Source organism: Hyla sarda, chromosome 3, assembly GCF_029499605.1.
Source record: "Hyla sarda isolate aHylSar1 chromosome 3, aHylSar1.hap1, whole genome shotgun sequence".
Taxonomy (NCBI): domain Eukaryota; kingdom Metazoa; phylum Chordata; class Amphibia; order Anura; family Hylidae; genus Hyla; species Hyla sarda.
In genome coordinates this window covers 377,988,772-378,132,950 of record NC_079191.1, presented here as the reverse complement: position 1 = coordinate 378,132,950, position 144,179 = coordinate 377,988,772, and the positions used below count along the sequence as shown (strand labels likewise).

The 144,179-nt window shown below is 43.9% G+C and overlaps 1 protein-coding gene and 1 long non-coding RNA gene across 3 annotated transcripts; one reads left to right on the top strand and one right to left on the bottom strand.

Annotated features, from left to right (window-relative positions):
- Positions 1-28,036: 28,036 nt before the first annotated feature.
- On the bottom strand, positions 28,037-93,988 carry LOC130362823 (serine palmitoyltransferase 3-like). 2 transcript variants are annotated; one of them, XM_056567879.1, is made up of 14 exons: positions 93,875-93,988; positions 86,538-86,630; positions 76,351-76,749; positions 54,980-55,168; positions 49,424-49,578; positions 47,616-47,764; positions 46,435-46,559; positions 44,490-44,583; positions 43,572-43,677; positions 40,382-40,601; positions 39,344-39,470; positions 35,657-35,792; positions 32,325-32,454; positions 28,037-28,369 (listed from the first exon to the last, which is right to left on the bottom strand). In XM_056567879.1, the coding sequence occupies exons 3-14, from the start codon at positions 76,384-76,386 to the stop codon at positions 28,256-28,258; spliced, it is 1,581 nt and encodes a 526-aa protein (XP_056423854.1). In that variant the 5' UTR covers positions 76,387-76,749; positions 86,538-86,630; positions 93,875-93,988; the 3' UTR covers positions 28,037-28,255. The 2 variants fall into 2 exon arrangements, with proteins under 2 accessions (XP_056423854.1, XP_056423853.1); XM_056567878.1 differs by having other exon boundaries at positions 28,038-28,369; positions 54,980-55,171; positions 93,875-93,984.
- LOC130362824 (uncharacterized) lies at positions 78,502-89,652 on the top strand. The gene is made up of 3 exons (XR_008891588.1): positions 78,502-78,709; positions 88,284-88,327; positions 89,502-89,652. It is a non-coding gene; the product is annotated as an uncharacterized LOC130362824 (long non-coding RNA).
- Positions 93,989-144,179: the final 50,191 nt, after the last annotated feature.

The window sequence follows — 144,179 nt, the reverse complement described above, 5'->3', positions numbered from 1 at the left end:
GTTTCCCCAAAAATATAAATTTTTACAAAGGGTAAAAGCAGAAAATACCCCCCAAAATTTGAAGCCCAATTTCTCCAGATTCATAAAACACCCCATATGGGGGTGAAAAGTGCTCTGCTGGCGCACTACAGGTCTCAGAAGAGAAGGAGTCACATTTGGCTTTTTGAAAGCAAATTTTGCTCTGGGGGCATGCCGCATTTAGGAAGCCCCTATGGTGCCAGAACAGCAAAAAAAAACACATGGCATACCATTTTGGAAACTAGACCCCTCGGGGAACATAACAAGGGGTAAAGTAAACCTTAATACCCCACAGGTGATTCACGACTTTTGCATATGTTAAAAAACAAATATTTACCTAAAATGCTTGGTTTCCCAAAAGTTTTACATTTTTAAAAAGGGTAATAGCAGAAAATACCCCCCAAAATTTGAAGCCCAATTTCTCCCGATTCAGAAAACACCCCATATGGGGGTGAAAAGTGCTCTGCTGGCGCACTACAGGTCTCAGAAAAGAAGGAGTCACATTTGGCTTTTTTGAAGGAAATTTTGCTCTGGGGGCATGCCGCATTTAGGAAGCCCCTATGGTGCCAGGATAGCAAAAAAAACCCCACATGGCATACCATTTTGGAAACTAGACCCCTTGGGGAACGTAACAAGGGGTAAAGTGAACCTTAATACCCCACAGGGGTTTCACAAGTTTTGCATATGTAAAAAAAAAAAAATAATAATTACCTAAAATGCTTGGTTTCCCAAAAAATATACATTTTTACAAAGGGTAAAAGCAGAAAATACCCCACAAAATTTGAAGCCCAATTTCTCCCGATTCAGAAAACACCCCATATGGGGGTGAAAAGTGCTCTGCTGGCGCACTACAGGTCTCAGAAGAGAAGGAGTCACATTTGGCTTTTTTAAAGCAAATTTTGCTCTGGGGGCATGCCGCATTTAGGAAGCCCCTATGGTGCCAGAACAGCAAAAAAAAAACACATGGCATACCATTTTGGAAACTAGACCCCTCGGGGAACGTAACAAGGGGTAATTTGAACCTTAATACCCTATAGGTGTTTCACGACTTTTGCATATGTAAAAAAATATATATTTTTTTTACCTAAAATGCTTGTTTTCCCAAAAATTTTACATTTTTTAAAAGGGTAATAGCAGAAAATACCCCCCAAAATTTGTTAGGCAATTTCTCCCGAGTACGGCGATACCCCATATGTGACCCTAAACTGTTGCCTTGAAATACGACAGGGCTCCAAAGTGAGAGCGCCATGCGCATTTGAGGCCTAAATTAGGGATTGCATAGGGGTGGACATAGGGGTATTCTACGCCAGTGATTCCCAAACAGGGTGCCTCCAGCTGTTGTAAAACTCCCAGCATGCCTAGACAGTCAACGGCTATCTGGCAATACGGGGAGTAGTTGTTTTGCAACAGCTGGAGGCTCCGTTTTGGAAACAGTGGCATACCAGACGTTTTTCATTTTTATTGGGGAGGGGAGGGGGGCTGTGTAGGGGTATGTGTATATGCAGTGTTTCTTACTTTTTATTTTATTGTGTGTTAGTGTAGTGTAGTGTTTTTAGGGTACAGTCGCACGGGCGGGGGTTCACAGTAGTTTCTCGCTGGCAGTTTGAGCTGCGGCAGAAATTTTGCCGCACCTCAAACTTGCAGCCGGATACTTACTGTAATCCTCCGCCCATGTGAGTGTACCCTGTACATTCACATTGGGGGGGGGGGGAACATCCAGCTGTTGCAAAACTACAACTCCCAGCATGTACAGTCTATCAGTGCATGCTGGGAGTTGTAGTTTTGCAACAGCTGGAGGCACACTGGTTGTGAAACACCGAGTTTGGTAACAAACTCAGTGTTTTGCAACCAGTGTGCCTTCAGCTGTTGCAAAAGTTACAACCCCCAGCATGTACGGACAGCGGAAGGGCATGCTGGGTCTTGTAGTTATGCAACAGCTGGAGGCATACTATTTTGGCTGGGGATGCTAGGGATTGTAGTTATGCAACAGCTGGAGACACACTGGTTTGCTACTTAACTTAGTGTGCCTTCAGCTGTTGCAAAACTACAACTCTCAGCAGTCACCGACAGCCAACGGGCATGCTGGGAGTTGTAGTTATGCAACCACCAGATGCACCACTACAACTCCCAGCATGCACTTTAGCTGATTGTGCAAGCTGGGAGTTGTAGTTATACAACAGCTGAAGGTACACTTTTCCATAGAAAGAATGTGCCTCCAGCTGTTGCAAAACTACAAGTCCCAGCATGCCCATAAGGGAATGCTGGGAGTTGTGGTGGTCTGCCTCCTGCTGTTGCATAACTACAGCTCCCAGCATGCCCTTTTTGCATGCTGGGAGCTGTTGCTAAGCAACAGCAGGAGGCTGTCACTCACCTCCAACGATCCTCGCCGCACAGGTCAGTCCCTCGTCGCCGCCGCCGCCGCTGCTCCTGGGGCCCCAATCCCAACATTGACACCGGGGATCGGGGTCCCCAGCACCCGGGGTGCACGTCCCGCACCCGCTCACATCCTCCGGAAGAGGGGCGGAGCGGGTTGCGGGAGTGACACCGGCAGCAGGCGCCCTGATTGGTCGGCCGGTAATCCGGCCGACGAATCAGGGCGATCGTGAGGTGGCACCAGTGCCACCTCCCCCCTGCTGGGTCTGGCTGTTCGGGGCCGTCTCTGACGGCCCCGATCAGCCAGTAATTCCGGGTCATCAGGTCACTGGAGACCCGATTGACCCGGAATCCGCCGCAGATCGCTGGACTGAATTGGCCAGCGAACTGCGGCCATCGCCGACATGGGGGGTCATAATGACCCCCCTGGGCGATATGCCCCGATGCCTGCTGAACGATTTCAGCAGGCATCGGGCACCGGCTCCGCTCCAGATGGTTGCGGGGGGCCGGTAAAACACATGACGTTCTCATACGTCATGTGTCCTTAAGGACTCGGAAATGGAGACGTATGAGAACGTCATGTGTCCTTAAGGGGTTAATATATATTGACACATAAAACTACATATGTGTATCAATTGTTTGCTGTATATAACATCCACAGAACATTTCCTGTACATTCAGGGGGAATCATATCACTACACCATATCTAATTCTACATTAAGACCAATAGGGCGGAGAGTTTTAAGCTGATATATCCACCACAATGCACGTTCTCTGAGTAATGCCAACCTGTCAACCCCTCTCATAGGGAATGGGACATGATCCAATGCCATAAATTTGATTTCAAGCTCTGTATGTCCCATTTCCATACAATACTTGGAAACTGGTAAGTCCATTTTTCCTTTCTTAATGCTATGTCTGTGATCATTTATTCTCATCTTTAAATTCCACACATATAGCTTTTTGCAAGGGCATATGAGGACATAAATGAACCAAGTCGAATCACAAGTCAAAAATTGCCTCAAATTGTACACCCGATGTGAATTCGGGTGCACAAATTGAGACCCCTTAATTATTCATGGGCAATTAATGTATGAAAGACATGGGAAAGAACCTAATCTACGTGGTGCAAGAAGTGTTTGTCTATCTTTTTTTCCAGTTACAGTTTGAGTATTCATTAATTGGTCCTTCAAAACACTCGCCCTCCTATATGACATTAGGGGACCTGTAGAAAATTCTTCAATAGTAGGAAAACTGTTTTTTAATATATACCAATATTTGCTCAAGATTTTAGAGAAGGCACAACCGTGGTGACTGTATACCAAAGTAAAAGGGATTCTTTTCTCTGATGTTCTTTAAGTCTTGACCAAGGTGGATTCTCTATCTACACCCTCAATCCTGGTCCTGTGTGTGTTAATGATGTGTTGTGGATAACCTCTATCGCAAAAGTTAAAGGGGTACTCCGGTGAAAACCTTTTTTCTTTTAAATCAACTGGTGGCAGAAAGTTAAACATATTTGTAAATTACTTCTATTAAAAAATCTTAATCCTTCCTGTACTTATTAGCTGCTGAATACTACAGAGGAAATTCATTTATTTTTGGAATGCTCTCTGATGACATCACGAACACAGTTCTCTCTGCTGACGTTATTATAATAATAATAATAACTCTTTATTTATTGTTGTCCTTATTGGGATTTGAACCCAAGTCCCCAGCACTGCAAGGAAGCAGTGCTAACCACTGAGCAACCATGCTGCCCTTTTTTTAATAGAAGTAATTTACAAATATGTTTAACTTTCTGCCACCAGTGGATTTAAAAGAAAAAATGTTTTCACCGGAGTAACTCTTTAACCCCTTCCCGACCTATGACATACCTGTACGTCATGGGTGGCAAGGTGTTCCCGACCCATGACATACAGGTACGTCATGAACATTACTGCCGCTACTCGCGGCATCCCGCAGCGCCCGGAAAGATGGTGGCTATCACTGATAGCCAGCCATCTTACCGTGCGACCACAGGGGGTTTCATCCCCCCCCCCCCCCCCCAGCGATCGCTGCTATCAGCTGGTCAAATCTGACTAGCTGATAGCAGCGTTTCCCTATCAGAATACTTAGGAGCGCGGTGTGTGAGTCCCGATCACGGGGATCGGGACACACACCGCTCTGCTAAGTGTCCCTGACCCGTCCCCCGGCGTCACTTACCCGTCCGAGCGGTGTCCCGAGCGGTCCCGGCGTCCTCCATGCGGTCCCGGCTGCGCTGCGTCCCGGCAGTGAGTTTCCGGCAGCAGTGCGGCATCTTTATTGGCAGCAGTGAGATCGCCGTAAAGCGATCTCACTGCTGCCTCTGAGAGTTTCAAAACTGCAACTCCCAGCATGCCCAGACAGCCTTTGGCTTTCTGGGCATGCTGGGAATTGTAGTTTTGCAACATCTGGAGGTCTCCAATCTGTGCTCTTCCAGATGTTGCAAAACTACAACTCCCAGCATGCTCAGTCTGTCCAGGCATGCTGGGAGTTGTAGTTCTCTAACATCTGGAAGAGCACAGATTGGAGACCATTATACAGTGGTCTCCAAACTGTGGACCTCCAGATGTTGCAAAACTACAACTCCCAGCATGTCCAGACTGCCCAAGCATGCTGGAAGTTGTAGTTCGGCAACATCTGATCCTTCAGATATTGCCGAACTACAACTTCCAGCATGCCTGGGCAGTCTGGGCATGCTGGGAGTTGTAGTTTTGCAACAACTGGAGGCACACTAGTTGGGAAACATTGTCCGTTTCCTAACTCAGTGCCTCCAGCTGTTACAATTGTTGCAAAACTATAACTCCCAGCATGCACTGACAGACCATGCATGCTGGGAGTTGTAGTTTTGCAACAGCTGGAGGCACACTGGTTTGGAAACACTAAGTTTGGTGGCAAAACACTTGAAAGTTTATTACTTAACTTAGTGTTTCCAAACCAGTGTGCCTCCAGCTGTTGCAAAACTACAACTCCCAGCATGCACGGACCGCCAAAGGGCATGCTCGGAGTTTGCAACAGCTGGATGTTTGCCCCCTCCCCCCAATGTGAATGTACAGGGTACACTCACATGGGCGGAGGTTTACAGTGAGTGCTGCAAGTTTGAGATGGCGCAAATTTTGCGCTGCAGCTCAAACTCCCAGCGGCAAACTTGCTGTGAACCTCTGCCCATGTGACTGTACCCTAAAAACACTACACTACACTGACACTAACCTAAAATAAAAAGTAAAAAACACTACATATACACATACCCCTACACAACCCCCCCTCCCCCCCAAAAAATGAAAAACGTCTGGTACGCTACCGTTTCCAAAACGGAGCCTCCATCTGTTGCAAAATAATAACTCCCAGTATTGCCGGACAGCCATTGACTGTCCAGGCATGCTGGGAGTTTTGCAACAGCTGGAGGCACCCTGTTTGGGAACCATTGGCGTAGAATACCCCTATGTCCACCCCTATGCAAATCCCTAATTCAGGCCTCAAATGCGCATGGCGCTCTCTCACTTTGGAGCCCTGTCGTATTTCAGGGCAACAGTTTTGGGACACATATGGGGTATCGCCGTACTCGGGAGAAATTGCCTTACAAATTTTGGGGGGCTTTTTCTTCTTTAACCCCTTATGAAAAGGTGAAGTTGGGGTCTACACCAGCATGTTAGTGTAAAAAAATAAATTTTTTACACTGACATGCTGGTGTTGCCCTATACTTTTCATTTTCACAAGAGGTAAAAGGGAAAAAAGACCCTCTAAATTTGTAACGCAATTTCTCCCAAGTATGGAGATACCCCATATGTGGGCGCAAAGTGCTCTGGGGGTGCACAACAAGGCCCAGAAGGGAGAGTGCACCATGTACATTTGAGGCGATTTGCACAGGGGTGGATGATTGTTACAGCAGTTCTGACAAACGCAAAACAATAAATATCCATATGTGACCCCATTTTGGAAACTACACCCCTCACGGAATGTAATAGGGGGTGCAGTGAGCATTTACACCCCACTGGTGTATGACAGATTTTTGGAACAGTGGTCTGTGAAAATGAAAAATAAAATTTTTGATTTGCACAATCCACCGTTTCAAATATCTGTCAAACGCCAGTGGGGTGTAAATGCTCACTGCACCCCTTATTAAATTCCATGAGGGGTATAGTTTCCAAAATGGGGTCACATGTGGGGGGGTCCACTGTTCTGGCACCATAGGGGCTTCCTAAATGGGACATGCCCCCCAAAAACCCTTTCTGAAAAACTCACTCTCCAAAATCCCATTGTCGCTCCTTCCCTTCTGAGCCCTCTACTGCGCCCGCCGAACATTTTACATACGCATATGAGGTATTTCCTTACTCGAGAGAAAATGGGTTACAAATTTTAGGGTGATTTCTCTCCTTTTACCCCTTGTAAAAATTCAAAAATTGGGTCTACAAGAAAATGCGAGTGTAAAAAATGAAGATTTAGAATTTTCTCCTTCACTTTGCTGCTATTCCTGTGAAACACCTAAAGGGTTAAAACACTTACTGAATGTCATTTTGAATACTTTGGGGGGTGCAGTTTTTATAATGGGGTCATTTATGGGGTATTTCTAATATGAAGACCCTTAAAATCCACTTCCAACCTGAACTGGTCCCTGAAAAATTACGATTTTGAAAATCTTGAGAACAATTGGAAAATTGCTGCGGAACTTTGAAGCCCTCTGGTGTCCTCCAAAAGTAAAAACTTGTCAATTTTTTTATGCAAACACAAAGTAGACATATTGTATATGTGAATCAATATGTAATTTATTTGGAATATCCATTTTCCTTTCAAGAAGAGACTTTCAAAGTTAGAAAAATGCTAAATTTTCAAAATTTTCATGAAATGTTTAGATTTTTTACCAAGAAAGGATGCAAATATCAGTGAAATTTTACCAATAACATAAAGTAGAATATGTCACGAAAAAACAATCTCGGAATCAGAATGATAAGTAAAAGCATTCCAGAGTTATTAATGTTTAAAGTGACAGTGGTCAGATTTTCAAAAAATGCCCAGGTCCTGAAGGTGAAAATGGGCTGGGTCATGAAGGGGTTAATAGCCATTTTATCTAAAGTTGCTTTCATGATCTCATCCACTACTCTTCTCACTCACAACACTTGGCTATATGGTAGTGCATTCACCATCCTCCTGGGGTGGTTACTATTGTAATGTAACAATGTATGTTTGTCAGTTGGTTTAACATATAATTGGGTGTGTAGTTGGTTATCCACCTTGGTCACTAATACATCCAAAAAACTAACACTCACAGCAGATTGGGTCACAGTGAATCTAATATTTGGGTCCATATTATTCAAAAATTCATGGAATAAGGATAGTTCCTGAAGGGAGCCATCCCACAGGAGGAAGATGTCGTCAATAAACCTCCACCATCCCAGACATTGTCTGAAGTGGTGGGATCGATAGACAACATCTTCCTTCAATGCTGCGACAAACAAATTAGCATACAATGGACATCTCTGTCTATTTAAGGAACTGTCCAGAGCAGCATATGTTTGCCATGGATTTTCTCCTACTCTGGACAGTTCTTAAAATGGACAGAGATGTCAGCAGAGAGCACTGTGCTCGTGATGTCAGCATAGAGCTCTGTGTTCCAAAAAGAAAATAATTTCCTCTGTAGTATTCAGCAGCTAATAAGTACTGGAAGGATTGAGATTTTTTTTTAATAGACGTAATTTACAAGTCTGTTTAACTTTCTGGCACCAGATGATTAAAAAAATAATAATAATAATAATTCTACCGGAGTACACCTTCAAGGACCTGAGCATTTTTTGCACATCTGACCACCTTCACTTTAAGCATTAATAACTCTGGAATGCTTTTACTTTTCATTCTGATCCCAAGATTGTTTTTTCGTGACATATTCTACTTTATGTTAATGATAACTTTTCATCGATACATGCATCATTTATTGGTAAAAAAAAATCCAAAATGTTATGAAAAAGTTCAAATTTTTGAAATTTTTTTTTTGGAAACTCTCTGCTTATTAGGAAAATAGACGTCCCAAATAAATTATATATTGATTCACACATACAAATTGTTTCTAAATTATGTTTGCATCATAAAGTTGACATGTTTTTACTTTTGGAAGACATCAGAGGGCTTCAAAGTTCAGCAGCAATTTTCCAATTTTTCACAATATTTTCAAAATCATTATCTTTCAGGGACCAGTTCAGTTTTGAAGTGGATTTGAAGGGCCTTCATATTAGAAATACCCCATAAATTACCCCATTATAGAAACTGCACCCCTCAAAGTATTCAAAATAACATTCAGAAAGTATGCTAACCATTTAGGTGTTTCACAGGAATAGAAGCAAAGTGAATTCAGAGTAAATTCAAAATGTTCATTTTTACACTCCCATGTTCTTGTAGACCCAGTTTTTAAATTTTTACAAGGGGTAAAAGGAGAGAAATCACCCTAAAATTTGTAACCCAATTTCTCTTAAGTAAGGAAATACCTAATATGTGGATGTTAAGTGCTCTGTGGGTGCACTAGAGGACTCAGAAGGGAAGGAGCGACAATGGGATTTTGAAAAGTGAGTTTTTCTGAAATGGTTTTTGGGGGCATGTCACATTTAAGAAGCCCCTATGGTGCCAGAACAGCAAAAAAACAACAACATGGCATGCTATTTTGGAAACCACACCCCTCAAGGAACATAACAAGGTGTACAGTGATCTTTAACACACCACAGGTGTTTGATGACTTTTTGTTAAAGATGGATGCGTAAATAAATAAAAAAAATGTCAATATAATGCTGGTTTTTCCCTAAATTTAAAATTTTTACAAGGGGTAATAGGAGAAAATGTCCCCCCAAAATGTGTAACCCCATCTCTTCTGAGTATGGAAATACCCCATGTTAGGATGTAAAATGCTCTGCGGGTGAACTACAATGCACAGAAGAGAAGGAGTCACATTTGGCTTTTGGAAATCAAATTTTGCTGAACTGGTTTTTGGGGGCATGTCACATTTAAGAAGCCCCTATGGTGCCAGGACAGCAACAAAGAAAAAACACATGGCATACTATTTTGGAAACTACACCCCACAAGGAACTTAACAAAGGGGAAGAACGAGCCTTAACACCCCACAGGTGTTGGACGACTTTTCGTTAAAGTCGGATGTGTAAATAAAATAAAATACATTTTCACTAAAATGCAGTTTTTTCCCCAATTTTTAAATTTTTACAAGGGGTAATAGGAGAAAATGTCCACCCCAAAATTTGTAACCCCATTTCTTCTGAGTATGGAAATACCCCATGTGTGGACGTCAAGTGCTCTGTGGGCGCACTACAATGCTCAGAAGAGAAGGAGCGCCATTGAGCTTTTAGAGAGTGAATTTGGTTGGAATAGAAGTCGGGGGCCATGAGCATTTACAAAGCCCCTCATGCTGCCAGAACAGTGGATCCCCCAAATGTGACCCCATTTTGGAAACTACACCCCTCACAGAATTTAATAAGGGGTGCAGTGAGCATTTACACCCCATTGGCATTTGACAGATCTTTGGAACAGTGGGCTGCTGTGCAAATGAAAAATTATATTTTTCATTTTCACTGACCTCTGTTCCAAAAATCTGTCAGACACCTGTGGGGTATAAATGCTCACTGTACCCCTTATTACATTACGTGAGGGGTGTAGTTTCCAAAATGGGGTCACATGTGGGGGGGGTGTCCATTGTTCTGGCACTATGGGGGCTTTGTAAACAAACAAGGCCTTCAATTCCAGACACAATTTCTCTCCATAAGCTTAATGGCACTCCTTCTCTACATCCACATATGGGGTATATTCTTACTCTAATTTTGGGGGGCTTTTTTTCCCTATTTTCCGTTGTGAAAATGAAAAATTTAGGGCAACACCAGCATTTTAGTTAAAACATTTTTTTTTTATTTTCCCATCCAAGTTTAACGAAAATGTGTCAAACACCTTTGACATAGTGTGCTCTCACTCCTTAGCCTTGTTGTGCATCCGCAGAGCATTTTACACGCACATATGGGGTAGTTCCATACTCAAGAGAAATTGCGTTACAAATTTTGGGGGGTTTTCTTTCTTTTTACCTCTTGTGAAAATAAAAAGTATGGGGCAACACCAGCATGTTAGTGTAAATTTTTTAATTTTTATACACTTACGTGCTGGTGTAGACCCCAACTTTTCCTTTTCATAAGGGGTAAAAGGAGAAAAAGCCCCCAAAAATGTGTAACGCAATTGATGCCGAGTACGGAAATACCCCATATGTGACCCTAAACTGTTTCCTTGAAATACGACAGGGCTCCGAAGTGAGAGAGCGCCATGCTCATTTAAGGACTAAATTAGGGATGGCATAGGGGTGGACATAGGGTTATTCTACGCCAGTGATTCCCAACAACAGGGTGCCTCCAGCTGTTGCTAAACTCCCAGCATGCCTGGACAGTCAGTGGCTGGCCGGAAATGCTGGGAGTTGTTGTTTTGCAACAGCTGGAGGCTCAGTTTTGGAAACACTGTCGTACGATATGTTTTTCATTTTTATTGGGGGGGAGACAGCGTAAGTGGGTGTATATGTAGTGTTTTACCCTTTATTTTGTGTAGTAGAGTGTATTGTTTTTAGGGTACATTCACACAGGCGGGGGTTTACGGTGAGTTTCCCGCTAGGAGTTTGCGCAGCGGAAAAAAATTAGCTGCAGGTCAAACTTGAAGTAGGAAACTCACTGTAAACCTGCCCATGTGAATGTACCCTGTACATTCACATGGGGGGACAAACCTCCAGCAGTTGCAAAACTACAACTCCCAGCATACACTGACAGACTGTGCATGCTGGGAGTTGTACTTTTGCAACAGCTGGAGGCACACTGGTTGGAAAATACTGAGTTATGTAACAGAACCTAACTGAAGGTTTTCCAACCAGCGTGCCTCCAGCTGTTGCAAAACTACAACTTCCAGCATGTACTGATTGCCGAAGGATGTAGTTATGCAACAGCTGGACGTAAGCAACTACAACTCCCAGCATGGCGAAACAGCCGTTTGCTGTTCATGCATGCTGGGAGTTGTAGTTTTGCAAGATTTAGAGGGCCACGGTTTAGAAACCCCGCACAGTGATTTCCAAACTGTGGCCCTCCAGATGTTGCAAAACTACAAATCCCAGCATGCCCAGATAGAAAACAGCTGTCTGGGCATGCTGGGAGTTGTAGTTTTGGAACATCTGGAAGGCTACAGTTTAGAGACCACTGTATAGTGGTCTCCATACTGTAGCCTTCCAGATGTTGCTAGGTAACAACTCACCGGCTTCCGTAGTCTGCAGGGAGCTGCACGTCATCGCTACCGCCGCTGGTTGCATGATGGTTTCCCCACTCTGCCCTGACTGCTGTGGGTGGGCAGAGCAGGGGAACCAAACTTTAACCCCCCCTGCCCCCGATCTGCTATTGGTTGGGTTAGGAGTGGTGGCACCCCAGCCACATCCCTCCTCTCCCTTCAGGGGGATCGGGGGTGTCTTGGACAGCCCCAATCCCCCTTATTTTCTGTGTCACCGGAGACCCATATGACCCGGATTTGCCGCAGATCTGAATTGACCGGTGATTTGGGGCATCACCAACATGGTGATGGGTCTCAAGACCCCCCCCCCCCCCAGCATGTTAGCGACAGGGATCGGAGAAACGCAGGGTGTACCTGTACGCCTGGAGTCCTTAAGGACTCGGAAACGGGGACGTACGGGTACGCCCTGCATCCTTAAGTGGTTAACCACCTGATGGTGTGAAACACGTCAGACGTTCCTGCTCTGTATTGTGACTCCTTGCCAAAGCAGAAATAAAGCAAAAATTCTTATGCATATCGAGTGCCGGACATTCTTCCTTTTGGATTCCCCTTTGCTCTATTGTTCTGGTAGGCACTACACTTTTTAGAGAGGACCCCACATGAATAACAAAAATAAGGCTAGTACCTATGTGTATCAGATACCACAAGGCTATGTTCACACAACAGAAAATGTGCTGAATGTCTACCCGGAAAACATGGGTGAACATTCCGCACGTTTGCTTGTTCTGCCAGTGCTAGAACTGTTTAGAAAGGTGCTGTCTTCATAGACGGCAATGCATTTCCAAGTGAAAACAATGAACCTGTTTATTGTTTCTGCAATAATCAGGATTTCCACCTTATGCTCGGTGGAGAAGAATCCTATTATAATCAATGAGACTCTGCTGCAGCGGAATTTCTGAGTGGAAAATTTCTGGCCTTATTGGGAAACTATAGTGAGTGACACTGAGGAACATAAACATTAAAACTAAATCAGATCATTTACAGAATTAACCATTATACACAGAAGTGGACAGTTCTTTATATAGGCATATGTGGCTGCAAAAAAAAAAAAAAAAAAGGTTAGTTTTGTCTTTTATTTTCTTTAAAGCAAATATTGTTGCCTTGTTGTATTTTCCACTTGTCACCTGTCGTCATTACTTGTCAGCAGAGTAAGTATGCAGCATTCATTATTTCTTGTTTTCCCTCCACCTTTAGCTTCCAGTGCAGTATGATATCTCATTTGTATAGACAAAGTGCTGAAATGTAAAGTTATAAATGGAAAAGTCAGTTTGCAAATTTTTCTTTCATTTTATTATACAATAACTCTTAACAGTCCAGTAAGTAGCTGCTCTGTATACTGAGTAATATCTAATTGTACTTTTTATCAGCGTCTAATCAATATGAGAATAAAGAATAATACTCCAGATTTATTATAGATAACATTACAAGTATTACCATTATCACTTTATACAAAATGGTGTAATGTATTTATGTGCATCAACAAACAAAACTGTTAGATAGATGGAATCAATAAAATAGGAAATAAAGTTTTCATCGAGGTAGAAGCACGATAAAGATACAGTATATACTCGAGTATAAGCCGAGTTTTTCAGCATGATTTTTCGTGCTGAAAACGCCCCCCTCGGCTTATACTCAGGTGAACTCTCCGCCCGTCAATCCCTTCTCAGTGGTCTTCAACCTGCGGACCTCCATATGTTGCAAAACTACAACTCCCAGCATGCCTGGACAGCCATCGGCTGTCCAGGCATGCTGGGAGTTGTAGTTTTGAAACATCTGGAGGTCCACAGGTTGAAGACCACTGCGGCCTTCATCATCATCCAGACCCCCCTTTAGTTTTCTACTCACCCCCCCTCGGTGGGAAGGAAGGGTGAGCTGGTCCGGGCCATCTGTGCTGCAGGGACTGTCCGGTGGGGAGGGTTAGTCGTTCCGGACTGTCCGTCTTCACCGGGGGGCCCTCTTCTCCGCTCCGGGCCGGCCCCGGCCTAGTGACGTTGCCTTGACGATGATGCGCAGGGACGTCTGTGCGCAGCAGACGTGCCTGTGCACGAACGTCCCTGTGCGTCGTCGTCAAGGCAACGTCACTAGGCCGGCCCGCAGCGGAGAAGAGGGCCTCCCAGTGAAAATGGACAGCCCGGAATGACTAACCCTCCCCACCGGGCGGTCTCTGCAGCATAGATGGCCCAGACCAGCTCACCCTTCCTTCCCAACAAGGGGAGGTGAGTAGAAAACTAATGGGGGGTCTGAATTATGAGGAAGGCCGCAGTGGTTTTCAACCTGCGGACCTCCAGATGTTTCAAAACTACAACTCCCAGCATGTCCGGACAGCCGATGGCTGTCTGGGTATGCTGGGAGTTGTAGTTTTGCAACATCTGGAGGTCCACAGGTTGAAAACCACTGAGAAGGGATTGACAGGCGGTGATGATGAAGGGGGGGGGGAGATGATGACAGGGGAGGATGATGACAGGGTGATGATGACGGGGGTGAAAATGACAGGGTGATGATGACGGGGGTGAAAATGACAAGGTGATGATGATGAGGGTGTTAATGACGGGGGTCTGGATGATGACATGGGGGGGGATGATGTATTTCCCACCCTAGGCTTATAGTCGAGTCGAAAACTTTTCCTGGGTTTTTGGGGTGAAATTAGGGGCCTCAGCTTATATTCAGGTCGGCTTATACTCGAGTATATACGGTAGGTTTTCCTTAATTTGTTCTGTATACAATGTACAGTAGTTCTGTCAGGACAAGCAGGAAAGATCATTAGATATTTCCAATTCTTACCTATTTAGCTAGATAAGCTTTCTGCATTTCTTGTAGGTGAACTTATTTTGTAAATTATATGGTGTTAGCAGTGGATTTTTTTCTTGTCTTAATATACCAAAATCATGTATTTAAAGGGGTACTTCACCCCTAAATATCTTATCTTCTGTCAAAAGATAAGATGTCCAATCTCCAGCACGGCATCCCAGTTACTCGGTGAGAGGAGGCAAGATGCCCATGTACTAGCCATGTAATAGGTCTACTCATTCAATAGACATGAATGGAGGGGACGTGGCTTGACTTCACAAACACAGAGGCCCCAGGCTTCTGTTTTCAGAATGCTGCCGTGTCGGCCGGGAGGTTGTTGGGGGCCACGAGCTGGACACCCCAACCCCCCCCCCCCCCCATTAGACCTCTTATCCCCTATGCTTTGGGTAGGGGACAAGATGTCTACAGGCAGAGTACCCCTATGAGGGAATTGGTTTTAAAGGGACCAGGAATAGAAAAGGAATAGAAAAACAGAGATATTTTCTTTCAAGAACCACTCCCTGTCTGTCTCCAGGTTTGGTGTGGTTCTGCAGCTCAGTTCCACTGAAGTCAATGGAGCCAAGTTGTAATAGCACAAAAAACCTGGAGACAGACGTGGAGTTGTTTTTTTTTGTTTTTTTTATCAATTTGCTCTGTTTTTCTATTGCTGGATAACCTCTTTAAACAAATGTATTCTGAATTTCTCCCAAAATTGTCATCATCTAAATACAAAACCGTTGGGGTTTGGTTATGGCATATCACTATGCCAGTCACTACACCCATCTGCCTCTCCGGACTACCATATACACTCCAGTCTTCCTCTGCTATAATAGCAGCCATGTCCGCCACTACTTGTAAAGCTGCCCACATAAAATAATGTTGCATTATCCTTGGCAATGACGGACATTCAATTCCTGATTCCACTATCATATTCCACTAAGAACATCTGTGTCTATGATAAGCACATTATATTTCATGCAGACGCACTTTGATCTGGTTATCACTATAGTATTATTGCACCGAGTGTATCTTTTACTATCAATCTATATCATTTACTGATAAACAGTCTTGAAGTTGCTTTCTTATCACCATATTTCCATGACTATTTATTTTATTATAGATACTAGCTGAATACCCGGTGTTGCCCGGTTTTTCCTTCCTAATCCTTGTTATGGAGGAAAGTAAACAAAGGAGGAAGCTTTTGACTTCATATCCCGTCCTCATATATTGTTGTCATATCCCAACCCCATATCCTGTCCTCATATCCAGACCTCCTATCCCGTCATCATATCCCAACCTCATATCCCATCCTCACATCTCGTCCTCATATCCCGACCTCCTATCCCGAACTCTTATCCCAACCTCCTATCCCGTCCTCCTATCCTTACCTCCTATCCCAACCTCCTATCTCAACCTCCTATCCCGTCCTCCTATCCCGACCTCCTATCTCGTCCTCCTATCCCCTCCTCCTATGTTGACCTCCATATTTGGACCTCCTATCCTGTCCTCCTATCTCAACCCCCTATCCCGTACTCCTATCCCGACCTCCTATCTCAACCTCCTATCCCGTCCTCCTATCTTGTCCTCCTATCTCGACCTCTTATCCCGTCCTCATATCCCAACCTCCTAACTCGACCTCCTATCCCGACCATCCCGTACTCCTATCTCGACCTCCTAGCTTGACCTCCAATCTCGACCTCCCATCCCGTCCTCATATCCCGACCTGTAATTTGTGTACCAGGTATTGAAATATCTCCAGCTGTACGGAAGTTATGTGGGAACATACATTTCCCATTGATTTGCATGGGACTTTAAACAAAACCCCCTACCCTCACAAATGGGGGTAGTTAAGGGTTAAATTAACTATCCTATATTTTAAGTGGACATATAAGTAACATGTGACCAAGTATTATCGAAATATCTCCAGCCGTACGAAGTTATGCAGTAACATATATCTCCCATAGACTTGTATAGGACTTTAAACATAAACCCCGCCCCTGGCAAATGGGGGTGAGTAAGGGTTAAATAACCTATCCTATGTTTGTTGCTGACATATAAGTAACATGTGTGCCAAGTTTCATGTTAATATCTTTAGCCATTTGGAAGTTTTTGTGGGACATACATACATACATACACACGTTGAGTTTTATATATATAGATCAAATGTTTTCTTTTTCTAATGAACTGACATATGGCTATTGGAGATATTTTTATGCTAGTCTATATTTAATAGCATTTATAAATATTTTTATACTGGCAGTATGTCTTATTATATACAATGTTAAAGGGGTACTTCGTCCCTAGACATCTTCTCCTCTATCCAAAGGATAGGGGATAAGATGTGTGATCTCGGGGCGATTTTGGCCGATCATAATCCGGCACATAGAGGAGTTCGCTCCCTGCAGCGGATTACTTGGGTGCAGTGTCGGAGATTGCAGGGCGGTCATATACAATTTACTAACTATTACACTAAACCCTTTATTAAAACATAGTTTAATAATTATGTAAAAATCTCAGGTGGTGAATACCTCTTATTCTCAACCTAGTTAACACAGAAAAAGAAGTGTGCAAGGAGTGGCAAGGAGCACAGAATAATCAACAAAATGCGCAAAGACGGCTCTAGACTTTGTGAGGCCTTAGGCGAAACTTGAACACAAGGCCCTCACTGACGAGATGTCACAAAGTAGTGTGGGTTCTCACATAAATTACAGCAAAATGTCAAAATCTATAAAACCTACATACAGTATATCTTCTATACTGATGAGAGACAAGTGAGATGTCACTCTGGTGCCAGGGAGTGTAACAGGACTACTCACCACTGTGTGTCGGGCCAGCAGGATGCTGTGAGATGCAGAATGGGAGCAGCAAAAACAGGACCTGAAGGGACCTCAAAGTGACCTCTAAGTGACAGAAAGGTGCGCTCCCTAAGGCTCTGCTGCCCTGCGCCCTTGAGGAACCTTTCCCTGTCCTGCAGCTCTTCACCTGCAAGCCACCCACTTCCCAGAGACTCCTCATCCACCCTCTGAATGGACCCCTCCTCTTGATCCTCCGCTAATAGGTACCCTTACTGCACCCCCACATAGACTCTTTGGTCTCCCAATATAAATGCTTTCCTTCTCCTCTGCCCCCCTTTAAAGCCCCTTTTATAGATCCCTCCACTTCTCCTGTTCCCCCCTAAAGGCTCTTCTTTTCCTCCTTTCCCTTCTTAAATAACCCTTCTCTCCTCCTGTACCCACTTATATGGAGTCCTCTTTTCCTCCTCCACCCCCTTATATAAAGCCCCCTTCCTCTCCTGTAGTACCACTTATATAGAACCCTCTTCTCCTGTACAATCGTGTATAGAGCCCTCTTCTCCTTCTGCATCCCCTTGTATAGAGCCCTCTTCTTCTGTACCCCCTTATAGAGTCCGGCCTTAAATACTTGTCCTCTTGTCCCCACTTACAGACTCCTTGTTACGCCGACCGCTCCGGGTCCCTGCTCCTCCCCGGAGCGCTCGCGGCGTTCACCTCCATGCAGCGCCCCGGTCAGACCCTCTGACCGGGAGCGCTGCATTAGTCTGACCGGCGGGGATGCGACCCGCGTAGCGGGACGCGTCCGCTCGCGGCTCGCATCCCAATCCCCTCACCTGTCCCGTCCTCCGTCGGCTCAGTCCCGGCGAGCGCGGCCCCGTTCCCTAGGGCGCGCGCGCCGGCTCTCTGAGATTTAAAGGGCCAGTGCACCATTGATTGGCGCCTGGCCCGTTCAGTACTCACACCTGTGCCCTCATTATAAAAACCTACTTCCCCTTCCTAGCATTGCCTGATCTTGTTGCCTCTGTGCCTACTGAAAGCGTTTTATGTATGCCCTTACCAGTGTTACCAGACCTTCTGCCGTTGCCCTTGACTACGAACCTTGCCGCCTGCCCTGACCTTCTGCTATGTCTGACCTCGCCTCTGTCTAGTCCTCCTGTCCCACGCCACTCTCAGCAGTCAGTGAGGTTGAGCCGTTACCGGTGGACACGACCTGGTTGCTACCGCCGCAGAAAGACCATCCTGCTTTGCGGCGGGCTCTGGTGAAAACCAGTAGCAACTTAGAACCGGTCCACCGGTACGGTCCACGCCAATCCCTCTCTGATACAGAGGATCCACCTCCAGCCTGCCAAACCCTGACAGTAGATCCGGCCATGGATCCCGCTGAGGTGCCACTGCCAAGTCTCGCTGACCTCCCTACCGTGGTCGCCCAACAAGGACAACAGCTGTCGCAGTTGTCCGCCATGCTACAGCAGCTTCTGCCTCTACAGCAGCAACCATCTCCTCCGCCTGCTCCTGCTTCTCCTCCGCAGCAAGTTGCCACTTCCAGACTCCGCTTGTCCCTACCTGACAAGTTCGATGGGAACTCTAAATTGTGCCGTGGGTTCCTGTCCCAGTGTTCTTTGCACTTAGAGATGATGTTGGACCAATTCCCCACTGAACGGTCTAAGGTGGCTTTCGTGGTCAGTCTCCTGTCTGGAAAGGCCTTGGCATGGGCCACACCGCTCTGGGACCGCAACGATCCTGCCACTGCTACAATGCACTCCTTCTTCGCTGAAGTTCGTAGTTTCTTTGAGGAGCCAGTCCGGGCCTCCTCAGCCGAGACTGCTTTGCTGAACCTCGTCCAAGGGAGTTCTTCCATAGGCGAATACGCGATCCAGTTTCGTACCCTCGCCTCTGAGCTATCCTGGAACAATGGGGCCCTCTGCACGACCTTCAAGAAAGGCTTATCCAGTCACATCAAAGATGTGCTGGCCTCACGAAAAATTCCTGCTACCCTATCTGAACTTATCCAGTTGGCAACCCGCATTGATATGCGTTTTTCTGAAAGACGCCAGGAGCTCCGCCAGGAAAAGGACCTTGATCTCTGGGTACCTCTCTCCCAGAATCCTCTGCAATCTACCCCTGTGCCTCCCGCCGAGGAGGCTATGCAAGTGGATCGGTCTCGCCTGACCCAAGAAGAGAGGTCTCGTCGCAGAGGTGAAAATTTGTGCCTGTACTGCGCTAGTACCGAACATTTCCTAGTGGACTGCCCTATTCGTCTTCCGCGTCTGGGAAACGCACGCACGCACCCTGTTCACGTGGGAGTGGCGTCTCTTGGCATAAATTCTGTCCCTCCACGTCTGACTGTACCTGTGCGGATTTCTCCTTCTGCTAACTCCTTCTTCTCTGCTGTGGCCTTCTTGGACTCCGGTACTGCAGGAAACGTTATTTTTGCCTCTTTCGTTAATAGGTTCAGTATCCCAGTAGCCCGTCTCGTCAAGCCGCTCTACATTTCTTCTGTCAACGGAGAAAAATTGGACTGCACTGTGCGCTACAGCACAGAACCCCTGCTTATGAGCATTGGACTGCATCACGAGAAAATTGAATTTCTTGTCCTACCCAACTGCACCTCTGAAATCCTCCTCGGTCTGCCATGGCTCCAACGTCATTCTCCTACCCTTGACTGGACCACCGGGGAGATCAAGAGTTGGGGTTCATCTTGTCTCAAACAATGCCTCACATCTGCTCCCACTTGTCTAACTCCTGAGCTTCCACCCGTACCGGTCCCTCCAAAGGCTTACCAGGACTTTTCTGATATTTTCTGCAAAAAGCAAGCAGAGATCTTACCTCCTCATAGCCTCCTCCCTGGTACCACTCTGCCCCATGGCAAGCTTCACCCTCTGCCCCCCCCTCCCATTCCCACTTCTTCTGAAGTTCCTGCCGTAGATGAAGTAACCCAGGACTTCTCCGTTATCTGGAAGGAGACTCAAGAGTCGCTCCCACTGGCCTCGTCTTGTGTGAAGGGACAAGCGGATAAAAAGAGGGGAAGACCCAAGGGGGGGGGTACTGTTATGCCGAGCGCTCTGGGTCCCTGCTCCTCCCCGGAGCGCTTGCGGCGTTCACCTCCATGCAGCGCCCCGGTCAGACCCGCTGACCGTGAGCGCTGCATTAGTCTCACCGGCGGGGATGCGACCCGCGTAGCGGGACGCGCCCGCTCGCGGCTCGCATCCCAATCCCCTCACCTGTCCCCTCCTCCGTCGGCTCAGTCCCGGGGCACGCGCGTGCCAGCTCTCTGAGATTTAAAGGGCCAGTGCGCCATTGATTGGCGCCTGGCCCAATCAGTACTCACACCTGTGCCCTCATTATAAAAAACCCACTTCCCCTTCCTAGCATTGCCGGATCTTGTTGCCTCTGTGCCTAGTGAAAGCGTTTTGTGTATGCCCTTACCAGACCTTCTGCCGTTGCCCTTGACTACGAACCTTGCCGCCTGCCCTGACCTTCTGCTACGTCTGACCTCGCCTCTGTCTAGTCCTCCTGTCCCACGCCACTCTCAGCAGTCAGTGATGTTGAGCCGTTACCGGTGGACACGACCTGGTTGCTACCACCGCAGCAAGACCATCCCGCTTTGCGGCGGGCTCTAGTGAAAACCAGTAGCAACTTAGAACCGGTCCACCGGTACGGTCCACGCCAATCCCTCTCTGACACAGAGGATCCACCTCCAGCCTGCCGAATCCTGACACTCCTGCTATCTCCCTTAATAGTGACCCTGCTTCCTTTAAAGGAAAACTGTCACCCCCCCCCCCCCCCCCACTAACCAGAGGTACTGGGTGGTAGTGCGGGGGGATGCTGATCAATATGATGCCTACCATTGCCGGACCCGTCCAGCCGTTATCTTCATTTTTCAATATATGCAAGTCATCATGTGCCGGCTTACTGCACCTTTACTTACTAAACCCTTACTACAGCTCCACTGGAATGAAGCTGCGCTGAAGCCGCCCTAGGGTGTACACAGGAAGATGGCACATGCGCAGTGGAGTCCCATACAGAGTGGGGAGGAGAGAGAGATGCAGAGGGATTGCATGAATATTCATAAGCTGGGCAGTGCTGCGGAAGAGCAGCGCTGATGTCACACTGCCAGATGAAGGCAGTAACCCCGCCCGTGCCTTTTAGAAGATGATTTGCATATATTAAAAAATGAAGATAATGGGCGAACGGCTGGACGGATCCGGGCATGGTAGGCATCATATTGATCAGTGTCCCCCGCACTACTAGCCAGTACCTATGGTTAGTGCGGGGGGAGTGTTTAGTTACAGTTTCCCTTAAATATTTCCCCTGTCTCCCACTTTCTTATTTCTGTTCCCCTGCAGTTATTGTCCTCTTGCCTGCTGTCTGGTTTCAATGCTCTCTGTTGCAGCAGTGCTCAATCTTAGCTTTGGAGTTGCCGCTGCCCATCCTCCTCCCGGACTTAAGTCTGTTCTAGTGCAGGCCGCGCATGAGAGGACATTATCGGGATTGGCCTGGACTGTAAGACCTGCAGAGCTATGATAAAGTACAAGAGCATGGATTTTTGTTCCCTGTTCCTGTACAATATCGAGTGGTGATGTGTACATTTTGCGCATTGCCATTTATTTTACTTTCTCAGGGGGCAAGTTAGGCGGCCATGAGGCCCTCATAAAAGCTAGGCGTTATGCTGCCACCTAACTTGCCTAATGGTAGAGCCATCTCTGGACTACACACTTGATCCTAAGGTCCTTATACATAGCATTCAGGACAAAATTTCACTTATTTATAAATATATACAGATGAGCAGTAAAGATGTCATGAATAAAAAAAGTGTCACACCTACATGAATGGTTAAAGATGACTCCAAAACAGGTACGCTGTTCAAGGAAAAAAATTGGACCAATAATTGTATAGGGATCAATTTAAACAATATTACAGATATAAAGTATATTGAATATTGCCAAATCTGACTATATGTCCGGAGAAAAAATAAATAAACACACAGTAGTCCTATAGATCCTACTATGCCCTATGCCAATACCTTATCACATTGCAAAGGTAACAAACAATATCTATTAAATTTACATATGATACAAAAAGACTAAATCCCCCATGATGAAGTGATACAGATAAACCCTAGACAAAAAAAAAAAAAAAAATAGACGTTTCCCCCCCCCCCCTCCCCCATTACTATACAACATTAGGGTTCCTCAGGAGGTGACAGAGTAAATAAAGAAACTATACTATGCCTGAATGCAGAAAGCTAAAGTCCATGATGACCGGACAGAAGTCTGCTGAAAAAAGGCATAGGGGTGCATACAATGGTGATGCACGTGGGGGGGGGGGGGGGCCCTTTGGCTGGACCCCCACAATAAGATATCTTATCCCCTATCCTTTGGATAGGGGATAAAATGTCTAGGGGAGGAGTACCTTTTTAAAGGGAGTTTTCCCAGATCCTGAAATAGGATAGGTTATTAATATTAGAACGGCAAGGGCCCAATATGGTAAGTGCTGCACCCTCCTCCTTTACAGGGACCCGTAATCCAGCACAATGTACACTTAGTGGGAGCTGTGCAATGTATTGCAGCTGTATCACATTTGAGCTATTTGGGATGATTTCCTTTTAATAATGCTGCACATTTTATCCTCTTTTGGTACTATTTTTAGTATAGCTGGATCATACGTGCATTGCTTGCTATTGGTTACCTTACTTATATGGCGCTGTTTGTAAAAGAGAAATTCTTAGAACACATTTACCATGTTATTTGAATGCAATAGAAACTTGGGGGGAGATTTATCAAGAACTGCACAAGGAAGCGTGGTGTAGTTGCCCAAGGCCACCAGATTGCTTCTTTCATCAATAGATCTGTTTGGTTGCCATAGGCAACTGCACCCCTCTTCATCTACATGGGTTTTGATAAATCTCCCCCTAATTAGTCCTGGAACAAATTGACTTTCTGTATGTGTATAGTATCTTATATATACTGGATCCCTGACCTGGGGCAATTCAATGACTATTGGACCTTCAGGGTGCATTCCCACCTGGCGTATTTTGCTGCTGCGTATTTTATTTCCCATTGAAGTCAATGGGTTAGAAAATACGCAGCAGAATACGCCAGGTGGGAACGTACCCTCAAAGTGATTTTGCCCTCTGTACATCCATAAAGAAGAACATATGAGCTACTGCAGTGTTTCCAAAGAATTTGTCTTTAGTTGTTGCAAAACTACAACTCCCAGCATGCCCGGACAGCCAAAGGCTGTCCGGGCATGCTGGGAGTTGTAGTTTTGCAATAACTGGAGACACACAATTTGGAAAACACTGAGCTATTGCTTTCTATTATAACCACCTTTATTTTATAAAATCATACAGACATATTACCCTATGAAGTACTCTTTCTTGTCCATTTTTTATTCACAGCTGCAGCAAAAAAACAACAACAAAAAAAAACTACCAAAAAGATTTGTGCTGTGTTTATTCAATTGCAGTAACGGTGAGATTTTGCCGCATCACTACCAGCATATATGAGCTTTTCGTTATTATGGGTCAATGCAGCCTTGGGAGATGTTCGAACTAAAACAACCTAAATTAGCTGTCAGCAGAGAAGAATTGTTGTTATACGAAACATTTATTGTTATTGTATCTATTCTGACCGTATAGGGACGTGTTTCGAAAAAAAAAAAAAAGAAACTTACAGAATATATATATATATATATATATATATATATATATATATATATATATATAAAATTTATATATATAAAATTTATATAACAAATACCATATTTATCGGGGTATACCACGCACCGGCCTATAACACGCACCTTCATTTTACCAAGGATATTTGGGTAAAAAAAAGTTTTTTACCCAAATATCCATGGTAAAATGAGGGTGTGTGTGTGCGCGTGTATACCCCGATACACCCCCAGGAAAGGCAGAGGGAGAGAGGCCGTCACTGCCCGCCTCTCTCCCCCTGCCTTTCCTGGGGTCTAGAGCCCTGCTGCCGGCCCTTCTCTCCCCCTGGCTATCGGCGCCGCTGCCCGTTCTGTCCCCCTGACTATCGGTGCCGGTGACCCATTGCCGGCGCCGATAGCCAGGGGGAGAGAAGGGGCAGCGGCACCCATTGCCAGCGCCGCTGCCCCGTTGCCTCCCCCCATCCCCCGTGGCATAATTACCTGTTGCCGGGGTCGGGTCCGCGCTGCTTCAGGCCTCCGGTGTGCGTCCCCTGCGTCGTTGCTATGCACTGCACGGCGCACTGACGTCATGCGCCGCAGCATGCAGTGCATAGCAAAAAATTTTAGCCTAAAAAGTGCGTGTTATACACCGATAAATACGGTAGTTCGATAGATAGAAAAGATCATCCTAGAAAGAAATAATGTGACAATTGTTTACCCATTTGGCGTTAGCAGAAAGTATGTGGTATTTGTGGTATAGGAGTCTGCATTGTGTCATGCCTCAGTTATTGCACCTGAGAATGTATACACCTTGTTCCAAATTATTATGCAAATCATATTTACATCAATTATTTAGGAAAATGAGAAAAATAACAGTCAGCATAATTCTCATGTTATCAACTATTAAGAGTACAATTCAAATTTTATTGAACAAACCTCCTAATGATAACAGTGTTTTCTTAGTGTTTTCTAACATAAAAAACTTACAATGCACTGTTCCAAATGATTACGTACAGTAAGTTTAAAAACACTTTATAGGTTGTAAAGAAATGAAAATTGTCATTTGTTGTGTTTGCAGCATATTTACGGAATTCAAAAGCTTTTTCAAGTCAAACTTTCAACAACATTTTAACTTTTTAAACATTTTAACAGGTCACATTACATTTTAACATAGGACCCCTTATTTGATAGCAGCTTCCCAAGTCTTGCATCCATTGAACTTGTGAGTTTTTGGACAGTTTCCATTTGAATTTGTTTGCAAGATGTCAGAATAGCCTCCCAGAGCTGCTGTTTGGATGTAAACTGCCTCCCACCCTCATAGATCTTTTGCTTGAGGATGCTCCAAAGGTTCTCAATAGAATTGAGGTCAGGGGAGGATGGAGGCCACACCATGACTTTCTCTCCTTTTATCCCCATAGCAGCCATTGATGCAGAGGTATTCTTTGCAGCATGAGATGGTGCATTGTCATGCATGAAGATGATTTTATTACGGAAAGCATAGTTCTTCCTTCTGTACAAGGGAAGAAAGTGGTCAGTCAGAAACTCCCCATACTTTGCAGAGGTCATCTTTATACCTTCGGGGACCCTAAAGGGGCCGACCAGCTCTTTTCCCATGATTCTGGCCTAAAACATGACTCCACCACCGCCTGGCTGATGTCGCAGCCCTGTTGGAATAGGGTGGCCGTCCACCAACCACGGCTACTCCACTACTCCATCCATCTGGACCATCCAGTTGCACGGCACTCATCAGTGAACAGGACTGTTTGAAAATTAGTCTTCATGTATTTTTTTGCAAGACTCTGGAAGACGTAGAGTCTTCCAGAGTCTTGCAAAAAAATACATGAAGACTAATTTTCAAACAGTCCTGTTCACTGATGAGTGCCGTGCAACTGGATGGTCCAGATGGATGGAGTAGTGGAGTAGCCGTGGTTGGTGGACGGCCACCCTATTCCAACAGGGCTGCCGTCCGTGGGACTCCAGAGGCACCAGCAGCTTCAAATATCTGTTTGCTGCTATGTAATGGTATTTTAGCTGCTGTTCTCTTGATCCGATGCATGGATCTGGCAGAAATCGTCCTCAATTTGCCTTTATCTGCACAAAACCGTCTGTGCTCTGAATCAGCCACAAATCTCTTAATAGTGCGAAGATCACGCTTACGTTTTTGTGAAATATCTGTTTTCATACCTCGTCCAAGGCATTTAACTATTTCACTCTTTTCAGCAGCCAACAGATCCTTTTTCTTCCCCCATATTGCTTGAAAATGGTGCTCTGCTTAATAATGTGGAACACCCACCTTTAGTAGTTTTTCCTTAAATTGGGCTCACCTGGCAACCCAATTATCACAGGTGCCCGAGATTGTTTTCAGTGATCAAAAGAGCCCTGAGACACAATGCCATCCATGAGTTAAACTGAAAAACAAAATATTTAATCTTTATGACACTTTAATAGAATTTGCATAATTATTTGGATCAGGGTGTAAATAAATTCTGGGTTTTATCATTTTGCCTTTAACTTGGGTGTGTCTTTATACATTCTGACGCTGTCAGCATTGATTGGACAATTCCCCTATGGGGAGGAGTGGTGGTGAAAAAGTCAAGTGCTTTTAACCCCTTAAAGACGCAGGACGTAAATGTACGTCCTGGTGAGGTGGTACTTAACGCACCAGGACGTACATTTACGTCCTAAGCATAACCGCGAGCATCGGAGCGATGCCCGGATCATGGCCGGCAGGTCCTGGCTGCTGATCACAGCCAGGGACCCGCCCGTAATGGCGGACATCCGCGATCCCGCGGATGTCCGCCATTAACCCCTCAGATGCCGTGATCAATACAGATCACGGCATCTGCAGCATCACGGTCACTAAATTGGAGGATCGGATCGCCCGCAGCGCTGCCGCAGCGATCCGGTCATCCAGCACGGCAGACGGAGGTCCCCTCACCTGGCTTCGCTGCTTTCCCGCAGACCAGAGCAGAAGATGACCGATAACACTGAACAGTGCTATGTCCTAGTGTAAAAATAAAAGTAAAAAAAATGGGAAAAACCACCTCCCACATAACATAAATTGTCCCATTTTCCCTATTTCACCCCCAAAAAGTGTTGAAAAAATATTTTATATATATATTTGGTATCGCCACATGCGTAAATATCTTAACTATTAAAATAAAATGTTAATGATACCGTTGCGCCATACATTTTATGGTAAAGTGAGTGATGGCATTACAACGGACAACTGGTCGCGCAAAAAACAAGCCCTCATACTAGTATGTGGATGAAAATATAAAAGAGTTATGATTTTTTGAACGCGAGGAGGGAAAAACGAAAACATAAAAATTGTGAACCCAGAAGAAAAGACAGCTCCTGCACAGCCCTATGTGTCTCTAAATGAAAACTCCTGATACAACGTGGTTTGATATAGCAGGTATGCAATCTCCTATGGGTGGTGCTCTACGCCATTAACACAGGTAAAAGTAATGATCACAGAAAAGAGTAGTAATAGCGGAGCAACTCACCCGGTATGCTGGAGGTGATTCAAACGAGGAACATCGCGGTCAGGCGAGGAAGCAGCGGGATGCTGAAGATGTTACGGTGGGGGAGGGCGCCCGACGTCTGACTTCCCCCGTAACATCTTCAGCATCCCGCTGCTTCCTCGTCTGACCGCGATGTTCCTCGTTTGAATCACCTCCAGCATACCGTGTGAGTTGCTCCGCTATTACTGCTCTTTTCTGTGATCATAAAAACAAAATTGTCTGCGTCCTTAAGGGGTTAAAATAAAGAAGACCAGTTACTCAACAGCCTTAATCACTCGTTGGTGCCTGGGACAGGTCATTTTCTAAAAAGGGTCGACCCTGCAGGAATTGGCTGCAGAAGTGACCAGCTAAGTGAGCATTACCTGCAGAGTCAACATATCAAAGAAAATAAGAAGCAGTGGAGAGCTGCAGTGACTAGGAACACCAGTGGCTGAGGATCAAGGAAGATGAGTATGCTTTATTTTTAATTTTTTTATTCAACCTGATTCACCTAAAAAAAAAAAAAGACCAAAAAAAATATTTTGGACGTGGTTTATTCTTACCCCTATTGATACCATGCTGGTATTTTAATTGAACAAAACTTACAAATCTAATTCTTGAAAAATATTGATTTTATTGAAGGACAACATTGGATGGATTGGTGGATAATCCAAAGATTGCTGATGTTGTGGTAATATTTTTCATGGCCATGTATCTTCATTTAATGGAATGGGATTTTCTTGAGATAAAAAGCTGAATATGAAACATGTATTCTAAGGAGGGAACTGTAGTGATGGTCAAAGTGTGGCACTGCACTCAAGCATCAAGTTCTATGTTGGACTCATCATAAAGCACTGTACGATTTCTTCTGGTTTTACGGGAATGCTTTACATTTAGAAAGTCACCCATTTTATCCAGCTCATCCACGACCTGGAAAACAGAGGAAGGTGCCAAATTAGTTCTTTTTCTAATATGCCATTTGCCTTGAATAGGCACGGTCAGATATAAAAACTTTTGATATGTTATAAAGCATATATAACCAATAGGTTTTTCAATTGCTTTCATTAGAAAATTTTCAGTATTTCATACTGGAAAAGCAAGTCAAACAACTGCCCCCCTGCCTTCTGGAATGCATTCAGTCCTTCTGTGAACACTGCTTCGTCCTGGACTCCAGGACGTTTTGGAGGGGGGAGGGGCTGTACACACTGCAGAGACTCATGTGAAGAGAAGGGGAGGGGGAGGTGCAGGAAGCCTGCTGCCGTCTCTCACACAGCAGACATCAATGAGAGAAGCAGAAACATGCATTGCAGATCAAAAAGTAAGTGTCCAAGCATGTATGTATGTGTGTGTGTGTGTGTGGATATATATGTATGTGTGTGTGTGTGTGTGGATATATATGTGTGTGTGTATATCAGTGTGTCCATCAAATGTGTATGTGTAAGAATATATGAACCCTGTGTGTGTGTGTGTGTAATAAAGGGACTACAATCATATCCTCCAGCTGTTTCAAAACTAAAACTCCCAGCATGCCTGCACAGCCAAATAATGTGTGGGCATGCTGGGAGCTGTAGTTTTGCAACAGCTGGAGGCACCCTGGTTGGGAAGCACTGGACTGAGGAGAGGGAGGGGGAGTGGTTATCACAGTGAGTACCCGCCCCCCCCCCCTACGTCTGGTAGATAAAATTAAGGTATTTCAGAAATAAAGCTAATTCTGAGAGAAATGTAGGTCACAGACACATACAAAGTACATGTACATGATCAGGATGAGATACTGAGCAACATATAACAGTTTTTTTTTTTTTTTTTTTTGAGTGATCTGACGGGTACGCTTTAAATACAACATTCCTGTACAACTTTTTCACATAAAAAATAAAATGTATCAAGGAAGTGAACTGGGCTTCCAAATTGTTTTAGGCGTGACCTATTTATCAAAGTTTGTTAATTATTCTACCTAGCGTAGTTTGAAGTATCCCTCCGGATATACTCCAAATGCTAGGAGATTTTCTGAAGAACCCATATGATGCCTGGTGAGTAATGTGCATGGGTCTTGTTAAGTACAGGGTGGGCCATTTATATGGATACACCTTAATAAAATGGGAATGGTTGGTGATATTAACTTCCTGTTTGTGGCACATTGGTATATGAGAGGGGGGAAACTTTTCAAGATGGGTGGTGACCATGGCGGCCATTTTGAAGTCAGCCATTTTGAATCCAACTTTTGTTTTTTCAATAGGAAGAGGGTCATCTGACACATCAAACTTATTGGGAATTTCACAAGAAAAACAATGATGTGCTTGGTTTTAACATAACTTTATTCTTTCATGAGTTATTTACAAAGTTCTGAACACTTATAAAATGTGTTCAATGTGCTGCCCATTGTGTTGGATTGTCAAAGTAACCCTCTTTTCCCACTCTTCACACACTGATAGCAACACCGCAGGAGAAATGCTAGCACAGGCTTCCAGTATCCATAGTTTCAGGTGCTGCAGAATGGGCAAAACAAAAATTGGAACAGGACCCTCAGTTTACGCAGAAGATTTTGTTCAGTGATGAGGCAAACTTTTATGTGAATGGTGAATTTAACAAACAAAACCACCGCTATTGGTCTGACACTAACCCACATTGGATAGATCCCTCCAAGACTGTTGGAACACAAAAATTTATGGTATGGTGTGGTATATGGGGTACAAAGATAGTGGAGCCATTCTTCATCAATGGAAACCTCAAGGCCACTGGATATGCGATATTGCTACATGATGATGTGTTTCCCTCTTTATGCACTGAAGCTGGCACGTTCCCTGAGTTTTTCCAGCAAGATGGTGAACCACCACATTATGGGTGTCAGGTCCGAGCATTCCTAGATGAACAGTTTCCTGGAAAGTGGATTGGTCGGCGTGGGCCAGTTGAATGGCCCCCAAGGTCTCCCGATCTGACCCCCTTAGACTTTTATCTTTGGGGTCATCTGAAGGCAATTGTCTATTCTGTGAAGATACGAGATGTGCAGCACCTGAAACTACGGATACTGGAAGCCTGTGCTAGCATTTCTTCTGCGGTGTTGCTATCAGTGTGTGAAGAGTGGGAGAAGGGGGTTGCATTGACAATCCAAGACAATGGGCAGCACATTGAACACATTTTATAAGTGGTCAGAAACTTGTAAATAACTAATGAAAGAATAAAGTTACGTTAAAACCAAGCACATCATTGTGTTTGATGTATCACATGACCCTCTTCCTAATGAAAAAACAAAAGTTGGATTCAAAATGGCTGACTTCAAAATGGCCACCATGGTCACCACCCATCTTGAAAAGTTTCCCCCCCACATATACTAATGTGGTGAAATTAATATCACCAACCATTTCCATTTTATTGGGAGTATCCATATAAATGGCCCACCCTGTAGAATAGGGCCCATGCATGCTACTTACTGGGTGACATATGGTATGCCAACAACTCTCTCTCAGCTCTCACCTGACAGAGGACAGAAGAGTGAATATGACTGTAGGGGCACTTGAAAATTTTGGTTTGAACGCTTGGAACGGGCGGCGGGGGTCGTGACATCAGTCACCACACCACCTCTAGTCTCAGCTATAGGAGTTGCTGAGAAACCAACTATAACAACTCTAGGGGGCGTAGCATGATGTCACGAGGGGCGTTGGCCATCACGTCACGACTCTCGCTGCCCACACCCAACGTTCTAAATTAATGCGGGGTGCTGCACAGAGATTGCGGGTGTCCCACCTGCGAGACCCCCACAATCAGACATCTTATCCCCTATCCATTGGATGGGGGATCAGATGTCTAGGGGCGGAGTAACCCTTTAAGCCTTTGCCACATTCATTAAGGTACCTGAACACTAAACTTGTCTCACTTTTGCAGGTTTAGCCAACTGTCTAAAGTATATAAGGACCTCCCAATGCTCCTCCAACAGATGATGTCAGTGGAGAAAACTTACAGTAATTTGATTCGTCACAAACTTCTCGGCTCGGCAGTTGCTGACTTTAGACTGCATAAATTAGTTCAGCTTTCAGGTGTTCGGGTGGGCTGGAAAAGGTGGATACAGTCCTAGGAGAGAGTCTCCAGCCCACCGGAGCACCTGAAAGCTGAACTAATTTATGCAGGCTAAAGTCAGCAACTGCCAAGCCGAGAAGTTTGTGACGAATCAAATCACTGTAACTTCGCTCATCTCTAATTTTCCCCTTCAGAACCTATTGTTCTGAGAGATAAGTTCCCACCAGAGTTATCTGACTCTAGATTACCCCTCCCCTCCCCATAGAGGAAACATGAACGTTCAGCCACACCGAAGGGGAGGTCGGGGGAGATAACTGTTGGCCAAATGAACGCTCGGCGAACAGTTATTACAAGTATTTGACCACCTAAAGGTGTTCTCCAGTCCAAAACATTTTCATATACTCTATTACAGATTTCTGAATTTATAGGGGGGGGCATTCACCTTTTCTTGATCTGTCTTGCATTACAAAAACAACCTATTGATATGAATGAGCACTGTGTAATGCTTCATTTCACGTTTGGTGGTGCTGCAGGGAAATCAAACACTTTATGCTAGATGTAATGCAGATTGCAGCTGATCCCTGTGATCATCTTGGTATCAAAGGGTCCTTCAAATGAGTAGGAATTGTCCAGAGTGTAGAACATACCGGACATACCCCCTGTTGATGGATCTGGTTTTCTCAAAACTAGTACAAGGAAAAAATGTAGTGGTTTTCCTCCCAGAAGCACAAACTCTAGGGGGAAATATGGATTTTCACACTAACTTTGATTGTGTATGGGTCCACTGGTTGTGTCATACAGGTCCATGCACATTACATAAAGATAGCTCCATATAGATGCCCCAAATAATTTCAGACATGGGAATAAAATAACGAACCTTGTCCAACATTTCCTTGGTATGTGCGGCTGAAATGCAAAACCTCACTCTAGTCTCAGCTATAGGAGTTGCTGGGAAACCAACTATAACAACACCAATTTTCTTCTTTAGCATGTGCCTTGTGAAAGCCCTGTGGGTACAAAGCAGAGAATTAAATTTCAGATGTTAATGCTGTCAGAACAATTTGTTTTCTGCGCCTTTGGATACCATTAATAAACATTCTAGAAAGGCAAAATTTGACACTTGTCCAAATCCTAAATTATTTTTAGTGGTGAGCATAGATAAAAGTAAGTTCTCATCATGTCATTCCTGTTTCCAATGTACAGACTATACAGAAATACATGGAACTTTTTGAATAAAAAAATTAAATATAACAAGAACAAAATCTTAAAAATGACAGCAAGCTGGGATATGTAGCATACTGTGTATGACAATCTACCACTTAATATAACAGAAAAAGGTTACGTTTATTGGAGGAAAACTGTAAAAGAACGGAGGCTCTAGTACCCTGTTGGGCCGCCTCAAGCCAGGATACTTCAATGGAACGACTTCACGGGGTGCGGCAGAATCGAATCGGCGCTGAACAGGGCAAGCACGGAAGATAAGGTAAGGACCGGTTTATTAGAATAAAAAGCAACGCTTTTCACTTTGCATGCGTGGTGAAACGCGTCGCTTCTTAGTCTAATAAACCGTTCCTTACCTCATCTCCCGTGCTCGTTCTTGTCAGTGCTGATTCGATCCTGCCGCACCCCGGGAAGGTGTTTAATTGAATTGTTCATTCTGTCAGGAAGGCTGCAGACGGGACCCTGCTCTCACCCACGCTTACCATTGTTGTGTGTGAGCTCACACAACCACCTGCGGTAAGAGCCCATACTACTTATTGTGTGGATTACTCGCTGGCGGTATTACGTTATGGAACGCTCTTCCATTTTGTTCAAGCCTGGATAAGGTTGTGAATGGAGGCATATGGATTCTGTATAACATCCTATGGCACATTTGTCCACGGATGTTGCAGCTGCACCTGTAGATTGTGCAAACTCTTAGATTGCTGAAGCTGGCATCCCAGCTGGTCCCATAAAAACTTTATTGGTGATGACTGGGCATGCCAAGGGAGTGTTTCAATTCCTTTTTCACGACACCACTGCAAACAAAGGCAGAGATGGCTGGATTGGATACGTAATGGGAGCAGTGATTCCTTCTGCTAGGCTTCTGGAAATGGTCTGGGAAGAGACTATGTATAGATTCTGGACAAGAAAACTGTGGTAGCTGCATGTCAGCAGAACAATCCTCTAGTGGTGTGTCTGGGCCGTCTGAAGCCTGTTCTGAGTGTGTATGTGCCCTCATGTAACCTCTCAGTCTAGCAGTCAACAATCTCTTACCAAGAGGTACCTGTAATCAAAAAAACTTAGGATATATTGCATAATAATGTATGCTAAACAACTTTCTAATTGCCTGTTATTTAAAAAAAAATATATATATATATTTATAGGTTAATTTTATGTTTGAAAAACTGACCACCAAGAGTCTCCCTACATGTCTCGGCCGCTAGTCTCTTATAGAGTTCGGACTCATGCTGGCCTGGCATGAGTCCGAACTTTCATACTGCAGCCGGGACACGTGACAAGCACAGTGCAGCTCCCTGCCGGTCAATAAGACAGGCGGGAGCGAGCGATGTGCCCACAGCACAGCTCCTGACATGGCCGGCCGGTTCCTCCTCTCTGTATGGCATGTACAGTGCTAAACAGAGAGGAGGAGACTCAGCAGAGCCTCTATGCAGCACCCTCGTGAGGGATTGCAGCATAGAGGAAGAAGGGCGGAAGTGAGCCCTTAAGATGATGTCACGCCTGCCGGGCCACGCCCCCTTCCTCCCTTACACACGTCCAGCAGCATGAGCAGCAATGACATAAGGGACAGATGGGTGTGGGGGGGGGGGGGGGGGGATTAGGAAGATTTAGTTTAGTTGATGATAGGTAAAGGAACACTCTGGCTAAAAGATATAATACTGGATATATCCACCTCCATTAATTCCCTCATATGTTTCTTTAAATGGGTACTAATGAAGATAATGCACACATGTCCAGTTTTATCTAATCCTCAGTCATCTCTAATTCCAAGATAAATGAGGTCAAGGGAAACCCTTTCTGGCCAGACCTTTTCCCAGGCAGAAGCATTACATTAATGGTCAGCTAGTTTTGGGACACTAAACCCCGGCTGTGTAAACACATGCTGGTGGCTTACTTCCCTTGAAGGGTAAAATTTTTTGAGTAACAATAAAAAATTAAAAAAAAAGAGGCAGTCTTTTGATATTAGGCCCCATTCACACTGCATTTTGGCCAGACATGCCATTTCACTTCAAAATTTTGTTCCAAATCTGCTTTAACAAGGAACTGATGAAAATATTTAGGGAGAAATTGATGAGGAATTTTGGCAAGGAAATGGCAAGGATTTGGCCAGTATCTTTAGTGAGAATTTTTCCTCATCAGTTCCTCAGGCAATTGTACTCATCCGTTTACCCTTATAAAGCTGTATTCCATATTCCATTTTGGATCATAGAGGAGTGATCTGTACAGAAGGTCCATATGCACTTATGTTTCCATTTTACTTTCTACTTTCCGATACTGTGTATTTTAGTTAAATAAACCATTCTGGGAAAATGCTTACAGTCTGTATCTGTTTAGCATGTTCAGTGTAACATATCTATTTAAATGGGCTTGTAGCAGCCTTGCAGCCTTATCAAATCAAAGCTCTTCTCACACTGAACTGCTATGGGCTGTGTGTAGCAGAGTGAGGGAGGAAGTTCTCCCCTGTATGGCTTCAGATGATGTCATGCCTGCTGGGTAATGCCCCTTCCCAGTCTGTGAATCTGACTGAGACTGAGCAGAAAAAACAGAGCAATATCAAGGTAGAAAACGAAAAACGAATAAAAAATAAAGTTAGGGGGTGATTTATCCGGATGGTGGCAGTGAACTGGGAGGATTATAAAATTTAACAAGATCATGACAGGTATTCTTTATGAAAAAAATGTAAATGATGCAACTATGCAAACATCATAGCTACAGAAAGAAATATAAGAATCAAACTAAGGTGAGCACACTATTAATTTCACGTTGCTATAAGGTAAACCATTTTCTAATCCGCAAATAAAGAACCAGGCATTGTACCAGACCTATATTATGGCTATGCTAGTTGGTTGTATTTCTATTTTCTGATGGTTTACATGGCCACTGCAACTGCAGCAACTGTCCTCTAAGGATGCCCTGCTTATGCATCATTATGTTCCATTATGAGCTGATCATTGGGAGTTTGGTTTGAATATTATGTGAAGTACTTACCCTACTTTGCTTGGCATGTACATGAGCACAGGGACGACCGGAGAGTCTTCATTTCCATAAATAATTAAATTCAAGTCACGTAATTTTTGTCTGAAGTATCTGGTGTTCTCTGCGAGCTGGTTGACTCTTTGCTGGCCTAGGGAATTTACAGTCCTGATTATTATAAAATCCAAATAAGCAAAAATAATTTGTCTACTCAAACAGCCTAGTATTTGTATGTAATAAACTAGTATGCTTTTTGGCTTAAAAGTCCAATGTATATATTACAACATGCAAATTGTAGGAAGCCATAATGTTAAAATAATGGGATTGTGGTTACATCCGTAATAATTATGACACCAACTCTTTCTCAGTTATTCAGATTTATTAGATCTATAGTAAAGTCCATAAGGTTGAAAAAAGACCAGAGATAATCAAGTTCAACCTATATTCTTACCGTGTTTATCCAGAGGAAGGCACAAAAAAAAAAACCCTATGAGGCTGATGTCAATTGCTCTATGACAGAGGAAAAAATTACTTCCCGACTCCAAATATGGACATCAGAATAAACCCCTGAATCAATGTCAGAAATGTGGTATCCATAACATTTATTATTTTGTTATTCAAGATAAACATCCAGGCCCCCCTTGAACTTATTCAATGAGTCAGCCATCACAACATCATGCGGCAGAGGGTTCCATAGTCTCACTGCTCTTGCAGTAAAGAATCCCCATCTGTGATGATGGTGAAACCTTCTTTCCTCTAGACGTAGAGGATGCCCCCTTGTCATGGTTACCGGCCTAGGTATAAAAAGGATCATTAGAAAGAGCGCTGTACTGTCCATTCATAAACTGTATTTGTACATTGTGATCGCCCCAAAGACGTCTGTTCTCCAAACTAAATAACCCCAAGCTTGATAACCTGTCATGATCCTGTAATAATCCTAACATATCATTAATAATCTTTGTCGCCCTCCTCTTCATCCTCTCCAGCCATGTCCTTCTTCTATACAGGAGGCAAAAATTGGACACAATACTCCATAAGCGGTCTGAGTAATGATTTATAGAGGAAAAACTATGTCCTTGCCCCGAGCCTGTATGCCTCTCTTGATACATCCCATGACTTTAGCCTTGGCAGTAGCTGCCTTTAAAGAGTCCCTGTCACCAAATAAAACTTTCAATATAGTGTTCCTTGTGTAATTAGCAGACACTTTCCCATTCACTTGCTTTTAAAATTATCAACATAAATATTTTAAAATGTAATAGAAAAAATGGCCACTAGGTGGCTCTGTTCTGTTCACTGCCACAATTAATACAGTGAGTTTGGTCTCCTCCTGGCCTGGCAGAAGACCAAACTCAGGAAGTGTTTCTCTGCTCTGAGCTTGATTGACAGCTGCACATAGCCTCACTGAAAGCTGCACAGAGCCTTACTGAATCATGCAAAGAGCCTCACTGAAACATGCACAGAGCTTGAGGTCTTCTATTCATCACAGCGCTGCAAAGATGTGAGGGCGGATGTAGACCCCTGCAGGCTTCAGCGAGGTCATGTCTGCAGGGAAATGCCCACTTTCTCCTGCTGGGAGATTGCACTATGTGAGCAAGAAGAAAGGTATGATGCAGCGCTTTTAAAAGCTATGACATTTGTTTTAAAGGTTGGAGGAGTGTTAGGAGTAGTTAGGGGACATAGCCCGAGTTAGTTTAGAAAAGTTTATTTAGTGACGGGTACTTTTTAATAGATTGGCACACTGGGCAGGAAATAGTGCAGCACTGAGCTCCCCCAGAACTTCTTTCCCTGCCTTTTAGCACAGCACAAAAGGAAATTGCAGTCATTAACTGAGATGAACTCCGAGCTGGCACATGTTACATACACTGTGCCGCTCTCATTGGTTCTATGCACAGTAAATACTTGAATCCAATGTGAGCGGACAAAAGACGAAAATACAACTCTCAGCAAATAGCAGCTTTATTCATTACAAGATCAACAGAATGAGGGAGACACGACAGCACGACAGGGGCTAACAGAAAAAGGACGGCTGTTTCGTGCAGCGTTTTTACCCAGGATGGTATCATGTTTACACTGTTTAACTATTTTAGTAAACCTTCCCCAATGTCTACTTTTTACAGTCATTCTTTAATAAGCTTCTTAGGGATTGATGACAAGTTAGTCTCTATTTTGTCAGCATGTTGAGTCAATGGCAATGTAAGATTGCTATCAGATTCCGAGAGCAAAATTACTAACAACACATATTTTTGCACCTTCAAAAAAGAAAAAGAAAAAAAAAATGGGCATCATAATTGAATAACTATTCTCTATGGGGGAGATTTATAAAAAAAAACTGTGCAGAGGAAGAGTAGTGCAGTTGCCCATAGCAACCAATCAGCTTGCTTCCTTCATTTTTAAAGAGGCAACTGCACTACTCTTCCTCTACACATTGTTAGTTTACATTTTTGCATGAAAATGCTGTTTAAAAGTAGGGTCACACGGGAGAACCTCCGCAGAGTATTTAATGCTGCGTATGCACTGCCGGTAGTCACAGAGCCACAGCAGAGCAAGCTCCCTGCTGCTGCTGCTGCCATAGGTCTGCATGTCTGCTCATGACTGCCAGCGGGAAATCTGCAGATACGAGCAGACACACAGAGCTACCGCAGCAGCATTAGGGAGCCCGCTCTGCCGTAGACACACTGTAGATGTGCTCCTGTGTGACCCTACCCTATAGGAGTTATACAGTATTAGAAATTAATGGAGCCACGTTGCAATACAGCACACAACCTAAGGACAGGTGTGGTGCTATTTTTCTTTTTTTAAATCCCTGAATAATACCTAAAATAATAAAGCAAAAAATGTCTGTGTAAAGCAAAACTCCCCAAAACAACAAAAGAAACAGAACAGCAGGGTCACTAGAAAATAAGACAAAATCAGTGCTGAATTGACCCAGTTGACTTTAATCGGATTTGTTGGCCTTGGACAAAATAGTGCAGGGTGCTGCGTTATTTTGTCTGGCCTTTTGTTTATTATGCATATTGGTGAGCAATTGAAGAATTTTGAGAACAACATTTTAGTAGTAAAGAGTCTTAAAAAGCATCTGTCACATATATACCCAACATACAACCTCCCCCTTAACCTAGCTAGGGTTAGTGTCCCCATGCCAAACATACTTTTTTTATGCAATCTTTATGCTCTACAAAATAACCTTGGGCCGCTATGCCTCTTTTAAGCCACTTTGATTGACAAACAGGGCTCTCCTGCTGATAGCAGCTCTGGGTGTATTGTCTGTGCATGCGCCACAAATGAGAACTGTCATTAGAGGCAGGGAGCGATCTCTCTGCCTCTAGGAATTGTGAAGCTCACCACGAGTGCGTAAACAAAACAGACAGAGCTGCCATTAGCAGGAGAGCCCTGGGGGTTAATCAAAGCGGTGTGATAGAGTGAAGAGAGGAGTTGCGGCTCATGGCCACAGCAGCCCCTAGTCATGCCTTTTGGACCCAGTGGGACACAAAATAAATGGTATTTTCTAGAGAATAAAGAGACACAATTGCATAAAAGGTATGTTTGGCATAGGGACACAAACCCCTGCTAGAGGTTTTAAGTAGTGAATGTATGATGCTCTTTAAATGAATCCTTACCAGGACATTAAATTATAACATGACTGTATTCTCCCTACAGTGCTGGCAAATATGTGATAATAAAGAAAGACACATAATGCATTACCTGTCAGTGTCCCATCACGTCCCATAATGCACTTCATTACCCGTATGATTTGCTCAGCTATAGGTGGCGGTATAGATGGTGCGTAAAATGCACTATGTGAGTGGTTCCGTAAGTAATCGATAATTTCCTAGAAATTAAATCCCATTCACAGAAAACATTTTTAGTGTTAATGTTTTTTCTCTTATTTTTCAAATACAGATACAGATAAATTAGGCCTACAGTACTTAAGTAATCTGCATCTTAAAATTCTCCAAGAATTCAAAGCTGTATTAGTGATAAGGTACAGTGGGCAATCATGGACTGTGTTGAAGCATTGTCGGGAACTTGAGGATTTTGTCATAAGAAACACAGAACTGGTTTCTTCAATACATCCTTATCCCCGCCGCTGGGACCCCCTGCAATCTCAGTGCAGCTCCTGGCATTCTGTGCCGGGCACTGCTCCCGAGACGGAGACGTGCGGTTAAGCCATGCCCCTTCGTGACTCCATGCCATGCCCCCTCCATTCATGTCTATGGGAGGGGGCGTGACAGCCATCAGCAGTGAGTCCCTAAGCAATCAAACATCTTACCTCCTTTGGATAGGGGATAAGATGTCTAAGGCCGGAATACCCCTTTAAGATATGCAGCACCAAAGGAGCTCTGTAATGGCATATGCAGCTATAAAAAAAATTACAGTGCCCTTTGGGACAAGATAAATAGGCATGTTTATTGGTGGGATTTAAAGTAGAGCTCACTATTCAATTACAAATATCAAATGTTCATTGCTAGTGTATTTATTAAAATAAGGATTGTGCAATGTGTAAGGTTAACTTTAGGAATACAGTAAAAACACTTCCCCCCCCCCCCCCCCCTCCACTTGTATGAGCAACCATTACATTGCTTATACAGATCAATGCATTACATGTTAGGCTTTATATTCCTTAGTGTAGCTGAAGTGAAAAAGATTTCCTATTTAGATACACAAAAGTATTCTTTGTATATCTAAGTCTTTTTTGCAGTCATACTATATATTTTTTTCCCAGAAAACAAACCCACTTACCCTTTTTCCAGCAATATATCCCCCTACAGAACCAAAGCTTTTGGTAAATGTTCCCATCAATACATCCACGTCTGCAGGATCCATGCCAAAATATTCCACCACACCTCGCCCTGTAGGCCCCACTGCTCCTATACTGTGTGCTTCGTCCACGTATAAGTAAGCTTTGTACTTCTTCTTTAATTCTATTATTTCTGGAAGATGTACAATAGATCCTTCCATACTGGAGAATGGAACAGTGTTCTGTTTATTATAACAAAGTATTATCTTATAAGAATAATATTATTTCTACAAAATATTATATAGTATTTATAATAAGAACAAGGGGAAAGCCTATGATAACATAAAATTATTGAGAGGAAGCTTCCAGATTTGTGGGGTCTGTACATTAGGAAGTAGAATAACGGCAACAAAAATAGGGGATCCTTTTTTTGTTACAGCAATGAATCTAAATATTCTGTTTGTAGTTTATAGAATGTCCGAACTATTGCAGTATCCCGGTACCTGGTCTACTTGCTACTAAAGTAATAAATTGTCATGTGCCAGAAGATTTGTATATATAATGTATATAATCCACTATTGTAAGTCAGGACATGTCTAACATAAATTCTATTTCTCTGTTTCCATTTTCATACCCTGTAAATTAATGTGCAATCGTTTATGTTCTCTGTGCTGCCACCTCTGGTGGATAATATATAAGGGTTTTAGAGGTAGGTCACATGATCCTTCCTAAATGGGTTTCTCATAGAAGCCACAAGAAGGTAATGTGGGAGGAGTCCCCAAGTTTAATCATCTCACCCTAGAGGGATGGAACAAAATAGTAAGTCTGGCCTGGGAAAGTGAAGGAGCTCGTGTGAACTTCTCTCTGCCAGCACACCGGCTGAGCAGAAACTTGGCTGGTCCTGGTTCTGCCATCCAATCTAAGCTTCAGGTCTAGTCAGTGATTCTCATAGCATTATGTGACGTATACATAGACTCACAAGCTGCTACTAGTCCACTCTTAAAGGAGTACTCCGGTGGAAAACTTTTTTTTTTTTTAAATTAACTAGTGCCAGAAAGTTAAACAGATTTGTAAATTACTTCTATTAAAAAAATCTTAATCCTTTTAGTACTTTTAGCAGCTGTATGCTACAGAGGAAATGTTTTACTTTTTGAATTTCTTTTTTGTGTTGTCCGCAGTGCTCTCTGCTGACACCTCTGTCCGTGTCAGGAACTATCCAGAGCAGCATAGGTTTGCTTTGGGGATTTTCTCCTGCTCTGGACAGTTCCTGATACTGGCATTAGGTGTCAGCAGAGAGCACTGTGGACAACACAAAAAAGAAATCCTTATTTTTTTTATAGAAGTAATTTACAAATCTGTTTACCTTTCTGGCACCAGTTCATTTAAAAAAAAATTAAATAAAAAGTTTTCCACCGGAGTACTCCTTTAAGGATATCTTCTAAAATCCATATTCCACCTCCAATGGGGGAGAGAAACATCTTAAGTAAGAAGGGATATGAAATTAACAACTGCCCGTCTGCAACTATTGGGCATCTGGCAGAATCCAGTGTTAATTGACTTTTTTTTCTTACAAACCTCACTGCTCTACACCCTGCAAAAGGGTACCAGCGTCTCTTGGCTAACAGCTACACTCCGGCAAACCTGTTTCACCTGTGCAGCGGACCCGCCGGCACCGCCCCGGCTTCAAGCAGCAAAGTCCATACAAAGAAGAATTGTCCAGCACCCGATGTTCAGGTTAAACTTCTTGCTCTTTATTAAGGATTTTTGTCAGGATAAAACAGGTACAGGTAGAAAAACCTCTGTTATAGGGTATAGTAGCACAAAAAAAAAAACTGTGAGTAACGCAAGTCTTCTGAAATATCACAGGGAGCCAAACAGTTAAAGGGGTACTCCGGTGGAAAACATTTTTTTTTTTTTTAAATCAACTGGTGCCAGAAAGTTAAACCGATTTGTAAATTAGGAAGAAAACTTTTCTTCTTGAGCTGGAGGCTTTGCTGCCATGCGGAGGATTGGGTGAGCTGACATTCCTTGTATCTGTACAAGATTTGTAAATTACTTCTATTAAAAAATCTTCCAGTACTTATTAGCTGCTGAATACTGCAGAGGAAATTATTTTCTTTTTGGACCACGGTGCTCTCTGATGAATCACGACCACAGTGCTCTCTGCTGACATCACTGTCCATTTTAAGAACTGTCCAGAGTAGGAGAAAATCCCCATAGCAAACATATGCTGCTCTGGACAGTTCCTAAAATGGACAGAGATGTCAGCAGAGAGCACGGTGTTCCAAAAAGAAAACAATTTCCTCTGTAGTATTCAGCAGCTAATAAGTACTGGAAGGATTAAGATTTTTTAATAGAAGTAATTTACAAATCTGTTCAACTTTCTGGCACCAGTTTATTTAAAGAAAAAAAGTTTTCTTTCCACCGGAGTACCCCTTTAAGATCCCATTCCAGCAGAGTGTATATGTATATGTATATATTTGTCTGGCATCTTCAAGTTAATGCTTAAAGTGCTAGAGGAGTCAAATATCCTTCAAAAATAATGGGCTTATGGATGGAGGGTTAATCACTATATACAATTGACCTCTTACGTGATCACTAGAACCCTCAATTTCCCATCCCCTAAATAGCAACCTAAAATGTAATTTTTATTAAAGTGCAGATTAAAAACCTTAACCATTTAAGAGGAGTGAATTGAGATTTCAGTCACCCATACAGACATTTAACCTTGTCTTCAAGCTACAAAACTGAATACAGTACTACTTCAATTCTCATGCTAAAGGGAAAATCTGTGTGAACTACAGCTCATGTTCATTAAAAAGACTTGCACCAAGAAACTACCTTAGTAAAGCCACTGTTAATTGTTCAAGTTCACAACTGGGTCGAGTTACAATTATTTGCCCCAACATCACATGGGCATTCTTCATCTGCACCCAGGTACTACTGCCACAGGGGTGCCCCAGGGTCATAGACTATCCCACACGTTCAGACCCAATTGACAAAGATTGTTGAGATCCCAGGGTCCATCTCCTGCCTCCCAGCTACTTTGAGATCAGCAACTCTGTCCAGAGAACTACAACAGCCAACTCTCCCTCTCTCTCGTTTACAACAGTATGTATGAAGACATTTACTGCAAAATACATAATAATCATCATCAATCATCATCATGACTTTTCTAAAATAATTTTTTACCTGTAAATGCCCTCGACGATAATAAGAATTTTCTTCCAGGCTCTGCGAATTCGTGGCTGACCATTCACTACAGCTTCCCGCAATAGTTTTTCCAGGTTCTTCATATCTTAACATACGAAAATATACATACAATTTGAAAGTTGGACCATCAAGCCTCCCTTTGCACTGTCTTTTTTTTTTTTTTTTGGTACAGTCCATGAGCACCTCTATCAATGTTTAGGCAGGACATACTGTATGGTCATAAGACTTATCCAAATGATAGGGGATAAGATGTCTGATCGCAGGGGCCCCCGCAGCGGGACAGACATCTTATCCCCATATCATATCTCGGCTGTGTCACCCCAGACATCCGGCGCACGGAGTGAACTTCGCTCCGTGCCAGATGACTGGTGATGCGGGGCGGATGCTCGTGACGTCGCGGCCAGTCACGTCACGATTGGGGCATGGCTGTGACGTCACGAGCCTACGTCGCTGCACCCGATGCTCTAAACGAATGCCGGGTGCAGCAGGGTGGGACCCCCGCGATCAGACATCTTATCCCCTATCCTTTGGATAGGGGGATAAAAAGACTGGGGCGGAGTACCCCTTTAACATTACAGTAAAAACTATCACTTGACTCACTCTGATCCCAATAGGCTCTGTATACCTCTACATTTTCATTACAGTGCCTCATTACACATAAGTAGAACCTTCTCCTTCACTCCTGCACACAGGCAAAGATTCAAGTGGGCATTGGGTTGTCAGTATTGAAAAATAATTATATACATATGTGTATTGATATTTGTGTTTGATCTGATACTTGGTACTATACTGGGCCTACCATGAGGAAAGCTACTCACCGATTAGACTCAGGTGACGCGACACTGTATAGAAGTTAGAGCTCTGACCTCTCTTTTCTGTCCATTTCCTGACACTTACTGTTGTGTTGGAATACTCGAATGGTGGCTCCAGAGAGTCTTGCTCCAAGAATCAGAGAAGTGTGGTTTAATTCATCACTTAGTATAAGACAGCCCTGCGTATATATACCAAAATAGAGGAGATAAAGTCAGTTCATTGTCCAAAAGCGAGATACAAGTAAGATACTTAAATGGGCACGGTCAGATTCCAAAACTTTTTTAACTCTTGGCAAAACTGTATAAGAAAAATGTCTTTCCTTATTATCGAAATCATGGCTTATTAAAACCATCCACAAATAATCCTGTCCGGCTGCAGCATCATCATTGTCCCAGCTGAAGCACAAGCAGGGAAAATTTAGAGCAAGTGAGGGCGGGACTACCACTCCTCTATGCTCACTCCTGTCCTATCAGACTGCAGCATGAAAACAGAGAGGAGGGGGTTACAGAGCATCCTGCAGTGATTGGATAAAGGGAACCAGCACAGCAGCCTCAGGGAGGAACATGAGTTATGCAGAGTGAGGACTCACCCCCTTTAAAGCACAAAATTACAAATCAAGTAAGCCACATATCTATATATTTGTTGTGGGATATAACAGGTGCTCCAGGATTTCATGTTACCCTGTATTTTTTTTTACATGCACATTTTTTACCTGTAATGGCTGCATTTATTGCAGATTATGGCTGAAAATGTGCATGTAAAAAAAAATATATCAGAATTTTTTTTCAGATAGTGTGAACTTAGTCTTATAAAGCGGTTCAAAAGACTTTGTGGGAACATAGCCCAAGGTTGTGTTTCCAATAAACTGTAGGGATCCATGGTGACTCTTGGTTATTCAATAGTGGTGGGAGTCGTATGTTTACCATAGTTGGAAATCTATTGATTATCAAGCAACATTTCCCTAACTATATATTTATTGTATTGCAAACATCCCTCATTTACTGTTACATGTAAATAAAGATATTGGAGGAGATTTAGCAAAACCTGTCCAGAGGAATAGTTGCCCAGTTGCCCAGAGCAACCAATCAGATTGCTTCTTTCATTTTTAACAAGGCCTCTGCAAGATGAAAGAAGCAATCTGATTGGTTGTTCTGGGCAACTTTTCCTCTGGACAGGTTTTGATAAATCTCCCTCACTAAGCTAAAACCCACTAGTTTTGTCGGGTTTTTCCATGTTATTTTGGTGCATAGTGTCTGAGACATATCTTACACATTGGCCCTTATTTACCAAGAGTGTTGTGTAGGTTTCTTTTTGGGTTTTAATTCCCTACAATTTATTTTCCACGGTATTTACTAAGGTTTCCCTACATTTTCCACTTTCCCTACACTTTGCTTTTTTTACACATGCTCTGATCTGTAGGGTTTTCCTCAGCTCAAATCCACCACATTTTGTGTAAATGTGGAAACCTTAGTAAATATGTTGGGTTTTTGTGAAAATGTCGTGAACACGCCCCTTTCCGAAGACCACGGCCCCTTTTCCATGCGGCCACGCCCCTTTTTCGTGTTTTTTTTTATAGCAAAATGGAGAGTTAGTTGGGTTTTTTTCAATTCTGGCGCAGACAGAATCTAGCGCACAACCCGACAAAACATGTCGGGTTTGCAATAGTAAATGAGGGGCAGTGTGTAACAGTGTACACCAGGAAAATCCAACTAACCCGACACTGCATAGTGAAAAGCTGAAAAAGGGGGTGTGATTGGTCCAAAAAGGGGTGTGGTTTCACAAACTGACCTATTTACTATTGAATTCACAGAAAATCCTGAGAATTAATAGCTGGAAATTTCCCCCTAAAAAAAAGCTGGTCAGAAAATGTTCCCGACTTGTAAATCTGTGATCCCCATAGTAAATAGAAAGGAATCCTACAAGTCTGTAAGAACATTTCACACTAGTAAAAATCCAAAATTCTTAGTAAATGAGACCCATTGTGTGCTGTTAGAAAGGGCAAGGTAATAGTTGATCTAAATGTCACAACCTTTCCAACCAGAACTGGAATGTTTGTTGAATTTGTGGCAAAACCCATACTGCAAACCATCGCTGCTTCTACATGAAGGAACTCTGCAACCAAGTTTTCCAGCTCTTGAAGTTTATCCATTAGCCCTAAAACAGAATGAATCTCAATGACAAAAGACACATCTATTTTACAAAGTCAATGCAAGTAAGTTAAAGGGGTACTCCACTGGAAAAAACATTTTTTTAAATAATCTGGTGCCAGAAAGTTAAACAGATTTGTAAATGACTTCTGTGTAAAAATCTTAGTCCTTCCAGTACTTATCAGCTGCTGTATACTACAGAGGAAGTTGTATTTCTTTCAGGAGTTTATTTCTGACCACAGTGCTCTCTGCTGACACCTCTGTCCATTTTAGGAACTGTCCAGGGTAGGAGCAAATCCCCATAGCAAGCCTATCCTGCTCTTGACAGTTCCTGAAATTGACAGAGGTGTCAGCAGAGAGCACTGTGGTCAGACAGAAAGGAAATTGAAAAAGGAAAGAACTTCCTATGGAGCATATAGCAGCTGATAGGTACTGAAAGGATTAAGATTTTTAAATAGAAGTAATTTACAAATCTGTTTAACATTCCGGCACTGGTTGATTTAAAAAAAAATAAAAAAATAAAAAAAAAAAGAGTACCCCTTTAAGTTGTACTGTTATGAAGAAGTTTCAATGTATATATTTATCTCATACACTAATCTGTTCAACAAACTGCACTTAGGACCATCCAATCCAGAATACTTGGTAAGAACTTGTATAGTCAATTGGTTCAATGTTCAGTGTTTTAACACCCAAGATCTATGTGCAGCATCCAGCGTTTGTTTAGAACGCTAGGTGCGGGCGGCGGGGGTTGTGACTTCATGACCACACCCCCTCCTGACATCACACCACTCCCGCTCAATGCAAGTCTATGGGAGGGGGCGTGGCTATCGCCACGCCCCCTCCCATAGACTTGCATTGAGCAGGAGTGGCGTGACATCAGAAGGGGCGTGGTCATGACATCACAACCCCCGCCGACCGCTCCAAGCATTCGGAACAAAATGTTCAGAACGCTGGGGCAGCGGAGTACCCTTTAAGGGGTTAAAGTGCATCAATATAAATACATTTTAGCACATTCCTGCGCTGGCCCTCAGGCTCCTTATCCAATACACTTGAGTGTACTTACCCATTTCATGTCTAGTACTGCACACTCCAGAACCATACTTCTCTAATACATTCTTTACTGTTTCTAAGGACTCTTCATTATTTTCTGCAAAACCCAGATAGTTGTATGATCCCATATTGATCACATCCTTGATGACTTTTCCGGTGTCACTACAATCAAACCAAAGGGAGGGGTTGCCTCACTAGATTAACATGGTCCAGCATTATGCCAAAAAAAAATAAAAAATTAAAAGATGCCAAGCTTAGCATTAGCATATTTCTTGTGTCTTACATGTTTTTATATTCTTTACAAGTGCAGTGTGGGAACTAGCTGAGGAGAAAGGAAATAGTAGGAGAAACCATATTCTCACCAACGGAGGCTTCTCGAAAGGGTTATCTAGGAATAGAAAAACAGAGCTAAATTATACCAAAAACAGCATCACACTTGTCCTCAGGTTGGGTGTGGTATTACAACTTGGCTCCATTCGCTTCAATGCAATACCACACACGACCTGAGGACAGGTGTGGTGCTGTTTTTTTTTTGTTTGTTTTTTAAATCAGCTGTTTTTCTGATCCTTGATAACTTTCACTGTAAATTCCACCAAAATCTAAAGAATATTAAGTTTAATAAGATTCCGCTGTCCCATTCACACAGCAGAATTTCTGCAGCAGATATTCTGCAAAATTTAAATACCTGTCTTTTAAAGGGGTTCTCTGGTGCTTACACATCTTATCCCCTATCCTTTGGATAGGGGATAAGATGCCTGATCGCGGGAGTCCCGCAGCTGAGGACGCCCGTGATCATGCACGCAGCACCCCGTTTGTAATCAGCTCCCGGAGCGTGTTCGCTCCGGGTCTGATTACGGCAACTACAGGGCCAGCTATCACGCCCCCTCCCGTAGGCTTGCATTGAGGGGCGGAGCGTGACGTCACACAGGGGCGGAGCGTGACGTCACACGGGGGCGGAGCGTGACGTCACACGGGGGCGGAGGCGTGACGTCACACGCCACCGGCCCTGTAGTCGCCCGTAATCAGACCCGGAGGGAACAATGGGGTGCCGCGTGCATGATCACGGGGGTCCCCAGCTGCGGGACTCCCACGATCAGGCATCTTATCCCTTATCCTTTGGATAGGAGATAAGATGTGTAATCACCGGAGAACCCCTTAAAATTTTACGGAATTGCAGGTGGAATCCCGTTAAACTCAATGGGGTTTGAAATTTCGGCAGAATTCTGTGTTTTGAGCACACAGAAATTCCACCAAACTTTCACCGGAATTCCACAAAGAATCCTCTGCAAGCTTTACAGATCGGAACTTAAGCCGTGTGAATGTAGTCTTGGGCTGGGTTTCCACTTTTTGAGCCAAAGCAAGAAATGGATCCATGGGGAAGGAGAAGAATCCTTTTGAACCCACTTCTGGTTTTGGCTCAAAACTGCAGTCTCCCCTCCAAAAAACCTGCCAAGTAGAAACCCAGCCTTAAAAAGGGGTACTCCACTGGCCAACGTTTGGAAGTAAATGTTCCCAACGCTGTTTTCACGCTGCGGAGGTCAGCCACGCCCCTCGTGGCATCATGGTCATGCCCCCTCAATGCAAGTCAATGGGAGGGGGCGTGACAACCATCACGCCCCCTCCTATAGACATGAGGCAGCGTGGCCGTGATGTTTGGAGGGGTGTGGGCAACCCCCACAGCGTGAAAACAGCGGTCGGAAGTAAAAGTACCTGGCTAGTGGAGAACCCCTTTAAAGAAAAATCAGCAAGAGTCTAATAGAATAATATTTAAAAAAAAAGCAACCAGAATGTTATTACAAAGAGATTTGGCAGAATCATCACCTAAAAGTCCAGTTGTAGTCATCAGACACCTGCTCCTTCAGATCAAACAGGGCGCCAGGAACACTGCATACGGGCCGACTAAAAGCATCACGGAGGCGCATGTAAATATTTCTTGTGTAGAAATTTTCAAAGTCTTGGTAAAGAGGCACAAAATCCTTTAAAACAGGAGAATGGTGTAAATGACCACATTTCACACAGCAGAATATTTTATTATTACAAGGACAACTGCAACGGAAAACACTTATCCCTTATCCACAGGATAGGGCATAAGTGTTTGATCACAGGGGGTCCACACGCTGGGACCCCCACGATCTCCTAAACTGGGCGGAGTACCCCTTTAAAGCGTACACAACACTTTGATCCAGCGCAACCTTCAGCTCCAGCATTGAGAGACGTACATCATACTGGGCAGTGCGGTTGCTGTGGTAACCGGACCACGCTTAACTAAGTTCCATGCATGAGCCCTGAATTGTGCACTGAACTTTTCAGTACCACCCAGCGTGGTCTGTGTCTCCCCATGCGGGATCGAAGTATTGGACTTATGCTTTAATGTTGCTGGGTGGTCCTTAAATGTTCCTGTCCATGTCTAGGAGCACACAACAACCTACATCTAGACCAGATTTTATAGGGTAATTCTATATCTTTCACAGTCTACTATGTTTGTCTAATGACTTTATTTTCAGGTTTATCACTCTCTTTGCAAGAGTCATTCTAATCCCTAAAGAGCAACACACTGATGTTCACCCTAGTAAACACGTCTGGTGAATGTCTATATTCATAGGGGTTGCAGCTGGTCACTGATTTATAGACACTGCATTATACTAAATATATCAAATTGATGCATAATTCCTACCGTGTCACTGATGAACCTTAAAGAGGACCTATGGCCAACCTCCAAAAACATACATTATTATAAAAAAAAAAAAGCTTTGGGTACCCTGATCACACATGTTTATAGTTTCTTTATATGCTGTCCCATTCAAATGATATGAGGGTTTATAGTTTGTCTGACAGTTTAGTGAATAAGTCATATGGGCGTGGACTTAATTATACAGTGAGAGGGTGTGTATTAAGCATACATGCCCCTCAATGTACAACAATCTGACTGTATAATCCCGCCCATCACCTGACAGTCACTAAAATTTTTAAAATTAAGTTGACGCCCAACCAACTGATTTATACCTACAAAACATAAGGTACAAAGAAAACAAACAAACATACAGAAAACAGGAATTCCAACCAAAAAATTCATAAAAAATACCCCACCCTTAAAATCTCAAACCCCAATCCCCAAACAAGGGTGGGGAACTGGCTTAGGGACCAGACATTATTATGATTAGTAAATAAACTGCTACACAATGGATATACAATAGTTTATACAAATGGCATGTTCCAAGCAATGAAGGCCAAACCCTCTATGCATATAAAATCATCAGACCATGAACTGTACCACAATTATGATAACATATCCCACATCTCCTTGTACACAAGAGAGCAAACCCACTGGGTTAGTAAGTATAACATACCTCATGCAGGCACTGGACACCAAAGGCAGAACCCCATTTATTATCATAAAGTGTCTGGTCCCTAAGGCAGTTCCCCACCTTTATTTGGAGTTTAGGTTTTTAAAGGGGCACTCAGCTGCTCAGCGTTTGGAACATACTGTTCCGAACGCTGGAGCCGGGAGCTTGTGACGGCATAGCCCCATCCCTTTATGATGTCACGCCCAGCCTCCTCAATGTAAGTCTATTGGAAGAGGCGAGACAGCCGTCACACCCCCTCGCATAGACTTGCATTGAGGGGGCGGGATGTGATGTCATGAGGGAGCGGGGATATGACATCACAAGCTCCCGGCGCCGGCTCCTGCGTTCGGAACAGTTTGTGTTTGTTCCAAACACTGAGCAGCGGAGGGCCCCTTTAAAGCGTACCCGTCAGATCCAACAGAAAAAACTTTTTTTTAAATATATCACTCAGTGCCTAATCTTGACCATGTACATCAAATTTTTATGTGTCTAGCACCTTTATTTTTTTATTACACTTTTCATTTAGCTCTCTAGTCTGAATTCCTCTCAAAGGGAGGGGGCGTGGCCTCACTGTGCAGGTCTCCGCCCCCTCCCTCAGTATGCTGTCTCCTCTCATCTCCCCTAGCATTAGCAAAACTACAACTCCCAGCTTGTCCTCACTAACAGTAGCGGGACATAAGCTGACAGTGACTTTTTCCTCCAGCTGTGAGCCCTGCGCTCACAGCTGTCAATCAAGGAAGTGTGTCCATGACATAGGTGATGACGCATGGACACAGCAAGACTAGTTTGTGTCCAAGCAAGCAGGGGGGGGGGGGGGCAGTTGTTTGACTGTCTTTTTCTGTTCTAATGAAAGCAATTGCAAAACTATTTGTTTAGCATGCTTTACAACATATCAAAAGTTTTTGTATCTGACAGTGCCCATTTAAGGGTGGGAATTTTTAATATTTCTTTTGGGTGATATTCCCTTCTCTGTATTATATATGCAATTCTTTAATACACTTGTTTGATACTTTTGAATTATTTGATGTGTTTGTGCAGTATTTTTGTAGGTTTGATTTGTTGGTATTTTTGATACTGCTTTTACAGGTGATACTGGGAATTTTTGTAGGTCTGACTGACTGATTCCCTGAATTGTCAGACAAGTCATATTAAAAAAAACTGTAAACAGGTGTTTGATCAGAGTTCCCTATACTACAGGGTGGGCCATTTATATGGATCCACCTTAATAAAATGGGAATGGTTGGTGATATTAGCTTCCTGTTTGTGGCACATTAGTATATGTGAGGGGGGGGGGGGAAACTTTTCAAGATGAGTGGTGACCATGGCGGCCATTTTGAAGTCGGACATTTTGAATCCAACTTTTGTTTCTTCAATAGGAAGAGGGACATGTGACACAAACTTATTGGGAATTTCACAAAAAAAAAACAATGATGTTCTTGGTTTTAATGTAACTTTATTCTTTCATGAGTTATTTACAAGTTTCTGAATACTTATAAAATGTGTTCAATGTGCTGCCCATTGTGTTGTCTGTGCAACCCTCTTCTCCCACTCTTCACACACTGATAGCAACACCACAGGAGAAATGCTAGCACAGCTTCCAGTAGGGATGTAAGAAAAAATCGATTCTCGCGATAATCGCGATTTTTCATTTGCCGATACAGAATCGATTCCAAATATTTTTGAATCGATTCTTTTAGGGATGTGAAATTTTTATCTGCGGACGCCCGTATCTTACCTGCCAACGAGCCCGCGAAGCTCCGGTACAGGTGTTCGGTCCCCGGGCTGTATTCTTCTTACTTCCTGTTAGTCCGGCACGTCACATGGAGCTTCAGCCTATCACTGGCCGTAGCGATGTCCCGCCTCCGCTGGTGATAGGCTGAAGCTCCATGTGACGTGCCGGACTAACAGGAAGTAAGAAGAATACAGCCCGGGGACCGAACACCTGTACCGGAGCTTCGCGGGCTCGTTGGCAGGTAAGATAAAGTGCGTTTTATTTTATTTTGCAGCCCGGACGGGATAACATGAGAAAAGTGTGCACCGGAGTACTAGATCGCCGCTGTCAAAGCTGACAGCGGCGTCTATTGGGATCTATGAATGCTCCCAGGTGGGCGATGTATCGCGATATATCGCGATGTATCGTCACCTAGACGGTATCGCGATATATCGGGATATATCGAATCGCCACACTGGTATCGCGATTCGAATCGAATCGCAAAATTCTTGGCGATTCACACCCCTAGCTTCCAGTATCCGTAGTATCAGGTGCTGCAGAACGGGCAAAACAAAAATTGGAACAGGACCCTCATTTTACGCAGAAGATTTTGTTCAGTGATGAGGCAAACTTTTATGTGAATGGTGAAGTTAACAAACAAAACCACCGCTATTTGTCTGACACTAACCCACATTGGATAAATCCCTCCAAGACTGTTGGAACACAAAAATTGATGGTATGATGTGGTATATGGGGTAAAAAGATAGTGGGGCCATTCTTACACAATGGAAACCTCAAAGTCACTGGATATGCGAAATTGCTACATCATGATTTGTTTCCCTCTTTATGCACTGAAGCTGGCACATTCCCTGAGTTTTTCCAGCAAGATGTTGCACCACCACATTATGGGTGTCAGGTCCGAGCATTCCTAGATGAACAGTTTCCTGGAAAGTGGATTGGTCGTCGTGGGCCAGTTGAATGGCCCCCAAGGTCTCCTGATCTGACCCCCTTAGACTTTTATCTTTGAGGTCATCTGAAGGCAATTGTCTATGCTGTGAAGATACGAGATGTGCAGCACCTGAAACTACGGATACTGGAAGCCTGTGCTAGCATTTCTCCTGCGGTGTTGCTATCAGTGTGTGAAGAGTGGGAGAAAAGGGTTACATTGACAATCCAACACAATGGGCAGCACATTGAACACATTTTATAAGTGGTCAGAAACTTGTAAATAACTCATGAAAGAATAAAGTTACATTAAAACCAAGAACATCATTGTTTTTCTTGTGAAATTCCCAATAAGTTTGATGTGTCACATGACCCTCTTCCTATTAAAAAAACAAAAGTTGGATTTAAAATTGCCGACTTCAAAATGGCCACCATGGTCACCACCCATCTTGAAAAGTTTCCCCCCTGCCCCCTCACATATACTAATGTGCCACAAACAGGAAGTTAATATCACCAACCATTCCCATTTTATTAAGGTGTATCCATATAAATGGCCCACCCTGTATTTATGAATCTACATCTTTTGTGGTTGGCCATGGGTCCTCTTTCAGGAAGGTAAATTAAGTATCCCAATCCAGGCTCACTACATGTTCTGAGAATTACCCTATAAGGCTAAGTTTCCACTTGTTTTTTTTTCTGGCAGTTTTTGGAAAACTGCCACTGCAGTTTTTGAGCCAACGTCAGAAGTGGATCCATAAAGGAGGAGAAGTGTAAGGCCTTCCTTTATATGTCCTATTCCTTTTGAATACACTTCTGGCTTTATCTCAAAAACTGCAGTGGCACTTTTCCAAAAACTGACAGAAAAATAAAGTGGAAACAGCCTTATAGGGTAATTCTCAGAACACGTAGTGAGCCTATGGCTAGGTTCACACTACGGAATTTCCGCCAGCAATTCCTCTTTGAAATTGCAGGCAGAAATTCCGCTTACTAAAATGTACTGTATAGCGAATGGGTTTCTGTTCACAAATTCACACTTCGGAATTTGTGAAGCGGAATTTGTGAACGGAAAATCCGTTTGAAAATTTGTGCCTGAAGAATGGTGTTGCTCATTCTTCAGGTGGAAATACTCGCGGAACACATTGTAGTCTATTGGAAACTGCAGTGTCCACGGGGTCCAGAATCAGTCGGCACTGGCTGCACTTGGAATCTCTGAGATTCCGTAGTGTGAACCTAGCCTAAGAGTTACATATGGTAAGGAAACCCCTGTAAAGCTCCAGATAAGCCATATAAGCCGAAACATTCACAAAATAGCATCTCAAAGTTTGGATCATATTAATATATAAACATCAATCATCTATAATGCTTAAAAATTCTTACTCTTTGCTCTTCCCTTTCTTTGGCCATGTGACATTGTTCTAATCCCCATTTTCTCATGAAATCCCGTATATGGCCAAATAAGATTAAAATTCCATAACCGAAGTAGGTAAGCACAGGGATGTAGAGTGGGGCTTCTTCATAAGACTCCTTGTATTCTCTCTTGTATAAGTTGCCATTAGCGGCTCCATTCTGCTGTTATGGGATGTAAAATAAGCATATTATACACTAAATTATGTGAGGCAGCACCAAATAAGAAACCCTACAGAGACTTACTTTTTCTTGATAAAAGCCATTGCTTGAATATTCTATGAGTCATATGGGTAAAAAACATGAAATATGCCTTATGCATGTTGTTCACAAAGGGAAAAGGTATTAATTGAAGACGACTTATTTTGCATTGGTAGAGAAGATATAAATTAGGTTGTTTGAACTTCAGTATGCATAAAACATGAAGGGGCTGTATTAGAGAAGGTTGATTTTTTATGAATACCAGAAGGCTATGTTCACACTGAAGAAGCTCTGGACGGAAAAATTCCACCTGGAGATTTTAAAGGGGTTCTCCACTCCCCTGCCTTCCGGAGCTCCACTCACAGCGTCCGGAAGTTTATTACTCCGAACGCTGTGTGCGGTCTTCCGTGTTCGAGGCCGCCCCCTCGTGACGTCACGCCCGCCCCCTCATGACATCACGCCTACCCCCTTGTGACGGTCGCACCCCCTTCCCATAGACATTCGTTGAGTGGGCGGGCGTGACGTCACGAGGGGGCGACCTCGAATACGGAAGCCCGCACACAGCGTTCGGAGTAATAAACTTCCGGACGCTGCGGAAGACAGGGCAGTGGAGAATCCCGTTAAGTGCGCCCAGTGCTGATTGATTCAGTTGGTGCTGGGCACACTCAATCTCTGGATGGAATTTTGGGACCACGCAGACATTGCTTTTTGCATAGACGGCAATGTATTTGGCGTGGATTTCGCCTACAGAATGAGCAATTAATTTTTTTGATTGTGGCGTTTCAGCGGCAGAATATCCTCTGCTGAAATTTTGTAAATTGCACTGTGTAGAGGAATTCTACTGCCAGCAATGGGAGTCCGCTGTACTGCTAAGTGGAATTCTGGACAGAAGTTCCCTAGTGTAAACCTAGCCTAAAGCTGCCCCATACATATTGCAATATTAAGTAACTTAAAGGAGTACTCCACTGCTCAGCATTTGGAACAAACTGTTCCGAACGCTGGAGCCGGCGCCAGGAGCTTGTGACGTCATAGCCCTGCTCCCTCATGACGTCATGTCCCACCCCCTCAATGCAAGTTTATGGGAGGGGGCGTGATGGCTGTTTGTTCCAAACGCTGTGCAGCGGAGTACCCCTTTAAGTTTGCTCTGGTCTAATGGTCCTAGCCATTTTTTTGGTCTGGGTGAAAAATCATAATGAAAACTGTATTTATTTTTTTAACATGGGAGTCAATGGGAACCGTACAGAACCGTATGTGCGTACGGTTCAATCCAGTTTGCACCATATGTTTTTTTTTTACTGTTTTTTTACATGCGCAGTGCACACCGAAAGTTTTTTTTCTTGGAATTTCAATCAAACAAGTGAAACTTTAAAATGTAAAATGTAAATATTAAGTAAACGGATCAGATCTCCAGGCAAAGATGGCCGAATTTGAATATAGGAGTTATATTATTCCATAAAATTCCCAAGCAGGACCCGTGCTGTGGGAATGATGGTGTAGTGGAGACAATAACTGCATGTAGAGGTAATATTTAAGACATTAAAATGCTCAAAATAGGAATATAAAATAAGGTTATAAAACATAAAATTGCCACTTAAAATTATCAAAATAAAAAATGGCTGGAGTTATGGAGTTATGCAAAAAAATTAATAAATAAATAAAAAGTGTCCATAAGAACTGATTGGTACCAATCTCTAGGTTTAAAACAATTGAAGGTACATTCCCAAGGTTATAGTCATAACAATAATATCCAGATGTAGTAGAAAGGAAATGTGCGCAGGTTGGCACGGGCACCAATTCTCACAGTGCGCACGGCCTAAACACAGAGTTACCTAGTCTTCTTCTGATCGTCGCTTCCTGGCAGAGGGTGATAGATGAAGTCCAGTGGGTGAATGGCATGGAACAGTGTCTGGCTCTCAGTAGGTGGATCGCACCGGCAAGAAGTTAGTTCTTGATAGCGAGAGTGATCTCACTTCTGGTAGCAACGTCCTCGTGCAATGAGGTCTCTGTAAGCATTATCTGCCCCCCACAGCACTTCTATATACATATGCCACCGCAGCGCTATGCATGAAAAGTATTTCTATCAGCATCATCGGCCGGCTGGCTGCTGGCACTATGCGTTGCTGATAGAAATACTTTTCTTTCATAGCGCTGCGGTGGCATATTATGACATAAAAAAATGCAGGCAGCACATCACGACTGAAATCCAAATAAGGTTTTTTCCATGATGTGAGAGAGACTACGTTTCTCCAGCCTCACGCTGGCTTTCTCAAGTGCTTAACGTGTAACATGTATGAGGCTTCAATAAGCCAACCAATTACAAGATTCTGACATCATCAAACAGTGATTTACATATGTAAACAGTATAAAAACATTAAATAAATAAGGCATCCCGTACATCAGAATGCAGATCAAAGTCACTTCTGAGCGCACAATGTGCAAATCCTCCGTTGTGCATCACTCAATCGTGTGGTGCAATAAGTGTCCGTAAGAAGTGTCCATAATAAAAATATATACACAAACTACCTCCAGAGTCGCCACCACGATCTAAGGGTGCATGCACACCACGTTTTTGTTATACAGTTCCCGTATACGGTTTCAAGTTAAAAACCGTATGGAACTGTATAGAAAACTGTATGCATTGACTTAACATTGTAAACTGTATGTCAAACGCATCATCCAGTTTAGTCCGTTTTGCGTCTTATACAGTTTTGTCCAGTTTTTTACCCGTATCCAAAACTGTAGTCTACCAAGTTTCTTGGTCCGGGTGAAAAACTGTATTAAACCGTATACAGTTTTTTTTAACATGGGAGTCAATGGGAACCGTACAGAACTGTATGTGCGTACGGTTCCATCAGGTTTTCACCATACGGTGTGACAGCTATCACGCCCCCTCCCGTAGGCTTGCATTGAGGGGCAGAGCGTAACATCACACGGGGGCGTGACGTCACATGCCGCCCGCCCTGTAGTCACCGGTAATCAGTCCCGGAGCGAACACGCTCCGGGGACTGATTACAAACGAGGTGCCGCGTGCAGGATCACGGGGGTCCCCAGCGGCGGGACTCCCGCGATCAGGCATCTTATCCCCTATCCTTTGGATAGGGGATAAGATGTCTAAGCACCGGAGAACCAGATTCGACATGTCCAGCATCCAAAAAATGCTTGGATACTGGAAGGTCAACCCGTTTTTTCTGAATAGAGTATCTATGCTGGTTAAGCCTTGTCCTGAGAATGCACTTGGTTTCCCCAACATAGATAAGTTTACATGGACACCACAGAATGTAAACTATGTAGTCACTCTCACATGTAAGGTAGAACTTTATAGGATAAGTACGTGGTGTCATAGGATGTATAAATACACTACCTTTTTGGATATATTTACAACTTATGCATAACCTGCAAGGGAAACAACCTTTCACTTGAACAGACAGATATTTTTGTGTTTTATTAACATTCCCTGAAATGTCTTATTTAACTAGGCGGTCTCTTAAATTGCGTGCACATCGATATGACATTAATGGTGGAGATTTAAATATCAGGATAGCTATTTTGGATCAGATGCCAGTGTTTTCTGATTGACTGTGCGACACTGCCTGATGTTTCGTTATATGTGGAAATAAAAAGGTAATCGATTAGATTTGTCTTTTTTACCAATGGATGATGTTCTAGATGGTCTCTCTTCCTTGACTCTGTTCACATGACGGGATATTATCCTAGTGGGATAACCCATTTCTTGGAATTGCTTAACAATGTGCTTAACAGCATGGTCAAATTTGGTATCAAAATCGATAATTCTACTTGCTCTAAGGAGCTGACTATATGGAAGAGAGGCAATCATTGGTCTGGGATGTGCGGACTCAAATTTTAATAGGGTATTACAATTAGTGGGTTTGTAGTACATATCTGTGGAGAGTTTTATTTACCTACAATCATGACTTCTGTGTTCAAAAAGTGAACTTTCTGATCTGAAAAAGTCAAAGTAAATTGTAGATAAGGATCAATGCTGTTTAGAATTCAATGCTATGTTTTAAATTCACCTAATTCATTGGCATCACCTTTTCAGATGAGGAAGACCTCATCTATGTATCTCCACCACCCCCAGGAGATTCCTGGAGTGGTGGGACACAGACGTGTTCTTCCTCGAAGTCTGCCATCACAATATTGGCGTAGGTGGGCGCCATGTTGCTGCCCATGGCAGTCCCACGCAATTGAAGATAAAAGGTCGCATTAAATTTAAAATAACTGTTCTCCAAGACAAAAGTCAATAACTCTAAAATAAAGTAAATTTGTTTCGGGGTAAGGTCAGTCTTTCTCAGGCCTCTACCAACCGCTCGCAACCCTCTATTATGTTGAATCGAGGTATAGAGCGAGACTATAAAAAACGTGGCAATTATACAGTTGTCTGGGAGAACAATGGATGAAATGATTGACAAAAAATTAATGGTATCTTGTAAATATGACTTTGTATTGGTAGCCAACGATCTAACACTTTGTCGAGAAAAATTGAAACATGATTAGACAATGAACCCCTGCCGGAAACTATAGGTCAACCAGTAGAACATTTTTAAGTTTATTATCAATGGTATTTTCTTCCACTGCTCTATTCAAGATGCATTCTAATTGATGCATCATTGAACCCCTAGGGTCCCTATTCAGTATTTTATATACTGCCTTGTCCTCCAGTTGTCTATGTGCCTCCCTTAGATACATGCTCCGATCCATGAACATAACCCCACCACCCTTTTTGGCTGGCTTGATGATGAGGTTGTGGTCATGGATCAGTTCCTGCATAGCCAGGATCTCGTCATGTGTTAGATTTGGATGTTTTAATTGCGTTTGTTGTTGTCTAAGTCTAGAGAAATCCCTTTTGATACAGCCAGAGAATGTAGAGATAACATGTGACTCTATTGGTTCCTGAAAATCACTGTAACCAGGAAAATCATATTGTTCGTAGGTGAACATTTTGCTCTGGGACGTACCCTGTGAAACATCATCAGGAATCATCACAGAGCGATTGTGAAACCATACCTTTAATTTTTATTTCGTAATACACCACACAGTGTCTAGCTCCAACTGAAACCAATCATTATATGTGTTAGGGCAGAAACTTAACCCTTTTGACAATAAGCTTAATTGTTGTTCAGATAATAAATGAGAAGAAATATTTACCACAGTCCTATTTTCTAGGGGTTCAGTTTCTTCTTGTATAGATTCTTGGCTGTTGCACCCTTCGTGGATTTTTGTGCTCTGGTTCTTGCGGTGTGGTAAGTGTTTGCGACCTTCTCTTCTTGGCCGCCCCCGGCAGAAGGCATATCCCCTAAAAAAGTTGTGGTAATTTAGCTTGTTGTTTAATTCCTTTAGCGTATTTGGAGCCATCCTCAGTTTCCTCTCCACCTGGATACATCTGTTTTGGATTTCGCTTATTAGTAAGATTATCCCATGAATAAATCCGACCATTCGCATAATCTTGACAATCTCTAAACCACTTATGTCTCTTTGTCTCCTCAATTTGATTTCAGTGCTTACTGGGAAAGTTTGTTTGTTTATCAGATAGTTCAACCCATTCCTCCTCAGTCAGGATGGCCTTTAATGCATTTTCTACCTCTGTTACCATAGCCTGAATATTAGACAAATCCCTCTGGAGAAATTCAATATTAAGCAATATTAAGTCCATGGCATGTTTATTAGAGATAGCCTCATAGCAAACACGATAGTCCAGATCATTTGAAAAAGCATTCATTTTAGACTGCGCTCGCATACCTCTTGGTATCTTACGTGTTTTGTAATACTCACTAAGAGTGGATAAATGAAGTTGCACTGATAGAAATTTCTTGGTTTCCGTTTCATAATCTCTCCGGAGGTCTATTTTTGAAGGATTGTGTAAAAATGCAGCATCTCCAGAAAGACTCCCCAATACGCAGTCAGCGTCCGTCTTGGTGTATGAAAACACATCAGAGGCTTTTAAATTTTAAGCGGTATCCATGTTGTGTGGATTAACGTTCATATTATGGTGGAGTGCACATCCAGACAAAAGTAAAAAAGAAGAAATGGGGTGCACGCATGTTTTGAACCTCGGCCCACTGGTTCTTCAATCCATAGAAAAAATTCAGGCACCACACCACAACTGAAATCCAAATAAGGAATTAAACAACAAGCTAAAATTACCGCAACCTTTTTTTAGGGGATACGCCGTCTGCCGGGGGCGGCCAAGAAGAGGAGGTGGCAAACACTTCCCACACCGCAAGAACCAGAGCACAAAAATCCACGAAGGGTGCAGCCAAGAATCTATAAAAGAAGAAACCGAACCCCTAGAAAATAGGACTGTGGTAAATATTTCTTCTCATTTATTATCTGAACAACAATTAAGCTTATTGTCAAAAGGGTTAAGTTTCTGCCTTAACACATATAATGATTGGTTTCAATTGGAGCTAGACACTGTGTGGTTTATTACGAGATAAAAATTAAAGGTATGGTTTCACAATAGCTCTGTGACGATTCCTGATGATGTTTCACAGGGTACGTCCCAGAGCGAAATGTTCACCTACAAACAATATGATTTTCCTGGTTACAGTGATTTTCAGCCACCAATAGAGTCACATGCTATCTTTACATTTTCTGACTGTATCAAAAGGGATTTCTCTAGACTTAGACAACAACAAACGCAATTAAAACATCCAAATCTAACACATGACGAGATCCTGGCTATGCAGGAACTGATCCATGACCACAGCCTCATCATCAAGCCAGCCGACAAGGGTGGTGGGGTTGTGGTCATGGATCGGAGCATGTATCTAAGGGAGGCACATAGACAACTGGAGGACAAGGCGGTATATAAAATACTGAATAGGGACCCTAGGGGTTCAATGATGCATCAATTAGAATGCATCTTGAATAGAGCAGTGGAAGAAAATACCATTGATAATAAACTTAAAAATTTTCTACTGGTGGAGTTTCCTACTACACCTGTATTGTACCTTCTGCCGAAAATACATAAGAGCCTTATAGATCCACCAGGTAGGCCTATAGTTTCCAGCAGGGGTTCATTGTCTAATCATGTTTCAATTTTTCTCGACAAAGTGTTAAGATCATTGGCTACCAATACAAAGTCATATTTACAAGATACAATTTTTTTCAATAATTTCATCCATTGTTCTCCCAGACAACTGTATAATTGCCACGTTTGATATAGTCTCGCTCTATACCTCGATTCAACATAATAGAGGGTTGCGAGAGGTTGGTAGAGGCCTGATAAAGACAGACCGTACCCCAAAACAAATTGACTTTATTTTAGAGTTATTGGCTTTTGTCTTGGAGAACAATTATTTAACATTTAATGAGACCTTTTATCTTCAATTGCATGGGACTGCCATGGGCAACAACATGGCGCCCACCTACGCCAATATTATGATGGCGGACTTCGAGGAAGAACACGTCTGTGTCCCACCACTCCAGGAATCTCCTGGGGTGGTGGAGATACATAGATGATGTCTTCCTCATCTGGAAAGGTGATGCCAATGAACTAGGTGAATTTAAGACATTTCTAAACAGCATTGACCCTGATCTACAATTTACTTTGACTTTTTCAGATCAGAAAGTTCACTTTTTGGACACAGAAGTCATGATTGTAGGTAACAAACTCTCCACAGATATATATCACAAACCCACTGATTGTAATACCCTATTAAAATTTGAGTCCGCACATCCCAGACCAATGATTGCCTCTCTTCCATATAGTCAGCTCCTTAGAGCAAGTAGAATTATAGATTCTGATACCAAACTTGACCATGCTGTTAATCACATCGTTAAGCAATTCCAAGAAAGGGCTTATCCCACTAGGATAATATCCCGTCATGTGAACAGAGTCAAGGAAGAGAGACCATCTGGAACATCATCCATTGGTAAAAAAGACAAATCTAATCGCATACCTTTTATTTCCACATATAACGAAACATCAGGCAGTGTCGCACAGTCAGTCAGAAAACACTGGCATCTGATCCAAAATAGCTATCCTGATATTCCAGAATTTAAATCTCCACCATTAATGTAATATCGACGTGCGCACAATTTAAGAGACCGCCTATTTAAATCACACATTTCAGGGAACGTTAATAAAACACAAAAATATCTTTGTGCTCAAGTGAAAGGTTGTTTCCCTTGCAGGTGATGCAAAAGTTGTAAATATATACAAAAAGCTAGTGTATTTATACATCCTATGACACTACGTACTTATCCTATCAAGTTCTACCTTACACGCGAGAGGGACTACATAGTTTACATTCTGTGGTGTCCATGTAAACTTATCTATGTTGGGGAAACCAAGTGCGATCTCAGGACAAGGCTTAACCAGCATAGATACTCTATTTGGAAAAAACGGGTTGACCTTCCAGTATCCAAGCATTTTTTGGATGTTGGTCACGTCGAATCTGACCTTAAGTGCTTGATAGTGGACCATATTCTCTGCTTAAGAGAGGTGGCTACAAATGAATACAGCTCCAGATGAGAGAGTGGATCTTTCTACTGAACAGTTTAAAGCCTAAATGGAATAAACATAGAGTTTACTGTTCTACCTAAAATGATAAAGCATTAAAAGAAGTAGCTCTACATGTGGTCGGTAATGTCTTAGTGTATCTGATACTGTGACATTATATTAATTAATCTTTTTTCTATTATATTCTAGTATCTCATCGATACCTGAGATCGCCCATGCCACTATTCCTGCCATGATGATTTACCTTCTACAATCAAGAAAAAAGCCAAAAGCATTTTTCAAATAAATTGTGTTTTGGAGTCACCCATGGCAACCTACAAGTGTGCTTGTTACTACATGAGCCATCCTTTCCTTATCCTTAGAGGTATTGTTACTTGAGTTCATTCAAGGGGAACATTGTCTGTGTCACAGTTATGCATGTAATCTTTGTATGTACAGTGGGGGCACATTGGAGACTATTCCCTTAACTGTGTGGGCGGGGGAGTATGGAAAATGGGTGATGAAAGCTGGTGCTGGTTACCGACACATCCCCCATCCAGTGCTGGTGTTATCCATGTGCATGATGTACACCGTTTGAGCACCTCCCTATATGCCCTATACACAGGGGACCGTGATGTCACCACCCTGGTATGTATGTTTAGTATGTGTCGGTGACGGCGCTGTTCCTCTTGATATAACCAGTCCGATATGATCTACGTATGGAATGTATCTTATGATTGCAAGAATTGATGCAATCCACTTACTTGAATGTGCTATTTGGATCCTGTTGCTAAGGACAATGGCTTGCACGGCTGGTGATTATGCACTTCTATATAAGCCTCTTTTTACGTGTGAGCATGCGCATAAGTTGCTATGGACGCTTTGCTATGTAACCAAGTCCATGAACGGCTCCGGATGCAGTAACACACAGGTTGCCATGGACGCTTTGTGATTCACCTTGCAAATCGGAAGTTACACAGCGCGAGGCTGTAACCATGTGAAAACGGCATCCCGGAAGGAGTAGATCGTGGTAGCGACTCAGGAGGTAATTTGTGTGTATATTTTTATTATGGACACTTTTTTTACGGACACTTATTGCAACACACGATTGGGTGATGCACAACGGAGGATTTGCACATTGTGCACTCAGAAGTGACTTTGATCTGCATTCTGATGTACGGGATGCCTTATTTATTTAATGTTTTTATACTGTTTACATATGTAAATCACTGTTTGATGATGTCAGAATCTTGTAATTGGTTGGCTTATTAAAGCCTCATACATGTCACCTGTTAAGCACTTGAGAAAGCCAGCGTGAGGCTGGAGAAACGTAGTCTCTCTCACATCATGGAATAAACTCACCTTATTTGGATTTCAGTCATGGTGTGCTGCCTGCATTTTTTCTATGGATTGAAAAACCAGTGGGCCGAGGTTCAAAACATGCGTGCACGCCATTTCTTCTTTTTTTTACTTTTGTCTGCATGTGCTGTTTCTATTATATATATATATATATATATATATATATATATATATATATATATATATATATATATGCGCTGGTGGGGGTCACAGGTTTATTAATGCGCTTCCAGGGTATATATAAATGCGCTGGTGGGGGCATATTGTAAATGCGCTGGGGGGCTAGATATATAGGCTATATGTCTGCCCCCCCTGCAGTGCTATATATCTTGCCCCCCACAGCGCTTTTAATATACATATGGCCCCCGCTGCCACTCACACTGTTCATTTTAAAAACCCCATCGGGAGCCGTGAATGGCTCCTTGACACCGGCCATTCAGGACTCCCCGCGGGGCATTTAAAAATGAAAGTTAAAACACACTATACATCGCAGGGTTGCGGACCATGCCGCCCACTCCCCTGCTTAATAACTTCTGATCGCATTGGGTCTCAGAAGTGAGACCCGTTACGATCAATCCTTCAGTCCCTGTAGTTCAACTCCCATTATGGAACAGACTGTCCCATGATGGGGGTAGTAGTACAAACACTAATGTAGCCTCCCCAGCTGTCTGCAGACTCCCGCATCCAGGGAATTACTACTCCCATCATGGAAAGAAGTCTGTTCCATGATGGGAGTAGTAGTAGTCCCGGCTGTGGAAGTCTGTAGGCAGAGGTGTTAAAACGGCGTACATGAGAGATGTTGGTCTTAATGGATGAATATTTATGCAGCCGTTAGCAGCCGTTATTTCATCTGTTATTATACATCTGTTTTTACACAGAAAACGGATGTTTAGTAACTGATTAATGCTCATAGTGTGAAAGGAGCCTAAGAAAAGGAAAGGTGTGCAAAAAACACCATGTGCCACCTACACCATCAAGTATTGATGTGATGCAAAGACCTAAAAGGGTGGAAGGGAACAGCGTATGGTCCACTGTAACCTGTGGGGGTAAATACTTGCCCTGTAAGGCCCTACTCTCGCACTATTAATTCCCTTCTAGGCAATCGTTACTCGCCCTAAAATGGGCGGCCCCACACAGGAACCTCACCCTATTTCCACCTACAAACATTGCCATTTCACGGGGTTTTTAGGTGGAAATAGGGAGAGTTTCCAGTGTGGGGCTGCCCTTGTTAGGGCGAGTAACACTTTCCAAGAAGGAAATTAATAATGTGAGAGTAGGGTCTTACAGGGGAAGTTTTTATCCCCACTGGTTACAATGGACCAAACGTTGTTCCCTTTCACCTTTTAGAGGTCTTTGCATGACATCAATACTTGGTGGTGTAGGTGGCACATGGTGTTTTTTGCACACCTTTCCTTTTGTTAAATAATAAACAAAAAAAATGTTGGTCCATATATTTTATCCTAAGCATATTATTAAAAGTTACATTTTCCTCAATACTTACTTGTGCTGTGCACACTAACATGTTTACAAAAGAGACCGTTTTCTTCTGCCTACCCGCCTCAGCTACTATTCTGATCCTGCCACCCGCCTGATGCCACACATCTGATGCCAAGTTCTCCTTTTTTCCCCCATCTTTGTCACCGGGTACTGGTATTGCCACCCACCGCACCACTCGGTCACTTTCAGGACTCCTGATGCTACTGCTGCCACCTTCAGGCTGTCTCATTCTGCCACCATATGTTTTTAGGGGGAATTGTCACTCTCCAACTAGTCAAGTGGTGGAGACAATCCCAGTCAACTTTGACTCAATGCTACAAATGCCTATATTTGTAAAATCCAGCTACAATTGCTATGTTTTTTTTTATTTTTTTTTATTAAACCCAGAAAATACAGGCAACTTGGTGTAAAGTGCCTATATCACTTTCACTCTCAATGCTATAAATGCATATTTATTCTAAAATATAGGTCAGCCCACTGCAGAATGCTGTGTTCAACTTGCTTTGTATTGTAGAATGATGGTTATTATGGGCTGCAGTCACACTGCTGGGATTTTAAATGCAGCAACTAGACACAATATTGCAGGTTACTAAGGTAAGTCCACTGCAAATGCTTTGATTAAATAGCTTTGTATTGTATTACTGAAGGCTTTCTGGGCCAGTAGTTCCACAGTTTCTGTGCACTGCTCTTTGATCAGCTTTTTCTCCAAGATGGTGGCCGCAATGCAGTGCATTGTGAGTTTTATTTGTCTCAACCCCTTAAAGGGGTTCTCCGGTGCTTAGACATCTTATCCCCTATCAAAAGGATAGGGGATAAGATGCCTGATCGCGGGAGTCCCGCCACTGGGGACCCCCGTGATCTTGCACGTGGCACCCCACCACAGGGCCGACGGCGTGTGACGTCATGCCCCCTCCCATAGGCTTGCATTGAGGGGTGGAGCGTGACGTCACACGGGGGCGGAGGCGTGACATCACATGCCATCGTACACGCTCCGGGGACTGACTACAAACGGGGTGCCGCGTGCAAGATCACGGGGGTCCCCAGCGGCGGGACTCCCGCGATCAGGCATCTTATCCCCTATCCTTTGGATAGGGGCTAAGATGTCTAAGCACTGGAGAACCCCTTTAAGGACCAAGCCCATATTTACGTCCTCCGCCGGCTCCCGTGATATGCCGCAGGGTCACGCGGTGTCCCCGCGTCATATCGGGTCCGTCCTGGCGGCTATCAACGGCCGGGACCCTCGGTTAATACAGGACATCACCGATCGCGGTAAAAATAGCAGCACACAGGTACTTCGGTGAAAAAACGTGGTCTTTATTCACCCATCATCAGAGGCGACGTTTCAGCTGCCTCTCGCAGCCATTGTCAAGCCTGACAATGGCTGTGACAGGCAGCCGAAACATCGCCTGTGATGATGGGTGAATAAAGACCACGTTTCTTCACCGAAGTACCTGTGTGCTGCTATTTTTACTTTTTTTTACATTTTTGGGACTTTCACATTGGGACCAAGTCTAACATAGCTAGCACCAGAAGATCCTCTTTTTCCAGTGCTGCCCATATTTGTCTTCTTTACATATCTATCTATCTAGACAATTGATAGATTGAGCAACACACAAAAGATTGGTGGTTGGGTGCAAGCTGTGGTTGGACCCTGGTCCCAGGTTCCTCTGGATACAGTAAAATAGAAACACGGCAGCACTCCAAGTAGTATGGTGAATGGTGGCTTTATTATCACCAAAGTGTGCAGCAATGTTTCGGCCACCTCAACTCAGGATGATGGCCACGTGAGGTGGCCGAAACGTCGCTGTACACTTTGGTGATAATAAAGCCCCCATTCACCATACTACTTTGAGTGCTGCTGTGTTTCTATTTTGCTATATCTATCTATCACCTATCTATCTCTCTATCTATCCATCCATCCACTATCTATGTGAGCACTGGATATACCCAAATACAGCACTGGTGAATCTCTAGCTCTCCTATAGAGAATGCATGGAGCGCATGCCAACATGACAGTTCATACACAGGGAAAGATGATGCTTTTACTGGATATAGACATCGGGAGGAGTCAGCATTCTTACCCCCCACAATTAGCCACTTATCCCCAATTTTTAGGGCAGTACCCCACTGCAGTCATCTCCTTCCTACTTGTTACAGATAGAACGTTATCAATGTCCGGTCATGATACAGATACAGTGGAACTGCAGCCCAGTCACAGTCCCTGTCTACACAAGCTTACTTTAATCAAACTTTCCCCAACCAGCATTCCTCCAGCTGTTGCAAAACAACCACTCTCAGCATGACGGGTTGTAGTTTTGCAACAGCTGAAGGCAAACTGGTTGGGAAACACTTCTGTAGGAGAAGAGAAACTGCATGAATCAGTGTTGATGCTGCTGTGAGCACCTTTACAGGCTAACATATAGCTTATATATATAAGATAAATTAATATTTATAAACAAGCACTCCAGGAATTTATTTTTTGTATATAGTCTACCACAGGCGGATACTGGAGATGTTGTGTATGCTTTATTCTTACCTCTTTTAGCTGATGTGACAGGCTTGAGTTGTTCTTCATGTTGTATGTAAATAGATCACTGATCCCTTGCATATGCTGCCTATGTTTCCCATGAGATGGGGGGTGGAGTTTGATCACGACATCAGGTCATATCATTAGGCTGGAGTTTTCCCAGATGAACTCATTAGGTTCATAAGTGGGTTGGGGCCAGTTCAGTTTTGATGTATTTTCTACAGTTTTAATGTATTTTCTTATTCAAAATTAGAACTATTCCAATAATTTCACCTATATATTTTCTGGAGAAAACTTTTTTTTTTTTTTTTTTTAAATCAACTGGTGCCAGAAAGATAAACAGATTTGTAAATTACTTCTATTAAAAAATCTTAATCCTTCCAGTACTTATTAGCTGAATACTACAGAGGAAAATATTTTCTTTTTGGAACACAGAGCTCTCTGCTGACATCACAAGCACAGTGCTCTCTGCTGACATCTCTGTCCATTTTAAGAACTGTCCAGGCTGCTACCGTTCCGGCAGATGTCCGGCATTAACTCTTTAGATGCGGCGATCAAAGTTGAAGGAATTCGGGTTGTTTGGATGCCCGTAGACTTTACCCAGAGCGGCCTCATTACTATAGGATCATAAAAAGTAGATCTATGTTACCCCAAATTTAACACGAGCGAAGTAGCAGGCAAAAGTTAATCCCCTATATATGTGGTGTCCAGCACCAAAGGTTGTCCTGTGGGCTGTGGACTTCCTCGGGCAGACCTGCGGCACAGGTGTTGGGCCCACTAAAGGACTGGTTGCTATGGTTAATATGTTCAAGCACTTTATCAAATGTGTGTAATGTGTAATTTATATGTGTTATACCTTTAAGAGTGTGGAGCAGTGCAGGCCCATGTGACCCTGCCTGCCAATGTGAATCCCTAAATTTCTAGCTATATAGTGTAATGGGGGGGAGGAGTTGCCCCAGTCTAAGTTTAGTTCTATGCTGAGCTTGTGTGGTAAAGGTGTGAGCCATGTGTGGAGAAGCTCTGAGGGAAGTCCAGAACCAATCTATTCTCAAGTCTTATCCAGCCATTCTGCAAGGATCCCCCGCAAAGGAAATTCAAGCCCTGGCAGAGAAATACTTTGGACCTTGTCAGAACCCTAGCGACCTAGAAAATCTTCAGTCTCATATCAAGTCAGTATTATTCAATTAGGTGAAAAGCACCATAAGTCCCAGTAAGGCAACAGGGCTTCAAAGGGGTTACACTGCATACTCTCCACTCTGCACCGTACTGTGTGTGTAATACCATCTGCACCCTGCTCGGTAAAAGGCAGTTATCTGTAACCCGACTTCAGTGTGTTTCTTTACTCCCCGTGTCTGGCCCAGGAGAAGCTGAATCCAACCTCGGACCATGTATATGCTAAAGGTGCCCTGGTGTCACGAAGAGATCAGGTATTCAGGCACCACTGTGGCACCATATATTTACCCAAAAAAAATAGCACATTAACACTGCTCAATGTCTTTTCACTTGTCTCAGAGGGTGGGGGCGTGTCCTTCTCTTGCCTGCATTGAGATGACCCCTCCCTCTCCCTCACTCTGCTGACTCACTGCTCTCAGGAGCCTGGCAGCCCTGCTCTGTAACCCTTTCCTCTCTGGTTTTATGCTGTACATGCTAGACAGAGAGGAGGAATAACTATTGGAGATTGCCTGTACTCTACCAAAGACAATATGGTGAGTGTATAACTTAGATCTCCCTAAATTAGTGCAAAGGTTTAGTACTAAAAGCATACATTTTCTATCTATTCTATATGTTCCTATGTCATTCATGTGTGTCATCCTTAGGCAGTCCTGTAATGCTCTGACTTGTAGTTTTGGAATAGTTGGAGGTACAGTGTTTGGATAACTCCTTTTTGCAGCAGTGTTGCCTTCAGCTGTGTGCCTACAGTTTTGCAAAACTACAAGTCCTAGCATGGGCAGGCATCCTTTTACTGTCCAGGCATGCTTGGAGTTGTAGTTTTGCAACAGCTGGAGGCGCATGATTGGTAAATCTGTGTTACAGCAGTGTTGCTACAGGCTGTGTTCCTCCTGCAGCCTTGTCCATCAGCCATCCATGACCATGACCATCCATGACCCTTGGACACCCTGATGCTGCAGTGTCCCAGGAGGTATGGAGACTCCTAGTGGGGGGGGGGGGGGGGGGGGGGGTTCAAAGGCAGTTTTAATCTTTAATAAAATGTGAAATATGTTTTTAAAAGAAGTATATTAGAAAAACATTTTTTTTGCCAAGATGTACAATTCAGAATGTGTGTTTCAAAATGGTATTGGAAAGCTAAAACATGTTAAAAGGCCATATAGTGCTACAAGAGGACAGCATTCCCAAAGATCCTAAGACTAGGTCTATTAAATATGCTATGTGTGATAAGGTTGGAAATGAGTTGGATAGAATGGGGGGAGATTTATCAATCAGCCTGAAACCCTAATTGTCTGTTTTTTCCCACAGCAACCAATCACAGCTCAGCTTTTATATCTTAAAGAGCTCTAGTAAAGTAAAAGCGGAGCTGTGATTGGTTGGTATGGGGAAAAAAAACAGACAATTAGGGTTTCAGGCTGATTGATAAATATGGGCCATTATGTCCGAGGTTGACTGGAGTCCATAGGCAACTCATATTGTTCCAATAATAAAAGACTAATGTGTAAATCCTGTTTTACAAATATCAACTACCAAAAGTTCAGTCTATATTTACAAACCTCTCCGGAGGAAAATTTTGGTAAAATTGATTTATCTGAAGCTTGCGAACACATGGAAATGGGAGAAAATTCCAAGGTATTCCTCACATTATATATTGCTATATAAGACTGGTGTTTGGAGCGGCATCTGCCCCAGCAAAATGTGACACAACAACGGTATTTTTTGGATTTATAAGCTACTACAAACAGTTTTTACCAAACCTAGCTTCTGTCATCGCCCAATAAATGCATTGCCCTGGAAATGGACTAAACTATGTGAACTAGATTTTAAAGAAGCAAAGAGACTAGTGATACTCAAACTGGTCCATAAAAGTAGCCTGTGATGCTTCCCCCTATGGTATTGGTGCAGTTTTGTACCATATAATGAAAAATAGAAGTGATCGACCAGTAGCTTTTCTTTTCGGTCTCTTAATTTTGCAGAAAAAAAATATGTACAGATTGATGGAGAGGCCCTGAGCCTTGTCTGGGGTGGAAAACTGTTCAACCTGTATCTTGCCACTGACCATCAACCCCTGGAGCCTATTTTTAACCCACAAAAAGGTATTCCATTAACAGACACTGCACATATCTAAAGATGGGCATTAAAGGGGTATTCCGGGCAAAATATTGTATCCCCTATCCAAAGGATAGGGGATAAGGTGTCTGAACGCGGGGGCCCCGCTGCTAACACCCCCCGCAATCTCCCTGTAGCATCCGCATTCTATGCGGGGGCTGAATCTCCAGTTTCGGAAACCTCCAGGTTTCCGGGACTGGGGACGTGACGTCATGCCACGCCCCCTCCATTCACGTCTATGGGAGGGGGCGTGGCAGCCACCATGCCCCCTCCCATAGACATGAATGGAGAGGCATGGCGTCACGTCCCCAGTCCTGTAAACCTGGAGGTTTCCGAAACTAGAGACCCAGTCCCCACATAGAATGCGGATGCTACAGGGAGATCGCGGGGGGTGTCAGAAGCGGGGCCCCCGCGTTCAGACACCTTATCCCCTATCCTTTGGATAGGGGATCAAATGTTTTTGCCCAGAATACCCCTTTAATTCTTAAAGGACACAAATGCAAAATTGAGTTTAAAAGGACATATCTACACACCAATGCTGGTGGGTTATCAAGGCTGCCATTAGCCGACATACCGCCCAAAGAAACCTCAAATAATACAGCTTTATATGGGTTGTTTGCACAATGTGAACAGATTTAAAAAGGGAAACCAGGAAATACCCCATTCTTAAGTTTATTTAGCTACACTACAGAGATGGAGGTACAAGCACAGGTCTCAAGTTAGCACATATAGATTACACTGGGCAGGGTGGCTAATGTAGGGACTCCAGTATGGAATGATCTACATGTCAGACATATGGAGTAGTAAAGGTAAAAGCAGTAGCTAGAGGCTTTGTATGGCGGCCTGAAATCGACCTACAAATTGAACAACTAGCTCAACCTTGTATTGGTTCTCAGCAGGTACAAAACATGCCAGAAACATCACCACTGTATCCCTGGGAATGGGCAATGTACCATGACAGAGAATTCATGTTGTTTTGCAGGACCTTCCATGGAAACAAACTGTTTTAGTTGTGGTTGATGCTTATTCCAAATGGACAGATGTGTTTAATTTTTCTCTACCACAGTAGCGCACAAAGCTGATGTTCTAAGGTGACTATTTTTGCTGGAACAGGCCTTCCTAAACAGCTCGACAGTAACAATGGTCCCTAGATTGTGTATGAACAATTCCAAAGGTTCTTTTAGGCTAAATGGAATATGACACATTACATCTGCACCAAATCATCCAGCTACCAATGGTTTGCCTGTTGTATCGGAATGCAAATCAGTCTACCACATACTCAAACAGCAAGCTTTGTTTCTAGGTCACTCTTTATGTTCGACCAGATCTCAGGAGTACTGTGCAACAAAAACAACTAAAACAAATGGACAGATCAGCTCATAGAAGAATGGATCAGCTGCTGTAAACACGCCAAGTTCTGTAATTGCCTCATCTTCTATTCCACTTACTGTACCATCTACATTGCCTAACAAGGTGCCTGTTGTATCAGGTACTGAAATGGCTTCTGAATCTTCTACTAGAGACAAGTCCACCTCTCCCCCTATCAACAGAGACGATACCCCACAAGAGTGACAAATCCACCAGATCATTTGGATTTATTAAAAAAGTAGTGATAAATGTTAGTGCAGGGATTGATCTACAATCCTGATCCATGTTTCCCTCTGCTGTGGATTATTATGCCTTGTTGTGACAGTAATACACACTGCTCAAAAAATAAAATACATAGTTGAATGCACTGACAAAAAAAAAAAAAATCACACATTAAAAAATAATTAATGGAAATCAAATGTATCAACCCATGGAGGTCTGGATATGGAGTCACACTCAAAATCAAAGTGGAAAACCACACTAAAGACTGATCCAATGTCCTTAAAACAAGTCAATATGAGGCTCAGTAGTGTGTGTGGCCTCCACGTGCCCGTATGACCTCCCTACAACTCCTGGGCATGCTCCTGATGAGGTGGCGGATGGTCTCCTGAGGGATGTCCTCCCAGACCTGGACTAAAGCATCCGTCAACTCCTGGACAGTCTGTCGTGCAACGTGGTGTTGGTGGATGGAGCGAGACATGATGTCCCAGATGTGCTAAATCGGATTCAGGTCTGGGGAACGGCTGGGCCAGTCCATAGCATCAATGCCTTCCTCTTGCAGGAACTGCTGACACACTCCAGCCACATGAGGGCCAACCGCACCAGGATCTCATCTCGGTACCTAATGGTAGTCAGGCTACCTCTGGCAAGCACATGGAGGGCTGTGCGGCCCCCCAAAGAAATGCCACCCCACACCATTACTGGCCGACCCCCAAACCGGTCATGCTGGAGGATGTTGCCGGCAGCAGAACATTCTCCACAGCGTCTCCAGACTCTTTTACGTCTGTTACATGTGCTCAGTGTGAACCTGCTTTAATCTGTGAAGAGCACAGGGCACCAGTGAAGAATTTGCCAATCTTGGTGTTATCTGGCAAATGCCAAACATCCTGCACGGTGTTGGGCTTTAAGCACAACCCCCACCTGTGGATGTCGGGCCCTCATACCACCCTCATGGAGTCTATTTCTGACCGTTTGAGGGGACACATGCACATTTGTGGCCTGCTGGAGGTCATTTTGAAGGCCCTGGCAGTGTTCCTCCTGCTCCTCCTTGCACAAAGGCAGAGGTAGCGATCCTGCTGCTGGGTTGTTGCCCTCCTACGGCCTCCTCCACGTCTCCTGATGTACTGGCCTGTCTCTTGGTAGCGCCTCCATGCTCTGGACACTACACTGACAGACACAGCAAACCTTCTTGCCACAGCTCACATTGATGTGCCATCCTGGATGAGCTGCACTACCTGAGCCACTTGTGTGGGTTATAGACTCCGTCTCATGCTACCACTAGAGTGAAAGCACTACCAGCATTCAAAAGTGACCAAAACATCAGCCAGGAAGCAAAGGAACTAAGAAGTGGTCTGTGGTCATCACCTGCAGAACCACTCCTTTATTGGGGGTGTCTTGCTAATTGCCTATAATTTCCACCTGTTGTCTGTTCCATTTGTACAACAGCGTGTGAAATTGATTGTCAATCAGTGTTGTTTCCTGAGTGGACAGTGTGATCTCACAGAAGTGTGATTGACTTGGAGTTACATTGTGTTGTTTAAGTGTTCCCTTTATTTTTTTGAGCATTTGAGCAGTGTACTCCTCTTCACCACTCCTCTCTTGTTAGTGAAGCTATGCATGAGACTCCTTCCAAGTCAGATATATAATGGTATTATCCAAATAAACATGACTTAAAGGGGTACTCTGGTGGAAAACATTTTTCTTTAAATCAACTGGTGCCAGAGAGTTAAACAGATTTGTAAAGGACTTCTATTAAAAAATCTTTTCTTTTTTAATTTCTTTTTTGTCTTGTCCACAGTGCTCTCTGCTGACACCTGATGCACGTATTAGGAACTGTCCCGAGCAGGAGAAAATCCCCATTGAAAACCTATGCTGCTCTTGACAGTTTTTGACACTGACAGGTGGTGTCAGCAGAGAGCACTGTGGACAAGATAGAAAAAAAAAAATAATTTCCTAGTTAGCATACAGCTGCTAATAAGTACTGGAAGGGTAATGATTTTTTTTTATTTTTTTTTATTTTTTAATAGAGGTCATTTACAAATCTGTTTAACTTTCTGACACCAGTTGATTAAAAAAAATAAACTAAAAAATATGGTACCCTTTCACCACACCAGAAATAAAAGCTGTTTAATGCGACCTTGTAAGAATGGTTCACAAATTCCATCTGCTAATGCCAAATGTGGCCAACTCCCTGTTACCACAGAGTCCTGGATCTCAGTAATGCTCATTCCCTATAAGGGCCGGCAGTATGCTGACAGGAGGAAAGCTCTGATGTTGGCAGATAGAGCCATCATTTCTCATCTCCCTGTGTGAACTGTAGCTGACAGCTCCCATAGACTGCACGGAGTGGACACTTATGTAATACACTTCAGTTACCTGAGATTCCAGCTATTTCCAAGCCACTATATACTCACCATCCCACTATATACTCACCATCCCCTGGCAGCTCTGTAGTTGGGAACTTTTCATAACTGTGCCGTCTCCTCACTGCTGCTGATTCCCCTGCTCCCCCTCCCTCTTCTGACACAAGTCGTCATCGCTCTTGGGCTTGGCTAGTTGTGGTCTTGTGATTGAGGCACCCCCTGAGCTGATGTCAGCTGCCTCTGTATACCGCACCGACAGGAGACGTTACTTTCTAGATGGTAGTGCCAGCTGTGCACAGTGCAGACAGACACTGCAGACTCTGCTTAGAACAGGCGTTCAGATGAGGAGGTGGATGGGGAGAGGGGGAGGAACGTCAGCTCAGGGCTGGGAGAGCCTCAGGAAGAATTGCATCATGGTAATTGTAGTCATTCAGCCGGCACAGCTGACGAAGTGGAATGCATTCTGCGCCTGGGAGAGACAGCAGAACAGTCTTTAAAGAAATATATATATATATATATTTTCAATTAAACTCCAAGTTGATTTTGACAGTACATGCACAGGTCCTGGGTATTACTAATGGGCTTGTGCATGGGACTCCCTGGGTTGCCTCGGCAACTGTACCACCCAGGGAAGAACAATGGCTCATCCGAACATTGGGCAGAAGTTGAACTGAGCACTGGGTATTCAGTTTTATGACAAATGACAGTGCACAATTGTTCAAAATGGCATTCGGCACCTAGATGGGCTGTTCTCTCTGCACAGTATCGCTCCTTAAAGGGGTACTGCGGCCCTGTCACATCTTATCCCCTACCCAAAGCATAGGGGATAAGATGTCTCACCGCAGGGGTCCCGCCGATGGGGACCCCCACAATCTTGTATTCAGCACCCACCTGTTTGAGCTGCACGCCGTGGTGCCAGCTCACAAACAGCCGGGTGGTGACCACAGGACCGGAGTATCATGATGTCACGACTCCGCCCCTGCGTGACGTCACATGGGGACGGAGTCGTGACGGCCATCCCATAGACTTGCATAGTGGAGGGGGGTGACGTCACACGGGGGCGGAGTCATGATGTCACGATACTCCGGCCCGGTGGTCGCCACCCGGCTGTTTGTGAGCTGGCACCGTGGCGTGCAGCTCAAACAAATACAAGATTGCGGGGGTCCCCAGCGGCAGGAGCCCCGTGGTGTGACATCTTATCCCCTATCCTTTGGATAGGGGATAAGATGTCTCAGGGCCGGAATACCCCTTTAACCCCCCGGTTCTATAGCACCCTACGTGCGTGAGACCAAGCAAAATATGTTTCTATGCCATTGGGTTTTGAGACGGAGATCGTAGCTGCAGAGATGATGTAGAGGGCGCCTTCTCATAATGTTTAGTTATATAAGGTAGGAAACATAGAAAACAGCGGCCCGTCCAGGTATCTAGGCACAGGATTTAAAATAGATGTGATTTTACTAGTGTTCATAGTCATTTGTCATATAATTGAACACACTATGGGAGGCACGCTATAAGACATCATCAGGTTTAGCTAATTCAGGCAAAGGTTCTGGTTCTGACAGAACTAGTTCTATACAAACATCTATTTCACCAATAGCACAAAAACATGTGTATAACACTATCTACGACCCCTAGAAGCCATATAAAGCACTGTTAGGTCACTTAGGAGTATATATATTATATATACACATTTTTTTTTAAAACATTTTTCTTTTACTCTTTATCTTTATTTTCAGGTAGAACATGAAAATATGATTGGATGGAGGAGGAGGAACATCTCATCTGACTGATGCCTGGGGGCACATGGATAATGGGCCCCTCGACACTAGTCCCATGGCATTGAAAGCAGATATTAGAGAGTTAATATATGGGTCCCCTTTATTGTATGAGGTCCAGAGGATAGTGTCATCGCAGTATTTTATTATATACATGTTCTATATAATTTATATTTATTATTATTTTTCTTTTTCTTTATATATTTTTTTTTAATATTTTTTATATATTTTATTCTTTTGATTTTAATTTTATTTTTATTTATTTATAATTATTATTATTTTTTTATCCTGGAAGGTGTCCCCATACAACCATTATAGATTTACTACTCTCCATTCTGATGTTATACGCTTCTTTTATTTAGCTAATATATATAGATTTATTACACATTCACCATAGTTTTTAGGTACTATGGTACACTTCCCTAGACACAGTATATAGTTATAACATCTACAACCGGGAGTTATGGAGAGAGCGGGCGAAGGCGTCGGTTCTCTCCATGACAACGGTCACATGACCTCTAGAAGCCTGATGACGCGGATCACGTGATCGGGAGAGTCATTTGACAGTATTCTCACGCATTCCGTCATGGCCTTTCTGCACCTGCGCCGTGGAGAATCGTCCACGCTAGCCGGCGCCATTACTGCCCTATACAGGTGAGCGTTCCTCCTTCTCATCTTTTATCCTGTATATCAAAACACATGATTATAATTACAAGTACAGGTGTATGTATTTAATGTGTTATATGTATGAAATTTGAAGAGTTTTCAAGCGATTTTAATGTTTGTAACTCACTATGTGCCATTTTAATATGCACTTCTCACTGCTGCACTTTATATATAATATTGTTTACAGTATATGCACTTTTTTACATTGTATATGTTAATTGACACTGTAATTGTTTGATAATTGTGGAATTGTTCACTTGGATATATATTACCCCCTAATGTGTGTTTGTATGAGCTTGAAAAAGGATCCTGTGTGATCTGAAACGTTGCTACAGATATGAAGTGAAATACATTTTTTTTGCACCTTGAATTTTTTGGCTGCACCATTTTTGTGGAATATATATATATATATACATACACACACACACACACATATACACAAAAAAGTATTTCTATTATATATTTTATATATACACACACCCATACACACAGGGGCAGACTGACACCACCCAGGGCCCCCGGACCAAATAAAGCAAGGGCCCCCAGCAAGACTCCAACCCTGGCCCCACCTCTGCCCCGCCCCTATTCCCACCCAGTATGCATACGAATGTTTGCCATAGAAAGGAATAGGGGGGGGGCAGTGCACTTGAGGCTATGGGGTACTTTGAGGGATGGCAATGCCAATCACCTTAACTACACCAAGGGGGAGATTTATCAAAACTTGTGCAGAGGAAAAGTTGTCCAGTTGCCCATAGCAACCAGTCAAATTGCTTCTCATTTTTCGGAGGCCTTTTCAAAAATGATTGGTTGCTATGGGCAACTCAGCAACTTTTCTTCTGGACAGGTTTTGATGAATCTCCCCCCAAGTGACTTAAAACACTGAACTCCTTTTTGGGCCAACTTGGGATCTCTGTCTGTGATACCCAGTCCAACTTGGCTCCAGCCTCCACTCAGCTTTAAAGGGGTACTCCGGAGAAAAACTTTTTTTTTAATCAACTGGTGCCAGAAAGTTAAACAGATTTATAAATTACTTCTATTAAAAATTCTTAATCCTTCCAGTACCTATTAGCTGCTTTATACTACAGAGGAAATTCTCTTCTATTTGGGATTTCTTTTCTGTCATGACAACAGTGCTCTCTGCTGACACATCTGTCCATTTTGGGAAATGTCCAGAGCAGCATATGTTTGCTCTGGGGATTTTCTTCTGCTCTGGACAGTTCCTAAAATGGACAGAGGTGTCAGTAGAGAGCACTGTGGTCGTGACAGAAAAGAAATCCCTTAAATAGAAAATAAATTGTTCTGTAGTATACAGCTGCTAATAAGTACTGAAAGGATTATAAAATTTTTATAGAAATAATTTAAATATCTGTTTAACTTTCTGGTACCAGTTGATTAAAAAAAAAAAAAAAGTTTTTCACAGGAGTACCTGCCTTTCACCGCTCACTACATGATGGCACAGTCAGATATATAACTCATCTCTGACATCATATAGTGAGCGGTGAAAGGCAGGTAGAAAATAGCAACTAGTCCATTCATAAGCCACACACTTTACCTTTTTTGCCTCCTGCTTGGGTGAGACCTCTTAGATTTATTACAGAAATAGCACAGCAGCACAGAGTATTTCTGGAGGGAACTGTAGTGAGGCAGACTGTCTGAAATACTTTGTGCTGCTGGGAAGCCTACTCCATCTTCTATCTGTCTTTTACCTCCCCCTACATGATGGCACAGTCAGAGATATACATTATTTTTCACTTAAAACTAAGTCAGACTGTTCCATCATGTAGGGGGCGGTGAAAGGCAGGTAGAAGATACGTACAATTATACAATTCATAAGCCACCCACCTGGCCAGGCTACCCTGTTTATGTGTCCATGCAGATGCCGACTGAGAAAGCTGGCAGAGAGATCAGGGCACTTCTTCGGCAGGGCTCTGTACACTGAGGACAAGTGGGGCCCTGTACACTGAGGACAAGCGTGGCTCCGTACACTGAGGACAAGTGGGGCCCTGTACACTGAGGACAAGTCGGGCCCTGTACACTGAGGACAATTGGGGCCCTGTACACTGAGGACAATTGGGGCCCTGTACACTGAGGACAAGTGGGGCCCTGTACACTGAGGACAAGTGGGGCCCTGTACACTGAGGACAAGTCGGGCCCTGTACACTGAGGACAATTGGGGCCCTGTACACTGAGGACAATTGGGGCCCTGTACACTGAGGACAAGTGGGGCCCTGTACACTGAGGACAAGCGGGGCTCCGTACACTGAGGACAAGCGGGCCCCGAGGAAAAGCGGGGTTCCGTATCTGAGAACAAGTGGGGCCCTGTACGAGAGAGCGAGCAGGGCGGCGGGCGCACAGTGAGCTCCGGCGTGGCGCTGCAGCGCTTAGACGTGAGGTCACGTCACCCCCCGCGGTGACGTGACCTGCCGCGGCGCCACGTCGGAGTTCAAAGTGCATCTCCCAGGCAGCCACTGCGGTTCTCTTACAGGGCTGCCGTGGCTGTTTGGGAGATGCCAAACAGCAGCCAGCAGCACCGTTCTCCGGGTCCGGGTGTGTGCCGGGCAATTAGATAAAATTTGTATTTTACTTAATGTGGCAGGCGGCGGAAAGCGGGCCCTTTCCCCCGTCCGGGACTTCGGACGAGGGCCGAATGGACCGGCCTGTCATTCCGCCCCTGTGTGTGTGTGTATATGTATGTATGTATGTATGTATGTATGTATGTATATATATACACACACATACATACACACACACTTCTGAGCTGTTTTTATGCTAAGTTTCTACTTGTTTTTTTGGGGGAAAATGCCAAGAAAAATGCCAATTCTGCCGCAAAAAAAAAATATGCTGTGGCCAGATGTTAGCTGTAAATCAATGAGAAATCGCAAAATTCTTTTTCCACTTGTCGTTTTTCAGTTTGGCTTTTTTTTTTTTTTAAATCCTTTTGGTGTTTTTTTTTTTTTTTAACTCTTTTTTAGCTCCTTGGCAGTTTGGCAAAGTCGCAGTATGTTGAGCCAATGGTTTTTTTTCCCCCTGAAATCGTGGCATTTTACTTCCATAGAGGTCTATGGGAGTGAAAAAACGTCAAGAAAAACATGTGGATTTTAACGTTGGCGTTTTTTGCAGGCGGTTTTTATTCTTTTTTGGACTTTAGCGATCCAAAAAAGTGATGGAGATACCTTTTTTAATAAAATTTCGTAGAGTACCATTAAAAAATAAAATATACAGTAGTGATGAAAGAAAATGGTATCTATCTTTCTTTTAACAAAATTTTTAGTAATTTTTAAAACAGGGATCAATTTATGTGTGCGGGCAGGGACCTAAAAATGTAGCGGACAATAATAAAAATGGAGTGTGTGGGTTTTTCACTTTTTTTCACTTTTTTTTTAGGTGGTACTACTACTCCCAGCATGGAACACACTGTTAGATGATGGGAGTAGTAGTATCTGTACTAATTGACAGATCACCCGAGTCTGTTGCGATCCTTCTGTATAATTTATAGATGCGGCCGGCCGCTCATTTATGGTCCCCTGCAATGCCGTATTATATATATATATATATATATATATATATATATATATATATATATATATATATATATATTATATATATCTATTCATATTTCCCGCAAAGAGCTGTGATTGGCCAGATGGTTCCAGCCAATCACAGTTCTCTGTGGGAAATATGAATAGGTGTATACATATACACGGCAGTGCACAGGACCAAAGATGAGCGACCGGCCGCATCTATACATTCTACAGGAGAATCACAGCGGGTGTCAAGAGTGACATCCGCTGTGATCTTTCCTTAACTGCAGGTGCTACTGCTCCCAACCTAGAGCAAAGTGTGCTCCATGATGGGAATAGTACTACCTGCAATTAAGGACAGATCACAGTGGGTAACACTCCTGACATCCGCTGTGATCGTGCTATCTATTGTAGAGATGCGGAGCAGCTCTATACAGCGTTCGCATCTCTGCACTATACTCCGGCCAGTGATGTGAATAGAACATCACTCATTCATATTTCCCTCTGAGAGCTGTGATTGGCTGCAACCATCTGGCCAATCACCACTCTGGGCGGTAAATATGAATGAATTATGTTCTATTCACATCACTGGCCGGAGTATAATGAAGAGATGCGAGCGCTCTATATAGCCGCTCCGCATCTCTGCTATATTATGGATGAACGCATGGGGTGTCACGACTGACACCCGGGGCGATATGTCTATCAGTGCAGGTACTACTACTCAGTAGTACCGTACTGGGAGTAGTAGTACTACCTAAAAAATAAATTAAAAAAAGTTTATATTGCATTATAAAAAACATTTTGTTAAATAAATTTTTTTCCCATCAATACTGCATCCTTTTTTTTTTTTTTTTTGGTACCAACAAATTTTGGGTACCAAAAAAACGCCAAAGGGGCCAAAAATGCAATTTTCACTCAAATGCAAAAAAAATGCCAGAAAAATCACAAGGAAAAAACACCACACACAGGAAAATGCTGTGGTGTTTTTTCTGGCATTTTTTTATTGCATTTTTTGGGGCCACAAAAAAACAAATAGAAACTTAGCCTTAAGGCAACGTTAATTTCAAAGTAATGGCAACATGTATGGCTGTAGGTAAATGGATGGTACCGGTGTGATTAAAGATGAAATAAAAATACACTGCAGTAATGGATTATTTCTGCCTTTCCAAATGAATGCCCAAACATTAACCCTTTTCGGAGGCAGATGTGTGCTGGTGTTTATATGCCCCCAGAGATATCAAAAAACACAGTTGCTTTTTCCAAGTGGTCTGTTTTGGGGTAAGCAACAGGTTTTGTGCCTGGAAAGTGAAGCAACAATGGCTTTTTATATGCTGTGAAAAATAATTCCAATTTTGGGGTATAGCAACAGGATTGGCATCCTAGAAAGTGCACAAAAGTGATATGAAACCCTCTATGCCCTGCTTTTTCACAATTAGTGTAAAAAACCCTGTAACACTTAACTTCCAATTAAAGGTATATTCACACGTACAGTATGATGTCCAGGATTTTCTGCTGCAGATTTCAATGAAAAATAAAAGACTGAACAAAGCTTCAAATCTGAGCAGGATACTGTATGAGTGAATAGATCCTAAGGGTAGGGTCACATGACATGGATCTGCTGCACAGCATATCTGCCGGTGACCCGACTCTTAGTGTGCTTCCAGCTTGTAGTAGCCACAGTACAGTCTAGCATATGTGGGCTGAGCATTGTCCTTCGTTCAATCTTATCCCCCTGGTCAGCCATGTCTGCACTTAGCAATACTGTATCTTGTGACATGCATGGTCTAACAAGCATAATGGGGGGTTGATTGTGCACTTCTATTAAAAGGGGTGTTCTAAGGAGTAACTTTTATAAATAAATGTGCTAAAAACAAAAAACATTTACTCACTTTGCTCCCCCACTGTTGTCGTTATCATGAGACACCACTATAGTGGCTGATTCGCTTAGCAGGGAATTCACCTTGTTTACCTTGACCCCAGAAGCATTGTGCAGCATGAGCACAGCTCTATAATAGTGGCAACGGTGAAAAAATAAGGAAGGTAAGTATAGGGTTCTGTAATGAGTAAGGGGGAAGGTTCGGCCCTAGACTAAAACTACCCCATTGTGCCTACCTACCTGGATGATCTGCCCCTACTGGCGTCCCCCAGCTGGGCATTGGTCCCTACACAGTACAGGGCTAATGCTATACAGGAATAATCAGACAAACCAAGTCAGAGCCAGACGGACACATCAAAGACAGAATTAGACACCAGAGAATGGTAAAAGAGCAAGCTAGAAGACAGTGTCAGAACAGAAACAGAGTCAGCACAAGCAGGGTAAAATCAGGAAGGCATGTCAAAGTCCAAATCAACAGGCAAAAGCAGAAATCAGAAGCCTATGCAGAAGAGTCAGGTCCAGTTCACAGTAACAAGGTAACCGGAAAGCATGTGAGGCTAGGTAAACCAATGATAGGTGTCTGGGCCAGCCTGTTCAAATTGAACACCGAAACGCAGTTGATGGGTCTGACTGGCCTGACATCCCTGCTCTCTAATTTGGCGGCCCACCCTACATCCTGCCATGTTGTCACCTGGGCTGATCCCCAAGACAATGGAGCTAGAGACCTCATGGTGCAGTGGATGGGTTTGCTGCTGGATCAGACACAGGTAAGTTCATGGCAAATTGCATTATGTATTGAACCTCCCTGAGCTAATTTAATAGAAAAAAGTTATCTCCTGGAATACCCCTTTTATTTTACTTTAAATCTAGTAGCAAGACAAGGGGGTAATTGTAGCTGTAACAACATCAGGGGGAATTTATTAAAACAGGCATCCACACAGCAAGGGTTTCCTAGGAATGGTTCCACCGGTTTGCAACACTTCCTTTGCCTGCTAGGTTGCCAAATGTATTGGCAATAAAGCATCTATGGGACCAGCTGAGACACCAGCTTCAGCAACTTACAAGCATGAAATGTCTGTGGGAACATAAGAAGCCATACAGAACCTGTATGCCTCCGTGCCAAACCGTAACTTGTATTCTGGCTAGGGGCAGCCCAACAGGATACTAGAGCCTTCCTCAATTGTACAGTTTTCCCCAATAGACATACAGTATTCTTCAGCTCTAATATTGTAATAACTTACATATTGCATCATTGCATTCACACATATAAAGTTTCATTCGAATCCAAGAACTCTTTCTTGTTGCATTATTTTTTTTTATCAATAAGTGTATCGCCTCCTATGCTGCTGTCTTAGTTTCATCTAACAGTATTGTGGGTCCAAAATTAAAGATTTTTGCTCACATCCCATCCCAGAAAAATGGGGAAAAAGGGATCACAATGTAATATATGTTCAAAATTGGTGCAGATAAAAACTTAAGATGATGATGCAAAAAAATGACCTGTCAAACATCCCCGTATAAAAAAAAAAAAAAAAAAAAAAAAAAAAAAAGAATAGGGGTCAGAATACAGCAATTTTAAATATACTTTTTTTTTTTTGTTAAACAGTACAGTAATAAAAAAAAAAAAAAAAAAAAAAAAAAAAAACATATGAACAGGTGTAATGTTTTGATCATATTGACCCAGAGAATAAGGAGAACTTGTCAGTTTTTCTGTAAATTGTACTGCGTAAAAACTAAATGACCCAAAATTTACAAAATTGTTGTTTTCCTTTCAATTTCCCCTACAAATAAAATGTTATGGTTGTGCTGCACATTTTATGCTAAAATGAAAGGTGTTATTACAAAGGACAATTATTCATGCAAACAACAAGCTTTCACATGGCTCTGTGGATGTGACTCTGACTCATCTGACCTTTATTTGTATGTGTTTGACAATATCAAGATCCGGGTAAATTTGGATATAATGTATGTAGACAGTTCTCTTATTTTCCAGCAGGGTTTATGTGATGTTAAATACTTCTGTGTCAAAAAGGACAAAAGTATCCAAAGAGTAATACCTAGATTGACGAAGCAGAAACATTATATGTGTAAGCTTAGAGGCCCCCTAGTCAAGCCAGTTATCAAAAGCACAACATGTAAAGGGAATGTATACTAAAACATGTATTATTAGTAGTATTAGTATTGTTGTTGTTATTATTACTAATATCTTTCTAATCTGTTTCTATTTTCAGTTTTATTTTATTTTATTACATTATTATGGAGGCAACCATACTGCCTGAGCAGCTTTTAACAACATTTAGAGATATGCTTTACAATAAGACCCATGGACATAGGCAAAAATATACAGGAGAGTTTTCTAGGCATGCACTGTGACCTGTGCAGATTTCAGTATGTAAGGAGGCTGAGCTCTGACACTCACCTGTTGTGAATGGCCTGATCTCATCGTATCTATACGGGGGTGTCACCATTTATTGTGATCCTGCAAGTGATGATGACACCGCTGCAAATTGATCTGTAACAGTACATGAAGTGTTGACTTGTTATTAGGCTTAGTGGCCAAAAAGAAAACTTCAATATTTCAGGATCATATACAGTGTGATAAAAATAGAAAAACAGAGGAAACATTTGGACCTTAAGGACACAACCAAGTTTTATTTTTGTGTTTTTTGTTTTTTCCTCTTTGCTTTTTAAGAGCCATAACTTTTCTCTTTTTCCATCCTCAGACCAATATAAGTAATTTTTTTGCACGACCAATTGTAATTTGTAAAGACAGTGTGATGTAATGGGTCAAGTTTGGAATTCTTCCTGGCTCTTAAATCAAACTGCCACACAGCCTATCACCTGAGGCAGACTGAAAACACTCAGGGCCCCCAGGCCAAAAAAGGACCCCCTGCGAGGCTCCGCCACTGGTCACACTTCTGCCATGCACCTATTCCATCCAAATCCCTCCACCATCCCTACACACAAAATAAACAAATTATATATATATATATATATATATATATATATATATATATATATATATATATGCAAACCATAAAATGTTGCAGTATCTTGTAATACCTTTTTATTGGACTAGCAGCATTTTGTAGAGACAAGCTTTCGGGATATATATATATATATATATATATATATATACATATATATATATACATATACACACACACACATACACACATATACATACATACATACACACGCACACATATATTATATACACACACACTCACACACACACACACACACACACTATAAGGATTTCTCCCTGGGATCGTCCTTGACACAGGACACGTTACTACTTCAATCAGCAGGCAAACAACAGTTCTTTATGCAAGTCCGGCCCCTTGTCAGCTTTATTAGATAGGTTGCAGGATAAATAAAAACATAACACAGGAATAAAACGAAACCCCGAGACCGTCCAGTCACTAACTAAACAATCCAGCATGCCCTGTCTATCAACTGGTGGGCTTTTCCTGGCCAGTTAAACTTATGCCTCCTGCAACCTTCTACTCACTGTTCACACACAGCGTTTGCAACCTCTTGCTGTGTGACTCGTCCACACCACTCTTTGGGGCCACTCACAGCTCGGGCTATGTGTTCCTCAGTCGGACCCTGCCTCTCCCTACAGCCACCTTGCAGTCTTCTAGGGAGAGCCCACACTATCGTGTCTGTCTTCTTTAGAAGCACACTTCCCTTTCTGCTACCTCATTAATTAGGCCACAGGTGGAGGTTTCTCTAGGGTTAGCTAGGGAAATACACAATTTCCTTGCCACACTGTCATATAATATATATATATATATATATATATATATATATATATATATATATATATATATGTGTGTGTGTGTAAATGAAACACTTAGTTGAAATAATTTTAGTAGGTAAAATAATTTTTCACGAGCGATAATACCAGTATACAAGGAGGAAATATTTACACAATAACTGGATAATACCGCCATACTGTACTGAATAAAACCACTATACACAGACAGATATATATATAAACCTTATAACATATAAGTGATTATATACAGGACCATATGGCGAAGATATCAGCTGTACACAGGATCTGTATACCAAAGAAGTGATTACAGTTACATCTAGGGACTCACAACTACGTGTTTTCTGATGGTCAGAGTCTTCTTTCCTTTTCTTCTCTGTTCAGATCAGACCGCCATGTCGATATCTTAACATCTGCTGGACAAACAGGTTAGACTCTGCATTTTTCCAGTGTCCTCCCCTCCTCTACATAATCTCCCCATCTATATGTTATAAAGCCCTCCTTGGTGTCCTACACAGTAAAAGGGCAAGTAGGTAGGTAGATCAGGAAGCCAGATATGCAGGTAGGTGACTAGCCAGGTAGGTAGGTAGCCAGGCATGTGGGTAGGTGGCTAGCTAGGTAGTTAGGCAGCCATGTATGAAGGCCAGGTATGTACATAAATAGGTAGTTAGGTAGCCAGTAAATCCCCCAGATAGCTGGACTATGAAAACCCCCAATGTAGGTAGTATGTAGCCCCCTTATTAGTTTGTCCCTATATTAGCTAGACAGGAACATAGAAGTTAGTCCCCCACAGGTACAAGAAGCAGCGTTCCCCCACAGCAGGTACAGTCAGCAGAGTTCCCCCACATTAAGTACAGGCAGCATTGTCCCCCACTGTAGGTACAGTCAGCAGAGTTCCCCCACAGTAGGTACAGTCAGCAGAGTTCCCCCACAATAGGTACAGTCAGCTTTATCCCCCACAGTAGATACAGGCAGCATTGTCCCCCACAGAAGGTACAGGCAGCATTGTCCCCCACAAGTGTCCTGGATCCTCAGTAGCAGTGGTGGCGGTAGGCCCTATACCCGTCCGGGCCCTCGGACCACGTCCTAACAGATTGGCCAGTCAGTCTGCCCCTGCCCATCACTGGCCGAGAAGGGACATCACTGCAGCATGTGATAAGCTCAGCGCAGTCTGACATGCTGCGCCCCAGACAAGGGAGGAAGACCAGGGCCCAGAAGACAGGCGACCGATACCAGGGAAGTGGCAGAAGGTAAAGCCTGTTATTTTTCTTGCAGTAGCCCTGGTAAAATTAAGAACGGTCTTGCGGCAGCTCGGACCGAATAATAAAATAAAAAAATGCTGTATAACCCCTTTAAGACTTTTATATACTGTGTACTGTTCTGCCTCCTAAACTTTATCCTAATTCAGAGCTGCTACTGATCCATCGTCCTTACCCAGAAGTGCTGCGATGATGGCACATACATTGTTCATGTGATGCTACAGCCAACTTCTGGCATTGCATCAATGATCCATTAAGGCCAGGCATTGTCTTGCAGCTGGGGACAACGGAGCCGCAGTTCTGGGTTGATTGTGAATTTTCTTTTTTTTGTTTTTTACCTCAGTTCAAGCTTGAAGTTAATCTTTTAAGACTATCTGAAAATCCCTTGAAACTTCTTCCCAAAATGATCAATTACTACTAGATTAGGTGTAAGTCAGCACCTGCTGAGGGCATACAAGGATCTTCTGACTCTTTCCGACAACCAGTGCTGGAGGAAAAAAGGATCATGCAATTTGGATTTCAGAGTTGTCTGGCAGAAGCTTGTTCCCTTCTCTCCAATAAAATAAACATTCATGCTTAGCAAAGCTATATAAACGTGTATAGGCAGCTCAAAATGCATGGCCAGCTTCTACGTACTGCTGGCAAAGAGATAAGATATGGTTCCACCCCCTAAAATTGAGAGAATTACAAATAGCTGTGCACATTGGAGGGGACTTTCAGGGACTCTCAGGGACTCAATCCAAACAGTAAGAGCACTAAAATCCCATTATTACCACTCTGTAGGGTAAATCAAACAAAACCCCACAGGTTTCAAAATATCTTTTGAAATTACAGTTCTGCTTTAGGCTGTTTAAAAGCCGGGCTCGAGTCCTGCAGGAACACATTGGGAACAGAGTGGAAATCTTGGGTGAGTTCCCATACTTTTTTTTTTTTTTTTTTCAGAACTTGAACCCGGCCTGAAGGTATGTAGTATCTTGGCTACCATCTATTAGCCCTGTACATTGGGTATGATGAATATAAATATTAGTACAGAGGTGGTCCTACAGGTCCACCACATCCTACTGTAAAGGCCTCAAAGGCCTGTGCCCATGAAACCATTTTCTTGTGCATGAGTTTTTTGTGCTCTCTGCATGAATGACAACCATCAGAGTACATACATTTTGTCAGTGAAGGTATTAAAGCACATAGGGCATAGAAGTAGAACAAATAGGAACTGGTGACATTGGTGAATATAAGTTTGGTGTACAATACATTTTGCGCAAGAGAAATAAACATAATGATGTACCCCCTGACCCCACATACCAGACGCATATAATTGTTTCATGATTTTGTGTCTTTTTATTGATTGATGATTTATTTAAAATTTTTTTGCCCATCATATGTATTTATTTATTACTATGGCAGAATTTAAATGGGTATTCCGGTTTTATACATCTCATCCCCTATATGTGCCGGGCGCTGCCTCTGAGATGGGGACGTGATGGGGATGGCCATCATGCCCCCTCCCATAGACATGAATGGAGGGGGCGTGGTGTGACATCACTGGGGGGCATGCTCATGACGTCACGTCCCTGTCTCGGAGGCAGTGCCCGGCGCAGAATGCCAAGGGCTGCACCGAGATCACGGGGTTCCCCAGCAGTGGGACCCCTGTGGTCATACATTTTATCCCCTATCCTTTGAATAGGGGATAAGATGTATAAACCCGGAATACTCCTTTGAAAGTAACAGCTCATTAGATCACTGTTACCAGTAATCTCTAGCACACTATACACAGACATGCCATCATAGACCTAGCTTTGGCACTTCAATAGACACTTATCACCTATTCAGTGGTTAGGGGATGAACGTCTATGGTGGCACAACCCCTATAATGATATCAGGGGTTTCACCAAGCAACAGCCTATACTGCAAGTTCTGTCATACATCAGTTATTTTTGGCAATGTAATGGTTGGAACATAGACCACATGTACGGTTGCTAAAAAAAAAAAGCCTAAACATACATAAAATACACAATTATAAGAAACTTATAATCATAAGATAATGGCAGAAGAGAAAACTGAGTAGCTCCTCTGTTCTTTTTGGTTATGGAAAGCATTCAGTGAATGGGAGCTCTCATACCTGACCATCATCCTGAGGAATGCTGCTGTAGACCACACAGCACACACAGGCCGCTATTTTAGTATCACTGTTATAGACTGACTGTCACCCTAATAATATTAATAAAGTGTCTGTTGCATTTAAAGTAATCGACATGCAATTTTATGATGTAAAAACTAAAATAAATAAGATACTTAAAGGGGTACTCCGGTGCTTAGACATCTTATCCCCTATCCAAAGGATAGGGGATAAGATGCCTGATCGCGGGAGTCCTGCCGCTGGGGACCCTCGTGATCTTGCACACAGCCCCCTGTTTGTAATCAGTCCCCGGAGCGTGTTCTCTCCGGGTCTGATTACCGGCCACCACAGTGCCGACGGCGTTTGACGTCACGCATCCACCCCCGTGTGACGTCTTGCTGCCCCCCCTCAATGCAAGCCTGTGGTAGGGGGCGTGACAGCTATCACGCCCCCTCCCATAGGCTTGCATTGAGGGGCGGAGCGTGACGTCATACGGGGGCGGAGGCGTGACGTCACACGCCATCGGCACTGTGGTGGCCGGTAATCAGACCCGGAGCGAACACGCTACGGGGACTCATTATAAATGGGGTGCCGCGTGCAAGATCACGGGGGTCCCCAGCGGCGGGACTCCCGCGATCAGGCATCTTATCCCCTATCCTTTGGATAGGGGATAAGATGTCTAAGCACCGGAGTACCCCTTTAAAGAATATAGCCAATATGCATATTATATGGTGGAACCAAAAATTGGTGACAGAAATATCTGGTCTGGACAAGGGGGTGATCTTCTCATAGAGGTTTCACTGTATTCTGCGTAGTATTAAAGGGGTATTTCGCCTTTGTACATCTTATCCCCTATAACTCATGGGGTGACGTTACTAGGTGGCGTGGCCATGACATCACAACCTCTTCTCGGAGGCAGCACCCGGCACAGAGTGCCGGGGGCTGCACCGAGATCACGGGGGTCCCCAGCGGTGGGACCCCTGCGATCCTACATCTTGACAATATGCATAATATATGGTGGAACCTAAAATTGGTGACAAAAATATTTGGTCTGGAAAAGGGGGTGATCTTCTCAAAGAGGTTTCACTGTATTATGGGTAGTATTAAAGGGGTATTTCAGCTTTATACATATTACATCCATTGGATGGGGGATAAGATGTATGATCACAGGGATCCCGCAGGGGTCACGCCCCCTAGTGATGTCACGCCATGCCCCCTCCATGCAGGTCTATAGGAGGGGGCTTGGACATGAATGGAGTGGTGTGACGTCACTAGGGGACATGGCCACGATGTCTTGTCCCCGTCTCTGAGGCAGCGCCCAGCACAGAATGCCAGGAGCTGCACCGAGATCACGGGGGTCCCCATCAGCGGGACCCTTGCGGTCATACATCTTATCCCCTTTCCTTTGGATAGGGGATAAGATGCATAAATCCAAAATACCCCTTAAATCAGGGGGCTGTCTTTGTGCATAGGCTTAGGCTGGCAGTGGTTAATGGACAGAGCAACATAGAATGTGTCAGAAGATAAAAACCTTTTATTCTGCCCAATATTTTGACTACTATGAATTGTCCAAGGCTTTATCTTATATCACGGATAGTCTTCTGCCTATCTCATGCATGTCCTGTGTGTCGAAAAGAAAGCAGGAAGCACTGCTTAACCCTAACTGAGCACAGGACAGAAGTGGCATGACCAGGACAAGCGAGTATACTTTTTTTTTTGGACACAAACATTTTTGTAGAACCAGTCAACCCCTTTAATATGGTATTATTAATAATATCATATCTATATATAAGATATGTATACAGTATAGTACAGCACTGTACTGGACGCCAATGCACTCCCACTATACTAACAAAATGGCTACGCAAAATACCTACAACATAACATAAGACCTGGAACATGCTATGTAATTGCACAAACACTAATGCAAGACGAAGAATGTCATCAATTTCCTTTCACTAACTTTACACTTCTTTAAAAGGGGTACTCCAGTGGAAAACTTTTTTTTTCTTTTTTTAAATCAACTGATGCCAGAAAGTTAAACAGATTTGTAACTTACTTCTATTAAAAAAATCTTAATCCTTACAGTACTTATTAGTGGCTGTATACTACAGGAAATTCTTTTTTTTTTTTTTTCCTTCCTGTCTGACCACAGTGCTCTCTGCTGACACCTCTGTCCTTGTCAGGAACTGTCCAGAGCAGGAGAAAATCCCCATCACAAACATATGCTGCTCTGGACAGTTCCTAAAATGGACAGAGGTGTCAGCAGAGAGCACTGTGGTTGTGACAGAAAAGAAATCCAAAATAAAAAAGAACTTCCTCTGTAGTATACAGCCGCTAATACGTACTGGAAGGATTAAGATTTTTTTTTTTTTTTATAGAAGTAATCTACAAATCTGTTTAACTTTCTGCCACCAGTTGATTAAAGATTTCCACCAGAATTTCCCTTTAAGGAAATATCCTGTGTCCCTCTAGCCATAAAATCAGTTACACATGTTCTACTTTTTATATAGCATTTCTCTACTTCATTCAAAGGATAATATTTTCATCTTTACAAGAAAGCTATATCATAAAAGGACACAAACTTAGAGAAGCGTTACCTTTACTAGTTGATGGGTCTTGGTCATCCTATTACCCTCCGCGGCAGCCAGTAGGTTTGCTTGTCAGTCTGCCTTAGTTTGTTCCTGCATAGACTGTTGATAATCCTAGGATAACTTGATTTTTATATATTAGTCTCCAGACCTATCACAACTGTCTTTATTAGTAGTGAAATAGCAATAATCCGTAGCTTAACAAACCAGTATTCAGCATGTTTGCCCAGGCTGTAGAGTACCTGGCACTGCTCTTTACAAAAATGAACCTGGCATATATCCCAGCCACAAGGAAGTGGAACTCTGGAACCATAACTTGCAGAAAGGCTCATACTCAGCATTCTTTGAAAAGGCAGTAAATGCATAAAATGCAAAAAACATGATTGTGTGAAAAACTGATTACACAAACGTTTTATAACATAGTATATATAACATAGCATACATATAGTTTTCTGCCTCCAGAGCTTTAGCCTCAGGCACCTACCAGTATTCATAACAATCAGAAGGTTACTCAGACATTGCAGAACACACCCAAACTTTTGTTTCTGGTTTATTTGAACAATGATGTTGGCTCCGTTCCCTTGACCTGTGTAGAAGTAATATTACATAAATGTACAGGCTCTGTGTCCATTTCTTTTCTTGCATACTTGGCAGGCTGCGGTTCTCGTCTTCCTTTCTATGTGACCACAATTTCCGTCCATGAGTTGACATAAGTTGTACAATAGAATATTCATCCTAGACTTTTATTCTGACTTTTATTCTGTTGCAACTTTTTTTGGCACTCAACATTACTTCCCATTTTATAACTGAAATCTACTGTCATACATTTAAGTGACATGATATTCTCCAAAAATGTAAAGCAGGAATTTATCCCTGTGCTTCATATACCTGGAGAACTTACAATAGATGTATACCACTAATGCTCACTGGCTCTCCATTTACAGGATACCCGGAGCACTTACTGGTCAGTTGGTGCGTCCTGAACGGAGCTCCCGGGACGGTCACAACATATTACCCTATCCCGTCCTCATATCCCGTCCTCAGGTGGGGCTGAGTTGTGCTGAAGAGATTGTAGGCCGAAAATAGAAGGAGGCCTGTTTTTGTTGAAGTTGGCATGATTTGCCAGCCGGACCAATGCAAAACAAAAGGGTAGAAAATAAAAAGGGGTGTGTCTTAAATGGTGGGGGTGGCTCTGTGAGATGGGATGTGGCATGCCAGAGGGTCTGGCAGGGTTGATGCAGATTGAAGCCAGGAGATGTAGAGCAAAGCTTGTGGAGTAAGGTAATGGAAGTCCTATATACTTGCATGGGACTTAAAAGGGGTTATCCAGTATATATTATACATATATATTTTTTCTTTTTTTTTTTCTTTTTTTTTTTAAATATATATCAACTGGCTCCAGAAAGTTAAACAGATTTGTAAACTACTTCTATTAAAACATCTTAATCCTTTCAGTACTTATGAGCTTCTGAAGTTAAGGTTGTTCTTTTCTGTCTAAGTCCTCTCTGATGACACGTCTCGGGAACCGCCCAGTTTAGAAGCAAATCCCCATAGCAAAACTCTTCTAAACTGGGCGCTTCCCGAGACAGGTGTCATCAGAGAGCACTTAGACAGAAAAGAACAACCTTAACTTCAGAAGCTCATAAGTACTGAAAGGATTAAGATTTTTTAATAGAAGTAATTTAAAAATCTGTTTAACTTTCTGGAGCCAGTTGATATATATAAAAAAGTTTTTTTCCTGGAATACCCCTTTAAGACAAAAAAAACATCCTTCACATAAGGGGGTAGGTTAGGGTTAATTTAACTATCATACATTTTTTATTTGACATAAAAGTAACATGTGTACTGTATCAAAATATCTCCAGTCATTTGGAAGTTATACTGGCAAATACATTTCCCATAGACTTGCTTGGGACTTTCAACAAAAATTCGACCCTCCCAAATGGGGGTGGGTTGGGGTTGATTTATCTATCCTGTGTTTGTTGTTGACATAAGTAACATGTGAGCCAGGTTTTATCGAAATACCTTCATCCGTTTGGAAGTGATGCTGGAACATACACACGCAAACACACACACACACACACCGTCATTTATCATCGTCTTTAGACAGTTTGTGTCTAGAAAAGGCACAGAGCTACTGAGAAGTCTCTAAAGTAGGCCAGCCCAGACTAATTTTAGCTTTAGGGTGCGTTCCCACAGGGCGTATACGCAGCGTATTTGATGCTGCGCAAAATTTATGGCAGCAGCAGGAAATACACTGCGTATCCCTTGCTCACTATACACACAGGACTTTCCGGCAGCAGCCCTGTGTGTGCAGGGAGTTTTGGAGGCGGAGCCGCGTGTCACAGACACTCCGGCACACGGCCCCGCCTCCAAAACTCACTACACACAGGGCTGCCGTCGGAAAGCCCTGTGTGTATAGTGAGCAAGGAATACGCAGCGTATACGCCCTGTGGGAACGCACCCTTATGGTGTATGTGAAGAGTAAAATTTTAGAAAATGTGACCTGCACAACATTTTTGAAATGCTCTGTGACCATTTAATAAATTTGCTGCTCCTACACATTACCAGAACACAAAAAAAGGTGTAGAAAAATACTTCACTTACACCTACAATTGAAGCAGAGATTGAGACCAGGTGACCCAGATTGCCCAATGGGAGACCTCCAAACCTAGCCTTTAATGTAGTATAGGGGGAAGGAGAGTCAGTTCAGTGCAGTTCAGTTCCAGTCTAGAGTGCAGTTGGAGTGAGAGAAGAGTGTGTTCTAGTTCTCAAGCTGAGGAGAAGCCTAAGGGTACGTTCACACTGACAAATTTGTGCGAGGAATTTGCGCTGAACAAATCTGCTCAGAAATGACAGTTTTTTCCCGCACAGAAATCAGTGCGGAGTTCAGCGCGGCATAGGAGACATTGTAATTTTTTTTGCGCAAATTCAGCACGAATGTGTGGCGGTCTGAAGAAAAATTTACATTGACTTCTATGGAGTTATGACGTAAATTCCACATGAAGAAAGAACATGTTCATTCCTCATGCGGAACGGAATTCAGCGACAGAATTCCGCCAGGGAAAATTCCTCAGTGTGAACTGAGGGGCAGAATTTTCATTACATACTATGGGTTTTTTACTGCTGAATGATTTGGAGAGGAATAAGCGAGCAGAATTACTTGTGGAAATTCCTCTCCAAACCCTCAGTGTGAACATACCCTAAAGGGAGAAGACGTCTGCTAAATTCCTCAGCCACACAAAATCTTAGGAAAGTCCCCCTTGCTATGACATTTTTAGTTAATCTCTGGGGCCTTCCATTTCTCTTGATCATCTTTCAGATGTTTAGAATTTCCCAAGAGCACATAAGGGACTCTAAGACTGTGAGAAACAAAATTCTCTGATCTTATGAACCCAAAATGAAACTTTTATAGCCTCAGTTCTAAATGCTATATCTGCAGGAAACCAGGCACTAGCCATAATCTACCCAAATAATATCACTCATGAGCTATTAGCAACTGGTACCATCAATTGGGCTGATGTCCCGCATTAACCCTTTATACGCTGCAAGTTTATCGTGTTTCTAAATGTGGATAATTTATCCTGGCTAGCTCCCCAGGCTGATTGTGACCACTGCAACAAAATTGCCAGGTTCCGATCGGACGGCGGGAGGACCTTTTCCTGCCTCCTTGCCGTCCGATCAGTGCAGAAAGACATGGCAGCCAGTAGCGCACCGATAACATTGATCAAAGATTGCAAGTAATAGTCCCCTGTGGACTAATAAAAAAATGTAAAAAAATAAATAAATAAAATGTTCCTAAATGTGAATAGTTTGAATCCCCCTTTTCAATTTTTATTTATAAAATAATGTAAACAAAAATATAAACATATGTAAAGTCATCACATGCAAAAACTATTCAAATATAACCTTAAGTAAACCACGTGGTTGATGGTGTAATACTAAAGTCCCGAAATTTTTGGTCATTTCATATACTAGAAATTAATAGAATATGAACAAAAACTTCCATCAAAACAAAAATTTTACAGATAAAAACTACAGATCATGGTGCAAAAAAATGAGCACTCATCCAGTCCTGTATATGGCAAATATAAAAGAGTAATCGGAATCAGAAGGGGACAAATTTTAGCATACACATTTTTGTATTAAAAGTTATAATTCAGTAGTTAAATAAAATAAAAAAAATTATATAAATTGGGTATAATTTTAATTGTATGGACCTACAGAATAAATATAAGGGGTCATTTGAAAAAAAAAAAAAAGTGAAGTAAAAACGGGAGCCCCCAAAATTTGCACAATGAATGTTTTACTGTAGATTTGACGGCTAGATGACTTACGGCATTGCAAAGTACAATTGGTGGCGCAAAAAACAAGCCATGTGAGGAGGAAAAAACAAAAGGGCAAACATTTTAAAGGGTTAAACTGATGCATTATGTATGAATTCCATGGAATTGCACTCTTCTGTATATCTATCTAAAGTGCGGTTTGTAGAAAAAAAAATTACAAGAATGATTATTGTTTTGCTACACTTTATGACACATTTTAACAATAACCTCTTAAATGTATTTCATCATCGGTGCCAAAATTGTGCATTAGCCAGACGGCTTTTGAAAGGTGCAGGTTACAGCTAAATGTGCTGTTAATATACGCCACAGTAATCCATAATTGTCTAACCTTCTTGGGAAAGATCAATAAAACATTAGACTTATGAAAATGTTTCTCATTTATTAGACCTCTTGTATTCAATCATTAATCCATAATGACCTGTGAAACACTATACAATATAATGTTTCATTCTCATTGGACTTTAATCTGTCTCAGTCAGCCGAGTATGAGTCATTTATACGGTGTCCATATTAGGACATCCTCCGACATCGTTCCTCACGCCGTCATACCAAACTGCCTCATTCCTTCTGTCACACAAAACTTCATCCTACCTCAGCTGAAACTCCTTCCGTCATCACACAAAACTCCCACCTCCCTAAGCGCTCAGCATAATTTCCGTCAGGTATAAGCCGTCAGCATAAAACTCAGTCATACATCAGCCATCAGCTCTCAGCGGTCAGATATTGGGTGTCATACCTCAGCGGTCAGATATCGGGTGTCATACCTCAGCGGTCAGACCTCGGGTATCAGACATCAAGTCTCATACAGAGTTTCACGCAGGGGACGGCGCATCATCGCAAGCAAAGCCTATTGTCACATGTACTTATGTAAACGAGCTACAAGGGGAGGAGACCTGCATGATACAACATGTTCACCCACCCCGGCGGATTACTTTTTATCATGCAAACAAGTTTGTAAAGGAAACGTCCAGCATACCGGATCTTCATCCATCCCCTGACCAAGCACCTGGAAGGACAAATTGTTATGCACAGTGGAGCGGGGTCGCAGCAAAGACTTAGTCTGTATGACAGGTAAGAGAATTTTAATTACAGCTAAGATATTGGTGGCATATGGTGGGATACAGGTAAAGCGGTCTAGTTACATTCTTCCAAGGCGCAGCACTTTAATACAGGAGTTTTGCCCCAATGTGTGCGCACCTTATGTCTCATATAGTGGTCAGAGCAGGGAGCAGTCCTCAGCATCTCCAGTCTCCCTCCTTGTCTCCCAGGTATATTCATCAGCCATGCTCAGGAATTTTGTGTCTTGGTGTCCCTGGCTCTTAAAGGGCCACGCATTTGGTGGCCATTTTAGATGAGTTATTTGTGCAACACTTTAACCCCTTAAGGACCCTTGACATACGCGTACGTCATGGAGAATTCCGGCCCCCGCCGCGCGCCGGGCGGGGATCGGACCGGGATGCCTGCCGAAATCACTTTTTATTTTCACAAGTGTTAAAACGAAAAAAAGACCCCCAAAATTTGTAACAATTTCTCATGAGTACGGAAATACCCCAGATGTGGGCGTAAAATGCTCTGCGAATGCACAACAAGGCTCAGGAATGAGAGCGCACTATGTACATTTGAAGCCTAAATTGGTGATTTGCACAGGGATGACTGATTTTACAGCGGTTCTGCCATAAACACAAAAAATAAATACCCACATGTGACCCCATTTTGGAAACTACACCCCTCACGGAATGTAACAAGGGGTATAGTGCGCCTTAACACCCCACAGGTGTTTAATGAAAATTCTTCAAAGTTGGATGGAAAAAAGGAAAAAAAAAAAAAATTTCTCTCACTAAAATACCGGTGTTACCCAAAATTTTTCATTTTCACAAGGAAAAATGCCCACCAAAATTTGTAACCCCATTTCTTCTGAGTAAGAACATACCCCATATGTGGATGTAAAGTGCTCTGCTGGCGCACTACAATGCTCAGAAGAGAAGGAGCACCATTGGGATTTTGAAGAGAAATTTTGTCCAGAATTGAAGGCCATGTGTGTTTACAAAGCCCCCATAGAGCCAGAACAATGGACCCCCCCCCCACAGGTGACCCCATTTTGGAAACTGCACCCCTCATGTAATATAATAAGGGGTACAGTGAGCATTTTCGCCCCACAGGTGTCTGACAGATTTTTGGAACATTGGTCCGTGAAGATGAAAAATTAAATTTTTCATTTGCAAAGCCCACTGTTCCAAAGATCTGTCAAACGCCATCGGGATGTAAATACTGACTGCACCCCTTAGTAAATTCTGTGAGGGGTGTAGTTTCCAAAATGGGGTCACATGTAGGGGGTTCCACTGTTCTGGCACCACGGAGGGCTTTGTAAACACACTTGGCCCCCGACTTCTATTCCAAACGAATTCTGTCTCCAAAAGCTCAATGGCGCTCCTCCTCTTCTGAGCATTGTAGTGCGACAGCAGAGCACTTGACGTCCACACATGGGGTATTTCCATACTCAGAAGAGATGGGGTTACAAATTTTGGGGGTCATTTTCACTTATTACCCCTTGTAAAAAAAAATAATTTGGGGTAAAACTAGCATTTCAGTGAAAAAAAAAATTTACACATCCAACTTTAACCTGTGGGGTGTTAAGGCTCACTGGACCCCTTGTTACGTGCCTTGAGGGGTGTAGTTTTTGCTGTTCTGGCACCATAGGGGCTTCCTAAATGCGACATGCCCCACAAAAACCATTTCAGAAAGACTCACTCTCCAAAATCCCACTGTCGCTCATTCCCTTCTGAGCCCTCTTCTGCGCCCGCTGAACACTTGACATACACATATGAGGTATTTTCTTACTCGAGAGAAATTGGGTTACACATTTTAGGAAGATTTCTCTCCTTTTACCCCTTGTAAAAATTCAAAAACATGCGAGTGTAAAAAAATGAAGATTTTGAATTTTCTCCATCAATTTGCTACTATTCCTGTGAAACACCTAAAGGGTTAACAAACCTTTTGAATGTCATTTTGAATACTTTGAGGGGTGCAGTTTTTATAATTGGGTCATTTGTGGGGTATGTCTAATAAGAAGGCCCTTCAAATTCACTTTGAAATTTTTCAGGGACCAGTTCTGTTTTTTGATTTTGAAAATTTTGTGAAAAATTGGAAAATTGTTGCTATACTTTGAAACCCTCTTATGTCTTCCAAAAGTAAAAACATGTCAACTTCATGATGCAATCATAAAGTAGACATGTTGTATATGTGAATCAATATATAATTTATTAGGAATATTTATTTCCCTTATAAGCAGAGAGCTTCAAAGTAAAAAAATAAATAAAATGCAACATTTTTTCATCAAATTTTGTAATTTTTCACCAAGAAACGAAGCAAGTATCGACAAAATTTTACCACTAACATAAAGTAGAATATGTCACGAAAAAACAAATCTCGGAATCAGAATGAAAGGTAAAAGCATCCCAGAGTTATTAATGTTTAAAGTGACAGTAGTCAGATGTGCAAAAAATGGCTAGGTCCTACAGTGAAAATTGGCTGGGTCCTTAAGGGGTTAATACAGGGGTCTTTCCATGTGCGCGCACCTCATGTCTCATATAGCGGTCAGAGCAGGGAGCAGTCTACAGAATCTCCAGTCTCCCTCCTTGTGTCACAGGTATATTCATCCGCCATGCTCAGGTACTTTGTGTCCTACAGTACTGTGTCGGGGTGGTACCTGGCTCTTAACCCCTTAAGGACAATGGACGTACTCCTACGCCCCCGTTTCCGAGTCCTTAAGGACCAAGGGCCTACGTCCTGTCCATTCCCGGCCCCCCGCCGCTAGCTGGAGGGGAGCCGGTGCCCAATGCCTGCTGAAATCGTTCAGCAGGCATCGTGGCATTTCGCCCAAGGGGGGGGGGGGTCATTATGCCCACCCATGTCGGCGAAGGCCGCAGATCGCTGGACAATTCAGTCCAGCGATCTGCGGCGATTCCGGGTCAATCGGGTCTCCAGTGACCCGGTGACCCGGAATTACTGGCTGATCGGGGCTGTCTTTGAGCCAGCAGGGGTGAGGTGGCACTGGTGCCACCTCGCGATCGCCTTGATTCGCCTTGACCAATCAGGACGCCTGCTACGGGTGTCACTCCCGCAACCCGCTCACCCCTCTTCCAGAGGATGTGAGCGGGTGCGGGACGTGCACCCCGGGTGCTGGGGACCCCGATCCCCGGCGTTAATGTTGGGATCGGGGCCCCAGGAACAGCGGCGGCGAGGGACTGACCTGATGCGGCGTGGAGCAGCAGCAGGAGGTGAGTGACAGCCTCCTGCTGTTGCTTAGCTGTAGTTATGCAACAGCAGGAGGCAGACCACCACAACTCCCAGCATTCCCTTATGGGCATGCTGGGACTTATAGTTTTGCAACAGCTGGAGGCACATTTTTTTCTATGGAAAAGTGTACCTTCAGCTGTTGTATAACTACAACTCCCAGCTTGCACAATCAGCTAAAGTGCATGCTAGGAGTTGTAGTGGTGCATCTGCTGGTTGCATAACTACAACTCCCAGCATGCCTGTTGGCTGTCGGTGACTGCTGAGAGTTGTAGTTTTGCAACAGCTGAAGGCACACTGAGTTAAGTAGCAAACCAGTGTGTCTCCAGCTGTTGCATAACTACAATCCCCAGCATCCCCAGCCAAAGTAGTATGCCTCCAGCTGTTGCATAACTACAAGACCCAGCATGCCCTTCCGATGTCTGTACATGCTGGGAGTTGTAGTTTTGCAACAGCTGGATGTTCCCCCCCTCCCCAATGTGAACGTACAGGGTACACTCACATGGGCGGAGGTTTACAGTAAGTATCCGGCTGCAAGTTTGAGCTGCGGCAAATTTTCTGCCGCAGCTCAAACTGCCAGCGAGAAACTACTGTGAACCTCCGCCCGTGTGACTGTACCCTAAAACACTACACTACCAAAAAATAAAATAAAAAGTAAAAAAACACTAAATATACACATACCCCTACACAGCCCCCCTCCCCAATAAAAATGAAAAACGTCTGGTACGCCACTGTTTCCAAAACGGAGCCTCCAGCTATTGCAAAACAACTACTCCCAGTATTGCCAGATTGCCACTGACTGTCTAGGCATGCTGGGAGTTTTACAACAGCTGGAGGCACCCTGTTTGGGAATCACTGGCGTATAATACCCCTATGTCCACCCCTATATAAGTCCCTAATTTAGGCCTCAAATGCCCATGGCGCTCTCACTTTGGAGCCCTGTCGTCTTTCAAGGCAACAGTTTAGGGCCACATATGGGGTATCGCCGTACTCGGGAGAAATTGTGTTAAAAATTTTGAGGAGTATTTTCTGCTTTTACCCTTTTTAAAAATGTAAAATTTTTGGGAAACCAAGCATTTTAGATAAAAAAAAAAACTTTTTTTTTTATTTTTTTACATATGCAAAAGTCGTGAATCACCTGTGGGGTATTAAGGTTCACATTACCCCTTGTTACGTTCTCTAAGGGGTCTAGTTTCCAAAATGGTATGCCATGTGTTTTTTTTTTGCTGTCCTGGCACCATAGGGGCTTCCTAAATGTGACATGCCCCCCAAAAACCATTTGTCGCTCCTTCCCTTCTGAGCCCTCTACTGCGCCCGCTGAACAATTAACATAGACATATGAGGTATGTGCTTACTCGAGAGAAATTGGGTTTCAAATACAAGTAAAAATTTTCTCCTTTTTACCCCTTGCAAAAATTAAAAAATTGGGTCTACAAGAACATGCGAGTGTAAAAAAATAAAGATTTTGAATTTTCTCCTTCACTTTGCTGCTATTCCTGTGAAACACCTAAAGGGTTAATACACTTGCTGAATGTCATTTTGAATACTTTGGGGGTAGTAGTTTTTTTAATGGGGTATTTCTATTATGAAGACCCTTCAAATCCACTTCAAACCTGAACTGGTCCATTAAAAATAGCGAGTTTGAAAATTTTGAAGCCCTCTGGTGTCTTCCAAAAGTAAAAACTCATAAATTTTATGATGCAAACATAAAGTAGACATATTGTATATGTGAACCAAAAAAAATTCTTTGGAATATCCATTTTCCTTAGAAGCAGAGAGCTTCAAAGTTAGAAAAATGCAAAATTTTAATTTTTTTCATCAAATTTGAGGATTTTTCACCAAGAAAGGATGCAAGTTACCATAAAAATTTACCTCTAAGTTAAAGTAGAATATGTCACGAAAAAACTCTCTCGGAATCAGAATGATAACTAAAAGCATTCCAGAGTTATTAATGTTTAAAGTGACAGTGGTCAGATTTGCAAAAAACACTCTGGTCCTTAAGGTGTAAAATGGCCTGGTCCTTAAGGGGTTAAAGAGCCAGGCGCTTGGCAGCCATTTTAGATCAGTTATTGGTGCAGCACTTTAATACAGGAGTCTTGGCATGTACTCACACTTCAGGTCTCCTATAGCGGACAGAGCGGGAGCGGTCCGCAGTATCTCCAGGCTTTCTCCTTGTTTCACATGTATATTCAGCCGCCATGCTCAGGTAGTTTGCTTGTTGGCCGTCTGTGGGGGTGACCCTTGGCTGAATATATCTTGGAGACAAGTTTATGTCCCAGAACATTATTACTGGTTTCCTATCATGTGATTGCAAATTGCCTGTGAGTTATAGAAACCTTTGCAGATGAAAATATAATCAGTTGCCCATAGCAATCTATCAGATCTCATTTCATTGTTTACATCAGTGTTTCCCAACCAGGGTGCCTCCACGTGTTGCAAAACTACAACTCCCAGAATGCCTGGACAGCCAAAGGCTGTCCAGTCATTCAGGGAGTTGTAGTTCTGTAACATCTGGAGGCACCCTGGTTGGGAAACACTGGTTTACATGTATAGAAAATAAAACTAAAGAAGCCCTCTGATTGTTTTCTATGGGCAATTGGTAACAATTTACCGTGTACAGGTTTTTGATGAATTGCCCCCAGAGTGTTCACAACAGAAAGTGGGCTTATGCATTCTTACTGTTTCATTTATAGTAATGGGTTTGTATATGGATGCATGTAAACAATGACATAAGATCTGTTTGGTTGCTATGGGCAACTGATCATATTTTCATCTGCAGAGGTTTTTATAAGCTAGTGCAATCACATGATAGGACACTAGTATTGTTCTGTGCTATAAAATTGTATTTGTGAGGCGTGTTTAAGAGTGTTGGTCCCAGCCTCTTAAAGGGGTACTCCGCCCCTAGACATCTTATCCCCTATCCAAAGGCACCGCGCTCTCATTACAGCACAGAGCGAGTTCGCTCTGTGAGTAATGACGGGCGATACGGGGGACGGAGCAGCGTGACGTCATGGCTCCGCCCCCTCGTGACATCACGGCCCGTCCCCTTAACCCCTTAAGGACCCAGCCATTTTACACCTTAGGACCCGGCCATTTTTTGCACATCTGACCACTGTCACTTTAAACATTAATAACTCTGGAATGCTTTTAGTTATCATTCTGATTCCGAGATTGTTTTTTCGTGACATATTGTACTTTAACTTAGTGGTAAAATTTTTTGGTAACTTGCATCCTTTCTTGGTGAAAAATTGCAAAATTTGATGAAAAATGTGAAAATTTTGCATTTTTCAAACTTTGAAGCTCTCTGCTTGTAATGAAAATGGATATTCCAAATATTTTATTTTATTCACATATACAATATGTCTACTTTATATTTGCATCATAAAATTGACGAGTTTTTACTTTTGGAAGACACCAGAGGGCTTCAAAGTTCAGCAGCAATTTTCCAATTTTTCACAAAATTTCCAAAATCACAATTTTTCAGGGACCAGTTCAGGTTTGAAGTGGATTTGAAGGGTCTTCATCTTAGAAATACCCCACAAATGACCCCATTATAAAAACTGCACCCCCCAAAGTATTCAAAATGACACAGAATCACAGGAATAGCAGCAAAGTGAAGGAGAAAATTCACAATCTTCATTTTTTACACTCGCATGTTCTTGTAGACCCAATTTTTGAATTTTTACAAGGGGTAAAAGGAGAAAATGTATACTTATATTTGTAGCCCAATTTCTCTCGAGTAAGCACATACCTCATATGTCTATGTAAAGTGTTCGGCGGGCGCAGTAGAGGGCTCAGAAGGGAAGGAGCGACAAGGGGATTTTGGAGCGTACGTTTTTCGGAAACGGTTTTTGGGGGGCATGTTGCATTTAGGAAGCCCCTATGGTGCCAGAACAGGAAAAAAAAACACATGGCATACTATTTTGGAAACTATACCCCTTGAGGAACGTAACAAGGAATAAAGTGAGCCTTAATACCCCACAGGTGTTTCACGACTTTTGCATATGTAAAAAAAAATTAAAAAATTTCAATAAAATGTGTGTTTCCCCCCAAATTTCACATTTTTGCAAGGGTTAATAGCAGAAAATACCCACCAAAATTTGTAACCCCATCTCTTCTGAGTATGGAGGTACCCCATAAGTTGACATGAAGTGCACTATGGGCGAACTACAATGCTCAGAAGAGAAGGAGTCATATTTGGCTTTTTGAGAGCAAATTTTGCTCGGGGGCATGTCACATTTAGGAAGCCCCTATGGTGCCAGGACAGCAAAAAATACCCACATGCCATACCATTTTGGAAACTAGACCCCTTGAGGAACGTAACAAGGAATAAAGTGAGCCTTAATACCCCACAGGGGTTTCACGAGTTTTGCATACGTAAAAAAAAAATGTTTTTTTTTCACTAAAATGTGTGTTTCCCCCCCCAAATTTCACATTTTTGCAAGGGTTAATAGCAGAAAATACCCCCCAAAATTTGTAACCCCATCTCTTACTAGTATGGAGGTACCCCATAAGTTGACCTGAAGCGCACTACGGGCGAACTACAATGCTCAGAAGAGAAGGAGTCATATTTGGCTTTTTGAGAGCAAATTTTGCTCGGGGGGCTTGTCGCATTTAGGAAGCCCCAATGGTGCCAGAACAGCAAAATAACCCCCACATGGCATACCATTTTGGAAACTAGACCCCTTGAGGAATGTAACAAGGGATACAGTGAGCTGTTCCAAAGATCTGTCAGACACCAGTGGGGTGTAAATTCTCACTGCACCCCTCATTACATTCCGTGAGGGGTGTAGTTTCCAAAATGGGGTCACATGTGGGGTATTTTTTTTTTTTTTGTGTTTGTCAAAACCGCTGTAACAATCAGCCACCCCTGTGCAAATCACCTCAAATGTACATGGTGCACTCTCCCTTCTGGGCCTTGTTGTGCGCCCCCAGAGCACATTGTGCCCACATATGGGGTATCTCCGTAGTCGGGAGAAGTTGCATTACAAATTTTGGGGGGCTTTTTTCCCTTTTACGTCTTGTCAAAATGAAAAGTATAGGGCAACACCAGCATGTTAGTGTAAAAAATTTATTTTTTTACACTAACATGCTGGTGTAGACCCCAACTTCACCTTTTCATAAGGGGTGAAAGGAGAAAAAGCCCCCCCAAAATTTGTAAGGCAATTTCTCCCGAGTACGGCGATACCCCATATGTGACCCTAAACTGTTGCCTTGAAATACGACAGGGCTCCAAAGTGAGAGAGCGCCATGCGCATTTGAGGCCTGAATTAGGGATTTGCATAGGGGTGGATATAGGGGTATTCTACGCCAGTGATTCCCAAACAGGGTGCCTCCAGCTGTTGCAAAACTCCCAGCATGCTTGGACAGTCAACGGATGTCCGGCAATACTGGGAGTTGTTGTTTTGCAACAGCTGGAGGCTCCATTTTGAAAACAGTGGCGTACCAGACGTTTTTCATTTTTATTGGGGAGGGGAGGGGGGCTGTGTAGGGGTATGTGTATATGTAGTGTTTTTTACTTTTTATTTTATTTTGTGTTAGTGTAGTGTAGTGTTTTTAGGGTACAGTCGCACGGGCAGGGGGGGTTACAGCGATTTTCCCGCTACGAGTTTGAGCTGCCGCGCAAAATTTGCTGCATCGCAAACTTGCAGCCGGATACTCACTGTAAGCCCCCTGCCCATGTGAATGTACCCTGTACATTCACAGGTGGGGACCTCCAGCTGTTGCAAAACTACAACTCCCAGCATGCACAGTCTATCAGTGCATGCTGGTAGTTATAGTTTTCACAACAGCTGGAGGCATACGGGTTGGGAAACACCGAGTTAGGAAACAATGTTTCCCAACCAGTGTGCCTCCTGTTGTTGCAAAACCACAACTCCCAAACATTCTCAGGCATGCTGGGAGTAGTAGTTCGGCAACATCTTTAGAGCCAGATGTTGCTGAACTACAACTCCCAGCATGCTTGGAGTTGTAGTTTGCAACATCTGGAGGACTACAGTTTGCAGACCACTAATACAGTGGTTCCCAATCTGTGCCCTTCCAGATGTTGCAAAACTACAATTCCCAGTATGTCAAAACTGTCCAGGCATGCTGGGAGTTGTAGTTCTGCAACATCTGAAGGGGCAGATGTTACAGAACTACAACTCCCAGCATGCCTGGACAGTAAAGGCATGCCGAGAATGTGTAGTTTTGCAACATCTGGAAGGGCACAGTGGTCTCCAAACTGTGGACCTCCAGATGTTGCAAAACTGCAACTCCCAGCATGCCCAGATGCCAAGGGCTGTCTGGGCATGCTGGGAGTTGTAGTATATAGGGTCCCAATACAGCAATGCATGTCGCTTTACGGCGACGTGCATTGCTGTAAAGGGCCCGACCGCGGCTGAAGATCTACTCACCTGTCGCCGCCATCTTCCTCGCCGGGATCCGGGTCTTCAGGGACTAGGTAAGTACCGGGGCCGGGCCCCAGCACTCCCCCCGTCCCCCGCCGCGTCCTCCGGTCTTCCTCCCGTCCTCTCCGGACTTTCAAGGGCCGGGCAGGATGGGAGGAAGTAACCGCCCCCCCCTCCTGCGATTGGTCGGTTAACTAACCGACGGATCGCAGGGTATAGGAGGAGGTGGCAGGCTTGCCACCTCGCTCCTATACTTTAGCATGGTCCTGGCTGTCTGTGACAGCCGGGATCATGCAAAATTACCGGGCGGTCGGGTCCCAGAGACCCGATCAGCCCGGTATCGCTGCAGATCGCAAGGGCGATTTCCCTTGTGATTTGCGGCGATCGCCGACATGGGGGGCCTACATGGCCCCCCTCGGCGTTTGCCCTGGATCCCTGCTGAAGGATTTCAGCAGGGATCTGCTTCCGATCTCCGCCGGGTGAGCGGCGGAGACCAGGAAAAGACATAACGTATGCATACGTCATGGGTCCTTAAGACCCAGGGTGTGATGACGTATGCATACGTCATGGGTCCTGAAGAGGTTAATGCAAGTCTATGGGAGGGGAGCGTGATGATGGCCGCACTCCCTCCCATAGACTTGTATTGAAAGGGGCGGGCCGTGACATCACGAGGGGCGGAGCCGTGACGTAAGGATGCTCCGGCCCCTGTACTGCCCGTCATTACGTGCAGAGCGAACTCGCTCTGTGCTGTAATGAGAGCGTGGTGCCGCAGCGAGGATCCCAGGGCTCCCTAGCAGCGGGACCGCGGCAATCTGACATCTTATCCCCTATCCTTTGGATAGGGAATAAGATTTCTAGGGGCGGAGTACCCCTTTAAAGGGCCTAGGATATGGAAGCCATATTAAAAAAAAGTTGTAATGACTTAACTTTAACAGTGGTCTCCAAACTGTGACCCTCCAGATGTTGCAAAACTACAACTCCCAGCATGCCCAGACAGCCTTTGGCTGTCTGGGCATGCTGGGAGTTGCAGTTTGGCACCCACTAGGAAAGGCAGCAGTAAATATCGCTTACTGCCCCTTCCTTCCCCCCCGTCGTTTCCCTACCTGCGCATGTCTCCAGCGACGATCTGCGGTTCCCCACGCATTTTTTCCTCCAGGTACCGGCCTCCATCTTCTCCACACGTTCCCCACGACATCCAGGGGTGGGCAGGACGGGGGGTTGCCATGGCCAACCCACTGTCCTGCGCTGCCATAGGTCAGAATCAGTTCTGACCAATGGCAGGGGATAGGAGGAGATCGCACTGCGACCTTGCTCCTATCCCTCAGGATGATCGGGGGTGTCACTGACAGCTCCGATCATCCCTATTTTCTGGGTGATTGGGTCACCAGAGATCCGATCAGCCTGGAATAGCAGAATATCGCATGTCTGAATTGACATGCGATTTTCTGTGATCGCCAACATGGGGGGGGGGGGGGAGATGCCTGCTGTGCTGGGATGCCTGCTGAATGATTTCAGCAGGCATCCCGGTCCGGTCCCCAACCGGCTAGCGGCAGGGACCGAAATTCCCACGGGCGTATGCACACGCCTGGCGTCCTGAAGAGGTTAACCTATGGACCTATAGCATAAAGGTTTGGTGTAATTTTTACCGAAAAATGCACTGCGTAGAAACGGAAGCCCCCAAAATTTACAAAATGGCATTTTTCTTCAGTTATGTCGCATAATTAATTATTTTTCCCGTTTTGCCATGGATTTTTTGGTAAAATGACTAATGTCACTGCAAAGTAGAATTGGTGGTGCAAAAAATAAGCCATCATATGGAATTTTATGTGCAAAATTGAAAGCGTTATGATTTTTAGAAGGTGATTTGGAAAAAATTCAAATACAAAAACGCCTTAAAGGGGTCCCTTAAAGGGGTACTCAAGGGGTATCCAAAGATAGGGGATAAGATGTTAGATCGCCGCGGTCCCGCTGCTGGGGACCCCGGGGATCGCTGCTGCGGCACCCCGCCATCATTACTGCACAGAGCGAGTTCACTCTGTGCCTAATGACGGGCGATACAGGGGCCGGAGCAGTGCGACGTCATGGCTCCACCCCTCATGACATCACGGCCCGTCCCCTTAATGCAAGTCTATGGCAGGGGGCATGACGACCGCCACGCCCCTCCCATAGACTTGTATTGACGGGGGCGAGCCGTGACGTCACGAGGGGTGGTGACGTAATGATGCTCCGGCCCCTGTATTGCCCGTCATTACATGCAGAGCGATCTTGCTCTGTGCAGTAATGATAGCGGGGTGCTGCAGCGGCGATCCCCGGGGTCCCCAGCAGCGGGACCGCGGCGATCTGACATCTTATCCCCTATCCTTTGAATAGGGGATAAGATGTCTAGGGGCGGAGTACCCCTTTAAGGTGTTAAATAGAAGGCAAGGAAATATTTAGACATTTCACTAGCAAATATAAAAAATTTTACATGATTTTCTTAGACAACCCATTAAACGATTTTTATATTATTTGACCAGGATTATAAAAAAAAAAATGTAATTGGGTATTGTATTGCTTTACCTTGATATACGGTACATTAACTGTTCAATTCCTTGGCACATCAAATAATGATCTTACTTTGCTATCAAAGGCTACTTCTGTCAAAGTCCCTAATTGGTGAAAAAAATAAAATAAATGAATGTAAAAAAAGATTTTAAAATAAATGGTGTTTCAAATATAGCATAATGATACATTACCATATTGAAGGTCTTGTAGTAATTTTTCATTATCTTGTACAGCTTTGTTAGGATCAGCCATTTCTAAGAAATTACTGTAAAAAGGATAAACATTGGATTGATCAACATTGATAAAACATTGTGGTATGTAGGAAAGGAAAATAACATTTCACTAAAATCCGGGACTAGGTCCTTCCTCCTTATGACCTTTTACCAGACAAGGACACCAAAACTAACTCAACACATACAAAGGAAATTAAGCAGATGAGAAACACTAGGGGGGAGAATTCTCTAAACCTGTCCAGAGGACAAGTTGCTGAGTTGCCCATAGAAACCAATGAGAGGCCTTCTCTCATATTTGAAAAAGCCTCTGAGAAATCGGAGAAGCAATCAAATTGGTTGCTATGGGCAACTCAGCAGATTTTCCTCTGCACAGGTTGTGATAACGCTCCTAAAATTTGAGAGGTAAGTAAGTGCAATCAAATGATAGGACACCAGTAATAGTGTGTTCTAAAAATATTGTCTACACGCTATATATTCTGCCAGGGATCACCCCCACAGATGGCCAACACACAAAATACCTGAGTATGGTGGATGAATATACCTAGGAGACAAGGAGAAAGCCTGGAGAAGCTGTAGCCTGCTCTGACCGCTATATGAGACAGGAGGTGCAAGCACATTGCAAGACTCCTGTATTAAAGTGCTGCACCATTAAAACAACTAAAATGCCTGTCTCTTTAAGAGCCAGGGACCCCATCCCCCCCACACACAGTACACCAAGACACAAAACACCGGAGCATGGTGGATGAATATACCTGGGAGACAAGGAGAAAGCCTGGAGATGCTGCGGACTGCTGCCTGCTGTGACCACTATATGAGACATGAGGTGGGAGCAGATGGCAAAACTCCTGTAATGTTGCACCATTAAAACATCTAAAATGGCTGCCAAATGCCTGGCCCTTTAAGAGCCAGGTACCAACACCACACAGTACTGTAGGACACAAAGTACCTGAGCATGGCGGATGAATATACCTGGGAGACTGGAGATGCTGCGGACTGCTCCCTGCTCTGACCGCTATATGAAACATAAGGTGCGCACACATTGGGGCGAGACTCCTGTATTAAAGTGCTGTGCCTTGGAAGAATGTAACTAGACCGCTTTACCTGTATCCCACCATATGCCACCAATATCTTAGCTGTAATTAAAATTCTCTTACCTGTTACACTGAATAAGGCTTGCTGCGACCCCGCTCCACTGTGCATAACAATTCATCCTTCCAGGTGCTTGATCAGGGGATGGATGAAGATCCGGTATGCTGGACATTTGCTTTACTAACTGGTTTGCATGTTAAAAAGTAATCCGCCGGGGCGGATGAACATGTTGCATCATGCAGGTCTCCTTCACTTGTAGCTCGTTTGCACATACAATAGGCTTTGCTTGCGATGATGCGCCGCCCCCTGCATAACAATTTGTATGAGACCTGATGTCTGATACCCGAGGTCTGACCGCTGAGGTATGACACCCAATATCTGACCGCTGAGGTATGACACCCAATATCTGAACGCTGAGGGCTGACACCTGATGTGCGACACCCGATGTCTGAAGCTGATGGCTGATACCTGATGGAGTTTATGCTGAGCGCTTAGGTAGGATGAGGTTTTGTGTGACAGAGGAGGAATGAGGCAGTTTGGTCTGAGGTATGATGGAGTGAGGAATGATGCCGGAGGATGTCCTAATATTGACACCGTACATGTACTAATATTTTGCTAAGGTGCACAATACGCATCAAATCCTAAAAGCTTTAAGGGGGTACTCCGGTGAAAACCTTTTTTCTTTTAAATCAACTGGTGCCAGAAAGTTAAACATATTTGTAAATTACTTCTATTAAAAAATCTTAATCCTTCCAGTACTTATTAGCTGCTGAATGCTACAGAGGAAATTCCTTTCTTTTTGGAACACTGATGACATCACGAGCACAGTGCTCTCTGCTGACATCTCTGTCCATTTTAGTAACCCTGCATAGCAGATGTATGCTAAGGGCAGCATGGTGGCTCAGTGGTTAGCACTGCTGCCTTGCAGTGCTGGGTCTTGGGTTCAAATCTCACTAAGGACAATAAATAAAGAGTTGCTATTATTATAATGACGTCAGCAAAGAGCACTGTGCTCGTGATGTCATCAGAGAGAATTCCAAAAAGAAAATAATTTCCTCTGTAGTATTCAGCAGCTAATAAGTACAGGAAGGATTAAGATTTTTTTATAGAAGTAATTTACAAATCTGTTTAACTTTCTGGCACCAGTTGATTTAAAAGGAAAAAGGTTTTCACCGGAGTACCCCTTTAATCTCTTTGCTAAATGTGCAGAAATGAGAACTTTTAGAGAAATTATGCTTTTTGTGAAATGTATTTTTTGTTTGCATTAACATTTTCTTCTTCTCATTGGTAGTAATTAAGTTGGCCTCAACACCATGCCACATTTTATTTCCTTGCAGCCAGGACATTGTTGACCAGGAAAAGCCCATGGGATTAAAGATAAAGATCTTTTTGTTAACCTGTTCAGGATGTGAGGCGTATGCATATGCCCAGCATCCTGATTCCTTAAGGACGTAGGGCGTATGCATACGCCCGTGGGAATTCCAGTCCCCGCCGCTAGCCGGTTGGGGACCGGACCGGGATGCCTGTTAGAATCATTCAGCAGGCATCCCAGCACATCGCCGAGGTGGGTCCTGAGACCCTCCCCCCCCCATGTTGGCGATCGCAGAAAATCGTATGTCAATTCAGACATGCGATTTTCTGCTATTCCGGGCTGATCGGGTCTCTGGTGACCCGATCACCCGGAAAATAGGGATGATTGGAGCTGTCAGTGACAGCCCCAATCATCCTGAGGGATAGGAGCGAGATTGCAGCGCTGCGATCTCCTCCTAACCCCTGCCATTGGTCAGAACTGAATTCTGACCAATGGTAGCGCAGGATAGTGAGTTGCCATGGCAACCCCCGTTCTGCCCACCCCTGGATGTCGGGCAGAACGGGGGGAGAAGATGTAGGCCGGTATCTGACCAGAAGATGCGTGGGGACCGCCGATCGTCGCTGGAGACAGCGGCGATCACGGCGTAGGTATGGAAACAACGGTGGGGGGGGGGGGGGGGGTTGGGGGGGGAAGGGGGCAGTAAGTGATATTTACTGCTGCCCTTCCTAGTGGTTGCCAAACTGCAACTCCCAGCATGCCCAGATAGCCAAAGGCTGGGAGTTGTAGTTTTGCAACATCTGGAGGGTCACAGTTTGGAGACCACTGTTACAGTGGTGCCCAAACGGTAGCCCTCCAGATGTTGCCAAACTACAACTCTCAGCATGCCTAGACTGCCCAGGCATGCTGGGAGTTGTAGTTCTGTAACATCTGTCCCTTCAGATCTTGCAATTTTCATGACATTTTTGAAAATTGCTGCTCTACTTTGAAGCCCTCTAATTTTTTCAAAAAGTTAAAATATGTCCATTTTATGATGCCAACATAAAGTGGACATATTGTATTTGTGAAGAAAAATAAAATGTATTTGGAATATCCATTTTCCTTACAAGCAGAGAACTTCAAAGTTAGAAAGATGCAACATTTTCAAAATTTTCATGAGATTTGGGGATTTTTCACTAAAAAAGGATGCAAGTAACAACGAAAATTTAGCACCAAAATAGAGTAGAATATGTCACGAAAAAACAATCTCAGAATCAGAATATTCGGTAAAAGTATTTTAGAGTTATTAATGTGTAAAGCGATGGTGGTCATAATTGCGAAAAAGGGCTCAGTCCTTAAGGTGAAAAAGGGCAGCGTCCTTAAGGGGTTACATTTTGGTAAGCCCCAGAGAGGTATGCAGCGCCAAAACACCACCCAAGCCACTGTGAACAAGGTTCTTACTAGAGATGAGCGAACTTACAGTAAATTCGATTCGTCACAAACTTCTCGGCTCGGCAGTTGATGACTTTTCCTGCATGAATTAGTTCAGCTTTCAGGTGCTCCCGTGGGCTGGAAAAGGTGGATACAGTCCTAGAAGACTCTTTCCTAGGACTGTATCCACCTTTTCCAGCCCACCGGAGCACCGGAAAGCTGAACTAATTTATGCGGGAAAAGTCGAGCCGAGCCGAGAAGTTTGTGACGAATCGAATTTACTGTAGGTTCGCTCATCTCTAGTTCTTACCCTAGCTGGGATAACAACTACCAGCTTGCAGAGTGTATATCATCTGTGACACCCCACTGGGTTGCCGCACTAATATTTGGCTAAATATTTCAAATGTAAATGTAAATATACTATAGGTCTAAGGACCAAGTATTCACTTCTTCCCAATAACACGTGTTAATGCAGATGCTTTCAACAATTTGGTGGGATCCACCTACATTTCCTGCATGCCTTTTCTTCCATCTGACTGTTGTCAGGTTTAATCTGATCAAGACTGACCTTTTCCAATGATCAAAAAAAAGAACATATCACCGCATATTCATCTACCCATATTTTCTCTCTAACATCTGCCTTTGAATGTACACCAATGGGCCCTCAAAACAAAATGATACCCCCTTCTTTAACATGAGTGAGCCACAGTTTGTCCAATGTTTAAAGTTCTCACATCCATTAAATGGGTACACCGCTGCCCCAGCATTCAGAACATTTTGTTCTGAACGCTTGGAGCGGTCGGCGGGGTTCGTGATGTCACGACCACGCCCATCACGCCGTCATGCCACGCCCCCTCAATGCAAGTCTATAGACTTGCATTGAGGGGGCGTGATGTGACATTGCGAGGGGCGTGGCTGTTACGTCACGACCCCGGCCGCCCGCTCCGAGCATTCTAAATGAACGCTGGGTGCTGCACAGAGATCGTGGATAGGGCGCTAAGAGATCCTTTGGATAGGGGATAAGATGTCTAGGGGCGGAGTACCCCTTTAAGTCCAGATTGAGCCTGCACTATTGAGGTACCCTCCTAAAACCCCTACATGTGACTGTATTCTCACAAAGTTCCTACAGGTGTACAATCTAAGATAAAAATAGTTCTCTCCGACAGTCAGAGGTGGAAGAGTCACAAGGCCATCCTGGAGCATCGATCCTAGTTACTGTCAACTTGACTGATCTAAATGTCTCAGAAATCACAAAAGCACATTTCACAGTATTTCTTTTAACGCATCTGTGCCCTGTACATTACTGTATGCAGGAGCTGTATCACCAGTTTGACTTCCTCGTGCTGCCCAAGCCCAAGATATGTCTTTTTTTTTTTTTTTTTTTTTTTTACATATAATATACAAAAAAAATAACATGCACTGAAAAAATAACCAGTAAATTGTTCATAGAACCACAGACCAGAAGCTGCAGGACACTCATTCGTGACACTTCAAAATGTTCAGACTGTCACATTTTTTAGGTCTTCATGGTCCATATAGTCTGCAAATAGCTGTGAAGCATGACAAATGCCTTTATTATATATAGTGATCCCTCAACATACGATGGTAATCCATTCCAAACGGACCATCGTTTGTTGAAACCATCGTATGTTGAGGGATCCGTGCAATGTAAAGTATAGGACAGTGGTCCACAACCTGCGGACCTCCAGATGTTGCAAAATACAACACCCAACATGCCTGGACAGCCAACGGCTGTCCGGGCATGCTGGGAGTTGTAGTTTTGAAACATCTGGAGGTCCGCAGGTTGTAGACCACTGTTAGAGGAAGTTGCACTCACCTGTCCCGCCGCTCCGGACCGTCACCGCTCGTTACCGCTGCCCGGGATGTTGCTGTCCATCGTTGTCGCCATGTCCCCGATGTGTCCCCGACGCTCTGGCAAGGTCTCTTCTTCCCCTGCATCCGCGCTCTCCATCGCCGCCATCACATCGCTACGCACGTCGCTTCTATTGGATGACGGGACGGCGTGCGCAGCGACGTGATGATGGCGATGGAGAGGGCCGACGATGCAGATGATCCCGAAGAGGACGCGCCGGAGCCCCGAGGACAGGTAAGTGATCGTCAGCGGACCACACGGGGCACCGTAAACGGCTATCCGGTGGCAGCTGCAGCAGACAGCGCTGCCAGATAGCCATTTATGCGATGGCCCCGACATACAAAAAAATCGTATGTTGATGCTGCCTTCAACATGCGATGACCTCTGAGAGGCCATCGCATGTTGAAATTATCGTATTTCGGGGCCATCGTAGGTCAAGGGGTCACTGTATTATACAATCTATAGTCCTAATGTTCAAATATATGACTCCAAGGGGCAATCTCTGTCTTGCTGGTCAAATTCCAAAAATACATTCCACATCTCCTGGTATGCGCAAGCAAGAAATTGTATGGTTATGTAAACCCTTAGCACATGACTAGTAAGGGAAAGCCTTAATCAGTGCCAAGAACAAAAAAGGGGATAGTGGTTCAATTGTCCCAGGTAATGATCTTTGAGGGGGAGCAAGCTGATTCATCATTATCCATTTACCCATTCTGGAAGCACTGAAACCCTGACATCTGCAGGACTTCTGAAGGACTCAATATCAACTACTGAGAATTTGTATCCAGCTAACAGCATCACAGAAAAAAAAGTATTGTTTGTAGTTGTAATATTGGGCCCCAAGTTATATGTCTTTTTGAATCAGATGTACTTACCATTCATGGTTCACACTTTTGAAACTGGAAAGTCTCCTTATATTGGAAAGCAGTCTCTAGCCATTCTTAATTGTTTGAGGGTAACATATATACAGTATGTTGCTGCTGTCAGACACATGATGCAAACAGAAGTGTACATGAGTAGTGTTGCTCGCGAATATTTGCAATACGAATTTTATTCGCGAATATCGCGAATTCGCGAATATAGCGCTATATATTTGTAATTACGAATATTCGTATTTTTTTTTTTGCCACAGTACACATCACAGTGATCACCCCTCTCTGCTTCCAGCTTGTGTGGTGTAAAGAAGGCTCTAATACTACTGTGTGAGACTGGTGTGCGAATTTTCGCATATGCGAAAATTAGCATATACAAATTTTTCGCATATGCTTATGCTAATTTTGTATGTGCTAATTTTCGCATATGTTATTTTCGCATACACGAAGTGTTCGCATATGCGAAAATAAAACGAGAATATTACGAATATGCGAATATTTGCGAATATATGACAAATATTCGTCCATATATTCGTGAATATTCGCGAATTCGAATATGGCCTATGCCGCTCAACACTATACATGAGTAACAATGCTTGCACTGCTGCTTATTACACTCGCTTAATCACACTTGGCCTGGCAAACATACAGTGAGCAGTGATGCGCACAGTACTGTGTGTATCATCACTTGCTACAGTACTATACCTACAGGAGCAAGGAGTCCGGTAATAAACAGGAGTCCCTGCCCTTTGTATGTTCTTTCTGTGGCACACTACTCCTAAAGTGTAGTGCACCATGAAAACAAAGTAGTGTGCTGCAGATGTATTTAGTACACCTGTAAACACAGGCTGGAGCTTCTCCTATATTGTACCGCATATCCTCTTTACAATTCCCAAAATAAAGTAGAAGTGAAATGAGGCATGCAAATGTGGTATCCTGGGGGTGTAGGGTATATGGGGTGTGGCTGTACGGTAACTAAAGGGTGCTTGTTTAACCCTTATCACTCGTGACACCAGGGTGGGGGCTTCTCTGTATATGCTTGTACTATCGCCACCCGTCCCAAGAACGATAGGGAGGTATAATAAATGAATGTCCACAACCGTAGGTTTTGCAGGTTTTATGCAACATTAAACAGGAACAGTCTTTGTACAAGAGTCTATTGGGATCCTGACAGTTGGTTGGGACAGTGAGAGTTTTAAGCTCAGGAGATATATATGCGCTGTTCCGCTGGATTTAGGGGATTGAGTTTAGGTCCAGCAGTCACACTAGCTTCAGCAGGGATTGGTATCGTAACTCACCATTAGATTCAGGCTGAGGCTGGCAGGCTTCAGGCCTAAGCTTGTCTTTGGAAGTTGCACAGATCTCTTCTCTCTCTCCACTAGTCCGGAACCCAAGAGAGCGAGGATTGGCTAGCAGCTCCTTTATATGGGCAGGGGCTGGCCTTGAGCTCATTGGTCCACACCATCTGTCATTCACTTTACACAAAGGATTATGGTCTAAACATATGACCACACACGTGACCTAGGAAGATCCTTTAACATACCTTAATAGAATTAACGTTAATCACATGACAGAAGGTCCTGCGACACTATATACACAATTAAATATACATACAAACATCATAGAATTGAAGAAGGCAGAGGCGACTAGGGGCTATCCCACCAGGAGGATCCTAATGGAACGAAGTAACTCTGACTTTGGGGACCTGACTTTGGGATACTATACGGTACCAGGACATCACACAAATTCTTAGTAATAAAAATAATCTTTAGAAACCAAGATAAAGAAAAACTAAAATAAGATACAGTGAAACCTTGTTACAAGATCATCCAAATATGCATGTTCACACACTGTGAAATCAGCCATTTTCCAATTTTGAATGGTTAAGTGGAGGTTAACTGAAACAGTCAACCTAATTTGTGGGAGGAGTTTGGTCTTTATATACCCACCTGATCCACACAGGTGCTGTTGGCAGCATGCAAGATGTCTTTGCACCGGATGCTGTGGTTTTGGCGGGAGGTTTGATTGCATACGTCGCAGAGAGGCACTGTTCACTAGCCTAACTATGATGCAATACGGTAATGTGTCACGGTACCTTTCATGCTGCAGGCTGTGAAGTAGCTACATCTTGCTCCTACAATATGCAGTAAACATGAAGTAAGCAAATGTGGCTGTACAGGCTCCAGCCCTGGCCTGCTGGCCGTGAGGTAATTTGCATATTTCAGCCTGAGGTTAACTCTTTCCTGCCTCAATCTCTTAGTCTGCAAAGATCACTCAGGAGGTCACAGCTGTGGCTTATACATATAATTGACTGCAGCAGGAGGATGTGTTTGGGCCGACAGAGCAGCATAGGCTGCTGAATCTCCAGGATTAACCCTCTCAGCGTTGGGCTCCATATTTCTGCTAAGTATTATGAGTTTTAACTGTGTTCTCACATTTACGAGATTACTTTTCCTTCATATGTGACCTGGTGTAATCCAGTTTCATGCTCACAACTGCTCTCCATACTGTCCCCTCGCTGGAGTCTCTCCTGCTGTGTCCCCATGTCTGTACGCTCTTTCATGCTGCAGCCCAGGACCGAGCTCTATCTCAAACAGCATGTCATCCATTGTAGGTCATGTATAAGTTGTCATTATACACTGTACTGTTATACATCACCTGTGCATTTATTTACTGTGTTTGTCAGTTATATGTAGACCACGTATACATCCCTTAGTACAGTGGTTCTTAACTTGGGTTCGATCGAACCTCAGGGGTATGGTGAGTCAGTCTCGGGGGTTCGGCGGGGGAGGCCCGCCGTGTGTTTTTGCCTCGGCACATCCCTGTGTTCCGAAAGATGCTTTCAGAACACAGGGATGCCTCTGTTAAGTCCCTATGGCCCGCGTTTACTTTAAAAACGTAAGAACCGCCGGGAACTAGCGCACTCAGGGACGTCACTCATGTCCCATGCGTGTGCCCATGGCAACGGAGTGCGGACGAGCGGAAAAGAAGCAAGAAGGAAGCGCGCATCAGCTGCAGTGTTCCGACCACTGATCCTCCGGTCCTGCTATGGCCGGACCCGAGGAGCGGTGGTCGGAACACTGAAGTGGAGCAGTACACAGGCATACAGCCTCCAGCCATACTGTATGGCTGGAGGCTGTATGTCTGTGGGAGAACATACTGCAGCTAATGTGGGGGGGGGAACTATACTGCCAACGTAATGTGGGGGAACATACTGCCAGCCTAATGTAGGGGACTATATTGCACCTAATATGGGGGAACATACTGCCGGCCTAATGTGGGGGGACTATATTGCACCTAATGTAGGGGACTATTTTGCACCTAATGTTGGGGAACATACTGCCAGCCTAATGTGACAGACTATATTGCACCTAATGTGGGGGAATATACTGCCAGCTTCATGTGGGGGACTATATTGCACCTAATGTGGGGGAACATACTGCCAGCCTAATATGGGGGAGCATACTGCCAGCCTAATGTGGGGGAACATACTGCCAGTCTAATGTGGGAGAACACTGCCAGTCTAATGTGGGGGACCATACTGCCAACCTAATGTGGGGGAACATACTGTCAACCTAATGTGGGGGAACATACTGCCAACCTAATGTGGGGGGAACACTGCCAACCTAATGTGGGGGGAACACTGCCTGCCTAATGTGGGGGAACACTGCCTGCTTAATGTGGGGGAACACTGCCTGCCTAATGTGGGGGAACACTGCCTGCCTAATGTGGGGGGAACGCTGCCTGCCTAATGTGGGGGAACACTGCCTGCCTTGGCACTTGCCAAGGTAAAGCCGCGCATTTCTGAACTGGTCTCTAAAAGACAACAGCAGAAGTCGGTGAGTCAAGTGAGACAACAGCAGGGGTTCGGTGAGTCAGTCTCGGGGGTTCGGCGGGGGAGGCCCGCCGGGTGTTTTTGCCTCGGCACATCCCTGTGTTCCGAAAGATGCTTTCGGAACACAGGGACGCCTCTGTTAAGTCCCTATGGCCCGCTTTTACTTTAAAAACGCGGGGACCGCCAGGAACTAGCGCACGCAGGGACGTCACTCACGAGCCGAAAAGAAGCAAGAAGGACGCGCGCGTCAGCTGCAGTGTTCCGACCACTGATCCTCCGGTCCTGCTATGGCCGGACACGAGAAGCGGTGGTCGGAACACTGAAGTGGGGCAGTACACATACTGTATGGCTGGAGGCTGTATGTCTGTGGGGGAACATACTGCAGCTAATGTGGGGGGGGAACTATACTGCCAACGTAATGTGGGGGACTATACTGCCAGCCTAATGTGGGGGACTATATTGCACCTAATGTGGGGGGACATACTGCCAGCCTAATGTGGGGGGGACTATATTGCACCTAATGTGGGGGAACATACTGCCAGCTTAATGTGGGGGACTATATTGCACCTAATGTGGGGGAACATACTGCCAGCCTAATGTGGGGGAACATACTGCCAGCCTAATGTGGGGGAACATACTGCCAGCCTAATGTGGGGGAACATACTGCCAGCCTAATGTGGGGGAACACTGCCAGCCTAATGTGGGGGAACACTGCCAACCTAATGTGGGGGAACATACTGCCAGCCTAATGTGGGGGAACATACTGCCAGCCTAATGTGGGGGAACATACTGCCAGCCTAATGTGGGGGAACACTGCCAGCCTAATGTGGGGGAACACTGCCTGCCTAATGTGGGGGAACTCTGACTAATGTGGGGGAACTCTGACTAATGTGGGGGAACACTGCCTGCCTAATGTGGGGGAACTCTGTCTGACTAATGTGGGGGGAACACTGCCTGCCTAATGTGGGGGGAACACTGCCTGCCTAATGTGGGGGGGGGGGAACACTGCCTGCCTAATGTGGGGGGGGGGAACACTGCCTGCCTAATGTGGGGGAACACTGCCTGCCTAATGTGGGGGAACACTGCCTGCCTAATGTGGGGGGGAACACTGTCTGCCTAATGTGGGGGGGAACACTGTCTGCCTAATGTGGGGGGGAACACTGTCTGCCTAATGTGGGGGGGAACACTGTCTGCCTAATGTGGGGGAACACTGCCATTGTTGCGAAAATGACATGAGAGTGGCACTTGCCAAGGTAAAGCCGCGTATTTCTGAACTGGTCTCTGAAAGACAACAGCAGAAGTCACACTGATTTGCAGTAAATATTCATTATGTTTTTGTGTGAAAATCATGTTTTCATGGTTTTGTTCTTTGTTCTTAATGGTTTTGTTCATGTTGTGCACCTATGTATAAACATATACTTAAATATATACCTCCTATGTTTTGAATAAAAAAAAAAAATCACATTTTATTTTTCCAATTAAGAGGGGTTCGGTGAATGCGCATATGAAACTGGTGGGGTTCAGTACCTCCAACAAGGTTAAGAACCACTGCCTTAGTATATACCAAGTAAGTTGCCGTCAGCATACTGTTATACATCACCGTGGTTATGTCACTTATCGTAGATACACCATATGTCTCTACTATACTGCTTTATGTTACCATTCATATAACTTGTATACTTTATTATTGCATACACGTAGTCATGTACGGGTTATGTCACCATAGAATATACTGTGCGCCCACCTGCTACATCAGTGGATGTTTCATAGCTTTATTGTCACATTTGTCTTGTTTTAGCTCTGTGACGTTAGGCTTTCATTAATGTATGCAGGTCAGGTATTTCAAGCTGTCACAGCATGACTCTCATGGTTCTCAGGGCGAGTACATTAGGCTGTTATCATGGCATTGCTTTTACATGAACTCATGTTGGAGGTCAGGTGTGATAGGATGTCCTTGCTGACATTACCACATGGTACTCCACATTTTCATTTCACAATATGCCACACTTATGTCTCCTTACAGCGTTCTGTGTTACGTTACCATACACGTCATGTTTCCCTGCACTTATCACGCATACGGTTCACACAAGATAACACTTATTCATTTCAATCAGGGTACTGACATCACTTGGCTTCCTGTGTCACGGCTACATTGTACACAACTACACCACCATGCAGAGGTGGCTCTAGACTTTTTGAGGCCTTAGGCAAAAATATGTCTGAGGCCCCCCAAGCGCGATAAAAAAGAAGAAAAAAAAATTAAAATTTTTTTTTAATGCGGGGCTCCCCTACCGAGGTTGACGAGCAAAAAAGAAAAGGATAGAATGGTAAAAAAAAAAAAAAAAAACGCAATGCACTATATCTATTTATCAGTGGGTATGTAGTTTAAAGTGCTGCTTTATACAGCAACTCACCAATGACGTCTTCACTAATTTGAGTCGTTGTCTTCTCTTCTCCATTTGGTCCGGGCCATCATGACAATTTCTTCCACCCACAATTCTTCACTGTTAAACCTGCAAAACAAACCTATTAGGCTCCGCACTTTTTTTTTTCCATGGGTGACAGAGGGGTGTAGAGGAGTGTACATGGGTGACAGAGGGGTGTAGAGGAGTGTATATGGAAGACAGGGGTGTAGAGGAGTGTACATGGAAGACAGAGGGGTGTAGAATAGTGTACATGGGTGACAGGGGTGTAGAGGAGTGTATATGGGTGACAGAGGGGTGTAGAGAAGTGTACATGGATGAAAGAGGGGTGTAGAGGAGTGTACATGGAAGACAGAGGGGGTGTAGAGGAGTGTACTTGGGTGACAGAGGGGTATAGAAAAGTGTACATGGGTGACAGAGGGGTGTAGAGGAGTGTACATGGGTGACAGAGGGATGTAGAGGAGTGTACATGGGTGACAGAGGGGTGTAGAGGAGTGTACATGGGTGACAGAGGGATGTAGAGGAGTGTACAGAGGGCTGTAGAGATGTGTACATGGGTGACAGAGTGGTGTAGAGGAGTGTACATTTGTGGCAGAGGGGTGTAGAGGAGTGTACATGGGTGACAGAGGGGTTTAGAGGAGTGTACATGGGTGGCAGAGGGGTCTAGAGGAGTGTACATGGGTGGCAGAGGGGTGTAGAGGAGTGTATATGGGTGACAGAGGGGTGTAGAGGAGTGTACAGAGGGGTGTAGGGAGGTGTACAAGGGTGACAGATGGGTGTAGAAGAGTGAACATGGGTGACGGAGGCATAGAGGTGACGGGTGGACAGGAGTGAAAAGGTGGTAACAGAGGGGTGGACAGGGGTGACAAAAGGGTGAATAGGGGGTGGACATGGGTGACAAGGATGTGGTCAGGGGAGTGGACAATGGAGGGTGAACATGGGTGACAGGGATGGACAGGTGTGACAGAGGATTGGATGGGGGGGTGGACATGGATGATGGGAGGGTGGACATGGGAGAAAGGGGGTCAGAGGGGTGGACAAGGGTGGCAAGGGGGTAAAAGAGGGACAGGAGTGATAGAGGGGTGGACTGGGATAACAAAGGGACAGATGGGTGAACAGGAGGGTGGACATGGGTGACAGGGTAGACTACGGGGGTAAAACATGGGTGACAGGGATGGACAGGGGAGTGGACAAGGCGGACATGGATGACAGGAGGGTGGACATGAGTGACGGGATGATAGGAGGGTGGACATAGGTGAGGGTGGGGTGGACAGGTGGGGTCGACAGGGGTGACAGGGGGGTGACAGGGGGTGGACATGGGTGACAGGGGGGTGGACATGGGTGACAAGGGGGTAAACAGGGGTGACAGGAGGGTAAACAGGGGTGACAGGAGGGTAAACGGGTGGCAGGGGGTGAACAGGGGTGACAGGAGGGTGAACAGGGGTGGCAGGAGGGTGGACATGTTGTTATTATAACATTATTACGGACAGTGTACACACCTGACATCCTAACTGACCATGGTGTGGGATGAGTATGGACTGGATCGGTGTCTCCCAACCAGGGTGCCTCCAGCTGTTGCAAAACTACAACTCCCAGCATGCCTGGACAGACTTAGGCTGTCTGGACATGCTGGGAGTTGTAGTTTTGCAACAGCTGGAGGCACCCTGCTTGGCAAACACTGGACTGGCGGGGGTTTGAGGGGGGCTAGACATGGGTGACAGGGGGGGGGTAGACATTGGTGACAGGGGGGGTAGACATGGGTGACAGGGAGGGACAGGGAGGTAGACAAGGCGGACATGGATGACGGGGGGGCGCAGAGGGTGGACCTGGGTGACGGTGGGGGGGTTTGGACAGGGTTGAGAAGGGGTAACAGAGGGGTGGAAAGGGTACGGTACCTTAAGCAAGCCGGCCCGCGCAGCTTTCAGTTCCCCGGCAGTCCGGCGCAAATGCAGCTCACTCCACTGTCAGGGCACCATTTTTGGCTCACTGCGCCGCAAGGGGGAGGGGAGGGGGAGGGGGGTCACGCATGGCACGCAGGGGACGCAGGGGGACGCTGTGTGTGCATTGCTCACGCAGGCTTCCCTTCCCCCCCTGCGGGAAGGCCGGGGCGGGACATTTGAAAAAAAATAAAAAAGTGTTGCCAAAATCACTGCTCTAACCATACGATCTAGGCGGCCGCGAGGCCCCTTTTAGCGCGAGGCCTTAGGCGGCCACCTAAATCGCCTAATTAGAGAGCTGCCTCTGCCACTGTGATTGCGTTTCCACTCAGTTGCAATAGCAGGTAACAAGCAAAACCGCGTACTGCCATACGTTCCCACACAGTATACCACGCCTACCTTCCACATAGTGTTCCATGCTTATATCCCCCACAGTATACCAAGCTTGCATTCAACTCAGTGTATTACTCAGGTTCCCATTCAGTGTACGTGCATATGTTTCCCTAGCGGTGTAACATATACATCTTCCTTCAATGTGACCTGCATATGTTTCTTACAATATTGTTTTCATGGCTTGTGGTCACGTTTTTTCATGTTCAGCGCTGTCATGTTACTGTTATGTTTCTCATTGAACATGAGTCATTTTACCCCATAACGTTCACACTACGCAAATGTTCTTATAGCAGGCACATTACGCATAAAATTATGTAAACCTTTCTGGAGCTGTCACATTATACATATGTGACTATGACATTTATACTACAATAGTTCCGATTGCATGCGTTACCTGAGATGATACCGTGCTTCACGTTATTATATCAGTTTACAGTACCAGGCATTGCTACCATAGCTGATGTACTGTGCTCGTTTTGATATACCGTATATACTCGAGTATAAGCCGACCCGAGTATAAGCCGAGACCCCTAATTTCAACCCAAAATCCCAGGAAAAGTTATTGACTCGAGTATAAGCCTAGGGTGGGAAATACCTCATCCCCCCCTGTCATCATCCAGACCCGTCATTAACATCCTCATCATCCCCTTGTCATCATCCCACACATCCCCCCTTCATCATCCCCTTATCATCCCACACATCCCCCCTTCATCATCCCCTTGTCATCATCCCACACATCCCCCCTTCATCATCCCCTTGTCATCATCCCACACATCCCCTTATCATCCCACACATCCCCCCTTCATCATCCCCTTGTCATCATCCCACACATCCCCTTATCCCACACATCCCCCCCTTCATCATCCCCTTGTCATCATCCCACACATCCCCTTATCCCACACATCCCCCCTTCATCATCCCCTTGTCATCATCCCACACATCCCCCCTTCATCATCCCCTTGTCATCATCCCACACATCCCCTTATCATCCCACACATCCCCCCTTCATCATCCCCTTGTAATCATCCCACACATCCCCTTATCATCCCACACATCCCCCCTTCATCATCCCCTTGTAATCATCCCACACCCCCCCCCCTTCATCATCCCCCCCCCTTCATCATCCCCACACCCCCCCCCCCCCTTCATCATCCTCTTCTCATCATTCGCCCTCAGTGGTCTTCAACCTGCGGACCTCCAGAGGTTTCAAAACTACAACTCCCAGCAAGCCCGGGCAGCCATCGGCTGTCCGGGCTTGCTGGGAGTTGTAGTTTTGAAGCCTCCGGAGGTCCGCAGGTTGAAGACCACTGCGGCCTTCAACATGCGGACCTCCAGAGGTTTCAAAACTACAACTCCCAGCAAGCCCGGGCAGCCATCGGCTGTCCGGGCTTGCTGGGAGTTGTAGTTTTGAAACCTCCGGAGGTCCGCAGGTTGAAGACCACTGCGGCCTTCAACATCATCCAGCCCCCTCTCGCCCCCTTTAGTTCTGAGTACTCACCTCCGCTCGGCGCTGGTCCGGTCCTGCAGGGCTGTCCGGTAAGGAGGTGGTCCGGTGAGGAGGTGGTCCGGGCTGCTATCTTCACCGGGGGCGCCTCTTCTCCGCGCTTCCGGCCCGGAATAGAGCCGTTGCCTTGACAACGACGTATCTGCGTCGTTGTCAAGGCAACGTGACTATTCTGAGGCCGGGCCCGAAGCGCTTAGAAGAGGCCTCCCCGGTGAAGATAGCAGCCCGGACCACCTCCTCACCGGACCACCTCCTTACCGGACAGCCCTGCAGGACCGGACCGGCGCCGAGCGGAGGTGAGTAGTCAGAACTAAAGGGGGTGAGAGGGGGGCTGGATGATGTTGAAGGCCGCAGTGGTCTTCAACCTGCGGACCTCCGGAGGTTTCAAAACTACAACTCCCAGCAAGCCCGGACAGCCGATGGCTGCCCGGGCTTGCTGGGAGTTGTAGTTTTGAAACCTCTGGAGGTCCGCAGGTTGAAGACCACTGCGGGTGGGGGAGTTCACTCGAGTATAAGCCGAGGGGGGTGTTTTCAGCACGAAAAATCGTGCTGAAAAACTCGGCTTATACTCGTTTATTTACTGGGCTTTGTGTTAATATAGCCGATGCTGTGTTACGTTTCCATAGCTGTAGTATGGTGCATTAATGTCCCTATAGTGGTCATACGGTGCTTATGTTACTAAAGCTGATCATTTGCATTACATAACTAGTATCTATATGCTATGCGTTAGTGTTAGTTAACTGATATACGGTACATTAATGTTACTTGGGGCTTATGTTACTGTAGCAGATATACTGGGCATTTAACATTATTTTAGCTGACATATGGGCCTATGTTACTATTGCTGGTAATTTGTCTTACTGTTGCTTTTATTTATATATATATATATATATATACTGTGTATTAGTGGTTACTACACTACTATAAGCTTATATACAGGGCCTTGATGTTTTCGGAGATGTCATACGGTGCTTACGTTACTTCAAGTAATTTACCATGCTTCAACGTTAACGGTTCCCTACAGTGTGACATACATACGGTTCCCTACAGTGTGACATACATACGGTTCCCTACAGTGTGACATACATACAGTTACCTACAGTGTCACATACATACGGTTCCATACAGTGTGTCATACATACGGTTGCAGTGTGACATACATACGGTTCCACAGTGTGACATGCATACGGTTCCCTACAGTGTGACATGCATACAGTTCCTTACAGTGTACTTATTGTCCCGTTCTTTTGTTTCATCTCTGTCACATTATGCTTACGTTATGTACGCTAGGTTGTTTTACCTCTTAGCGCTATACGTTCGGTGTGGTTGGAGGCTGATTGCTGTCGTCAATCCGTAAAGCCTCATCTTTATAGTTTCCTTTCTGGTCATTACACACGCCTTGATACAGCCAGTTTGGCCTCCCATTCCAGGTAAGCTTTAAGCCGTCTCTTTACATGCCTTTCATACCTCACACGCTCCCGTGAGAGAGAGGCTGCCCGACAATTCTCGAGCCTTCATATTGTTGTCATTCCTGTGTACACTACAAACGTTCTTGTTTGGGGCAGATTGTATCATCAATCCACGAGCCTCTTGTCATTTGTTTTTGTACGTTACATACAGTACGGCCCTGTTAGAGGCAGATTGCTTGACAATCAATGAGCCTCATGTTGTTTCCGTTTCGGCGTTTTATACGATTTTGTCCGAAGCAGATTGCACGGTCAGTCCACAAGCCTCATGTTGTTTCCGTTTCTGTGTTTCATACGATTCTGTCCAAGGCAGATTGCACTGTCAGTCCACGAGCCTCATGTTGTTGCCATCTCTAGCTTCCTCTTATGTTTTTTACTATGCGTCTGATTGTGAACTTAGTTGTACACGTCTTAGGGTTAAGTTCTTTGACGTCTTGTCATGTGTGTACCTGTTGGGAAATTTGCCCTTATCGGTCTTTGTAACCTGCTGGTCATGTAAATTTTCTTTTGCTCAGGGCGGAGCAGTAATAATCCTCTTTACGCTTGCAAGTATGAGGAGACTACCTTACTGGTACACGAAACCTCAGGTTAAGTATGTTATATCCTTTTATGTTTTGTCTATGCGGGTCTGTTGTTGTCACTTAATGTTCCATTGACACATTCCAACCTCCGGCTGTTAACTTGAGCATTTTGTCTGTTATCTTGGGTTCATATGACGTAGGTCATGCTTATTTTTGCCCCCTTCTTTAGGATACCCTTCACGGCCACCCAGGCATACCCCAGGCCTAATTATTCATGTAAGTAGTACTCTACTCACGGTACATGTAACCTGACCACAAGTGGAGGTTAGTGAAACAGTTAACCTCATTTGTGGGAGGAGTCTGCTCTTTATATACCCACCTGATCCACACAGGTGCTGTCACTCTCAGGGTATCCCCCTTCTTTAGGATACCCTTCACGGCCACCCAGGCACACCCCAGGCCTAATGCAAACAAATTAACAGAATTAAAAATACTTTTAAATAAATTTTTTTTTTAAAAAGACTAAACTAGTGAAAACCAGATGCATAAAGTAACATTAACAGTTTTATTAAGCTGGATTCCATTTGGCCATTAACAAAACAAAGGAAATAATGACAAATAATCCCAACAATTAATAAGTAATGATGGAAACAATCATCATAAGGCATCTTACTTTTAATTCCAACTATTTGAGCACTCGGATTGCTGTATTTTTTTAACCTATTTTACAGCATTTTTTTTTTCTTTTCATTTTACAATGTGTGAATCCGGCCTAAGGCTGATGATTAGTTGAACAGACATATATAAGAGCTTAGCTCTTAGCTCTTTTCAGTGTAAGCATCCCAGTGATTATTCCACAAATGAGCAAACACTTGGTTTGTTGACTGATCACATCTTTTAAATGAGGATGATAGCTAACCTCTTCCCATAGTTTACAACGCAGTGTCCTGGTACAGATCTCCTAGCTGCCTAAGTAGAGAGTTTTCAGGTTGCTGAAGAGTAATTTCTCTTACTCCTGATATTATTAAATATGCATACACTAAGGTATTATTGATGTGTAAAGGGTGACCATTCACATCCTGCTTTCATCTGCTGTACTATACAACAATGATTCACAAAATGGGTGCCTCCATCTACAAAACTACAACTCTCAGCATTCCCGAAAAGTCAAAGTCCATCTGTGCATGCGTGGAGTTGAAGTTTTAAAGTTTTTAAACAACTGAAGGCACCCTTTTTGGAAAACACTGCTACATAGTGTGTGTGTGTGCGTGTGTGTGTGTTTGTATATATATATATATATATATATATATATATATATATATATATATATATATATATATACATATATTTATTATTATATATATACACACATATACATACGATAGATAGATATCAGAGATGGGCAGCACATACAAAGTTAAGGTGGTGCAAGCTGGATGACTCGGTCACAAGGCCAATAAATCCACTGTAGAAAGACAGCAGAACACAGGGAGTCTGTGAATAGTGTATGGATTTACTCACCAAAACCTCAATCATAGCGACGTTTCAGCTGTCTCACACGGCCTTTGTCAAACAGTGACTAGTACATAGTGCAAGGTATATATAGCGTACAAATGATATACAATTAGTGATATTAATTATTTCTAATTAGTAACTGTATCAGTACAGTGACAATATGATCATATGGCGCAGGTCATATAACATCCACAGCATAACATCCACAGCATATACATAAGAGGCCTACCCCATATGAAAAAAACAAGTGAACGAATAAACACAGTAAAAATCGGTATACACAAGATTCATAATTAAGGTGCAGGTGATAATCATAATTAGTGTACCTTCATAGGAGGAGGAGGGGCTTCGGCACGCATGTCTCACACAGGAACACCCGGGAACGCCACATGGCATACAGAGTGGCCATGCTTACAGAGGCTGGACAATAATTTAAGCCCTTGCCTAGCAATTCTAATCGTGTGTCAGATAAGGTAGTGGATGACACATTTACCACAAATTTCTTGTACTCTCTTTTTGAACGAGATCTTTGGTTGAGTCCCCTTCTGATTGCGTTGCCCTCTTGTTTTTACTGTATCGCTTGTGTCTCCCACCTCTTCTGGAGGGCCTGCAGTGGAGTTGCTGCCAAGTCCTAATAAAGTTGCTAATGTGGAGTGCCCTGTTGTATTTGATTCTGTTGCTGGTGAACCCTGAAGATTTTCTTTTTCTTTATTCTTCTTGAAGCGTCTCTGTCCACCATATGAGTTGTTCCATTGGTAGACCCTGTTACTAGTGTAATCCTGTTGATCACTTGCCCATTTGAGGCGTTTGGTTTCCTCTTGCTCGGCTTTAATTTTATGTAAGAACAATTTCTGTTTATCCAGGAATTTCAATCCCTCCTCACTGGGTACAGTGGATTTGATCAATTCCTCAAGTTCAGATACCTTCTTTTTCGTGCATACAATGTCCTTATGTAGAAATTCTAGATTAAGTAGAATAAGATCTAATGCATTTGCTAGAGATCAGTTCATACCGTATTCTAAAATCCGGATCAATGGCATAGCTGTTATCGTGCGGTTGTGCCGGCATCCGACGTGGTATGCGCTGCTGGTGGAAGTATTCGCTTAATGTTGCGGAGTGTAAACTGAGAGAAAGTAGCCTTTTGGATTCATGTTCATACCTCCTCTCTAGGTCACATGCTGATGGCATATGCAGGAAAGACGGATCATCTTCCATGCTTTCTAAGATGCGGTCTGCATCCCCACTGGTGTACGAATAGATGTTTGCTGAAGTAGCCATAATGTAGATGAAAAAAGTTTTTGCCAAAAATAGAAGAGTGCAAAATGTGCAAGCTCTGTTCGACCTTGTAATAGTTATCAGAGATGGGCAGCACAAACAAAGTTAAGGTGGAGAAAGATGGATAACTCGGTCACAAGTCCAATAAATCCACTGTAGAAAGACAACAGCACACAGGGAGTCCGTGAATAATGTATGGCTTTATTCACCAAAACATCAAGGATAGCGACATTTCAGCCGTCTCACACGGCCTTTGTCAAGCAGTGACTAGTACATAGTGCAGGGTATATATAGCGTACAAATGATATACAATTAGTGATATTAATTATTTCCAGTTAGTAAATGTATCAATACAGTGACAATATGATCATATGGCGCAGGTCATATAACATCCACAGCCTATACATAAGAGGCCTACCCCATATGAAAAAAAACAAGTGAACAAAATAAACACAGTAAAAATCAGTATAAACAAGATTCATAATTAAGGTGCAGGTGATCATCATAATTAGTGTACCTTCATAGGAGGAGGAGGGGCTTCGGCACGCATGTCTCACACTGGAACACCCGGGAACGCCGCATAGTGTACAGTGTGGCCATGCTTACAGTTCTTCCGGTCCAGAAGGGAAATGTCATGTAAACAATACTTGCTTGTGAAAATCCTTTCTGTCCTATGCACCCTGTCTGTACCAGCACCATCTTGGGACCTGGCAATACCTCCCTGTCATGGAACGTATATGTATATGGATTTTTACAGAGTTTCAGAAACGGAGCCTTCACAGCTGACATTTCCACCACCGAAAGAATGATCTTGCTCATTCTTTTGGCGGAATCTGCACAGATTACATTGTCATCTATTGGTTGGAACAGGCCGCTTTCTGGGTGGAACCTTGTCTTACTACAAAGTTTCCCCATTTGCAGCTGATTACTTGAGAGAAAACTTTGTGATCAGCTGATATGAAGGGACTCCTCTTGGGGTGTCCGGGTACCGTATTACATACCGTACCTAGTGTAGAGGTCCCCAAAGTCAGAGTAACTACGCTCAGATAGGGTCCCTCTCTAATGTGCATATTTAATAAATAATGTATATCTAATATAATGTAAAGTACTTACCTTGTTTAGCGTCGCAGGACCTTCGGTCATGTGACCATGTTAATATCCTCTATCGTATGTTGGAGGACCTTTGGATGTCCTTGGGTCACATGTTGCCCACAAGTCTTTGTAATGGTGATTGACACAAGTATGGACCAATTAGCACTAGTCCAGCCCCTGCCCATATAAGGGAGCTGTAGCCAATTATCGCTCTCTTGGGTTGCTGCTCTCGTGGATGCCGGACTAGCAGGATGGATCTGCGCAACTTGCAAAGACACGCCAGGCTGTAAAACCTACCGGCCTCAGTGAAACTTAAACCATGAGTTTTAAACTACCCCTGCTAAAGCTAGCGTGACTACTGGACCTCAACTAAATCCAGTAGAACAGCGCACAATACTTAAAGACTCTAAATTGCTAAAGTCCCAACCTTTTTCAATCTCCAAAGAAAGCGGTTGTATGCATAGAGACTGTTCCGTTTATGAAGCTTGCAGAAAATCTTCAGTAAAAGTTATATTTGTTTCAGAAAACTCTCCAGTAGTGGACATTCTATTGTTATCTACCTCCCTATCACTCTTGGGAAGGGTGGCGGTAGGACAAGCAGTACTGAGGAGCCCTCACCCTGGCGTCACGAATAGCAAGGGTTAACAAGCACCCTTTAATCACCACACAGCTACACTCCCCATACCCTACATCCCCCAGGCTATCACACTCTAGAATGAAAGGATTGTCCAGAGCACAGAACCACTTTACTGTGTAATTTGTTAATATCCTGAACTAACATTTGTAATAAAGTTTTCTTTGTCGTAGCAATGGTGGTTTGTCAAATTAAAGGGGTATTCCAGGAAAAAACTTTTTTTCTTATATCAACTGGCTAAAAGTTAAACAGATTTGTAAATCACTTCTATTAAAAAAATCTTAATCCTTTCAATAATTATCAGCTGCTGAAGTGGAGTTGTTGATGTTTTCTGTCTGACAACAGTGCTCTCTGCTGACATCTCTGCTTGTCTTGGGAACTGCACAGAGTAGAAGAGGTTTGCTATGGGGATTTGCTTCTAAACTGGGTGGTTCCCGAGATAGGTGTCATCAGAGAGCACTTAGAGATAAAAGAACAACTCAACTTCAGCAGCTCATAAGTACTGAAAGGATTAAGATTTTTTTTAATAGAAGTAATTTACAAATCTGTTTAACTTTCTGGAGCCAGTTGATATATAAGAAAAAGTTTTTTCCGGGAAAAGCCCTTTAAGCCTTGGGTAGCTTTCTGGTGGAACAAAAAATGGCACAACAAATCTAACCTAATTGAAAGAAAAATGCAGAATTACGAAAAGTATGTTACTCATACTGGAATGTCCCAGTACAGGTACATGATCCTATACTACCTGTAGGCCCGTCAGGTTGAGCCCCTCATCAACCAGGGGGCTTCCCTTCAGGGTCTACCCTTGTTCTCCTGTTGGTTTAATGAATGTGTGTTTGTTCCTTTAATGCTTAGACAGGATCCCTATGTCTAGCTAGTATACAGGACCTGTGAAGGTCTTAAGGACCTGTGAGTAAGCCTGTCACATGTTATGTTATTCAGTTACATGATTTGTTGTAACATGTACTCCCAGAGAGCACCAGCTTTAACCTATGAACCACAACTTGACCAATGGGCTTTAGTCCAGCCCCCACTATATAAAGTGGTGGTCATCTTTAATTAGCTCTCTTAGACCCTAACATCTGATCTGAGAACAAGTCTTTGCTGAAGCAGCTACCAGAAATCTCAGGATAAGTGTTCATCATGTGGAGGCCACAAAGCTAAATTCTCTTCAGTAAGTCTACAAGTCTATGTCTGCTGTCACTGAATTTAATCAAGTCCTGCACATAGCCAAGTCAAGTCTAATTACAAATCAAAGTCAACTTTATTACAAGTATTGGTCCAGCAAGCTGCAGGGTCCTCTGGGTATTGGCCACCTCTCTGGGAAATCTAGCCTTAGCTGTGAAGATAATTACACCTGTCTTCTATTCAGTGAAGCCTCCGTTTGACCGTTACTGGTTGTGGACTCTTTATTCACTACTAGCCCGTGGGATAGCGGAGAATGCAGGCGCGTGGTGTTCCGGAACCCAAAAACCACACTGGCGTCACGAACACATAGGGGTTAATACCATCCAACCCCTGGGGTTAATAACATCAGATCCCATCACTCACACCACAACACCCGCGGTCCCACCATTCACCGCAGTGGCGCACCACAATACTATATATGTTACTCATACTATATATGTTACTTATACTATATATTTCTACTTGTAGCTGTGATAGCCTGGTGGAGTAAGGTATATGGGGTGTAGCTGTGTGGTGACTAAAGGGTGTCTGGTTAACCCTTTCTATTCATGACACCAGGGTGAGGGCTCCTCTGTAATGCTTGTCCTACTGCCACCCTTCCCAGAGCGATAGGGAGGTATAGAATAATTGAATGTCCACAACCGGAGAGTTTGCTGAAAACAGTCGGAACTTTACTGAAGATTTTATGCAAGCTTCATAACCGGAACAGTCTCTATACATGCAAAGTCCCTTAGAGATTGACAGTGGTTGGGACCTTAAGCGTTTTGTAGTCCGCAGACTGATATGCGCTGTTCCACTGGATTTAGGGGATTTAGTTTCGGTCCAGTAGTCACGCTTGCTTTAGCGGGGATTAGTTTAGAACTCACGGTTTAGTTTAGGCTGAGGCCGGTAGGTTTCCTGGCCTAGCGTGTCATTGAAAGTTGCGCAGATCCTTCCTGCTAGTCCGGCATCCACGAGAGCAGCAATCCAAGAGAGCAATCATTGGCTACAGCTCCCTTATATGGGCAGGGGCTGGACTAGAGCTAATTGGTCCAATACTTCTGTCAATCACCTTTACATAGATTTATGGGTAAACATGTGACCCAAGGACCTCCAAAGGTCCTCCAACATACCATAGAGGAATTAACATAGTCACATGACCGAAGGTCCTGCGACACTAACAAGGTAAGCATGTCATGGACAATGGCTGAAATATGTATCCATGTTGCATTATGATCGCTTGTCATTCATACGTCCTGCCAGATGTCTATCCATATGCACACTTTTAATTCCATTGCACCCCTATCTGCATTACTTAACATTTCAAAGAGTCCCTCGTGTTTGATCCAAGCTGCAAGGAGCCGACGTGTCTCTCCAGCCGGGTATAGGGATTAATCCTAGCAGGGGGTTCATTAACACAACTGCTGTACACAGGAAAAGGTAACGCCTTCTCAGACACGCAGGCCCCAAGGCCTGATGTCAATAGATCAAAGGAATGTTTGGGGCATATTCCCCTGTGTCAGTGCCATATCTTCCAAATCTTAGATATGGGGGTAAGGGAAGTATGTCTGCAGCCCCTATATTATACGGTTAGATTCTCCATCATACTACCTTTAAAATGAGTCCTCACATGACCCTTGTGTATTGATCCCTGCCCGAACTGTGTGCACTGGGTAAATCATACACAATAAGGGGGTCATGTCAGGTACACCTAGAAAGTGGATTTGATGGAGAACCCAAATATAACAAAATGATTTGGGTGCCTGACCCATGATAAAAGTTAGGGGTAATTTCCTATTCTTTGGGCATAAAGTTATCATGAGGAAGTGGGCAGCATCTATCTCTCCTCCTTGTCCTGCCCAGGGGCTGAACATAGAGGTGTCACCTGTCCATAGCAGGGTATAAAACTGCAGACCTGGGGGGGGACTAGGCGCGCTTGCATGGGGGACGAGATCTAATTTTGGATGCCAGATGCCATTTCATACCAGACCCCATGGGATAGACCTCTGTAGCTTTCTGTAAGTAAGGGTTCTATTTTTTTTCCCTTTTATTTCATTTTCTGTGTGGTGAAACTTTGTCTTGTTAACATCTATCTTTATATGTACTGTGAATATTTTCCTTTCATAATAAATCATTCATTTATTAACCCCTTAACGACGCAGGACGTATATTTACGTCCTGTGCCGGCTCCCGCGATATGAAGCGGGATCGCGCCGCGATCCCGCATCATATCGCGTCGGTCCCGGCGCTCATCAACGGCCGGGATCCGCCACTAATACCACACATCGCCGATCAAAGCTGACCACCGCTTCTAAAGTGAAAGTGACCCGGCTGCTCAGTCGGGCTGTTCGGGACCGCCGCGGTGAAATCGCGGTGTCCCGAACAGCTGACCGGACACCGGGAGGGCCCTTACCTGCCTCCTCGGTGTCCGATCGACGAATGACTGCTCCGTGCCTGAGATCCAGGCAGGAGCAGTCAAGCGCCGATAACGCTGATCACAGGCATGTTAATACACGCCAGTGATCAGCATAAGAGATCAGTGTGTGCAGTGTTATAGGTCCCTATGGGACCTATAACACTGCAAAAAAAATGTTTTAAAAAAGTGTTAATAAAGGTCATTTAACCCCTTCCCTAATAAAAGTTTGAATCACCCCCCTTTTCCCATAAAAAAAATAAGTGTAAAAAAAATAAACATATGTGATATCGACGTGTGCGTAAATGTCTGAACTATAAAAATATATAATTAATTAAACCGCACGGTCAATTGCGTACGCGCAAAAAAATTCCAAAGTCCAAAAAAGCATATTTTGGTCACTTTGTATACCATTAAAAAATGAATAAAAAGTGATCAAAAAGTCCGATCAAAACAAAAATCATACTGATAAAAACTTCAGATCACGGCGCAAAAAATGAGCCCTCATACCGCCCTGTACGTGGAAAAATAAAAAAGTTATAGGGGTCAGAAGATGACATTTTTAAATGTATAAATTTTCCTGCATGTAGTTATGATTTTTTCCAGAAGTGCGACAAAATCAAACCTATATAAGTAGGGTATCATTTTAACCGTATGGACCTACAGAATAATGATAAGGTGTAATTTTTACCGAAATATGCACTGCGTAGAAACGGAAGCCCCCAAAAGTTACAAAATGTCATTTTTTTTCCGATTTTGTCGCACAATGATTTTTTTTTTCTGTTTCGCCATGCATTTTTGGGTAAAATGACTAATGTCACTGCAAAGTAGAATTGGCGACGCAAAAAATAAGCCATAATATGGATTTTTAGGTGGAAAATTAATGGGGTTATGATTTTTAAAATGTAAGGAGGAAAAAACGAAAGTGCAAAAACGGAAAAACCCTGAGTCCTTAAGGGGTTAAATACCGCCTCATGTCTGGTAAAACTGACTTACATTGTCCTTGAGGAGATTGAAGTATAGTCTTAAATTTACGTACCTGTTTGGCTACATTATAGATTTGGATTAATCTTTTTCCTGTTTTTTATATACTACTGGGGATAGTAGATTATATTTGGGAATTGTAGCATATCCAGATTGGATTGATAGCTTCCTGTCGGCTTGAAATAGACAGGTGGTGGCAGCGAGTTAATGGGGTGGTGTAAGAGGGATTTTTTTATCATTATTTTCGGTCTAGTGTAGACAAATAGTGATTTTATAGATAATCCTACCACCCGCACGTCTTCGGTTCGTGACAAAGCATACTATACATTATATTAAATATATACATTATTAAATATGTACACATAAACATTACAAAATTAGAAAAGAAGAGAGGTGACTAGGGGCTGTCCCACCTGAGGGACCCTACCTGAGCATAGTAACTCTGACTTTGGGGATCACCATACAAGGTACGGTATGCAATACGGTACCGGGACACCACATAGCTACTGTTTGTTTATAATCCTACTGTGATGTCCCAGTACAGGACATGGTCCTGCACTATACTTAGGCCCTGTCAGGTTGAGTCCCTCAGTGACCTGGGGTTCTCCTGCAGTGTCTCCCCTGCTGTTACTTTACTGTTATTTATTGTAATAGAATTGTAGCCAGTGTATTAATGTATAGTTAGTATATAGGAACTGTGAGAGGTCATCTAAAGGACCTGTGAAATGTCACATGTTATGTTTATGTTATCACATGTTACCCAGAAGGCACCAGTTTAACACATGACCCGCAGCTTGACCAATGGGCTTTGGCTCAACCCCCCTCTGTATAAGGGGGCAGCCATTACAATTATCTATTCTCTCTTCCATCACTTTACTGAGACCAGCAAACACCAGAGATATTAGTGCTAGTGTCCAGCTCCTCGAAGGCCCCAAATCTACAGTAATTACAGTAAGTCAAGTCTATGTCTGCTGTCACTACTACCTATAGTCAAGTCCAGCCTAAAATCAAGATTCTAAAGTCTATCAAAAGTCTAATTGGTCCCAGCAAGCTGCGAGGCTCTTCTGTGTTCCTGGCCACCTCTCTGTGATTCTGGCCTAGCTGTGAAGATAATAATACCTGTCTTAACTCAGTAAAGTCTCCATTAAACCATAACTTGGTTGTGGACTCTCCTTTCACCGCCTAGCCATTGGAATAGCGGAGATACAGTTCAAGTGGTTTCCGGTACCCAAAAACCACTCTGGCATCACAAACATTAGGGGTTAACAACATCTTGCCCCTGGGGTTAATTCCATGTTGCCTCCTACACCGCTACACACCGTGGTCCCGTCATCACACTACTAGCTGAGTGCCCAACGTTGCCCAAATTTTTCCTAAATAATAGCAACATAGGAGGAACCTCTTGTTCTATCATCTTCTCATCTCACCTTTATATCCCAACCTCATAATGCGTTCTCATATCCTGTCCTCATATTCTGCACTGATCTCCCGTCTTTATATCCCGTCCTCATATCCCATCCTCATATCTCGTCCTCCTATCCCAACCTAATATCTCAACCTGATATCCCGTCCTGATATCCCAATCCTTATATGCTGTCTTCAGGTGAAGCTGAGTTGTGATGAAGTGTGGCTTTGTGGGAGTGGGCAGGACCTGCAAGCCAGACCAACACACAGAAAGGGTAGAAAATAGAAGGGGTGTAGTTTTTCAGGAGAGGGAGCGGCTTTGCGAGAGGTGCATGGCTTGCAAGCCGGACTGAAGCACTCACCTGGAGATGCGGAGTAAGTGGGGGTAAGGTATGGGAAGTCCCATTGAATTGCGGGGAACTTCAGACAAAACCCTCCACCTTGACATAAGGGTGTAGGTTAGGGTTAATTTAACTATCCTATATTCTATTTGACATAAAATTGCATATGTACAAAGTATTATCGAAATGTCTCCAGCCATTTGGAAGTTATGCTGAAACATGCATTTCCAGCAGACTTGCAAATGGGGGTGAGTTAGGGTTAATTTACCTATCGTTTATTTTTAGTTGACAAGTAACACATGTACCAGTTTTTATTGAAATATCTCAAGCTGTTTGGAAGTGATGATACAACATACACATTGAGTTATATTGTGATAAGGTGAAAGGTATGGTGGTTGATGAGCGATATGTGTCATCAAGGTTCCTCTTACTGGGAATGACCAAGTGTAGGATGCTTTTGTTGGCCTTAAAGCTAGGCTGCCTCACCAGCTGAGGGGATTTGCTAGTTGCAGCACACAGAAAACTGTGTGTGGAGTTCTTCCCTGTGGTAGCTCCAAAAGTGGAAGCTGCTGGACAGCCTAGCTGGAGGCCTGGAAAAGACTTGCTTGACGCCACATGGCGTGAACTCAGGTGTGAACAAACACCTAAGGATTACAGTTGGACTTTTGTTAAGTTTTCCTTAGTTCTACGTTTAAAGACTGTTTGCCGTGTTTGAATAAAACACTGAACTTTGATTTGAAAAATGCTGTCTCCTTGCCTCTATACTGCAACTGCACTTATGTGCAAAAATGAGTCATCACATTTGGTGGAGGATGCAGGCAAAGCAGTGAGTTCAGCATTGGAGTTGCAGCACACTGTTTGCTAAGAACTGAGCCTGAGATAATCTGTTGGACTGGTTGTTAGGGGCAACGATCCTGCCGACAAGTGTCTGACGGTACTGCAGCAGCGTCACCAAAATGGAGGCGGTTATAAAGGCACTCATGGAGGCCAACTTGCAACAGCGGGAGACCAACAGGCTCCAGCTGGAGTCCACCAAGCAACAGCAGGAGTTCAGCGGGAAAAAGCAGGAGGCCAACAAGCACCAACAGGAGACCAACCAGCTACTGCTACAGCAGGTGATGGCGCTTCAAGCCACAGCGACTGCCTAGACCAAGATGACTGCCGCGGATGACATCGAAACCTACATGGCGGTCTTTGAAAGCGTGGCCATGAGGGAGAGGTTACCCTGGGACCAGTGGGCTGAGGTCATCGCTCCATTCCTGACATCCGGGTCCCAGCAGGCATATTTTGACTTACCTGATGACCAGGCAGCTAACTATGACAGGGTCAAGGGTGAGATATTTGCCAGACCAGGGGTAAATGTGTGGGTCCGGGCCAGCGAGTAAGGCAGTGGGAGTATAAGCCGGCTGAGCCTGCCCGGCCTCAGTACTATGACCTATTCCAGTGGCTGCAGAAGTGGTTTCAGCCAGAGGTCCTGAGTCCCACTGGACCAACTCCTGGCCGGTATGTTCTGGAGGGCTCTGCCTTACACGCTTGGCCAGGTGTCCCCAAGTAACGCATTGGACATGGTAGACCTCGTAGAGAGATACGAGGCCACCATCAAGCTGTGGGAGGGGGTCCAGGAGGTCCCCACCCTTGCCCAGGTGGCTAGAAAACCCTACAAGTCCCCGGGAGGTGGTTCCCAAGGGCCCCGCCCAATTGCTGTGTTGGGCATGTCAGCAGCCGGGACATGTTCCGGCCATCCCTGTATGTCCAGAGACTGTGTGCAGCGGGTAATCCCAAGGCAGGAGACTCGGGTTACCTCTGCCAGGTGGAGCTGGGCGGGCGTGTCGTGAAGGTATTGTTGGACTCGGGGAGTACGGTGACCCTGGTGAGGTCCAATATGGTGCCACACGTGGACTACACGGGATGACAGGCGGGGGTTTTGTGTATCCACGGGGACTTAAAAGACTACCCCACCACCCTGGTGACTGTGACAACCCCAAACGGCCGATGGACTCATGAGATGGCCATGGCTACAAAGCTTCCCCACAAACTAATTATTGGGAGGGATTTTCCCAAGACCTGTGAGGCAGGGGTGTCCCCAATAGACTGGCCCTACTCAGGGGTGACTCCGGAACCCTGGGATCCTGAGACAGAAGCAACCACGGTTGGGGTGACCATTCCTACAGTGGAAGAGATGGAATCATCTCCACTGCAAGTAATGGTGGGAGATGTGGAGGAGCTGCCATCAGGTCCCGAGTTGGCAGACCTCAATGTCTCCAGAGAAAATTTCGGTACAGCACAGCACCAAGACCCGACGTTATCTCCGGCCTGGGAAACTGTCTTAATTATGGAAGGTGCACCACAACAACCGGGGGCCGAGACTGCGTAACCCCGGCTTTATGATCCAGGGGATGCTGTACTAGGTAAATCATGTGCGGGGTAAGAACGTGGAACAGTTGGTGGTGCCTAAAGTATATCGTAGATTGGTGTTAGAGTCCATCAACATGTTCTATAGGGGCACCTGGACCAGCATAAGATGCAGGACCGAATTTTGCAGCGCTTTTACTGGCCCAGTGTGTATAAAGAGGTTGAGAGGTACTGTGAATCTTGCCCAACTTGTCAAATAACTAGCCCCCAGCCACATTATCGTAGTCCGCTGGTCCCGATCCCAATTATCTAGGTTCCGTTTGAATGGATTGCTATGGATCTGGTGGGCCTGTTACTGAAATCCACTAGGGGCACCAACACATTTTTCTGTTTTGGACCTCACAAAAGGGTACTGGCAGGTGCCTTTTATGGAGGCTGCCAAAGAGAAAACAGCCTTTGTTACACCAGAAGGTTTGTTCCAGTGTTACCCTTTGGTTTACATGGCGCTCCTGCTACGTTTCAAAGGCTAATGGACATTGTACTTCGGCCACATAGTCAGTATGCCTCAGCTTATCTGGACGATATCATCCATAGTACAGACTGGGAAAGTCACCTTCCTAAAGTACAGGCAGTGGTATACTCTCTTAACCCCTTAAGGACTCATGGTTTCTCAGTTTTTGCACTTTCGTTTTTTCCTCCTTAA

Excerpts from the sequence above, each read along its gene's own strand:
- LOC130362823 (XM_056567878.1), bottom strand. The coding sequence starts at position 76,386 with ATGAAAAGTTCCCAACTACAGAGCTGCCAGGGGATG. Across the intron at positions 40,602-43,571 it reads ATCGTCGAGGGCATTTACAG|TATGGAAGGATCTATTGTAC; the intron begins GTAAAAAATTAT and ends TCCATTCTCCAG. Across the intron at positions 39,471-40,381 it reads GATATATTGCTGGAAAAAGG|GAAATTATCGATTACTTACG; the intron begins GTAAGTGGGTTT and ends TTTAATTTCTAG.